Source organism: Antechinus flavipes, chromosome 1 (assembly GCF_016432865.1).
Source record: "Antechinus flavipes isolate AdamAnt ecotype Samford, QLD, Australia chromosome 1, AdamAnt_v2, whole genome shotgun sequence".
Classification (NCBI taxonomy): domain Eukaryota; kingdom Metazoa; phylum Chordata; class Mammalia; order Dasyuromorphia; family Dasyuridae; genus Antechinus; species Antechinus flavipes.
In genome coordinates, this window is record NC_067398.1 from 585,454,414 (window position 1) to 585,598,592 (window position 144,179).

General features: G+C 35.2%; 2 protein-coding genes across 6 annotated transcripts in view; one reads left to right on the forward strand and one right to left on the reverse strand.

Annotated features, from left to right (window-relative positions):
- Nucleotides 1-203: 203 nt before the first annotated feature.
- On the forward strand, nt 204-71,910 carry SPAG1 (sperm associated antigen 1). Its single transcript, XM_051974455.1, has 18 exons — nt 204-340; nt 3,261-3,420; nt 9,477-9,602; nt 14,188-14,255; nt 16,379-16,488; nt 17,248-17,353; nt 24,877-25,007; nt 26,122-26,228; nt 36,386-36,539; nt 41,885-42,304; nt 42,741-42,840; nt 52,891-53,043; nt 58,066-58,241; nt 60,781-60,922; nt 61,748-61,874; nt 66,848-67,012; nt 68,793-69,170; nt 69,317-71,910. The coding sequence occupies exons 1-18, from the start codon at nt 204-206 to the stop codon at nt 69,446-69,448; spliced, it is 2,892 nt and encodes a 963-aa protein (XP_051830415.1). The 3' UTR covers nt 69,449-71,910.
- A 24,012-nt stretch (nt 71,911-95,922) lies between these two features.
- RNF19A (ring finger protein 19A, RBR E3 ubiquitin protein ligase) overlaps nt 95,923-144,179 on the reverse strand; it is a 59,912-nt gene continuing 11,655 nt past the window's right edge. For 3 of the 5 annotated variants that reach the window (XM_051970923.1, XM_051970926.1, XM_051970925.1), the window contains 9 exons: nt 120,113-120,880; nt 116,791-116,999; nt 109,924-110,068; nt 109,006-109,168; nt 103,773-103,887; nt 103,221-103,382; nt 100,565-100,778; nt 99,398-99,541; nt 95,923-98,148 (listed from right to left, as the gene is read on the reverse strand). In XM_051970923.1, coding sequence (XP_051826883.1) covers nt 97,467-98,148; nt 99,398-99,541; nt 100,565-100,778; nt 103,221-103,382; nt 103,773-103,887; nt 109,006-109,168; nt 109,924-110,068; nt 116,791-116,999; nt 120,113-120,732 — 2,454 coding nt within the window. In that variant the 5' untranslated portion in view covers nt 120,733-120,880 and the 3' untranslated portion in view covers nt 95,923-97,466. Of the gene's footprint in view, nt 98,149-99,397; nt 99,542-100,564; nt 100,779-103,220; nt 103,383-103,772; nt 103,888-109,005; nt 109,169-109,923; nt 110,069-116,790; nt 117,000-120,112; nt 120,881-129,903; nt 130,052-144,179 lie in introns of all 5 variants that reach the window. The other 2 variants (XM_051970924.1, XM_051970927.1) reach the window with 2 other exon arrangements.

Here is a 144,179-nt window from a genome sequence, read left to right on the forward strand (position 1 = left end):
CACAACTGTGAAATGTCTGAGCTGGGTTTCAAACCCAACTCCTTTGGCTTCCAGCCAAGGTCGTGTAGCTAGTCAATGGCAAAGCTATGGCAGAATGAATGATTTTCAGTATAACTTAGAATGTAAAATGTTAAGTCCAATATGAATACTAACCTATGTTTTGGGAGAATGACAATTTTTCTCTATTATTAAATATTATAGCAATGACTGATCAAACACCTTCACTTTGGAGCTTTGGAACAACAAAAACATTTCAAATTCCCATTGAACATCTGGATTTCAAATTTGTTGAAAAATGTTCTGATGTTAAGCATTTGGAAAAGATTCTTGTTGTACTCAGGTAAACATTTTTTAAATTTTCAGTTCTTTAGAAACAGCATGTTCATTAAATTAATTAGCTGATTCTTTTTAATTTACTTTATATAACATTTAGATGACATTGGTTTAACATATAAAAATCTTAACATATTGGAAAACTTTCAGTTGTATGGTTGTTTATATTTTATTAATACATATCTGAACTCTCACCAGTAATTTTATTATGGGTATCTATATAGTTCTGTTGAAAGTTCTCATGACCTATTAACAACTTTAGAGTTAGATCAGCTTGAACTTGTCACAATTTTCTGAGAGAGTGAGAAAATAGTAGTGTATATTATATATTTAAGAAATTGTAGCTGGGCATTATGAAAATGTAGCCAGTCTAATCTACAGAGATCCTCTGATACACAAATGTCCTTTATGTCAATCATATGAAATAAAAAACATAAGAGTGGATGACTAGCCAACTGATTCAGTCCCAACTGGAGGCCAGTGGGATTGAATGAAATGAGCTAGAAAATGATTCCTATGTTCTTTTGGAAGTAAAGGAACCAAGGCTAGAGGGAAAAGACAAGAGTCATATGGATCCAAGGTAGTCATTATTAGACTAGTAATAGATACCTATTTGGGGTTTCCTAGGGAGCTTGAAGGCTATCTAAAAACTTCTAGATAAAGGCCTCTTTTCTTTCTTCTGCTAAGTCAACATTATTGGCACTATTATATTCCATCCACCATTGTCACTTTGTTGTTTTCCCATTCTTATCTTTTAGTCCTTTCTTGCCATCTTTTTCTCTCTATGATGACATCTTCTTCCTCAAGATTATAATCTTCATTTTAGAAACCTGATCGTTTATGAAATGAATAGTATGAGACTTTGATTTCCAAACTTTTTTATTCCATGGCACACTCATTATTATATCACCTCTTCAACAAAAATAAATTAAAAGAATCAAAATAGTTTCATGCTATCAATAAAGTTATTTAAAGATGTTTAGTGGTTAGGGTCAAGTGTTTGGTTGAGAATTAGAACTATCACTGTCTTTATTTGGTCTTCACTCTCATGTGGGCATTGCCACTTTATTCCCAATTCTTCTTTTCAGGGATTATCTAGTCAATACCTAGTTCCACTTCTGTGTGGGTAAATAAAGGGTTCTTTAAACCTGCAGTGAAATAAACAATGGGGAGGAAATTAGCCTCAGATAACGCTGTTTCTGATGAATTTACTAAATCTCCTCCCACCAGAAAACTGTCTCATCCTATGCACCACAAGAAAACTCCTCTCATCCTGTGTCCATGATAGTCTTAATTAATGTATGCTTCTCTGCCTTTGTTGTTATTGTCGTTTGTTGTTCAGTCATGTCTAACTCTTTGTAAATTGGGTTTTTCTTGGCAAAGTTACTGGAGTGGTTTGCCATTTCCTTTTCCAGTTCATTTTACAGATGAGGAAACTGAGGCAAATGGGGTTAAGTAACTTGTCCAGGTCTCATAGCTGGTAAGTGTCTGAGGCCAAATCTGAACTGATGAGAATGAATCTTACTGATTCCAAGCTCTACACCACCTAATTCTTTTTAGAGAGCTACATTATATAGCAATAAAATCTTTTTTGTTCAGCTTCCAGCTGGTATTCCCAGCAATTAGACAATTAAGAATCTATGTCATATATATATATATAATAGTATTCTCTTCTGCATTTAATCCTTCCAAGGAAAAACATCAAAACAAAGAACAATATTTTAGAGAAACCTGTTTTCAAAAAACTAAACTGAATATATTCTTAAAATGAACCAGAATTTAAGAATACATCAAAGAATTAACCTCCTCTATCAATTGACACAGTGCATTTTTTTTAAAGTCTAGAAGTCAAAGAAAATACAGATGATGGAAATCATATAACATCTATTGGTCATGACTTTTATTTAAGTTTTATTTTCACATATGGGAGAAATTATAGTAAATTTAGTGAAATGTTGTTTTAAAATTCTTCTATCAATTGTTATATCTGGTCCTTGTGGTGTTAAATAAATGAAGGTTGGGAATATAGGCTTAGTATAAGAACTAAGATAAGAGTAATGAAGAGCATTGCCAGTTTCATTCTCAGCAAAGAGAAACATTTACAACAATCTTTTATATACTTAGTGTGGCTTTCACTAAGTACACCTCCAGTCTTTCCCTTCTTCTTCCTGCCATAGATGTGGCAGCATAGCTTAGCAACTTCCCAATGTAGATATTCTCCCATCTTTTCTCCCTTGCTTGGTTGTGTCTCTTTCTCAGCTTAGCTGTCTCACTTCCCTTATATTTTTCAGCTCTTCTTTTTAGGGTAAGGGGAAGAATGTTATCCTTTTTCAGAATAGGCATATCCCCTATCTCCTTGGATCAGAATATACTTAATATTTTTTTCTTATATGTCCTCTAATTCCTTGAATAAGGTGGGTTCTACTTAAAAAATGTTAATGAATGTTCTAGGATTATTGTATTAAGTTTTGTATTTTTGGTATCCTACCCAGAAAGATGAATTTTTAAAAAAATGATCAGATGTCTTAGTTTGACAGAGGAAAGAGTATGACACTATTTCCCTATGTATGAACTTCTTTTATTCCCCCAATTTTTTCTTAGATTATACTAGATTATGAAATCTACATTCTACATAGGTGTCCCAATTTCTCCTTCTCTGCCTATGCCTAGTATTTGCAACCCTATCTTTGAGCTGCAGATTTCTCTATTCATTAAATGAAGATTATCTGTGTTGTCATGATCACATTTTTCTGAACTGAAAAGGAGAATATATATTCTGATGAAGCCTTATTAAAGTGTCCTCCCTTTCTTAATCCCGTGAAATCAGTACCTTTTCAGAAAATACAGATCGTATGCTCACTTTAGACATGGCATACATAGACTTGTCTTTTCCCTTTTTAATGCATGTAACTATTGTATGTTTTAAGGTCTGGTGAGGAAGGATTTTACCCTGAACTTATAGAATGTTGTGAAAAACGCCTCCAAACCCTGTGCCCTGAAAGTAGAATCTTGCGAAAAGAGAAACCTGTGGCAACAGCATCAAGTTTTACACGAGAAGAATGGGAAAAAATCGATGGTGATATAAAGGTATATATGTAACAGTTTTTGATAAATTGTACATAAAATGTTTGGCTTGATTTTTAATCCACAAAATTATCAACATTTCTTCTTATATTTACCAATGTCATGAAGGTGATATTTGATGCAACCTGAATATTGGTGGCCTAAAATACTAGGAAAGGGAAATAATTCCATCAGATGAATAACAGGATAACTGATGTTCCATCACTCTATTATACACATAATAAGATCACACTGGTAGGCGGATATAATGGAAGAATATGATCAAGTAGTTGTTTGTATAGAAGAGGAAAAATAATCTTTGGAAAATTAGCTCTAGCCAAGTTTATGTAGTCATAGCTTCTTGAACTTTCTCTGGGCCCTACTGTAGAGGGATTTGTAGTATACAATGTGGGTTCATTTCTGTCATTTTTCAATTGTATCCTACTCTTCATAACCCAATTTGAGGTTTTCTTGGCAAAGACACTGGAGTAATTTGCCATTTTCTTCTCTAACTCCTTTTACAGATGAGGAAACTGAGGCAAATAGGATTTTTTTTTAATTTTTATTTAATAATTACTTTATATTGACACTCGTTTCTGTTCCGATTTTTTTTCCCCTCCCTCCCTCCACCTCCTCCCCTAGATGGCAAGCAGTCCTTTATATGTTGGATATGTTGCAGTATATCCTAGATACAATATATGTTTGCAGAACTGAACAGTTCTCTTGTTGCATAGGGAGAATTGGATTCAGAAGGTATAAATAACCTGGGAAGAAAAACAAAAATGCAGATAGTTCACATTCGTTTCCCAGTGTTCTTTCTTTGGGTGTAGCTGCTTTTGTCCATCATTTATCAATTGAAACTCAGGTCTCTTTGTCAAAGAAATCCACTTCCATCAAAATATGTCCTCATACAATATCGTTGTCGAAGTGTATAATGATCTCCTGGTTCTGCTCATTTCACTTAGCATCAGTTCATGTAAGTCTCGCCAGTCCTCTCTGTATTCATCCTGCTGGTCATTTCTTACAGAACAATAATATTCCATAACATTCATATACCACAATTTACCCAGCCATTCTCCAATTGATGGGCATCCATTCATTTTCCAGTTTCTAGCCACTACAAACAGGGCTGCTACAAACATTTTGGCACATACAGGTCCCTTTCCCTTCTTTAGTATTTCTTTGGGATATAAGCCCAATAGAAACACTGCTGGATCAAAGGGTATGCACAATTTGATAATTTTTTGGGCATAATTCCAGATTGCTCTCCAGAATGGTTGGATTCGTTCACAACTCCACCAATAATGCATCAATGTCCCAGTTTTCCCACATCCCCTCCAACATTCATCATTATTTTTTCCTGTCATCTTAGCCAATCTGACAGGTATGTAGTGGTATCTCAGAGTTGTCTTAATTTGCATTTCTCTGATCAATAATGATTTGGAACACTCTTTCATATGAGTGGTAATAGTTTCAATTTCATCATCTGAAAATTGTCTGTTCATATCCTTTGACCATTTATCAATTGGAGAATGGCTTGATTTTTTATAAATTTGAGTCAGTTCTCTATATATTTTGGAAATGAGGAGGCAAACAGGATTAAGGGATTTGCCTGGGGTCACATAGCTAGTAAGTGTTTGAGGTCTGATCTGAATTCAGGAAGATCAGTCTTTGTAGTGTTCTGGTTGGTTTTCTGGAGGTCTCTGGACCAGCCTTCAGTTTCAGCAGATTAATCACCACAAGAATAGCCACATGTTAAAGTCCAAATCCTTCAAAGTCTTGTCTTCTTGCCGGGGCTTCAACTAGCTTTCTTGGAGGCCTTCTGGAGTCTTGGTTTCCGGTAGAGAAGCTAAGGAGGAGAGCCTGCCACCATAGGGTGTGAGATGGAATGAATCTGTCTGCCTGAGTTTGTCCCAGTTTATATGCTGCATACTGAGTAAAAACCAATCATTTTTATCACTAGGGAACCATTATTTGTTGTAAGATTAATTCAATCATACTGAACTAGAGAACTATAGAGAACTATTAATCACCATGCTAAACTAGATAACCTTGTCTTATCAAAATCAAAACAAGTTAGCACCTTGTAAGAATCCTTGTTTCGATTATACAGTTCTGGCCCATAACAAGTCTTCCTGACTCAGATCAGGTACTTTATTCACTAGGCCAAGTAGCTGTCTATACAATGTGAGACAACCTTCAATTGTGTTCATCTTCTTTGAAAATTCCTCACTTTGTTGTGTTTCAGTTTGTTAAATCTTATTTAGGTTTCTGCCAATTAAAAATAATGCATCACCTTGGATCCCCTAAATTTTTTGTCTTTGCCTTTCTTTGTATCTGCCTGTTTCTGTGTGTGTCTTGTCTGCACACACACACACACATAGTCTGCACACACACACACATACACACACACACATACACACACACATAAATATACATAGAGCTAGCAATACAGGGAGCATAGCTTATGTACTTGGGCAATAAGGATATTGACCATGTGTCACTTGAAAGCATTAGGGGAAAGTAAAAAGAGTTCTAGTGTTGACCAGAGGTCCCTGGAAGTTCCTTTACTGGACCTCTAGTACATTTACCTGAGGCTGCCTATTGCTAGAAGTCCAGTCAGCTTCTGATTGTTCAGGTTTCAAGGGCAAGAGCTAGACTTCTGTCAAATTCCTTTGCTGCATTTTTGTAGAGATGTTTGTATAATCATTCTGAAAAGGAATGGTGATATTAATCAGTCATTTCAGATGGTGAGCTTTACCTATTCATTGATAGCTCCGGCCATGCCTGTGTAAATAAGTACCCTTTTATGGGACCATTGGTCAATCAGCTGAGAAAACTTCATGGTAAAGTAAACCCTGGCTATTCAAGAAGGGGAGGGAGGAGATGTCTCCAAAGCAGTGTGTCATTAACTAAATTGAGTACTGCAATGTTACAAGAACAGAAGTAGCAGAATTGGTGTAATAGCTATAAAGTATATGGATAACCTATTTACTTTCATTCATCCAATATTCTGATATACTTTGATCTTGATTGAAATTCAGTAGCTTCTCTAGTGAAAACTCTTTGGTCAGGGAATGAAAGAAAGAACATCGACTAGGAACTTTTTAATCTATTAAATTTTCTTTTTTCAATCATCAAGTGTTCATTTTTTTTTCTGCCTCCCACTACCTTCTTTTGAAGAAAAAAAAAGAAGCCAAAAATTTTGTAATATATGTTCATAGTCAAGCAAAAGAAATTTTCATATTGGCCATTTGGATCAAGGTTTGAATTCTGGCTATAGGACCTTTGACAATACACTTCATCTCATTTGATCTGTTTCCTCTTCACTAAAATGCCACAGGGCTGTACTAGTTAATTATGTCCATTTGAATCCCATATCCACAATGATCCTACAGCATCCCCAGTCTTGATTGGGAGGAAGTACCAAATGGACCTTATCATATCAGGTTGTCTTTTAAGCAAGACATAATCTTGATATAAATGCTTTCCACACCCATCTCATTTGGTACAGATGTTCAATAGACACGGTGTATCACCTGCTAGACAGAATAAAGTCTTTGTTACTTTGCCACCAGTTCATTTTCTTCTGTCTTTTTTAATTATCAGTTCTCATTTGAAACTAAGGTTTATAGGAAAGGATACTAAATTGCTTTTCAGCAATTTTGGTAGTATTAAAAAATAGAGCCATTGAATTCTGCCTTATCTGAATCTGACCTTTTGAAAACTCTTCATAAAATGATGTAATTAGGAAGATAAGAATGATGAACAGTAGTAAGAAGCAATAATGTAGCTGGTTTAAAGAGCTTCTTATGGATAATGAAAGAATGCTCTCTATAACTTGTTACATTCTACTTAGACAGTGTCCTGTTCTTGATCTTCCTTGTTTTTATTCTGAAAAAGTCTTTTATTTGTGGCAAACATGAAAAAGTAAAGACTCATAGAACTTTCAGGTTATATTGGACGTTTTGCTGTCTTAGGGAGGGAGGAGAGAAGGAGAGAGGTAGAAAAATTTGGACTCAAGATTTTGCAAAGGTGGATGTTAAAATTTATCTTTGCATATATTTGGAAAAATAAAATACTATTAAAAAGGAACTTTCTAGTTTAATTTGATTTTGTCAACAAATTGCAAGAGTTACAATGTGGACAAAGTATTTAACCTTCTGTAGGCCAGTAAGATGTGTGATGACATCTTGTTGACTTAACTGTGAAATCAACTAGGTGGCTGAAAAGACTTAATGGCTGTCCCAAAAGAACAATGTTTCTAGTCACTAGCAGACTTGGACACTCCTTTCCAAGGCAGATGAGTTGGCTATCATTTATTCTCATATTATTATGCCCATTTTCAAGGTGGATAACTCCTTTCCAGAGACATAAATCATGTGACTTCACTCATGGTCATAAAGCTAGTAGGTAACAGAGATAAGATTTGAACACAGGTGTGCTGACTCTGAGGATAGCAATAGGCTTTCCTGTACATCAAGCCAGGAAAGTCAGTTTTTTAAAGATAAATTTGATTCAGTTCCAATGATCACATTCATGCTGTTGTGTCTTTCTTATTCAGTTTATTTTCCAACAGGTTATTTTCCTTTTTTATCTTGATTAGTTTTTGTTGCTATTATGATAGTGCTGAAAAGTTTTATTTTTGTGAAGCCGAATCCATCTATCTAGTGTGCAATAAATCCTATTTATTTAGTAGAATACAATTGAGCTAAATGTACAGTTCCTTTTTCTTTTAACTTTTTAGTAGGTTTGTTTTGGGGTTTTTTGAGTGTATGGTCCAACTGGAATTTATTATCATATATAATATGAGGTGAGGATTGAGATTTTTAAAAATCACATTGTAATTCAGTTTTCCGAACATTTGTTAATAAATCCTTTCTTCAATTTTATTTTCCATAGTTTATCAATCACTACTATTTTGTATATTATAGTTTCTTCTTTTCAATAAATATATTCTGTTCTGAGAAGCAGTGTCCTATAATAGATAGAATTTCTGGACCCAGAGGTAGGAAGTTAGGATTGCATCCTGCCTTTGACATTTCTTAATGTAATTGTTGTGGCCAAATCATTTCTGAGGAATGACTCTGAGGAACATTCAATAACTATCTAAATTCTAGATAGATTGGACTGAATTGCTTCACCTATAGAATCATAAGTCATTCAGATTACTATTCTTCTTTTTTACTCTTTGTTGCAGCCATCTTGATTGAAACCTCTGATCTCAGAGGCGAGATGAATGAGGTGGAAGACTCATAGAGTGTGAAAAGAGCTCCAGTTTATTATGCCGTACAGCCTTGTTGCTATACATTTTTGCAAGCAGTGCGTGAACAGTAGGCAGTCCCCAATCACCATTCAGAGAGGCAACTCATGGGCTTTGCGTATGCATGGTATCTGCCAATGGGAGGAGAGCCAATCTAGCCATTCTAGCAATTTGCTCACAGGCTATAGACCCTGTCAAAGCATCCCAGTTCACTAGCAATTATGCTGTGATCCTCAGGCCAACCTGTTCCCATGACATGCATCACTGCTCTTTGCTTAAAAGGGGCATTTCTGCAACATGGCGGGAAACTTACTGTGTACCAAAGATCAAGGTGGCCTTGGTACTCCCTCTCAGCATGATCCCATACCCTTGCAACTCTCAGTAACAACTTTGATCATGACTGCTTTATAATATAATTAAGAGCCCATGAAAGTAAATCTGCCTTCTTTAATTACCCCTCCTCCCATCAACTCTTGATATTATTTTTTCAGGATTGTTTAAATGATATTTTATTTTTCCAAATATATGCAAATATAGTTGTCAACATTCACCTAATTCTTGATATTCTTGACTCTGGTTTTCCTTTTTTTGTTATACTTTTATCCAATTTTATATACCTGAAGAAACTCATTAATATCTTTGGTATTTTTTTGTTATCATTATAAATGTTATTTCTTTTAAATTGATAGTAAAGAATAATACAAATGATTGTTAATCCCTGAATAGTTGAGTTAATTATATATTATTTTAGCCTAATTGGTTAAATATGTTAAGCTCTGTTTTCCTGTAATTGTTTTTTTTTTTTTTTCTTTCTTAGAGTTGGGTATCAGAAATAAAAAAGGAAGACTCTAAAATGCATTTTCATGAAATGGACACATTTCAAGAATTGGAAGACCATCTGCCTCCAGTTCGTGGTACAAATAACCCTCTTAATACTGACAAGGTATTTGGATTTCTTTTTTAAAAAGTTTTAAAATAGCTTTGGCCAGAGGTTCTTGGGGGAAAGGGGAACATTTATGTTAACTTTTTTCATTTGTCCATTTTCTGTTATCCTCTTCTAGTTGACTTCCTGTCACAGAAGAATTAAAAAATGGAAACTTTTTGCTCAGGAAATGAAACACCTGAGAGATCACAGTTGTTCTGATAACTGCAAATGTCCCCAGAGAGTTGCGGGGGGAGGAATGTCATAGTACAAATTGCATACAGTTGAGGGAAATTGCAGGTACGGTCCGCTATTATTTGATTTGGTGCAGACTTATCTTCTCTTAAGGTATTCCTTTTGCCATTCAATTCAACACATTCTTATTAAAGTGCTTACTGTATGCAAAACTCTGTGATAGATTCTAGAAATATGAAAATAGCTTTTAAAAATTAATAAGTTTGATTAGTGCCTTTTCTTTTTACATCCCAGTCATTTCTTCCATCCCCTTACCTACTCTTCTCTAATAAGCCCTCCTCCCTTACAACAGGAAAAACAATTTAGCAATGTCACTCAACATGGTGGTAGCAATTGACAGTTGTGTCACACTAAATTCTTCATTTTGTCCTTTTTCATGGAGCAAGAACATTAAATTATATTTGTAGTATCCTCTCAGGTTGTCCCTGCCTCCCCAGCTTGTATTCAAAGGTTGAATGAGTCAAGTCAATAAACATTTATTTAGGACCTACTGTGTGCCACACACTGAGCTAGTTGCTGGAGATAAACTAAAAAGGCAAAAGAAGATGACCAATCAAGATTTGAGGTAATCATTGGGCCCATTCCCCTAAAACTAGAGCTCACAAGCTCCCAGAAGAATGTTTACCTTAACATTTAGTTATCCAGAGGACATAACTAAAAAGCAGTAGCAACGAAACATCTCCCCCATAAACGTGAGGTATAATCTCCCACAAATAGGAGAATGTCAGTGGGAAGAATGGACACAGTGCACACATGAAGGCGACATATATATAGCCAAGCAAGAGGAAATAACTCAAGTTTGATGCTATAGGACCTTTGATGTCCTTACACTAATTCTGTTACATGCTGTTGCCTGGCCATATTTACATTGTTTATTTGCTTGTTCAGAAAAGAAGGGGACAGACATTATTAAGATCTTAGTATGTGCTAGGCACTATGTTAAGTGCACAGTAACACTGTAAGATGGGTGATGTTGTCATCCCCATTTTACAGTGGAGGAAATTGGGGCAGAGAGTAGCTAAGTGACTTGCCCAGAGTCAAGTAAGTATCTGACTTCTAATACAACTTTCTATCTACTCTGCCACCTAGTTGCCTATCAAAAATAACAGGAACCTTTGGATCAGTAGAAGTATCTTATTTTTTTTTGCTCAGAATTTCAGCTCTGATGCCTTTCATTTTTTAAGCAGGAACAAAAAGCAGAATATGGGGTAGATCCACCATACTAATGCCCTTAGACTTTGATAGCTTAACCGCTCTTTATGGTACAGAGCTAGGTTCCCTAAATCGATTTCACTCTGGGTTATAGAAATAATCCATTATACTTCTAAAATTCATATTTATGGGGGGGAGGGGTGATAAGCCATGGGCATTGGTTTAGTAATCCCAAACTATTCTGGAATACAGGTTCCCACTTTAAGAAACAACAACAATCTAATTCTCTATGACTTATCCATAAAAAGGACTTTATGGAAAAAGATTCAGAAGCAATCAATGCCCAGAAGACCAGTTCCTTTTGCCAAACAGAATAGCCATTGTGAATTCTTCACATGACTGAACCCCAACTTTTGGTGCCTGCATCATCTGGTGTCTACATCAGACACATTAATTGGGAATTCTGAAGAATAGGAGTAAAAGAAGTCATCAAGGAATTATATGATAGGAAGATAAAAATGAATCAGTTATAAAGTGATGTCAGGCAATGACAAGTGAATGGTCAAAGTGTTTCACTGGGCATCCTCAATGTCTAGAGAATGAAAGGAAGGACTCCAGCATATTGAATGAGCATCCTATGGCAAATTCTTGGGAGAGCATAGGTAAGAGTTGCTTGTACATACAGCATGAATGAGTTGCTATTTGCATCTTTGGAGGGAACTTTCAAGTCAATAAAATCATAAATCCATTTAAGTATTTGATTTCTCTTATTAGAATACTCTTTCACATAGAGATTAATAATTTGAAATTTTTTTTACTATTTATTGGAAAAACTTAAGATTTTTCTAATGAACATATTCCTGAGTTTGAGGTGCTCTGCCCAAGTTGATTTGTTATGGAGATAACAAGACTCCAGAAACACATAGTAGACTGACCCATAATTTATCAGTTTAATGACATCTTTTTGAACTTGATTTTGAAGAAGTCTGGAAACAAGGATTTCAGAAGAAAAATGATTGTCCATTTTGCACCATATGAAAGGAAATTATGTTGGCAGGGTCATTCTGCATCTGATTTCTAAAAGAATGGTGACCCAACATATAACATGGTCATGTGTGGCAAAGCACAGGGCACCCCACCTAGAAAGGATGTGTTGGGCAACCCCTAGCTCATGGAATATGAATACCACACAGGAGGCTGGTCCTGCCTGAGTTCCATTTACTTCAAGGGCTTACCTCAGTGAAATCTAGAACAGGATATCTCTGTACTACACAGGCCCTCCTATTTATGAGATTTATGAGAAAGCTTGAACCTACCTTAGGCCATGACATCAACACATCTCCTTTGCTCAAAAACCTTTCATAAGGAGTCAATGTCTTGGGGTTCAGCCTGAACTGAAGCATAAATGAATCTCCTCCTTTTCAAAAAGGATCAAAATCTTTTTTCTGAAATCTTCATCCTTAATGACCACATGTATCTCACCAGACAAAGATTTGCTAACCCACAGGATTATCTTTAGAACTGACTGTTCAGGGAGGCAACCCTATTGGAGCATAACCTCACAGAAGGTCTATGGTTTCTCTCTGTGTCCAGCAGTCACCCTCTGGTCTCTCTTAATCCTTTTTTCATTTATCCAAGCAGAAACCATGGCAGCTTTGGGTCCAAGTGTTAGCTCAGTTCAGGGTACCCCTGGCCTGCTTCAGCCTTCTCATCCTGGAGAAGAGGGACAGGACAGCCAACATCTAGAAATCAGATGTAAATCCACCCTGCCTGGGGTACTTATCCCACAGGTCTATTAGGATGCTCAGCTCTGGGTTTTCTATTTTCCCTCTGTCCCTGTCTCTGTCTTTCTGCCTTGGGCTCTCTGTCTCCTTCTGTCTGTCTGCCTGTCTGTTTGCCTCTGTCTTGCAAATTTCATCTCCTATTGATGCTTCATGAGGCTCCCCTGCTGTTCTTCCAAGTACCTGTCATCTGCCCCTCATTCTTCTCCAGCTGGTGTCCCTTTCAAAGTAGGGGCTATTTTCAGGCCTCACCTCTCATGCAGTTCTACATTCAGAGTAGGGTAGCTCAGGAATCTGGGGGCTTTCTTATTGAACAATTGTGGGCTAACTGAAGTTGTTTTAGAGCATGTTTACTAAAGGACAGAAGAAAGTACACCCTTATTAGAGATAGTCAAGTAAATATTGTTAAAATCCCTAAATACCCATTCAGAGGATATTTTTACTTCTCTTGAGAGTGGTTTTTTATAAAGCTGTTTATTTTTTTCATGTAATGGATCCCACTGAACACTAGAGGGTGCTGTGGGCATCAGCCATCACCCTTCTTTTCCTCCCTGTGGCCGTAGGTAGTAGGTTGCCGGTTTACTCCTGTGTGGGTGGTACCAGGCTCTAGGATCTGCCTAAGGGTGTGGTCACATCTTCCAATCAAACCAGCCAGTTTGGACCCCTGTCTAGTTATTCGCATTTCTTTGCTTTGAGCTTTGTCTCACTTTTACTTTTAATAAACTCATTTTCTAGAAATGTTAAATTAATTAATGTCAAATGCCAATCTGCCATGCAAATCCCAGATTGCCACATACCCTGAGGGGGAAAAGATCTGGAAATTCAATGCTTGATCCAGCTTCCAGCCAAAGCTGGGAGATCACTAGAATTGTTCTGATAAATGCCAGAACAGAACAGTGTCTGATCTTTCTCCCAAAGGCTACAATAGACTGCTGTAATGTAGGGAATTGGTTGAATTAATTTTACATATATACATACATTTGGGCAGTTTTCCTCCCTTCTCCAATTACCCACCAACACAACATCAGTCTTTCAGTTGAGAATCAGTTGCAAAAATCAAACCCTGTCCTTTTTCTGATGCAATAAAGTAAAGTTTGTTGGGCTTTATCTCAGCAAAGTAGTGTGGCCCAAATATTAGATTCCTTCTATAAGTAAACAGACATGAGGGGAATAAGTTAGCAGACCTATGGCCTACCTCCATTACTTTTTGTCTAATAGTTCTATTTTCCAGAATCTGCCCTTACATATAACTTACGTATATTACATATAACTCCCCAAGTCCATGGAAGAATGTAGCTCTCTTGCCTGAAACAATAATAAGTTTTTATTCCAACTCAAGGCCTTCTATCTTAATCACAACAAGACCCTCAGGGAAAAAAATTAATATCTTGTAAAACTTGGCTTTATTCTTTGTTCAGAAGAAAGATAATAAATCTGGATCCTCTCAAAAGAAGAAAGTACCAAGAGATTATGCAGAGTGGGATAAGTAAGTACATTTATATTATATCTTTTTTTTTAGCTGTGTGTATCTATTTCTGAAAAGTACTGAATTACTGTAAAATTCAAAAATAATTTCTTAACTATCCAACCCAATCAGCATTTATATAGTCCATAAGAAGTCCTGGGCACTGTGCCAAGTCCTGGGAATGTGGTTAATAAAGAAATGCAAAATGTGTCCTCAGCTCACAATTTAAAGGAGGACACAGCACAAAAGGATACCGAAAATCGGGGGGGCAAGGGGCATGCCAGGAGGTACCTAGTCAGGACCACGAGCACCTGGAAACAGGCAGAGCAGCAACTGCAAACTGGAGAGAGCTGAGAGGCCAGGGTCTGCCTTCTTTCAAGCAAGGGATCCCCAGGGGTTTGGTTCTCACTCTCCTGTTAGAGGGGAGGGGAGATATCTTTAGTTTGTGTCCAGGGCTGTGACAGCTGCAGTTTGTCCAGCCCTGAAGTTTTATAAAGTGATTGACATCCATGATATGATTTGATCCCCACAACCATATCCTGAGCCATCCTTCATTTGTAGTACCTTTGAGGCAGGACCATATTTACATACAGATGAGGAAATGGGCTGGAAGAAATCTGATGTCTGAGGTCACCCTGCTAGTAAGTGTCAGAGCCTTAAACTTGGGTCTCCCTCTTCCTGGCCAAGCAATGTTCTTATTACTTGGGCTGCACTGCCTTTAGCACACAAAGCAAAGGACATTGGAAATTTGGCTAATTCTTGGTGCCATATGGCCTCTGGATTTTTTCGTAGATGTAAAGTTTAAGTAAATTGCATTCCTTTTCTCCAGTCCAGCCTCTCACACATATACCAGTTGTGTAGCCCTGGGCAAGTTAGTTAATCTCTTGGTGCTCTGGGCGTCATTCTGAAAGCATAAATTGTAAAGAAAGTCCCGATCCACGCTGATAGAAGCAGTTCCTTGTCTGGCAATTGCCATGCGGGCAGTTGTGAGTGCAGTGGATCAAGCGCTAGGCCTGGAGCCATGGAGACCTGAACCCAAACTGAGCCTCAGTCCCTTGCTGTGTTATCCAGGGCCAATCACTTAGCCGCTGCCTCAGTTCCCTCATCTGTAAAATGGAGATAATGCAGCTACCTTGCAGGGTGGCTGTGAGAATCAAAGAATAATGTTTTGTAAAGTATTTAATATAGTGGCTGGCCCAGAGTAGGTGCATTATGTCAACTGTTATTGTCACCATCATATATTATTACTGCATTATATCATGTAATTATATTAGTGACCTTATATGTCCACTTCTCTCCCCTATTAACTTCTGATCCTCTATTTCTATTTTATTTAGTCATTCAGTCAGTTCTGATTCTTTGTGACCCATTTAGGGTTTTCTTGTAAAGATATTGGTTTGCCATTTCCTTCTCCAGTTCATTTTATAGATGAGGAAACTGAGGAATACATAATTAAGTGACTTGGCAGGATCACACAGCTATTAAGTGTTATTACCACAAAACCAAACAATGATATCTTTCGTATCCAATAAGGCACAATGCCCAAGACTTGCAAGATATTCTTTGATTTTGATCCATAAAGTCAAATATGGTATCTGTTTTGATTGCTTTTAGAGTTCCCATTAGATTGCACATTTGATACTATAGCAAGGATAATTTGTAATATAAGCTTATATTAAGAAGTAGTGTGGTATTATGAAAAGAATGCCAGACTTAAAGGTGGAGAGATCTGCCTTCAAATCAACTCTTTTGGCCTCTCTATAATAGGAATTTTAGTAAATAACTATAAGGTCAAACAAGATCAATCAATCCACAGGTAGTCATCAAATCTACTATATCCCAGGCACTGTGAATTAGGAATTCTAAGGAGAGAATGCATTTCAAGCATGGGCACACCCTCAGCAAAGGCACAGGGAGAAAGAAGAAATGTCATTTGTGTAAAGCATCCTATAAACCCTAAACTAACATACAAAGATCACATTTATTCAGTTTAATGTCCCTTTAAATAAATACTTGTTGTTTGGGTAGGTTCTGAAAGGCACACTGAGGGAAACATAAGTTTAGCAATAATTAAATTGTCCTGTGTTATTTCAAAGTCTTCCAAATGTTTCATTTATAAAAATACTTTTTTTCTTTCATTTAAGATTTGATGTGGAAAAAGAATGTTCAAAGATCGATGAAGATTATAAAGAAAATACTACCCCAAATATCAGGTCATGTTCACTTAAGATTGAGAAGAATATTGATACAATAGGTAATTGCAATCTAGCAGAAGTTAATTTAGTAAGTTTTGAAATTTCTGTCCTATTATGTTGACTTTTGACAATAAACTGGAAGACATCTTTAAGGATGTACCTTTTTTAAGAAGTACCATTTTTAAGTTTGATGGTTTGAGAATTCCCCTCCCCGCAAGCTACTTTTCCCATGCCAGTCAAATCCTATTTTGTCACTGTTAATTCCATTAAAATAGTGGTTTGTTATATTAGGGTTGTATAACTTCAAATAAATCCAGTTTTCTTACCATCTAACCAACTGTTTAATCTTCTTTTTAAAATTCTTCTTTCTTTTCCAAAACCCTTCAATTCCTTTTTTGCCATTCACACACACATCAGGTTTGAGGCCTGCTGTGACAGTTCTTTGGTGCATTTAAGGAATCAACTAATATTAATTTTACTCATTAACAACTCAAAAAGCCCTCAGAATGAATTCTGTAATTCAGCACAAGACATTCAGAATGATAGAATTGTTTTTTAAAAATTGTGATTGCAAAAAATTTAATTCCTTTTTCCCCCCGAGGCAACTGGGGTTAAGTGACTTGCCCAGGGTCACACAGCTAGGAAGTGTTAAGTGTCTGAAGTCAAATTTGAACTCAGCTCCTCCTGACTTCAGGGCTACTCTATCTACTGCGTCACCTAGCTGCCCCTTAATTCCTATTTTTTTAAATTAAATACTCTTTATTTTTGTTATTAAGTTTTTAGCCCTTTTTATATTCAGCAAAGATGTTCTTTTCTAGGTCTGAGTGGCAAAGAAAAAGATTTCTTAGCTACTCGTGAAAAAGAAAAGGGCAATGAAGCTTTCAGTTCAGGTGACTATGAAGAGGCTGTGACATACTATACTAGGTAAGTGGGATTTTGTGTTTGATATTTGTTTTGTTTTTTAAGTAGGACATATTTTTATGTTCATAGTGCTCACTGAAGTGGATAGTGAATGCAAGATCCCATTTTGGGGAGTGCATTAATTTTAATAGAGAATTGGTTTTGTCCAAAATGTTTCTCATATATAACTCGAAATTATATGAAAGCCAGGATGGAGGTAATTAAAAAGATCACTTTGGTGATTTTCTGCATAATGAAAGGCACCTAAGTAGTATAATGGATATAGTAACATATGAAATCAAGTTGCATCACAGAAACTTAGTTGCTTAGTGTGATATTTAAACCATTCTATGCCTCAATTTCCTCATCTGCAAGATGGGGATAATAATAGTCCTGACTTCAGAGTTGTTGTGAGAATCAAGTGAGGTAATATTAGTGGGGCACTAAGCCACTGACTATTATTGTTCACACATTTTTCAGTTGTGTCCAACTCTTCTTGACGCCATATAGTGTTTTCTTGGCAAAGGTACTGGTAGAGTTTGCCATTTCCTTTTCCAGTTCATTTTTACTGATGTGGAAAATGAGACAAATAGAGTTAAGTGACTTGATCAGGGTCATACAGTGGCTGTGTGTGGCCAGATTTGAACTTAGTAAGGTGAGTCTTCCACACTCCAGACCCAGCTGGAGCCTCTACCCACTGTACTATTTAGCTGCCTGCAAACTGTCATAATGCCATATAAATATTAGTGATTGTTATTGCTACTAGTAACAGTAATTATGTTGACTAAGAGGAAGATATGAAAGCTACAGGTACTTGCCAATATCAGAGAGGTCCTTCAAAATGTCCCAGTGTTAATGATGATATTCTACGTATACGTTTTTCTATTCATGATATTAAACATAACTCAAGGATTCCTACCATATCTGCTTTGTGGAATAGAGATAATGGACTTAAGAAACCCATGGGTCTTGGTGGCAGGATCCAGTGAAAATGAAGATCCTTTAGGTTTGACATCTGTTGAATTTGAACTGGCGATCTGAAGCAATGAGCTTTGTGGTAGTTGGAGATAGAGGTGGAAATAAAGATTTGAACTTCATCAGCATAATAGTGATATTAAAAAACTAAAAGGAAAAATCTAATAAAGTTCTTTATCATTAGATCTTTTTATTTATTATTAGATCTAAGGAAAGATCTAACAACTGAGAAAAAGAATATTGCCTGTGATAGTGTGAAGAGTGGCAATGATTCATTCCTGTGGTACCTATGGTTGGGGAGAGGGGAGAGATTAGAGGAAAAACAGAAGTCAAAGTCAGAAATGGTGCTTCAGATTGAGATTTTTGGGCAGTAACTTAAAATTCAGGAATTATGATAAGAGATAGAGGACCTCTAATCTATTAATGAACAATCTTTACTTATTTGGGGGGCAAGTCAATTGGGGCTAAGTGACTTAGGCCTAGGATCACACAGTTAATAAGGTCAAGTGTATTGAGTCCTGATGTGAACTCAAGCCTTCCTAACTTCAGGATTTGTACCCTATCACGAATGGTAAAAAATTAAACAGCCCCTGCTGTCCAAGGAGCTTGTTATAGGACACAACATACATACATATATATGTGTGTGTGTGTGTGTGTGTGTGTGTATACATATATGTGTGTACATACATATATATGCATGCATACACACATACATGCCTATGTACTTGAATGCTAAATATTATAAAGTGAATACTGGTTTAAAATGTGTGTGTGAATGTCTGGGTATGTGTGTGAAATCTCCCAGAGTTATGTGTCTTTAATTAAGACAAATTAAGAATTTAATTAAGACTTTAAAGTTTAAGTTGAAAAGGAAAAGGAAAGGAGAAAAATTACCTGTAGAAATTTACCAAGCTAAAATTTCTACCATGCAGAATAGCAAGTAGGAAGAAAAATGACAATAATTTAATACCAATAATTTACATAAGAAAATATATGAGAGCCAATCATAAGACCCAAGGCCTCAGATGACTGTATCTAAAAGTATGAATAAATGGAGAAAACCAGAGATAATAAAAGTAGACAAATTTAGTGCTCTAATTATCATGGAGACTTAGGAACTTAGGACTGGGAAGGACAAACCATATTCAGGAATAATCTAGAAACAAAGAGGTAATGGAGTGGCATGTCATATTAATAAGATGTATTCATAAAGCAATCCAAGAACCAAAGGGCGATTATATTACTAGTCATGGAGAAAAAGAGAGATGATTTTGGATTCTGACTGACAGAGAGGTACATCGGAGAAGTGTTCTTATTTTAATTTCTTTGACCAATGCTGACATTGTGCTACTCCCCAATTATTTTAAAATTCCTATGTAGATGGATCTCTTTTTTGAGATAGATTCACATAGAAATGGATAGATCTTTTGATACAGCTTCATCATTTGACATGTAAAAAAATCTAAGAAGCTGAGACTTTTCTAAGGTTGTTGCATTAGTAGTTGTGGCAAAGTTGAGACTAGAATCTAACTTTATGAAGTTTTTTTTTTCCTTTTTAGGATAGAGGAGAGAAAATATTTTTATTTTTTTTCTGACATATAATAGATGAACTATGTTTCTGACAAGTCTTTTCTAAACTGTTTGAAGCTAACACTTAAATAGCCTAATTTTTCAATGAACAAACATCAATTTTCTAACTCAATCTCATGATACATGATAGAATACAATGTCATTTGTAGAATTTTCATGTTTTGTTCTATCAGCTAATGAGGTGTTAATGCAGGAAAAATTTAATATGTTAGTGCTTAGAATCATATCTGGGATTAATGTATATATTAGTGTATGTCTGAGAAAGTGTATATGACCTTCTGAATTCAATTCTCCCTGTGCAACAAGAAAACTGTTTGGTTCTGCACACATATATTGTATCTAGGATATACTGCAACCCATTCAACATGTAGAGGACTCTTGCCATCTGGGGGAAGGGGTGGAGGGAGGGAGGGGAAAAATCGAAACAGAAATGAATGCAAGGGATAATGCTGTAAAAAATTACCCTGGCATGCGTTCTATCAATAAAAAATTATTTTAAAAAAAGTGTATATGTTAGAAGAAATTATATTCATGAATGTCCATTTTTTCTTTTCTGCCTTGTAAATTGTTCTTTGGTTCTCTGCTGTATACCTTATTTACTATATTCTTTTTCCCTCTTTCATTCCCCCACCCCACCTCCAAGCAAGCTACAATTAAGAAAAGATATATTTATATATATAGATATGTAGATATATACATACTTAAAGACAATCACACACACATATCCCCCCCCACACACACACACACACACACACGTCTTTCCTATCCCTGTTGTCTCTTTAAGTTCTGCTCCATAACTTGCCTTGCTGCATTTTAACCTCCTCCCACTCAAAGATCCTCCCTTGTCTTCTTCCCACAACCTTTCATTCCCCGTCCATCTTTCCCACCTTTTTTCTTTTTTAGATTTTGGTAGGTGCTATGCCCTTCATGGTATATATGTAGTGTGTTACTTATCTATGTAGTAGTAATTACCTACTGAATCCATTCCTGATTTGAGTAGGTTTTCAGAACTAAGAGCCCTCCTCCCCCCCTCTATTGCCTCTGTGTCTGGTTCTTCCTCTGCACCTCATTTATATAACATGATTATTATATTTACATTAATTCTGCCAATTTTTCTTTTGAGCTACCTTATTTTTAATGTGAATTTTAAACATAGAGTATACATTAAAAAAAAAAATAAACACTTTGTCCATGTTGAGTTCCTTAAAATTGATCTTTCATATTGACTCTTATATGTTAAATTTTCTGTTAAGTTTGAGCTTAGTTGATAGAAAGTCCTGAAAATCTGCAAGTTTGTTGAATGTCCATTTTTCTCATTCAATAATAGAAAATTTTGCTGGATATGGTATTTTTGGCTGTAGGTGTATTCTAAAAATTGTACGGTTCAATGTATTTGAATTTTTTTGTTTGTTTCTTGCAAAATTTCCTCTTTGATTTGAGGGGTTCAAAATTAAGCAATAATATTCCTTTATGTTTTCCGCAAAGGATCTCTTTGAAGTAGCGATTGGTGGATTTTTTCTATTTCTACTTTTCCCTCCTGTTCTATCAGTCCAGGATAGTTTTCTTTGATTATTTCCTGCATTATTGTGTCAAGGTTCTCTTTTTGGCCACTTTCTTCTGGCAGTCCAATTATTCTTATATTTTCTCTTCTTGATCTGTTCTTCAGATCTCCAGATCTCTTTTCTCATGTTTCACATTCTGTTCTATTTTCTCATTCTTTGTAATCTGTTTTGTTATTTCTTGGTTTCTCATAGCTTCACTGGGCTTCCCCTTGCCCAATTCTAATTTTCAAAATGTTATTTTCATCTTTGAGATTCGTTATCTCCTTTTCTAGTTGGTTAACTTTTTTTTCATAATCGGGTTTTTCTTGGTTTTTATTTATTTTTTGTTGTTGTTTTTTCTCAATGTGTCTCTCATATGATTTTTAAATTCTTTTTTGAGATCTCCTATAAATTTTTTTCTGGGCAGGGAGCTGTTTCATTTTACTCTTTTGGGTAAAAACTTTTTTTTTTTTTTTAACTAAAGTGTCCCCTCTGAACACAAACTGTTCCCATACTATGCATCAATGGTGGTTTTTTCCTTTCCCTATTCATTTTTTTTTTAAATAAGAGGTATTAGTGTAAGCAACTCTGTCTGAGGGAATGGTGTCTCAAGCTTCCCTTCAGTTCTCCCCTCTGCCCAGGAACCGCAAACCAAGAGTTCCCCCTCCAGCAAGGGCCCACATCTAGCATTGTCCCTGCCCTCCTGCCTCTGCACTGAGTGCTGGTTTTTTCTCACCCAGAACCATGTCTCTCCAGCACAGCTGGGTCCAGCATTCCCAATCAGCCCAGTTTCCCTCGGTCCTCTTGGATTCAAACCCAGACTGACAAACAGTCCAGGGAAGTGAAAGTCTCTGTGGTTCCTGCTGGACTCCAGCCACACCCATCTAGCCTAAGGGATCCCCATTAGATGCTTCTGCTGAGCCTGGAAATGTTTGCACTTCAAACAGTTTAATTCCCAGTCTGGTGCTGGTCTTCAGATCATTTCAGGTTATATCAGGAGGACCCCAGCTCTGCCCCAGGTCATTTTGGTTTTTCACCAGTCTGTGTTCATCCTGAGGCACAATTTTTTTTTGGTGGGAGGACACTGGGAGAGCTTGAAATTTACCAACCTACTCCACCATCTTTCCAGAATCCTCCAGTTAAGTAATTTTCTGAAGGTTTCACTAATCAGCATAAGCCAGTAGTATTGGAGCTCAAGTCCTCTGCCTCATCTTTTGTCTGCTGACTTCCCCGTCTTTAAGTTCCAACTCAAATCCCTTCTTCTAACAACAGAGGCATCACTGCCAACAGCATTTCCTGAACCAAATCAAAACATAATTGAGAAATGTTTTTAAAAATAAATTAAGATACATAGAACATAGATAATGATAATGGTGGTTTTCTTGCTATTTGAGTTTAACTCCCACTGTTTTAAGGAAACCTTTCCCAGCCCTTTTAATTCTAGCCTCTTACCTTTCTTAATTATTTCATATTTATCCCATATGTAGCTTTTTGGTACGTATTTATTTTCTCGTTCGCTCCCCTGTTAGATTGTAAGCTTCTTAGGGGTGGAACTGGCTTTTGCTTCTTTTTATAGATCCAGCACTTGGCATGGTATCTGGCACATAGTAGGTGCTTAATGAATGTTTATTGACTAACATTGAACCATACTGCTTCTAATTTAATTAATTAAAACACTGGGATGGTGGTAAAGATCAAAAGTTTGATCTTAGCATTTACAACTCTCATTTGGCAGTACCTATATTTGGTAACAAGGAAGAATTGGACCATATTTTAGGAAAAAAATTTAAGATGTATCTTCCAGTTGGCCTTTTTTTCAGTTCAGATATTTCACTACCAAGAAGTTTCATCTTCTTGTCTCTATTCCTTTGTTCTCACTAATACAGGTAATCCTTCCTCCCATGCAGACTGTAATCCATCCACAGCTTTTCATCCTGTGAAATTCCTATGCATGCCCTTCTATAAACTCTATAGAAAATCTTCATAATAAGCCTCAGAATGAATGAATGGAAACACTTATTATATCATAGGCAAGCACAGTGCTAGGTACTGGGGAAACAACTAGGAAATTGAGGCAGTTCCTACTCTTAATGTGGGGTGAGGAGGTCATTCTAATAGGCAGAAACAACCCATGTAGGAGGGTTCAAATGGAAAGGCCTTGGAGTCTTTAGGGTTTAGTAGCATAAGATTTAATTGTTTTTTGATATCATGACACTTACAGTGTACATTGCATTGAATCAACCTGTGTAGACAGTTTCAGTTTTGCTGCTTTGTACTTACAGATGGTGGTCATCACAGCTTCTGGCAAGCAGGCAGGGTACAAGGATTTAGCCATCACCATGGATATAAAAAAACCACTGTGGTATCTTGGTGGCCATTATCTAGGGAGCCAGTGATGATGTAAGCTCTTCAGGGGTCCTACACATCTCTTCCAGCCAATGTAGCCTCTCTGCTCTTAGCTAGGCTGGTCCTTGATTACCAGATTGGTTCTGTTGCTGGAGTCATTGTACTTCAGACTTTCCAGCTTGATAGGACCTTGGTAGAGCAAATGGAGGATCAAGTAGGGCTTTTGTGGAGGCCTTTAACTATCATAGCAATAACATTTCTGAATTCCTTCTCCTTTAAATATGTTTGAGCAAAATGTGTTGATGGCCACTACAAGCAGCATCAGGTCTTCTCATCTTGTCCTAGCTGTGCTGTGCTTTTGTACTTATTTTAGTAATCTGAACTCATTTTCACCTTTTACTACTTTCCTATTTCTGCCTGTAATTCTCCTTCTCAGAGTTTATAGCTAACATGAATCTCTTGTTATCTTTATCATTTCTATACACATTTATAATTTGTTCCAGAACATCATACAACTTTTTTTGAATAGCAGCCAGATTTGTGGGGCCTTTTTGTTTCTTAGTTTTTAGAATGAAGCTCATAAAATTTCAATTCTTAGAATTCATTTTCTTTATCCTGTTGGCTTCTTTCCTCTGTCCCCATAAGTCTTAAATTCAGTTGATCTTGTGATCATTATTTCAAAGATTTGTAATCCACTTATAGATTGTTTTCTATTATTAAAGAAATGAAAACAAGAAGACTATTTGTTCTTATTGATCCTTCTATCTTTTACACTAGAAATTTGTCTTTATAGTAATTAAAAGATCTGTTTGGCAGTTGTGGGCTACTGAATAGATTTTTAATCAACCATCTTGGGTAAAGTAGTCCCTACTCATCTCTATATTCTGGGCTAAGCTTTAGTTGCCAAGTATATTTTAAAACTTTTCTTGAAAATTTAATTGCATATGAATTTTTTATCTTCTTAGCTTTTATCTATTTAGACTGCTTTACCATTTTATCTGAGTTATTATATGTATACAGATACACATACACATATTCTTTTGATATCTAACAACTTAAGCTATTTCGATAAATAGATTCTTTTTAATATTACAGGAGCATATCGGTATCTCCCACAGTGGCTGCATATAACAACAGAGCTCAAGCGGAAATCAAACTAAAGAACTGGGATAATGCTCTTCAAGATTGTGAAAAAGTGTTAGAGTTGGATCCTGGAAACTTAAAAGGTAAAACAGTTTATAAACATGACTCCTTAAAAATTAATTTCATTGGAATCTATGTGTTTGCAATGTCTAGATGTGAATTATCTCCTTCTTAATTACAAAAAGGTGAATTAGAAAATCTTGATTCACTGTGTGACCTGGACTGAGAGTGAAGTCATTCTCTTGGCCTGAGTTGAGGGAATTCATAGGATCACAGATTTAGAATTACAAAAGACCTTAGAAGAACTGGATCACTCTCATTTTGTAGATGAAGGAACTGAGGCTCAGAATATTTAAATGATTTCCCTAGTAGTACACAGCTAGTATATATGTAAAGCAGGATTTGAATTCAGTTGTATTAACCCAGTACTCCACACTGAATGACTTTCCACTAAGACATTATCAGTTCTGTTAAAGTTATGACACATTAAGCTAATTATTTTCATTTGGGGGTGGGAAGAATGCAGATAGATAGCACAGTAGATACAGCATCTGTCCTGGAGTCAAGAGGACCTGAGTTCAAATTCGGTCTCAGAGACTTAACACTTACTAGCTGTGTGACCCTGGGCAAGTCACTTAACCCCAGTTGCCTCGCTTAAATAAATGAATACATAAATAAATGTCTATTTCTGTCTCTGTTTATCAAAGTGCTTGGCAAGCCATTTAACTCCATTGCTTCACCTAAATAAATAGATATCTATATATTTATATCTGTGTCTATGTATCTATGTATATGCAGACCATTAAGTTCTATTCATCAAAGTGTCTGCCCCTAGATATGGCTGATTTCCATACTTGTGTAATCCAAAGACTCTTTCCTGATGTTGATTCAGAAGTACCTTATGCCAATTACTTTGGAACATACGATGAAAATTTCACTGATTATACCATGCACTGAGAGAGATACTAATATGAACTAAGCTAAAATTTGAACCAGAATATTCTGAAAATATCCTTGTTCTTGCTTTTTGTTAAAGAAATCAAGACTGGGAAAATGGGGTTCTTGTGTAGTGTTTGCACACCTTAGTGATAATGTAATTAATGGTTTTTATTACTTCCATTCTTTCCTCAATGGCAAAACAGGTCATAAGCATCAACAGTGTAAATGGTGTAAAAATTATTTTTTGCAAATTTGCAGCTTTTATGCGACGTGCCACTGCATATAAACATCAAAACAAGTACCATGAAGCAATAGAGGATTTGAAGAAAGTGCTAAATGCTGAACCAGACAATGCTATAGCGAAGGTAAGGAAAATGATTTCCTTCTTGCTTCTCTAATTTATAATCTGCATTGAATAAAAATGTCAGAAAACTAATGGATAAACAACTATAGCAAATAAACTTAGACTGAGGGCTAGATTGTCTGTTTGAAAGGTATCACAAGTAATATAGCATATAAATATATTTTTGGAAATAGGATGAAAATATACATTAAGATTTTTTTTAATCATATACATATGTACATGCATAATACACATGTGCACACACACACAAACTATTAACCTGTCAGCAACAGACACATTATTGGAGTTGCTTTTCATGTGGTGTTACTAGTTTCTTGCAGTCCATCTGTCGAGGAAAGAATAGTGTATTTGTAATCAGAAGATTTGGCTTCAGATCCTAACTCTCCCACACCTTGGATGACTTAAGACAAATCAATTCATATCTCTAGGCAAAATTTCTTCATTTGTAAAAGCAAATAATAACTAACATTTTTATAGCATTGTGTGCCAGGCATTGTGCTAAGTGCTTTATAATTGTTATCTTATTTGAGCCCATAACAAACCTGGGAGGCAAGTGATATTATTATTATCCCCATTTTACTGATGAGGAAACTGAGGCAAGCAGAAGTTAAGTGACTTGCCCAGAATTAGACTTTTGGAAAGTGTCTGAGGCTGCATTTGAACTAGGAATTTTGACCCCAGGTTCAGCACTCTCTACTCACTGATCGCCCTGTTTTCCCCAGATCTATGATCCTGTGATCTTACTGTCTCTTTTCTTTTACCTGATTTGTGACTCAACATTCTAGAGAGTTGCTTAAGTCACCAAGCAATTAAGTGGCTTGCCCAGCCAGTCTGTGTTGGAGGCTTGGAGGGGACTTAGCAGTCCTCACCCCCTGCATCTGCTACCTCCCTGCTGAGAGCTCCCCAAGCCAGGCTAAGCACAGGCCCAGTACAAAGTGAGTGTGTGGACGTCCTCTGCCTCATAGAGTAGTGAATTAGGACTTTTAGCAAGCCAGGGCATTCTGTGGCCATTCTCTTTGAGACAGCCTAGCAGCTCGGGAACTACAATTGGGTGCAGCCTTTGTCGTGCTCTATCAGTGGTTTGAACACAGAAATTCCTCGTGATTTTGATGAGTTTCACTTATTCCCAGAGGCCCCACTTAGGATATGAGGTCTTTTCTGTCCTCACTTGCCCAATTGGGCCATATAGATTAGGCCTAGAGGAGACAGATGAGAGTAAAACTCCAGAATTGCTTTAATTCCAAGTTTCTGGGCCTGGAGTCAGGAATACAGCCTTAGACTTTTATTGGTCACTTAACCTTTATCTGCCTCAGTTTCCTCAACTGAAAAATGGGGATAATAGCACCTATCTCTCAGAGTTGTTGTGAAGCCTAATGAGATAATATTTATAAAGAACTTAACACAGTACCTGGCACATAGCAGATGATTAATAAATACTTGTTCTCTTCCTCCCCTTCCAATAGAATTTTTTCAATGAAACCTAAATGGCCCAAAAACTTTCTGGCAGAAAGATCTTAGGGAAACATAGAGGATGGTCTATAAGCGTTCTGGGAAATGGTCACCTAGTCCCAATTAGCAAAAGAAAGACCACACTAAGTAATACCAGAGGATGATACATTTCTACAGGAATTAGATCAACTGATACAGACTAATTGAAATGGGTGCATTTCACCAAACAGAAATTTATCAATCAGATGTCCAGTGGCTTCTTGACAGCCGTGTGTGTGTGTGTGTGTGTGTGTATGTATGTGTGTGTGTATATATGTATATTTATACACATACATACATTATAAGTGGGAATGAAGTCAGGTATGAAGATAAAAATAATCTGTGGGTTAGCTTTGATTCTGAGCCTCTCCCCCTTCTCACTTAATGAAATAGGAAACTAAATCTTTGGTTTAAGAAAACTGGGGGCTTTGAACCCAGAGAGCTCATGGTAGCTTGTTAGAAGGACATCTTCAGAACTAATGGCAGCTGGGTGCAGTTAAGCAGGCAGCCATCCTCAGGAGGCCCCCAGGAACATCAGTCTCTCCAGTGCCAGGGCTACTAGGAGGAGATATTTTTAGGTTCATGGTTCATACCAAGCAAACTGTAGGTAAATCCCCTGGTTTTAGAGCACCCAGGAAGCAGCTCCTTGTACTAGAGGAATCCAGAAAATTTGTTGCTACAGGGCAGGGACTGTGGCTATCCTGGAAATTGGACCTTTAAGTCCATTGAATGTTTGGAAGACTGGGACATTTCCCTTTCAGTGTTGGCTGTATGAGATTGCTCCAGACTTCAAAACAGATCTGTGTTTCCAGAGTACAGCATTTGGGGTTTTGCAAGAGCCCAGGGAGGCCTACACCAGCTGATGTTCTCTCCATGCTAAATGTGTTGGTCATGCCAAAAGATATCCAGCCAGCACACCACATATGTAAAGAGTGTGTTTAAAACTCCACTGTAAGGGGAAATATTCATTCTTTAATAAGAAAAAAATTAATTTTCCTCTTAGTAGTTTTGAATGTTAGATGTTTTTTCTAATGGGGTCGAAAGGTATCTAAGTATATGGTTTTTAAGGGAAAATAGGGGATAAGATCAGGTAATGGCAATTTTTTTCTGTTTTCATTTGTAAATTGTGAATATATGAAAGACCATTAATAAAAAGTATAAAGCATTCATGATACTGAGATAGTAATATCATCCTCCTAGTCCCTCAGACTCCCAACCCAGGAGTCATCCTGAATTCCTCATCTTCTCTCTAATTAATCTAAAGATTAATTAATCAAAACTACTTTAATGATTTCTACCATCTAATTTTATTATAATCGTAAATGTTATTTTTCTGAATATTTTGTCATTTGGACTTTTAAAAATAAGTAAATTTCTTGTTGATTATGAATGTTCATAAAATTTTTTATTATGCATTCTATTCCATCCATTCACTATACTTTTCTGAGTTGTCCTGTGTGTATATATTTTTAATATCTGTCTTCTGTGTTGTTCCTATGAGTTTGCTACTAAAATACATTAAACTTAAAAAGGTGGGGGGGATTAAAGCCTTCTGGTACCAATTAGTGGGGGGTTTTCTCTATTCTAAAAAGTGGGTACCTGGAGTAAGGAATCAGTATTTGAAGAAGAAATACACATTAAAGCTAAAGCTAATAAAACTGACAGATTTTCTGTATGGGAAGAAAAGCCATTAAGATTTTCCCCAGTTTGATAGTCCAGTCAATAAACATTTAAGAAGCACCTACTATGTGCCAAATGCTGTATCCAGTTCTGGGGAATCAGAGGCAAAAGATAGTCCTAGAAAAAAAATACATGCAAAGCAAGCAGTATATAAGTATATAGGAGAAATTGGAAATAATTAAGACATTAGGATTGAGAGGTTGGGAAAGACTTTCTGTAAAAGATAAGCTTTTAGCAGGGACATAAAGGAAGCTAGTAGACAGAGATCTCCACTCTCTGCATGCCTCAGAGAGGCATGTTTTACGCATGGTGGGGACCACTGGTAAAGATGTCCTGTCCATGGAGGTCTGTCACTGATGGAAGAATATGTGTGAGAGGAAGGAAGGTGGAAGCAGAAAGGTAGGATAAGTTAAGAAGGGTTGTGAATGCCAAACAGCATTTTGTGAATGATCCTGGAGGGACAATGGAGTCCCTGGAATTTATCAGCCTGGGGGTGTTATATGGTCAGACTGATTGGTTAGGAAAATCACTTTGGTGACTGAATGGAGGATGGGTTGGAGCGAAGAAAGACTTGAGATAGGAAGACCTGCCAGCAGCTATTGCTGTCATCACGGTGGGAGGTATGGGGGTCTGCGCCAGAGCAGGGCGTATTGGAGGGATGTTGCAAAGGTGAAATTGTGACAGGCGGTAAGAGAATCTGAGGAATGCAGTGTGACTCCTAGAGCCTGGGGGAACTGGGAGGATGGCGTGGCCCTCTGAGAGAAGGGTTTAGGGGAAAGATAATGAGCTCTGCGTTGGTGGTGGTTTACTTAAAGGTCTTCTGGACAGTGTTTGGAAGCTTCTGAAAGGCATTTGAAGGTGTGACCTTCAGCGGAGATATCGGGGCAGCACAAAACTTGAGGCATGCAGGCTTTGCCTGCCCAGAAAGCTCCAAAGCTAAAGAGATGGGGCTCTCTGTCTCATAGGCAAGAGGCAGCACATCAGCTAAGGACTTAGAAGTAGTAGTGCTAGAGGCGAGGCAGGAGAGCGACCCCCTTGCAGTTGGATGATCCCAGGGCCAAATCCTGGACTGCCAAGTTAGGACGCCTTGTAGGGCAGCATCCTTGGTCCAGTCCTGGGCACTGGAGGACCTCTCTGGGTGCAGAGATGAGTTTTATAACCTGACTCTGATTGGAGTTGCGTCTGGAGTCAGCCACAAAACTGCAGACACCATACAGTCGGCAGTGACCGCTCAGAGAGTAATTCTCAGCAGAAACTTGGCCATCTCTCGCAGAAACTGTGGTCCCCATGAGATCATTGATACCAAGGAACTGGAGCAGAGACATGAGTCTCTACCCAGAATCCTCAGCCTTGTACCCTATAAGTATATGTTTATTTCCTCTAACAATATGGCAACACAGAACATCTTCCCCTCCCCACCCTTACCTTAGATATTAGCATTTCACCCTTCTCAGAGTTCTCACTACTCTTTAGGGGATTGAGGAGTGTCTAGGCTTCAACCCTCCCAACCCACCATTATTATGAAGGTGTTGTCTCTTGCACCCCAGTTCCATTAGCCACTAAAATTCAAATTAGCTTTTATACACAAATATTTACTTCAAATAGTATAATAACAAAATATGCAAGCATGTTCACTCAAATGCATGGGAGGCATAATCCTTTGCCTGCCCCGATACCATCTCAGCTGTAGGAGATGAAAAGGCCTTCATGTTAAATAATCTGGACACGTTCCAGACACTTCACAAGGGCACCTCCAAGTTCGTTGAAATTCTCAGGTAACAAAAAAGTACACATACATACATAGTGTGTGTCCAGTTGATGGAATGTTTCACTGTTACTTTTCTTATGGTACAATATCTTTGCTTTAATCTACTTGTGTCCTATGACTGACTAGTAAAAATAAAAATTTTGTCATGCAACTCATAAGCTACAGTTTTTGAACAGATAAATGCTTTGAAACTGGTGTAGTCTTTTCTAGGAGACCCAGATGTGAGCTGGGGAGTGCCCCCAGGTTCTACATAGAACAAGAAAACAATTTTGATGGTATACTATGTCCAGAGCTAGGATTGTGCAGCCAGGAGTTTGCTAGAAAAGCTTTCCTTTGGGTAATTACAGATGCCCTAAAAGGTTATAAAGAAGGGAGAGGAAAGTAGCTCATGTCAATAGTGTGAGCCATATGATCAAAAATACTTGGTGTGAGATTCCTGATGACTTAATGAATTGCACTGAAATAATAAAATTATTATTATAACAAAAACAATTAAAATTTTATAGTGCTTTAAGTTTGTAAAGCATTTTGTAATTCATTTAATCTTTCAACAGCCCTGGGAGGCAGTTCCTTTTACAGTTGAGAGCCAGAAGTTAAGGGATAGCCCAGGTTCATACCCCTAGTAAGGACCTGAAGTGGATGTGAAATCCAAGTCTCCCTGACTCCAAGTCCAGCACCCTAGCCACTGTTTTGGCAGAGTTGGTGAGAGTGTTGAGGTGAGAACAGGGGATGGCCTTGATTTGGCTCAGGACCAGGAAAATGAAGCCTGCTGAGCAGGGATTAACCAGGGAGGCATCTCAGGATGATCACCCTGGTCAGAACTTGGAATGTTCTAGTGCTGTAGTTTGTTTTTTTTATAGTTTTAAATCATCAGAAAATTTGACTGAAAAATGAACACATTCTGTAGAGAAGATGGCTCCTGTGAGCCATGTACATGGTCCTAAGTGGCTCCCTAAATCTGTCAGCCTTGACTTCTACAATGAGATTATGGAAAGAACAACAAGGCCTCTTTTGGGTTCCTGTTTTAATCCTATTACTTGTGACACCAAGAGAATATCAGGGCAGATCTCTGCATTAAAGAGGGTTTAAAAAAAAAAAAAAGAGAGGGATAGTTTCCTTGGAAAATGTCCTTTATAAAGTTGGTTTTGCCTTTAGGTAAACTTGATCTAATACAGGAGTTTCCCAGGAAAATGCATAGTTTTACTGAAGGGACTTCTTTTGTCCTAATGAAAATGATGTGGGGAATCCTGAAACTGTCTCTCCCCAATTTTGGGGGGAACGCTTGAGAAACTCCTTGAACTCTTGGAGAAACTCTCCTCTGAGAGACCCGCCCCAGGGAACCAAGATAAGTGATTTCATTCTGTTATCTGGGTGGACTAGTTGAGTCCAGGACCACTCCTACTTAGCCCAAGCTGGAGATCCAGAGTTCTATGGACCTCTATTGAGCTGAAAATTGGCTCCACCACTCCCAATAAGCTGTCCCATTCTACTAGAAATCTAGGCCTGGGGGCAGTAACCTCAGTCTCAGATCTCTTTAAAAGAGCAACTTTGGGGCTCATTCCTTGCAGAGAGGCAAACGCAGGTCATGCCAGGCCAAGGAACCTCTCTCTGTCCTAGCTACCTGTGAGGACCCTCTGCCCGCTGAGAAGACATTCTCTTTTCAGTGTTAACCCTTCTTTATCTCTCACCTATTTCCCTAACAGGACCACACCCCTCTTTACCTCTCAGTCGGGATTTCTCAGCTAGGGGAATTTCTCTTTCAGGAACTTTCTCTCTTCTTCTTCTTCCTCTTCCTCTTCCTCTTCCTCTTCCTCTTCTTCTTCTTCTTCTTCTTCTTCTTCTTCTCTCTCCCCCCTTACAAAATATACATAATACATAAGCACAATATAGCATACATTATCCCATTTGAATGTCACAATAACCCTGAGACCTGTTGAAGACCTTAGTTTAAAAAGGCCAACGTCTCCACTTGCAAGGCGCTTCTCCAGTCATCCTGGTCTATATCTGGCTACTAGACACAAATAGCCTTAAAGGGGCAAGTGAGGCAGATGACCTTGCACATCATGTGCATGTCATGGCATCACCTCCTTGAGGTCATGGTCCTTTTCGACAAATAAGGACAAACAACAAGGTAACTTCTACAAATATAATTTTCATTTTACAGATGAAGAAGCTAAGGATTAGCTTAGGTGACTTACCTAGGATCACATAACTAGTAAATGACTGGTGGAGAATTTGGATCTGGTTGTTCTTGGCTCCAAATATACCTTTTATCCACTATTCCACCTCTCCATTTTTTTCCATAAGGAAAGCATGCTATACTTTACCAAATACCTTGCTGAAAATCTAGTTTAATTATGGGTACTGCATTTTCCCCACATAGATTTTATAAAATTGTATGGTTCAGAAATGTCTGAATGACCAAATCCAATAAAAGTTTGTTGTCATCTTAGAAAAAGGGTACCAGTGACATGAGCCAGGGGTACATTATGAAGGGAGAGAGGACAGGGCAAGTAATTCCAGCTCTGATTTGCCTTGCAATAGTATCTTCAGTACTGAGTACTACATTTTAGGGAGGACTTTGAAAATCTGGCCTGCATCTACAGAAGAATAATTATAATGCTAAAGACAACCATACAAAGAATGGTTGAAGGAGCTAGAAATGTTTAGCTTAGTCAAGACTTGATAGTTTTCTTCAAGTATGAAGAATGGCTTTCTCTGAAAGAAGGAATACTTGTTTTTTTAGTCCTAGAGGACAAAAAAAAAAGCAAAAGGTGGAGGTTACAGAGACAGATTTTGGTTCAGCATAAAAAGAAAATTCCTGACAATCCAAAAGTATTCTACAAAGCTATCCTGGAGTTAGTGAATTTCTGCTCAGTGGAAGTCTTCAAAGTAAATGCTAAATGACAGCTTCTCAGGCTAAGAATATCCTAGCCTTCTGCTCCCATATTTAAAAAAGCTAGTTTTTCCATAAAAGGTATTAAAACCATTCTCAGCCTTACTTGGCTCCAGAGACTAAAAGCTTAGGCTATTGACATCACTTCCCAATCACTTAAATACAAAACAGCCACAAGGAACTCCAGTAACAAGCTGATGCTTGGCTGGCAGGCACTTAAGGGTAATTTGGAGGGAGGGGATCTTTGTTCAACTGACTCCTTGTTCTTTTGTCCTTTGTTCTCAAAGAGGACCATGACATCAGGGAGGTGATGCTGTGACATTCAAGTGAACTGAATTTAAGTGATGGAAGTCACTGTTTCACTTTCTAGAAACATCTGGGTCCACTAGCCAAACATAGATCAGGAGATGGCCCTGAATGCAGTGGGAGACCTTAGCCTTTTTAAGTTAAGATCTTTAACAGGAATGTCTTCAAAGTGTATCTTTGTTGAATTTCATTCTTCTATGAATAAGTAGATCTCTTTTTGCTTTATATTCTGAATATCTCATTTCATTCTTAAACTAAAAAGGGACTAGTCTGAATGAGGCTCAGTCTAGAACAAATGTAGAGGGATTTCTCATTCTATCAGATTATAAATTTCTTGAGGATAGGAGTTGTCTTTTTGTATTCCCAGAACATGGCATGATGCCTGGTACATAATACACACTTAAATATTCATTGGTTAATTGATAGACATGACCTCTGAGATTCCATGATTCTGTGAAATTAACTCAATGAAGTAAAAGAACCTTCGAATGTAGGAAATAAGTTATACTGAAAGGAACTTGGCAGCTAATGAAGTGGCAGAAAGAGTGAGGCTCCGTATTTTTTCTCTCTCTTCATATAAGTAATGTTTTAGAGTAAATGGACAAGTCATATATTTTGCCTTCTTTTACTCAAGTTCTTTTTTGAACAGGCTGGACTTGAATTCAGGTGGTCTTGACTCCAGGCCTGGCACTCTATCCACTGAGCCGTCTCGGTTGTTCTTAATAAAATATTAGGTTTTATTAATAGAAGTAGAGATATTACTTCACACAATCTAATTTACTTCATTCAAAAAAATCCTATTTTAAAGTGTTAAGTAAAAAACCATTAAAGGGGATAACTAATTCAGTAGGCACAATATTTTGGAACCTCCAGTAAGTTATATAGTAATGATAAGCGATGGGATCCATTGGAGTTAACCTTTTGGGGGCTTATTAGTTAACTTATTTTTACAAACCATCTGATTGGTTGAATGACTAGAGATTTTGCATTAAGATTCTATGAAGCTATATTTATAATGTAGTAATGATACAATGATAAAAGAGCATGGTATAGTATATAGCTAAACATTCTTAAAATCAATAAGACTTGAATTCAAGTCCTACTTCTTAGACATATTGACACTGTGATTATGAGTAAAACTTAATCTCTGAGTTCCCACCACTACCACCAGATTACTCTCTTAACTCTTATGATTTTCAAAAGGCAAAATTGGGGAGGAAGAGTGTTTCACCACTGAGAAATCTATATGCCAATGAAATCAGACCTCACTCTCCCACCCCCATGACATTATTGTAAAGTGTTGGTTCAGGCCACACCATACATATGTTCCTATATAATATCCTAAGCAAAGGGCATTAGAATTCCCTGTACTTTGCACAGAAAAGACAACATCTAAAACACAGGGTTCAGTTCTGGATGCCACATTTTAAAGGAAACATTCATGGACTGGGTTGAGTTGTGAGGAGGGATAACAGGAATGGTTTAGCATCTAGTAATCCTATTGGACAAAGAGTTGTTGAAGAATATTATGTATTTTTAACTTATTAAAAAAGACAAGGGAATATGATAGCTGTTTTCAGATATTTGAAGGGCTGTCGTATGAAGGAGAAATTAGCTTTGAGTCTCTTTGACTTTTTTTTTTCATATTCTTCATTGCTTCACAGGACATAATCAGGACCAAATGGGCAGAAGTTAAAAAGAGGCAAATTTTTGGCTCAATATAACTTTCTTGCAGTTTAAACTGTGCCTAAATAGGATAGCCTTCTCAGACAGTGAATTCCTGGACACTAAAAGTATTTTTTAAAAAACTAGCTGCTTGGCCACTTGGCAGAGATGTTTAAGGAAGGGATCCATGCTTCATGGAGGGGTTTGGAGTCAGTGGCCCTTAAGGTCTCTTACAACTGTGAGATTCTCTGATACTTCTGGGCTTAACAGGATTCTCTTTATTGACTTTTAAGATTGAAAATGCTTTTTTTTAAATTATACAAAACATTTTCCTAACATGAAGATCACATTACAGAAAATCTTGTCAGAAGTTGAAAAAGACCTGAACAAGACTCAGCCTGAATCTGCCCCAGCAACCAAAGGGAAGAGAATGGCTATTCAGGAAATAGAGGATTCAGAGGAGGAAAATGGAAGAAGTGGAGAACATGAAAATGGCAGTGGAGATAAAAGTAAAATATCATTTCAATTGTTCTATGAGAAAAAAAATATTTGAAAGAATTCAGGTTGACTATATTTTTCAGTTTGTATGGAAAAGGGCATGGGCCTTTTCTAAAATTTACCTTTTAAGTAACCTTCCAATTTTTTATTTTTGTTTTTACTTTTTCACTTCTTTCAAAGATCCTCAGTTTTGTTCTTTTGATTACTTGCTTTCACTCCTGAACATCACATTTTCTACATAAAACTGTGACTGCTCTATTGTAACAGCATAATTGGTAAGTAAAACAAAAATTTCAGACTTAAATGGGGGTTTTATAACAATTTGTTTAGTGACAGAGGAATTGATTTAAAAAAGGAAATAAAAGATTGTGCAGATAGCCTCATATATATCCTTAAACTGGGTAAATCAATGAAGATATAATTTTTTGCCTCTACTTTAAAAGTTCTGCTTTCAGAAATAAAAGAACCCAAAGAGAAACAATGTAGAGAAAGTTCTATTTTTAAAAATAAATTATAGATCACAAAGAAAGGCAGTAAAAGAACAGTGAAATTGAACATAAAAGATTTTCAAATCCCAGATATAGAGCTGTCAGGGAGAAGTGAAATAATTTGTCCAGGATCATACAAGTAGTAAGAGGCAGAACTGGGAATGAAACAGTCTCCTTATAGTACATCTCTCTGGATTCCAAAAGCTGGACTCTTTTCACTGTACCATGTTCAAAACTGGTTCCCTACTCATAGGTGACTGATTAAATGGGCCTCGGGAAAATGAGGGTAACAATATACCAATAATTTTGAGGGTAGTTAACATGCCACAGAATATAAACATTTTATAAATGCAACAAATAATACTAAAATCCTTCAATTTAATTTTATGATTTAGTAAGGTAGTAAGAACTAGAAAAGAGAAAGAAGCAAGACAGAAGAGGGAGAATTATAGCATGATAGGAAGGGGAGAATTATAGTAAGATAAGAAGGGGAGAATTATAGTAAGATAGGAAGGGGAGAATTATAGTAAGATAGGAAGGGGGAGAACTATAGTAAGAAAGGGAGGGGAAGGAGAGAGAAGAAGCAAGGGGAATGAGGTAAGTGGCGGGGGAGGAAGGGGCCAGTATCTGCACACAGCTGGGACCTATCTTGCTGCAGCCTCCATTCTGCCCTGCCTACATCCAGTCTGGCCTTTTTTTTCTTAATTATATCCCCTTTCAACTTGCAGCCCTTTAAGCCCCCCTGGCACATCCTGGAACGGTAGCTAGGCAGCCCAAACAGCCCAGGGTGACCATGTACTTGAGAACTCTACTCCAGCTGCCATCTTCTAAACTCTTGTGTGTTTCTTGCGCTTAGAGAATGCCCCTACTTAGTGACATGGACTCTCTTTCATTGCACATAGTTGTATTTGGTCATTTCTGCAGGAGTCCAAAGAAATGAAAAGACCCTTGATTCTAAAGAACTTGATAAAGGCTGGATGAAATTAAGCCAAGAGGCCAATACATCTAGAAGCTTCCCATTCCCGTGACAGCATTCAGGAACGCAGGGGTGTTGGGAGAACTCCTGAGTCAATCAAGAGTATTGATTAAGCTTCTATTATGTGGTGGGCTGAGGGCACAAAACCAAAAAGAAAACAGTGTTTTCCTTCACTTCAACTGCTTAGCTATTGAATACAAAGCTTGGTCCTTCTCAGATAAATAGAGCCAATAATTTCCTTGGGTCTTGTTTTTGCACACAGAGTAAAATTGGCTTGTTGTGGAGGGTTAACCCTTTCAGTTACTGCTGTTATGGGTACTGACATCTTTTGCTCACTATGCTTGTTGTTTGTTTACTCAGGAGATCGACTCTGGAGCCTCTCCACCTCTTAGTTTTCTCTTTTGTGGTGAAGTTCATTAAACTAGGTCATCTATGATCCCTCTTTAGGAAGAGAGGGTATTAAAACTTGCCTCTAGGGCTTTACAACAAATCTTAAGAAAGCATAATTCTCTTGAGAAGGTTAAAACATTTTTCCTCTAGCTTGAACAGGGCCACATGAAGAGAGCTTTACTCATAATTTCTAAATTTTTGTAGGGCAAAAATCAGAAACCAACAAGCTTGTTGGAGACAGAACAATTAAGTAACAGTGCAAAGCAGTATTTGGTTAAATACCAGAATAACTGGTAGAGACAGAAAACAAGAGTACAGAATATAAGGATGGAAGAAATCAACATGAACTTGGAATGGTTGGGGGAGGTAGAAAAGGTTTCCTTGAAAGGGCTAGAATTTGGATAGGTGAAGGGACAAGGGGAAAGATATTCTAAGGTGGGGAAACAACAGGAGCAAAGACCTACAACTAAGGGGCAAGTGAGAAGACTGACCAGATGGGTGTGGATAGGTAGATAGGTTGCCAGACAGACTAGTTTAAACAAGAGCCATTAGATATGATCTTCCTAAACAAGAGGACAACATAAAGAAATTGGTATGTAGCATGTATTGGAGAGGGAAGGGACTGGAGAATAAAAGATCATTTGGGAAACCATTGCTATACATGAAGACACTAGGGTGGTAGCAAGAAATGGAAAGATGTACTAATTGTGCCTCCAGTCATCCTGAATATGTTAATTTTAGTAGATGCATGGATAGGAGAAATCAGGTTGAGTATACCAGAGCTGCCCTATATTTAGGGCCCATAATTTTTGATGATGGAGACCAAATCACACATTTTTTATACTTAATTGGACCTCAGTGCTTGACACATGATAGATGCTTAATAAATGCTTCTTGATTGATGATCATAAAGGAAACATTATTTGGTGGAATGACTAAGTGACCTTTCACTGATTTTTCAAGAGAATAGTCCTAATTACAAAAGGAAACCTATCTCAGGAAGCTAAATGTTTCCTATTACCTTTATTCCTTCAATCTCTACTTTCCATATATTGATTTCACTACCTATAAAACACAATAATATTTCAAGTCAAAATTACAAATTAGGTCTTTGCTTTTAAGCAAATCAATCATCACATAAGCCAACTGTGACATATGTAATACTGTACTTGAAGTTTTGAAGTTAGGTTGTTGTAGAATCATTTTTTTTTTACATATGTCCAACTTGTGATCCCATTTGGGGTGTGTGTGTGTGTGTGTGTGTGTGTGTGTGTGTGTGTAAAATTCTAGGTGGTTTACCATTTCCTCCTCTAGCTCATTTGACAGATGAGGAAAATGAGGCAAACAGGATTAAGTGACTTGCCCAGGATCACACAGCTAGTCAATGTCTGAGGCCAGATTTGAATTCAAGTAGATGAGTCTTTCTGACTCTTAGACTCAGCCTTTTATTTACTGTATCACCCAGCTGAAGTTAGGGAAGGCCTGATAATTCAGTTTTAAATGATTCTAGTTAAGACATTTTTTTTCATATAGTTGTAGTCTGTGGTTAATAAGTATTAATTTATTTGATATTCACCAAATATTTCCTTCAAACATTTCTACAGGCAGGTTGATGACAAGTTGAGAAATTATTTCTAGACCTGAATATTTTTAGTAGTATTTTATTTTTTCCAAATACATTCAAAAATAGTTTTCAGTGTCCACTTTTGCAAAATCTTGTGTTCCAAATTATTCTCCCTCTTTCCCCCTCCCTCACCTCCTTAAGACAGCAAGCATTCGGATAGGTTAAACGTATGCAACTGAATATTTTTCTATGAGAAAAGTTGTAGATTTAGAGATGAAGTGGCTGCTAGAAACTAACCCCTTCATTCTATAGATGGAGAGACAGAAGGGGAAATGAGGTGCCTAAGTTCACATAGGTAGAACTAGAATTTTAAAAACAATTTTTCTGGCTCCAAATATAGCTTTCTATTATACTACCATGCCTCTAGGTAGGTCTCATGAACGGGGATAGGATTTGAATAGTCAAGTGTGTAAGAGAAAGGCATCCTATGTAGAGGCAAAATTTTCTAACCTAATGGGGAACAATAATATAATAACTATTAACAATGGATTGATCACATGTTTTAAAAAATTGAAAACATATTTAAAAGACTCTCTCCTGTATTCTATATTTAATGCTAATAGGGGAAAAACATTTAAAGACTAATATAGAAATACATTTGACACGATTGCACATGTATAACCTATATCAGATTGCTTACCATCTCAGAAAGGTGAGGAGAAGAAGGGAAGGATAGAATTTGAAATTTAAAACTTAAAAAAAAATACCAAAAAATCTAATGTTAAAAATTGTTTTTACATATAATGGAAATAAAATATTTTTTAAAAAGAAATAAAATAACTTTTATAATGTAAGATTTTACTGATACACAATATATAGTGATTTAAAATGTGTAGTATACTCATTTAAAAATAAGATAATGCTAAAATCATAAAAGACTAGTGTTCTTAAGAAGTGATTAGTATATGTTAATCACAATACCAGGAAAATGCATAATGAAGAAGACATTGAAAAGAACACAATCACCACACCTAACCTTGAGTCATTTAAAGTGAGATCCAGCTTGGTTCAGTGGTTAGAATGCCAGACTTGGAGTCAGGATGATCTATACTCACTCTGCCTCGGTTATTCACTGGATCATCCTAAGCCACTCCTTGAACCTCTAGTGACTCTGGGATTTATCAATTAAGGCTAATTTTAATCTGTATCAGTAGAGGGCATTCCCACTACTGAGATATAGAAATATTGAGACAAATTTTATATATTTTATGCTTGGAAATTTCAGTGAGCTATCGTATATTTTTAAGAAAATCATTTAAAAATAATTTCATTAATTAAAACTCACCCTGATTTTATTTTCATCTTTTACAAATGATCATGATCTGTAATGGAAAGAGGAAGCAAGTAGAGAACAAGTGCATAATTTTGATATTATCTAAAAGTTCTCCTTTCCATTAATAGTATTTTTACTCTTAAAATTGAGTCATATTAATTCATGAAATGTTTTTGAAAGAAAAAACAGTAATATTCTTGCATTTATTTTTTACGTAGTAATTTGACAGGTAGTGAATTGGTAGTGAAAAAGTTGAATTCTAGTGACCCAATCCTAGTATCATTATTTGATTAGTTCTTCTGTATTTAAAGAGTTAATGTTGCAGGACATAAAGCTACAATTCAGTAGCACAAAAGTGGAGAAATAGGGGTGGCAAAGAGAAAGCAGCCTTGGCTTTAATACTTTCTTAGGGCAGTATCCACTTTCACTTCCTAGGCATTTGTCTGGCATCTGCAGGTACATGTTTTTGATCCCCAGTTTTCCTCAAAAAACCAATTGCTCAATGACCTGGGCTTTGGTTCCTGGCTGGCACACCCCTCTGTTGTGTTCACAGTAGTTTCTTCTGATGATGCAAAGTCTAACCTCCTTAATCAACTTCCTTATAGAAAACGAGGTGCCCGAGGTGCCCGTGGCAGGAGAGCAGACAAGTGACCTGACTGAAATGGGAAATGTGCAAAATAAGTTTACTGCCAAAGGCAATGGGAAAAAGTCCCGAGGAAAGGAGGCCCAGAAGTGCCGCGAGCAAACCTTGAGTGGGGGCCCCTCCAAGGGACCGAACATAAAGTCTTCACCTCAACTTGGAGGGGAAGTTAATGGCCATCTCGGGAGTGACAGAAGTGCAGGTGGGAGCAGTGGGGCCAAGGAAGACCCCAGACGTGGGCCCGCCCCCTCTCCTCTGCCCGTACCCGCCGACACGCTCACTGCTGCAGACCTGAAAAGCCAAGGAAATGAGTTGTTCAAGAATGGCCAGTTTGGGGAGGCAGTGCTTAAATACTCCCAAGCTATGGAAAAACTCCAGGCTTTAGGTGAGTTGTCATGTGATTTGAGGTGTTGCATGGACTATCTTACTTTACAAACAAAACCTTTAATTGTTGCTAATTTTATTTGCAGGAATCACTGTATAAAAATCTAAGCCCAACCCTTTTAAGTGACAGGAATTTGCTGTCTATAAATTCTTTTGTAATGAATAATGATGGCATGATCTGATTTATGAGTGTTAACTGACCCAAAATGGAAGCTATTTGAAATGTTGCTTTGAAGGAGTCCTATTTATACTTATTTAAATATTGTGATTGCTGATTTTTTGAGGGCTATATAGGGAATAAAGAATAACCCCTGGAAGCTTTGCATCATCAGCAGAAAATGATACTGCAGTACAACCCAGAAGCTCTAGGAATCTTTTAATTATAAGGAAAAAGAGTTTTGATAATTAATTTAAACTCACTCTATGTATAATTTTAGGAAATGAAAGTGCCGAGGAATTAAGTATCTTATACTCAAATAGAGCAGCATGTTACCTAAAGGAAGGCAACTGCAGTGGCTGCATTCAAGACTGTAACAGGTAAATGACACATTTTGGGGCTTGGAGGAGATTGTTTTCATTTCATCATTTTGAATATTTTGTTTTGTTTTTTACATTTCTTGATAAGGATCTAATTTACCTAGGAATATAGCCTACTTGGTAGATAATAAGGAAGTACACAAAGTTTTTGAGGAGTTAAGTGTTGGAACAAAAGGATGATTTAGTAGAAGTCAGTAGACTATAAATAAGATGAATTGAATACAGAAGAATCTAGTGATCTGAAAACCACTGAAGAGCTGTTATAGTCAAGATTTGAAATAAGGATGGGTGTATATATTGTGTGTATATAGTGAATCTTCTACTGTTTTTCACCTGGATTCTTTACTATTACAGACTACTTCCTATCTTAAGGTACTTCCCCTTACAATCTGTCCTGAACACTTCATCCAGGTTAATATTCCCAAAGCATCATTTTGATTAAATGCTATAATGAAAAGAGCTTCACATTTAAAGTCCATAGGCCTGGATTTAGCTTGGTTTAGTGCTGCTGCTGCTGCTATTTACTACTTGTATCACCATTTAATTTGTCTAGCCCAAGTTTTCCTATCTGCAAAATTAGGTAGTTGTATTAGATTATTTTTAAGTTTCCCCTTTCCCTTTTAAACCTGGTGATTCTAGAATTATGTCATTCACTTTCAACAGTAATGTCTTATGTGATAGCTTTTTATTACAGCTTTTTGTATACATGTTATCACATCTTTAGATTGTAAGGTTCTGGAGGTCTGTCACCATTTAAACTTTATGTTAATTATAATTGCTGGGACTATGGCTTGAATGTAGTTGAAACAGAAATAAGTGCAAAAGACACAAAAGAAAATAAAAAAAATTTATTGAATGCATGATGATAATGTCACCTTAATATAGTCAAGTACCAAGTTATATTCTGGAAAGAAAACTATTTCCTCAAATAACAAATAATTGAGATTTTTAAAAAATCATTGAATATTTTATTCCTAGGATCAAAAGGGGGCTTTTTAAAGTGCTTTAGGATAGTAAATATCTGTCAGATCTGAAAGAGTTAACTTTACTTCCCCAAGATGAATGGTTTACTCTTTCTCATTGGCAGGATTAGCTCTATTAAGTGAGTCAAAGAACTTGTTAATCAAAAAATACTTCATAATATTCATCTAAATTATACAAACTTTTAACTCTTTAATTTTACCATCATCACATTTTTAAATTTATAATTTTGAAAAATGTATTGCCAAATAAATAACTGACTGTTAGTTGACCCATAAACTTCATTTTTGTTTCCATCAAGTTCTTGAGAAAATGAACAATGGGCATTTGTCTCATTGGAACAAACAAACACTACAACACCTCTTCTAGAGATCTTGTCCACTTTGCACTTTGTGAAACACAAAGCCTTATGTGATGGAAGGCCAAGAACCTTCAGTCTCTCAGGCAGTATATCTTGTTACTGTATCTCCCTCAGAGACTTTCTATAAGAGATACCTAGAATGAAGTCTTGGAGCCAGCTGAAGATGTGTAGCATATATTAAGTTCTTTGGAATGATGGGCCATGTTTTTTCTTGTCTACGTTTGGTTCAAGGAAATCTTTAAATACTTATATGTAAGTATCAGAGTTAAGTTTTTTCAATGAGCAAAAAAATGAAAAAATAAACTTTTGTACCAAGTATGCATAGTCTAGCAAAACAAATTCCTGAATTGGTCACATAAGAAAAAAAAGTCTCATTTTGTACTCTTGAGTCCTTTGTCAGGACATGGGTAGCATGTTTCATCGTGAGTCCTCTGGAATCGTGGTTGGACAATTGAGTTGATCAGAGTTCTTAAGTCTTTCAGAGTTGTTTTTATGTTATTGTTATTGTGTACTTCACTTGGTTCTGCTTCATCCTACATCAATTCACACAACTGTATCTTCTCAAGTTTCTTTGAAATTGTCCTCATTACCTCTTGCTTCTAAGAGCATATAGAAAATGCTCTGTTTGGCATTCAGAGCCTTGCCCCTTCTTACCTTTCTAGTCTTCTTATACTTTTCCCCCACATTTAACCTTTGATCCAAGGATCTTGGCCTCCCAGTTGTTCCATGAGCAAGATATTCCATCTCTCAGCCCTGGGCATTTTCTCAGGAATGCTGTACCTGGAATGCTTTCCCTCTTTTGCTTCAACTATTGACCTTCCCAGCTTCCTTTTAAGTCCCAAGTCAAATCCCACTTTCTGCAGGAAGTCTTCCCTAACCCTTCTTAATTTCAGTTCTTTCCCTCTATTAATTAGTTCTTACTTATCTTGTATGTAACTTGCTTCATATATGTTTGTTCACATGTTGTCTCCCCCAGCAGATTGTAAGCTCTCTGAGTCTTTTACTTCTTTTTCTATCCCTAGCCCTATCCCTGCCTGGTATATACCGTGTTTCCCCAATAATAAGACACTGTCTTATAATTTTTTTTTTTTGGACAGAAAAACCCCAGAGGGCTTATTTTCAGGGGAGGGCTTATTTTAATGAACATTGACAGCATTTTAATAAAAAAATAAAAAAAAAGAATTTTTCTTTTATCCTCCATCATGCCCCCTGAGTTTTTCTTTTATCCTCCATCATGCCCCCTCACTCCCGCTTACATACTGGGTTTTTATGTTGTCCTGCCTCAGCTCTCCTCCGCGGCATTGCTCTCAATGGCGCCAGCAAGCAAATCACTGGGGAAGAACAGGATGACGTGCTCACTGCTGCAGCTCTGATTGGATGCAGCTCGGGGGAGCGCGGCATGCGTTTAACCAGGGGGGGCCGACGGTGCATACAGAGGGTACCGTAATGTAGCGTGTAGCTACACCTTCACTACAGTAGCAATCTCAATAGGGCTTATTTTCAGGGGAGGGCTTATTTTAGAGGAATCTTACACAGTAAGGGGAGGACTTATTTTCGGGATGGGTCTTATTATCAGGGAAACAAGGTAGTAGGCACTTAAATATTTATTGAGTTAAATTGAATTCATCATTACACATAACACAATAGTATTCCATTATATTCATATGCCATAATTTGTTCAGCTCTTCCTTAATTGAGGGATTTAGTTTCTAGTTCTTTTCTATCACAAAAAGAGCTATTATAAATATGTTTATATTTGAGGTTCTCTTTTTCTCTTTTTTGTTCTCTTTGGGTTATAGACCTAATAGTTGGATCACTGGATCAAAATGTGCACACATGAGCAACTTTTGGAGTGTAGTTCTAGATTACTTTCTGGATGGCTTAAACTAGTTGATAGCTCCAACCACAAATATATTAACATAGCCTTTTCCCCACAGCCCTTTCAGTACTTGTTATTTTCTTTCTTTTTGATTAACTTTGCCAATCTGATGGGTATGAAGTGGAACCTCAGAATTGCTTTAATTTGCATTTCCTGATCTCCCTTTATTATAATATCTGTCTAATGCTGATTATCTTCAATTTTTGTCATCCTGTTGTGTAATGTTCTTGTCTGTTTTTTGGAGGTCTTGGAGCAGCCTTCGTTCAGTAATCACAAGAATAGCCAGGTGTTAAAGTCCAAATCCTTTATTATCTCCTTTAAAGTCTTGTCTCCTTGCCTGGGGCTTCAGCTAGCTTTCTGGAGGTCCTTCAGGAGTCTTGGTTTCAGTGGAGAAGCGAAAGAGGAGGGCGTGCCATCAGTGATGTGAGATGAAGTGAATGAATCTGGCTCTGAGTCCAAGTGCTTGTGCTTCAGCCTCTAGCCACCACAAAGGTGGATGATGGAATAAATCTGTCTGTCAGTCCTACCCTGACTTTGTCTCAGTTTATATGCTCTACACTGAGTATAAACCAATCATTTTATCACTAGGGAACCATTATTTGGTGTAGGATTAAATCAGTCATACTGAACTAGAGAACTATTAATCACCACGCTAAACTAGATAACCACTGTCTCATCAATTCTACTGACTTAGCACTTGTAAGAATCCTTGTTTCAAGGGCAGAGTTCTGGCCCATAACACTGTTGCAGGTCTGTATCATTTCTTACCTCGACTCTTGAGCTAGTTTCCTCAGCTTGTTTCCCTGTCTCTAATCTCTTTGCTTCTCCAATCTGGCCTTTATGAAGCTGCCAGAATAATTTTCCTAAAGCAGAGTTCCCTTCTTATAAACCTACAGAAGCTCCTAATTGGCTAAGTTTATAATACATATAAGGCATTTAAGGCCTTTCACGGTTTTTTCCCAACCTTCCTTTCTACCTTTCTCTCATATTACCCTCCTTCAAATATCCTGTGATCCAGCCAAACCGGATTACTAGCTGTTGCACAATCTCTTCTTTATATATTAGTGCAGATACTAGCCCTAGAATTCATTCTTACTTCATTCTTGCTATTGAAATCATCTTCCTATACCCCAATTGATAATGGTCAAAAGATAGGAACAGAAAGTTTATAGATGAAGAAATAAGAGCTATAGATAAGTCATATGAAGAAGTGTTCTATGTCACTTTTGATTAGAGAAATGCCATTATTAAAGAAATGCAAATTACAGCAACTCTGAGGTGCTACCTCATATCATCAGATGGGCTAATATGACAAAAACGGAAAATAATCAATATTGGAGAATGGGATAGTTGGGACATTAATGCATGTTAATGGAATTGTGATCTAATCTAATCATTCTGGAGAGCAATTTGGAACTATACTCAAGTGTAATCAAATTGTACATTCCCTTTGATCCAGCAATACCACTACTAAGTCAGTATCTCAGAGCATCATTAAAAAGGATAAAGGACCCATATGTACAAAAGTATTTGTAGCATGCTTTTTGTGGTGGCAAAAAATTGGAAATTGAGGGAATGTCCTTCAATTGAGAAATGGCTGAACAAGTTGTAGCATATGAATGAAATGGAATATTGTTGTGAATTAAAAAATGATGAGCAGGCAGATTTCAGAAAAACCTGGACCTACATGAATTGATGCTGAGTGAACTGAGCAGAACCAAGAGAACATTGTACACAGGAACAGCAACATTGTATATGTTGTAGAATGACTTAGCTCTTTTCAGCAACAAATGATCTAAGATAATTACAGATTTATTATGATGGAAAATCCACATCCAGAGAAAGAAATGGAGTCTGACTGCAGATGAAAGCATACTATTTTTCCCTTACCTTATTTTTTTTTTTTCTTTTGGTATGTTTCTTTTACAACTGTGACTATTATGGAATATGTTTTACATTATTACACATATATAACCTATATTAAATTGTCACCAGGGTCGGGGAGGATATGTAGGGATAGAATTTGGAATTCAAAACTTTACATAAACATTTTCTTTAAATTGCTTAACATTTTAGGAAAAGGAGAAGAGGGAAAAGGAGGAAGAAAAATTTAGAACTCAAAATCTTATAAAAAATGAATGCTAAAAATTATCCTTATATATAAATAGGAAAAAAATACTATTTAAAAAAAGAGAAATTTTCTTCCTTTAAAGCCCATACAAGAAATGTAAATCTATTCCTGATCCCTTCCTCATTTTCACCTGCCACAGATGATCCTTTTGGGACTTTCCCTCTGGAAATTTTCCTAAAGAATTTTGAATCTATTTTTTTCCCCTGTCATACTCTGGCTTATATTATTTGTGTAAAAAACATATCCTCCTAGTAGACTTCAAGGTCCTTGAAGAAAAGCTTTATGTGCTTATTTTTCCCCCCTTGTATCTAGCAGAGTGTCTTTAAACTAATGTTTACTTAATATGTTTGTTGAATTGAATTCACATACATGAGCATATTTGTGCTTACAAATACTTACTGTGATAGGGAAGGAGAAATCCATTTTGCAGATGAGGACAATGAAGGTTAAAAGTTATGGCTTGCCTCAAATTTCATACCTAGTCAGTACTAACACTAACATCTCCTGTCCTACTACTATGAGCTTGAGTTTCCTTAATAAATCTCTAAGTCAGATAGAATAACAAAAATAAGGCAGCAATAGTGTTACAATTGCAAGAAAAGCTAAGGATAGAAAGTTTTGTTTTTTTTCTTTTTGTGGGAGTTTGGGGTTTTTTTTGGCTTTTTTTTTTCCCCATAATTATAACTTTTTATTGACAGAACCTATGCCTGGGTAATTTTTTACAACATTATCCCTTGCAGTCACTTCTGTTCCGACTTTCCCTCTCCCTCCCTCCACCCCCTCCCTCAGATGGCAAGCAGTCCTACACATGTTAAATATGTCACAGTATATCCTAGATACAATATATGTGTGCAGAACCTTGTTGCACAGGAAGAATTGGATTCAGAAAGTAAAAATAACCCACGAAGAAAAACAAAAATGCAAACAGTTTATATTCATTTCCTAGTGTTCTTTCTTTGGGTATAGCTGCTTCTGTCCATTATTTATCAGTTGAAACTGAGTTAGATCTTTTTGTTGAAGAAATCCATTTCTGTTGGAATCCTTACAAAGAGAATGTGGTGTTCTTCTTTTTTAAAATATAAAAATAAAATTCTGGGAGCAGGTTTCTTGGGGAGGTTTTTTGGAGGCAGCCTTAGTTTTCAGTTCAGATCAATAATCACCCCAAATGCAGCCAGGGATTAAAGTACAGTCTTTTATTGTTTCTTCCAAAATCTTATCTCCTTCACTTGGGGCTTGGCTAGTTTTCTAGAGGCTTTCTCTCTCCTTGGTTCCAAGAGCTCTTGCCGCTAGTCCTTTGCTCTGCTTCCTTCGGCCTCCAGCCAGCACAAAGGTGAAAGATGGAATGAATCTGTCTTGCCTCCGAGAGAGGGCTTCTGTTGAACTGACTGACACGACGCTCCCCTCTCAATCTTTTCAACTGAACTCTGCTGACTGAACTCAGCTGTTTTTATGCTATCTCAAAGGTTGAGTCTTCCTCTGAGAGTGGGATTATGGGTTTCCTCCCAGAGTGCTCTCTGGCCCTAAGAGCTTCTTGCTTATATGAGCTTTCTAAAGGTGTGAACACAAGCATTGTTTCTATCAGTTTCACTTAGTACCTTGTTTCTTCTGGCCCATAACATCTCCTTGTAAAATCAGATCAATCATACTGAACTATGCTAAATTAGATAATTATAATCTCTATCAACTCTAATGAGTTAACACTTTGTAAGGATTCCAACACATTTCCATCAGAATCATCCTCATATAGTATCGTTGTTGAGGTATATAATGATCACTTAGTTCTGCTCATTTCACTTAGCATCAGTTCATGTAAGTCTCTCCAAGCCTCTCTGTGTTCATCCTGCTGGTCATTCCTTACAGAACAATAATATTCCATAACATTCATATACCACAGTTTACTCAGCCATTCTCCAATTGATGGGCATCCATTCATTTTCTAGTTTCTAGCCACTACAAACAGGGCTGCCACATTTTGGCAAATACAGGTGTTTTTTTGTTTTTTTGTGTTTTTTTTTTTGCTTGTTAAAAAGCTATCTTGGAGAAAAAATATAGGTAAAAGAAAGATGTTGCTTGGGTGAATGGGAATAGAGTAGACAAGAGTAGAGACAATATGGGTTCTCCAACTGGACATCTTCAAGTAGAAGGTGACCCTTTGTTGGGAATAAAGTGAAGATGGATATTCAGAGATAAGTAGGTTGGATTAGATTAGTGGTCTCCAAGCTTTTTTTGATCATATAGTTTTTCAATGTTTTTTGAGCATGTGTCTACTTATTTACATATTATATATATATTTACTACTATAATTGTGATTGTATACATTATAAAATATCCAAAATAGAAATTTTTTTTAAAATGGGATAAAATATTTTTGAATATTTGAAAGAATATTTAATCTAGACAAAATTAGGGTCCATTGGAAATTATTGAGTAAGAAAGTGATGTACTCAGATTTTCCTTTAGGAAAATCACTTTGGCAGGTGTGTTGAGGATGGATATGAGAAGGGAGAGGCTTGAATCAGGGAGACCAATTTAGAAGGTATTTCAGTAGTCCAAGTAGGTGATAATGAGAACTAGGGTAGTTACTACAGGAGTGAAGAATAGGGAACATGTGTGTATTTTTGAAGGTAAAAATAAGACTTAATAACTGATTGGATAACTGGTTTAAGGGAGAATTAGGAATAAGAGGATATTTAGGTGACTGGGGACTAGTGCCTTTGATAGAAATACGGTAGAAAAAAGGTAGAAAAATAATACAATGAAATCTGAAATGCAGATCATAACCCAACCATGACAAATCCCATTTAAAATACCAACAAGACTGGAGAATCCTCATGGAAGGTAGGTAAACATCTTTCCAGTGGCATCTGTGTATGGTGCTCTAAGTGTTTGGGGGGCAGATTTTTTTAGGTTATAACTTCGCAGAGAAAATGATACCTGGCTAAGACAGGGAATGAATGAATGCCCAGTGGAGGGAGAATGTAGGATAGGTGGATGTGTTGGAATCAAGATTGGCTTTTAGGGGGATTAGGAATCAGGCCAGGGCCTTGGGAGCCTAGCCTCCACTTTAGAGACCACTGAATTGGATGGTCACTGAGGTACCTTCTAACTTTGAAATCCTATGATTCAGTAAATGTCAGGATATCTGTTATGTTAAAATTCTGTAAAATAAAATCATTATTTGTGGAACTTTGTTTAACACGGCCCATTTCCCCATTTAGATAGAGAACAATAACAAATTTTTATTGGTCAATAAGATGGTTTTCTACATATTTTGTATATCTACTGTTTTAAAATCACATATATCAAACCACAGGCATTGGATTAAACACCAACAGGTCATGTTAAATGCTATGAAAACAGAGAGAGAAGTTCCTTACTTTCAGGAAGTTTAATATTCTAAGAGGAGGGATAACATAGAGATGTACAAGTACATATACACTTAAAAATAGATTCAAGGTAACCTTGGAGGTAAAAGATACTTAGTGTCTACTAGAACCAAAAAAAAGCCTCATATGGAAGGGGGTGTTTAGACTGAATTTGGAAGGAAGCTTGGGACTTCAAGAAGCAAAGATGAGAGGGAGTTTGTTCTGAGCATGAGTTAGCTGCCAAGGTAAAGGTACAAAGACCAGAGTTTTGTGTATGAGGAAGAGCAAGGACATTTTGGCTCACTCATAGATTGTGTGAAGAGCAGTAACATGTAATGATGTGGGAGCATTCTCCAGAAACGCCTCCCTATGCCAGTCGGAGATGTGTCCACTGTCAGTCCTTTCACCTTCTTTCTCCAGTTACTACTTCCTACCTGTTCCACCGACCTGAAGTTTTAGTAAAGCTTTAGCTGTACTCATATATATAAATGAACAGTTCTTTCATCCATTCAACAACAGAAAGCTGTGACAGAGCACCCACCACATACCAGCCAGTCACTCTGTATTAGGATACATTAATAGAATAGTTTTTCTCCTCAAAAACCTTGTAGTGTTTTCTCCACCAGGATTTAGAAGCATATTTTTACTTGACCACTTTTGTTTTCTTCATGGCCACATGAGAAAGGCTTCCCAAAATTCCCTTCTATCTCTTTGGCACGGGACTTTCCCTCTGTTATCTGTTCAGTTTATGCTATATTTCTTTATACAAGGTTAACATGTTGCTTTGTAATTTTTATGACTGCCTGACTTACTGTGTGTTGTAGGTTATCAGTTTACCCAAGTGTGTATGTTACTCATTTAGGAGACTTGTAAATTCTATGAAAGCTAAATTCTATATCTCCCTCATATGTAATACAATGTCTTCTATATGGTAAGCTTTATAACTCTTGGTCTGAATTGCATTTCTTTACTGTCCTACATTGAATGCTGGCTGTAGACACCACTGATTTCTAAGACTGGCGCTAAGTGCCAGACTTAAGGGTTTGCATTTGATCTGAGAGATAAAACTGACAAATTTGAAAGAATAAATGAAATAGCAAAGTATGTGGTTTTCATTGTGCTTCTAAATAATATCTTTGGAAATTTTGTGTTTAGCATCAATGTTGTAAACTGACTTAGCTCTTCTGCTATGCCATCAGGCCACTAAGAGAAAATTGCAGACATCTGTCCTTTTAAGAGCATATGATTCTACATTGTATGGTAACTCTGAATTTCATTTTTGGAAATTTAAAATACTTTAACTTACATTTTGTAATTTTCCCGTTTCATTTAGGGCCCTGGAACTTCATCCATTTTCTATAAAACCTCTCTTGAGACGTGCAGTAGCATATGAAACAATGGAACAGTATCGAAAAGCATATGTAGACTTTAAAACAGTATTGCAGATAGACAACAGAATACAGGCAGCAAATGACAGCATTAACAGGTAACCTAATTTTTATTCTTTGCAGAAGGTCTAGTATATTTGTAATTAAATTGCATTGCCTTTAATTAATAAAATCAAGTTAGATATCACAGAATTTTAGATTTTAATCTTCAAGGAAAGTAAAATTACTTTATGATTGCTGAGAGATTGAAATCATGGTAATAGCACTAATATGATAACAGCTTCTTTTTTCTACATTAATAAAAATCAGAGTTTCTGCCTGGGACTTGGTTCTGACCTTCTTTAAATCTCTTTTAATTTACTTTCTACTTCTGCCATCTTCAGTAAACCTATATTTCACAAGCCTTTTGTACATCTTTATGTTTTGGTGGGGAAAGGACACCAAAGAATATTATCTTTTTTTGTGATTAAATCCTATGTGGATATAATCATGAATGCTTTAACTATTCCTGCAGTTTCTTATCTATGTCAATATTTTTCCACTTTAATTAATGTTTAAAAATCTCACAGATCTTCCCACCACTACATAATAGTTGTTATACTGTTAGTCAAGTTAATAAATATTTATTAAATGTCTACTGTATCCTACAAAAAAAAGGCAAAAATACTATCCCTGCCTCAAGAAACTCTTAAAGTAATATGGGAAAGATAATATGCCCCAAACTTTAATTAGAGATTATTTCAGAGACAAGGAACTAGGTTTAGGAAAGGCTTCTTGAAGGAGGACATGGGCTGAGCCATAGGAAGCCAAGGAAGATAAAAAGTGTAGAAGAGCAAGGGGAACATTGCAGGTACCAGGAACAGCCAGCCATAAGGAAAGTGGGAGATGGAGTCTGTGCAAGGAACAGTGAGAAGGCCAGTATGATACCAGCGAGAGAGAAGGAAAGGGTGGAAAGACGAAAGGGAAGAAGGAGTCTGGTTATGAAGGGCTTTAAAATCCAATGAGTATTAGCATCCATTGAATGAGAAACTACATGATGACAGAGAGCTGTTAGGAATTCAGTAACACTTTAAAATTAACTTTTATTTTAGTCATCACAATAGCATATTTATACATTTGGAAAGATATTGAGCCACAATGGTAAGAGAAGTATGCAGCAGGTATTTGCTCATTTTCAATCCATCAGTCAGTAAACATTTATTAAGAACATATTTTGTGCTAGGCACTATGCTAAGTACTATATCGAGTCATATTACATATTCAGTTATAACTAAATAAAGATAAAATTTACTTTTTTTTGATATGCACATGTGGACTCTTTACAATAATTGGCCCTCAGGTTGGGAATCACTGAGTTAAATTATATAACATGGTTAGGAAAGTGATAATAACCAGATAAGCCTTATCAGATCAGCATCACTAAGTAATTCCTGGAAATAGAATCATATCTTTAGTCAAAATACTGAATCTTCAGCTTTACTTGCTTGTAGCACCAGAAAAAGTATTGATGATTTGCTACTCTCTTGGTAGCAGATATGTTCTCTTAAGAGTTTGTTTCTGCCCAAATGACTCTTTGAGTTTGATGGATTTATGGCTTGTAAATGACACTTATTTGAGATTAGTAGCAGTTCCTAATGGTGAAATAAAAAAGAATGCTAATGTTTATTTAATAACATATCTGTATTCCTGAGGGAAAATGAACTGCATATATCTTGTTTTTTTTGTTTTTGTTTTTGTCTTTTAATGTGATGACCTAGCTAGGCCTTATAAAGTCATTTAAAATGAGAATGATAATACGGTTTTTGGTGAATGTTTTATATTCTATATTTGAGGGATGGTATCTGGGCCTGTTATTTTATTCACATAGGGAACTCCTAGGGTGCAAATTCGGTATTCTTGTACATCGACAACTTGTCCATAAACTAGGATCTTATAACACTGAGATGTGTTGGTGCTTTGTCTGTGGTCACAGAAATCATATGTGACAAAGGCAAACCTGAACTCCTGATTCCAGTACTAGCTTCATATTCAATCTACTACAGATTCTTGATCTCATTTAGGATTCTATTCAATTTGGTTAGTATTCATTGTGTGTCTCTTATGTGCTGCATTGTGTGCTTCCCCACTGTCGCGTGTACAAGAGAAGACTAAGACTTAATCCCTGCTCACAAGGAAATTACAAGTTAATTGAGGAGATATTTTAATTGTGTTTAATAATTTAGGGAAAATACAAGATACAGATGCCAGAATGTAGCTTGTCATTTTGGGTGGAAGATATTGGGAGAGATTTCATAGAGAACACAGTCCTCAGGATGGCCCTTAAAGGGTCGCCAGAAACATATATTGTATCTAGGATGTACTGCAACATATCTAACATATATAGGACTGCTTGCCATCTAGGGGAGGGGGTGGAGGGAAGGAAGGGAAAAATCGAAACAGAAGCGAGTGCAAGGGATAATGTTGTAAAAAATTACCCTGGCATGGATTCTGTCAATATAAAGTTATTATTAAATAAAATAAAATTTAAAAAAAAAAAAAAGGGTCGCCAGGAATTGTATAACCAGAGAAGAATATAGAAGGGCTTCTAGGCAGGGGCAACATAAGGAAAAACATAGAATGGGAAATAAACACTACATGTGTGAAGGACTGGCTGGAGACTGTTGGTAAATTATTGGAAATGAGCCACAATGGTAAGAGAAGTCCAACTCTTTGAATGCTGTGATACTAAGTTTAGATTTTATTTTGTTGTGGGCTGGTGGAAAGAGCAGTGTATTGGGAGCCCAGAGACCTAATAGTAGCCTTGCCTTCTTACTTTGCTGTGTGATGTTGGGCCCTCTAGGCCTTCATCTGCTAAGGAAGAAGGATGGGCTTGAGGGATTTTTTTTTTTTTTGAGGCAATTGGGGTTAAGTGACTTGCCCAGGGTCATACAGCTAGGAAGTGGTAAGTGTCTGAGGTCAGATTTGAACTCATGTCCTCCTGACTTCAGGGCTGGTGCTCTATCCACTGCACCACCTACTTTCCCCAGATCTTGAAGGTCTTTTAACAGAGTTGTCGATTTTCCAATAGAGGGCAGTTTTATGAGATCACTTGCCACTAGTGCACCTAATACTTCTTTAGAGTTTTTATTTAGGGAGGGACCCATTGCCAGTTATGACATTCCATGTTCCATTCTATTCTGAGTTTTAGCTGTGCCTCATTGCTAATTATTCCCAGATCTAGAGTAAATTTTTTTTAAAAAGCTTCTTATGAAAAACAGCTAAGGGACTCATTTATTTAGCTTTTTCAAATTAAAAAAGTGTTTTCCTTACAACTCTAGGAAATGGTTGGGCTAAAGATTATTATCCTTCTTTAGAGAATAGGAAATTGAATTGTGAAGATAGTCAATAGAGGTGCTGAATGACTTATCCATTGTCATATGATTAATAGGAGTCAGAGCTAGAATTAAAATTGAATTATCCAGATCCTAAACTAACATTCACTCCTTCCAACATACTACACGGCCACATTCTGAAGCAAGATATGAGAAAAATGGTGTTTGGGATTTTGTGAGGCAGTTTTGGGCAGATGGATTAGAGTGGGTGATATACAGAGTTAACTTTTAATATCTCTGCATTTTCCCCCAGAATTTTATATACACTGATAAGGGTTCCCTTTTTTTAAAAAATTTCCTTTTTGCTTACTGATTAGAAAGTCTTGAAGATTATTCCTTTTATGGCTATTTAATTTTCGCAATCCTGTTAGAGGACTAGTACAACTTAGATATAGCTGCAATGTGAGGATTGAAGTATATGTGCCCAATTAAAGATGGCATTATTTTTTAACTTCAATATTTATTCATTAATTCCATAATTGTTGCTTTTGTGCCACATTAAATTTCAATAATGGAAATCTAAACATCAATAGCTTTGTTTAAAAAAAAAATACATGTCCATTTTATTTTTGTCCTTAACCATATTCCTCTTTTCCTCTCTAGGCATCTTTTATGTTTTTAGATTTCCCTGCACATAGCTATTTACTCCCTGGCAACACATCACCTTTTTTCAGCTGCTTCTTCCTTCTTCTCTGCTGGTAATTCATTTTTTGCTTGCAAATTCTTTCTCTAAAGCTCCTTTTCCATCTGTAATTTGAGATGGTTATTCATTTATTTTCCACACTGAAGTATATGTGTAAACACAAGTAAATACAAGACCTCTGATACAGAGACTTAACTGAAGCTGACAACCTGAATTAAATCAAGCAAATCCCACTAATTCTCAATAAATCACATTGGTGTCAAGTGGGTAACAACTATTGTTACTAAATAAGAAATGCATTATTCTAAGACTGGATACCATTTTGTTTTGTAATCATAAGTAAGAGGTCTTCCAGTTTTATAAGCCCAATCTTGAGTTTATTAAAATATGTTAGTGTTTTTCTTACAGTCACTAGTAAATGCCAAGTGTAAAGTATGTTGTAGGAGAATTTGGATGTAAATATGTTATTCTCTTTTCTGTGTGTCTTGTAAGTGCATAAGCAGTATTGCTAGAATACTTTTGGAGATTAAAAATACAAGGTAAGAATATTGCTAACTATGAAAATGTTCTAAGAAGAAGTGAATATTATATAACATATATCCTTCATAAGTTTTATTATTTTAAACCACTCACTATACAGTTAGGATCTAAAACTGTTTGTGTTGGTTTGGTAATTTTTAACAATAAAACTTGGCTAAATTATATAAGAATTAAATGTTAAAGAAAACCTTTCCCTTGGTCTACTAAATGCTAGTCTTACATTTCACTTTTTAAAACGTAAGATTTTAAAGATGGTTGTGATCAAATCAATCATATGTTAGTAAGAGAATATTTTTCTTTTTATAAAAATTATATTTATTTTCTTAATAGCCTACTCATTGAACATTGTGTTTCTGAAGCCTCTTTAGTCCATTATGGACTTAAATGGGAACAGTAACTGAAAATAGCTCATGTTTTTATGTTTTGCCCAAAGGAACCCATGGACTGGCATCATAAACCTAGAAAATATTTGTTAATTTATTGTGGGGTAATATTAGAGAAGCAAATTATATAGTCAGTGGAAATGACTAGGGTTTTTTTTTGTTTGTTTTTTTTGTTTTTTTTAGAATAACAAGAACTTTAATAGATCAAGATGGTCCAACTTGGAGGGAAAAATTGTCCCCAATTCCAGCTGTTCCTTTTTCAGTTCAATTACATAGATTAGAAGGAGGAAGTCCTGAGGCACAGACGACACAAAATGGAACTACTGAGTCCAGACACCATCAAAAGCCAAGTGTCACAGGTATGTAAGTCCTGTGCCATTCTAGGATCTCACCTATCCCTCTTTGCAAGGCCTTGTGCTAGAATGAAGCCAGAGCAACACATGTTATTGAAATACTGTTTTCTGCTATATTCACATAAACATATATATATATAGATGTATATTTATTACCTAAATCCAGAATCAGCTATTGTAGGAGAGACAACTAAAGGAATGGAAGAATCTTTTTTAAAATATGCATTTCATAGTATCTACATCTATATGATCATGTAATTACATTCTTCAAATCAATTATCTTAGGAGGCTGAACAATGATGATGGACAAAACATCTTTGGAATTCATAAAAATAGTAACTAGCACATTAGGGCGTTGTTAGGTATGCAGAGCATTTTATGTTACATTATTTATTGTGGAAACTGGAGCTGAAAAAGTTTGAGTGCCTGCTCAGGGTCACTCAGCTTACAGGTATTTAAGATGAGGTTCAAACCTGAGACTTCCCTGACCTGAATCCAGTACTCTTAACACCTGTGCCACCTAGCAAGCCCATTTTTGGAACTGACTGCAGAGTCCATTTTCTGAAAGCTATGTGATGGCAGAGTTTTGAATCCCTTTACCACTCTGGTCATCTTCCTGTGTGTCCTCTCAAACGTGTAATTGTTGCTTCCTAATGTTGGCCCCCAGAGTTAGAACCCTCCAGGTGCGTCCTAAGCAGGACAGAGTACAGCAGAATTATTCTCTCCTTCTATTTGGTAGCTCAAGTTATAAAAGGTAATAGAAAGTGCTCTGCATACAAAAAAGAAGGCCTGAGACAAGAAGCCCATGCACAGGGAATGGAGCACAGATGATCCAGCAGAGAATTGGAAGAATAATCAGACAAATAAGTGGAGAATCAGGAGGAAGAAAGTGTTTCCAGACAAGGAGAGCTCAGCAGGGTCAGGTGTTATGTAGGTATCAGGAAGGATCACTACTAAGAAAAGGCCATCCAAGGGATTACTCAAAAGCTCATTAGCAACTTTGGAGAACAGAATTGGAAAGCATTCAAGTGACAGGATTGGAAACTGGATTGCTGGGGCTTTAAGAATAAGTGTATAGGTGATTTTCCCTAGGAATTTGGAGGTTTGGGGAAGAGATCTGGGCCTAATAGAAGAAAGAGCCAAGAGATAAAGTGGGATTTAAGAAGAAGAGAGAAGGGAGGGAAAAGGAAGGGAGGGAGGAAGAGAGTGACAGACAGAGATTCAGGGAGACAGAGAAAAACAGAAACAGAAAGAGAGAGATATATAGAGAAAAAGAGACAGAGAAAGACGCACAAAGAGAAACAGAGACAGAGACAAACAGAAAGAGACAAGGAGACTGAGATGGAGATGGGTGGGGAAGAGTGAGGAGGAAAGACAGAGACAGAACTCCAGTGTTCACTGAATTATCTCTGTAAAGTGTGAGAATGCGAGATGTGGTTCTTGAAGAGCATTCTGAAATGCATTGTATCAGGGTTTCTTTTTACTGGAAGAAAAAGAAACGAATCTACATCAAGAATATCTGAACTGCTATTTCTGGAAGGATAGGGATTGAATTTATGGTATCTCTGGTCCTGAGAACTACTCCCTGATAAGGAAACTCCTTCCCTGTAACTTAGTGTTGTACAGAGCAGTCTAGAGCATTGAAACCCACTCTCTTTCTACCATACTATAATGCCTTTCATTTCTAGTAGATATGCCACATAGATAGAAGAAAGTTTAAATTATTATTGTCCCTTTTTAAATTCTAGGGTTTTGTTTTTTTTTTAGCACATTATAAGTTTATGGGGTCTTCATGAATTCTAATTTTTAAACTTTTAAAATTTTAATAATTTAGATTGTAGGTATAATAGATATGATTTTTTAAAATGTTTTCTATTAATGAATAGTGAATGTTCTTCTTGCAGTAGTTGTACCCTCTAATTCCTTGGTCTAGGAAGCAAAGGTACTATTTTATTTGTAGCTACTATTTTAAAATTTTATGACAGGTTCTGAAATAAGAATTGTGCACAAAAGGTAATGTGATTGTCCTAAATTTTAACAGTTCAGGTTGTAGGTAAGATAGACAGTCTATGAATGACATTTAAAATTGAATTGATTAAAGTTTGCCAATACAAGAACTTCATTAAAAGGCCCTGTATTTGAATATCATCGTGACACTATACCAGATAGTGTGGGGAAGTGGTTGAAACAATTGCTTTGACCTTCAAGTGTTGCATTAACAACTATGTCTGATATATCATTGATCTTTTCCAGACCTCTTAATGTTCCCTCTGTCTTTGTCACCTTGTGGTGACTTATACCTCCCTAAATGCTTAGGAGACAAAATTAATTTTAAAATCCACTGTGATTCTTAAGAACTCATTGCTTATCTTAACTGCACAAGACTGTATTTTATCATACCCAGTGGGGTTTTTTCTCTGTGTAACTCTGACACTCACATGAAGAGAGCAACAACAGTTGGGTGAACTTTTGAACTAGGTTTGTAAACATTACTATCTTCAGAGCTACTGTATGAAAAAAAAATTCCTTTTTTCCTTACATGTAGGAGAAAAACGTGAAGAAATGTTTGCAACCCTTAAGGAAGAAGGAAATGAATTTGTAAAGAAAGGGAAATATAAAGAAGCTCTTGACAAATACAGTGAATGTTTGGAGATAAATCACAGTGAATGTGTTATATACACAAACAGGTATATTTGGGTCTGACCCGTAACCTCTAATTACTGGGTTAATGCTGATAGCAGATCCCTGTAGAAAAAAGAAGTTACCATTATTGTTTTTAGTGACCCTGGGCTTAATAATATGTTCATTTGTTTCATTCCTGTTCATCTCTTCATGATCTCATTTGAAATTTTCTTGACAAAGATGCTGGAGTGGTTGGCCATTTCTTTCTTCAGCTTATTTTATGGATGAGGAAATTGAGGTAAACAGGGTGAAGTGACTTACCCGGGGTCACATAGCCAGGAAATGTCTGAGTCTTTCTGATGCCAGGTCTGGTGCTTCTATCCACTGAGCCACCTAGCTCAGTGTTTCTCCTTTGGGAGTCACAAAGCTTCTGGGGATTGTTATCAGGTTCACGAAAATTATTGCTGCTCCCGTTAGGAGTTCTCTGGGGTGGTCTTTGATACCCCTCTAGTTCTTGATCATGGTGAGTATCCTAGATGAGACAGAGCACAGTCTTTGAGTTTTGTAAGAAGCAAGGTCGTCATGGCAGCCAAAATAGTCCTGGAATGATGAGAGCTTTTGTTTTGCTGCCCTAAGCCTTTTCTGAGGCATTCTTCAGACGGTAACCATTGACTGCGTTTGTGTTTTCTTTCCCATCCATTGAAGAATCACTAGTCCTCATTCTTCAATGACTGTGAAAAAATCAGGTTTCTAATAATGTACCAGCAGCTCCCACACAGAAGCCTCAGATCACTGACCTCTGACTTCTGCTTAGCATTCACGGTTATAAAGAAGGAAGGTGTTTGAGACTCATCACCGTTCATGATGTTATGTTCCCTACCTTATACCAGGGCTCTTTGTCACCTGAAGTTATGCCAATTTGAAGAGGCAAAAGAAGATTGTGATCGAGCTCTTGAGATAGAAGAGGCTAATGTTAAAGCTTTCTATAGGAGAGGTCTTGCTCACAAAGGACTAAAGGTAAGAAGGGGGGAAGAGGATGTGTATTAGGAGACAGTGTGTCATGGCAGAGAGAAGAGGCCCTGATTTAAAAGCCCCAACCCTGCCCTTTGCTGCTATCTCTGTGAACTTTGGAAAACTGTTGAATTAACTTAAACTTCAGCTTCTTCATCTATGAAATATAAAAGTCAGATGAGATGACACCTGAAGTTCCTTGTAGCTCCAAATTTATGATTCCATGAATGTTCAAACTGAGAATTGTTTCAGAAATAAATCAAGTGGCTTACATTAACAAAAACATGGGAAAGATGAAATAACATAGTTTCTAATGAAAGGAAAAAATAATTATCAATTGAACAAGAAGTATCTGCTCCATCCTAGGCACTGAGGATATAAGAAAGAAGAAAGAAAGGAAGAGAGGGAAGGAAAGAGCAAGACAAGTTTTATCTTCTATTTAGGCGATAAGCATATACATATGTAAGCACATAAAAATGTATATAAATATAATTTGACAAGAGGGAAAGTATCAGTAGTATAGAGCATCAAAAAAAGCTTAAAGCCTTGAATGAGGAGGGACTACATTCCAGAGGTGAGGGATGACTAGTGCAAATATGTGAGGAGGGAAATGAAGAGTTGTGTAGAAGGGACATAAAAAGACCAGTTTGATGGGGCCACAGTGTTCATGAAGGGCTAATCAGATTGGCTGGGTAAATTGAGACCAAATTATAAAGAGCTCCAATTACCACACATAGGAGTTTATATTTAATCTTAGAGGTGAAAAGAATGAAAAAAATAGACTTTGAATCTACTTCTACCTCCTTATTAACTAGCTTTGGGACCTTGAATGAGGCAATTTGATATCTCTGTGCTTCATCTGTAAAATGTCAGATTTGGATTTAATGATCAGTGCCTTCTAATAATAACCTGTGATTTTATGCCTGAATTTTCGTTTATTCAAAATTAATTCTTGTCATAACAAAAGTAACAAAGGTCTGCAAGCTATAACTGAGGATCACCAGCATTAATAAGTCAGATCTCTGGGCTGAAAGTCAGAAGACTTGGAATCCATCCTCAGCTTTGTCAATAAATTATTGAATGATTCTGGAAAAAACATTGTCCATTGGTGGCACTAGTATGACCTGAGGTTTAGATAGAGGAAGAGAGCGAGTGCAAAGGATAATGTTGTAAAAAATTACCCTGGCATGGATTCTGTCAATACAAAGTTATTATTAAATAAAATAAAATTAAAATTAAAAAAAAAAGATAGAGGAAGAGAGAGACAGACAGACAATCAGAAAGAAAGAGGAAAGATAAGGAGGGTGAGACAGAAAGAGTCAAAGAGGAAGAAGAAGAGACTGGAAAAGGTCTCTCTGAGATAGAGCCAAGATGGCGTAGTAAAGGCAGGAAAAAGTTTCTCTTTGGTAGAGAAAGCAACATGAACACACAGAATGACCTTCGTAGCTGGGCATACATTGCTATTTGTTGCTAGAAAGATGAGGTGTCAAGTATGTAGCCCATCTTAGAATAACACTTAACCTAAAGGAAAGATGAATTTTTGTTTTATTTTATATTTTTTTCCTTTTCTTTGTGAAAATTGTGACTTAAAATATATCTACCTAAAAACAGAGAACTTACATAAGAAACAAAAACTTAACACATATCGAAAGATTTGTGTGATAATAGTTGTTTCAAGATCATTTAAATTGATGTTGTTCTCCGAAATACATTTGCAGAAATTATATGAATTTTATAAAATTGACAACTTACATCTTCAGAGTCTTCTACAAAATGTTTGTGTTAAATGGAGTTTTTCAATAGTGTTACTCTTAGTATCCTGGCTCTTGGCGCTTTTTATTTAAAAATAAATTTCTACCTTAAGTTCTGAATGATCTTTATGTTCTTTGTTTTCTGAATGCCATTTGCTATATGTATTTGTTTATTTTAAATGATTTGGAATAGCAGAACTATTTGGAACAAATATGTGTATGTGGCCCAGGTAAAACTTTGGTTTCCTTTGTTTTCTTCTAAATATTACCCATCACTCTTCTTTCACAGTCCTTCACTCTGGCTGTGATAACCACTGATTTGTGTGGTTATCTGACTTTGGTTTAAGCTCTCAAGCCTTGTTTCTGTCCTGGGCAGAATAATAATCTGAATTTAGAGACTCCAAAATAAAAGAGAAGGTAGAACTAAGTGTTTGCTTCAGTGTGAGAAGCATATATAGTTTTGGTAAACACAATAGACAAAAAATACTTGAGTGAGTTATAATAATAGAGTTAAACCCCCTAGGATGACATATTTGTGGCTAGGATTTACCTTAGATTGGGCTTTCACCAAAGCTCTGATTTGATATACTTCTTAAAGGCAGGTGTCAAAAGGTCTAGGAGAGGGTACTATTACCAGTGAACAAAAGGAAAAGTAATAATCTCTGCTCTGGTTTCTACTCCAACCTTTAACCCTATCCTTTATCACCTTTGTACACATGGATCAATGCTGAGCTACAAGGTACCTTTTAAATAAATTAGTCACATTAGTAAAAGTCAGCATGGCTTATTGGATGGAGAGATGGTTTTGGAGCCAGGAAAACCTGGGTTTACATTTTACCTGTGACACATAGTAGCTCTGGGACTGATACCTAAGCAAGTCTTATTGCCCCAAAACAGTTCTCTCAGACTTTAAATTACTGCTGAGTTGCTGACTCTGTTTGACCTGTATCCATAGAGACAGTTTCCATAACTGCAGTTCCCAGTACTGGGATGGGAATGGGGACAACTTCTACAGTAATGATAAATGCTAAGTGAAGATTTACCTGGGTCTAGGGATGGGGTGGGGTGAATGAGAATGGGGAAGGCATAAAATGTGAGGGAAAGAGAGTCATTTTTTTAAAAAAGAAGTACTTAATCTGTTTTGTTAGCTGAGGATGATAACAAATTGTGTGTTTGCTTTCCCCAGGGAAGACCATTGCTTAAAGGTATGGAGAACATCAGAAATGTGTACTTTCTTAGGATGAATGACTATAAATTGTGTTTGTTAGTCTTAATTTTTTGAGTTATGTAACCATAATGTATTTTTCTCATTTGATTTCCTATATTCTGTTTGCTTAGTTTATGGATTAGAGTATAACAATAATACCTGTGCTCCATGAATTTAACTTCAGGTAATTTCAAAGTCAACATTTTTTAGAATTCAAATTTACTTTTTATAGTGTAGATATAGTGTAGATAAAAGTGTAAATATCTTGGTGCTCTCTAAGTTTTTTAGGATTTAGTGGTAGGTGAGTTGCCTCTTTGACACCAGTTTAATACTTGATTACCCAAATGGACTGCCCTGTCTCATCCAGTGGACTTAATAGTTTTTTTTTTTTTTTTTTCCTGGTCCAAGAGCTTAAAGGTCAGCTCCTCAGAAGAGGAAGTACATGAATTTCTTCCTTTAAAAAAAAAAAAAAAGATTAAAAAGGCACCCAGTGATTTATTACAAAATAATTATTGTTGTTTTGGCTTTTATCTGTATAATTTCTCAGAAGTCTTAAATTTAAAACTGTATTAAGACTTCTGGGACAATATGTGTATGTGTGTACAAGTGTTTTAAAAATGTAATTTCTGAAAACAGTATTAAAAGATCTTAAAATAGATCTTACATACAAATATTTATGTCCATTAAGAGAAAGTGAATTTGAAGTCTAAAAAAGATTCAACTTTAAAAGTTATTAAGTTAAATTCATGTAGTCCAGGCAGTATTATTGTATTATATTGTTACATTGTCACATTTTAGCCCATAAATTAAACAACAGATAAAATATAACAAGTCAAATTGATTAGGTTCGGTATAGGGCAGAGAGAGTTGTGGGAACCCCTTCTGGTCGGCACAGATCCTTCATAAAAGAATTTGCAAACCCCAAAAATTAGATTAACAAAAAGAAGTTTATTGGCACTGGGAAGTCATCTTTTGCTAGGAGACTGACTTCCTTAGTGGCAAGGTTCCTACAGAGAAGTAAAGGTCTAGCAGAGGAGGAATAGTCCTGGTGGGGAAGGTGGGGGGGAAGGAAGGCAGGGTGTAGTCCTGTTAGGGAAATAGATGAGAGATAAAGAGGGGTTAATACTGAAAAGAAAATGTCTTCTCAGCGGGCAGAGGGTCCTTACAGGCAGCTATGCCAAGGATAGAGAGAGAGGTTCTTTGGCATGGCAAGTCCTGTTTGCTCTTTTAAAGTTGAAGTTTTCAATTGAATGAGGTTACTGCCCCCAGACCTTGATGTCCAATAGAATGGGATGGCTTACTGGGATTAGTCCTGAACCAATCATCAGCTCAAAAGAGATGGATAGAAATCTCCAGCTCTGGGCTAAGTAAGAGTGGTCCTGGACTCAACTAGTCCCACCTAAGTAACAGAATGAAACCACTTTATCTGATTCCCTGGGGCGGTCTCTCCCAGAGGCAGGGTTCAAGGAGAATCTCTCTTTCAAAGAGCTTCTCAAGTGCTTTACCTCATGGCTCACCCCAAAGTCAGAGAGAGACAGTTTCAGGGTTCTCCACATCAAAATCAGAAAAACTTATGTAAATATATACACATATGTACACATAGATATGATATTTAAAAATACAGATGTGAAAAAGCCATGTGAAAATGCCTTGCATTTGTTGATACTTTTTTTAAAAAGCATATTTCCATGAAATTGTCAGCAAATAGCCTTGTGGCTTTTTTATGTCTTTATTTTAATGTATGTTGAACTCTGGAGATTTCATGAAACCAATCTGTTTGTGCTATAAACATACACAATTTATTACCAGGTCATACTCTGTAATACTTTGGCCTTAAAGACCTGAATTTACGAGTCCTTTGAAGTGAAAGAAGATTTATGGCCTTGGGAGCTGGGATAGGGATAAACCTCTGAGCCTCCCACTGGAGTGTATAAAATTGAATATCACACACAGTTTTCTAATCCATGCCAGAAATATAAAAAGTATTTCTTCTTTTCTCCCTTCCCCACTTTGACTTTCAGAATTACCAGGAAAGTTTGAATGATCTCAACAAAGTTCTCCTGATAGACCCAAATGTTTCTGAAGCAAAGAAAGAACTAAAAGAGATAACCATATTTCTTAATAACAAGGATAACACACCACTACACAGTCAAGAAAAGGAAAGGAGGAAAATAAAAATTGAAGAGGTATTATAATCATAAAAGTAACTCCGGTTATAAAGTGAAATTTGGGGGAGGGGTGAATGGGGGATGGAGTGAAAGATGGAGGGGAAGGTAATGGTTTCCTCCCCCACTGAGCTTGGAGGCCCAACTTGAACTGATTCACATGGCCCTCCTATGGTCCTGGAAGTAGACTTGGGATAAACTTAAGTCAGCTCAGACCTCTTGGAAGCTTAATTCTGAATTTCTCAATCCTACAGCCCAGGCCCTGAAGTTCTGGGGGCTACCACAGAACTAAACCAGCCTTCACTCTCTATTTGAGTTAATCTAAAACGATTGCTGCAGCATAATCCTTTCTAGTCTTAATTTGCCCTTAGTGAAGCATATTGCAGGAACAGTGGTCTCTATAGAAGGAGGACAACAACAGGAAATCTTCTCCACATCCCCCACCTCTATGCAGCACTCTGTGCCCATGGCCCCACATCTCTCTACCAAGAAGAAAGAAATGTATTTTATCATTTGTTCATTAGGACCAAGACTGGTCATTGCAATTAATGGGGTGGGGTGAATGAATTTACCCTTTTCTATCCCTACTGCCATCTCTCTCTCCAAGTCCTCATCCAGTCACTTGGAAGCTACTGCAGGAGCCTCTAACATATTTTCCTGCCTTTACTTCCTACCCCACCTTTATCTGATCCTGTCTCTTTGTTCAGACATCAACAGGGGCTGCTGACTGATGCTCTAGGTTCTCCACAATTTGACCTTTCCAGAGCTTTCTCATATTAGTCCTTTCCATGCTCTCTTACCCCAGCCAAACTGAGCTCTCGGCTCCTTTGCTCTCCTACCTTTGTGTTCTTTCTCTGTCTTCACATATTAACTTTCTACTTGTCCTTTAAAGTCACTTCAAACCTTGTCTCTTCCATGAGGTTTCCTTTGATCTTCCCCTCTTCCTATTCTGCCCATGGAATAGGGAAATAGCCTTTCTCTACAGACTTCATATGGTATTTTGTCTTGTTCCCTTACAGAGTTTATCACATAATGTGCATCATAGCTATCTCTGTGCTAATCCTCCTCCTAGACTGGAGGCTTATGAGGGCAGGAACAGTCGTGCTAAACTTTGTTTCTTTCCAGTGCCTCACACAATGTTCTGCATAGTTAAGTACCTAATAATTATTTCTTGAATGAATTTACCAAAGGAATGCTCCTGAAAATCATCAACTTAGTCTTGTAATTTATTTTCCAGGAAAAGGAAGGCTGAGAATTTCTTGTCTATGATTACTTTTCTCTAATGTATTTCAACAGCATCTATCTATCTGTCTATCTATCTATCTATCTATCTATCTGTATGAACACACACACATATCCATCTATCAGATCTTACTTGTCATGAGTAGAGCAATAAAGTAAATACATTGTCCTGCTTGTTATTTATTTATCTTCCTAAAATATCATAAATGCTCTAAGGAAGCTCATTATTGGAATGATCCCTGCACTGCATGTTTTTGCAAAGTAAATGTTGAGAGCAGTGGACAAAGTCCCAAGACCCTAGTTCTAGTCCATACTAGTTCTGCCACTGCCTACCGATAGGCAAAGGCCTACAAAACTGATAGCTTCAGTTAGTCTCTCCAAGGTCCTTCTGTTTCTAAATTACATTGGTTCTGATTTTTTATTTTTGTAAATTCATGTTTCTGTAAAGTATTTTTTTAAACTTAAATACTAACTTGAGAAATACCAGGTGAACTAATACATGTGACTGTTAATGTATGATGTTGCTCAATGTCAGAATTAAATTCTTTCCATCTCGAAGGTGAGGGAGAATAGCGAGGAACAGCTTGAAGATGGTTCTCCGGAAAATGTCTCGGTTACTGGCCATGATTTGGAGAAGGGGCCAGCAAGCAGCAGGCCCCCGACAATGGACTTGGAAAAACTCCACATCTCAAAACCTACCAATGCCTATGAATTTGGTCAGGTTCTTAATGCCATAAACATGAGGAAAGATGAAGAAGCCTGTGCAAAGCTCTTAGCCATCACAGACCCAAAAGATTTGCCCTCGTTGCTGAGTAACAAACTGGAAGGGGACACTTTCCTTCTCCTTATCCAGTCTCTGAAAAATCACCTTCTTGACAATGATCCTGAGTTGGTCTATCAGCATCTTTTGCATCTAAGTAAAGCAGAAAGATTTATGGTAAGCTGCTGCCAAATGTCTTACTCTTTATGCAGATTGATGAGTTTTAAAAAGAGAAAGTTCATATTCAGGAAAGATACTGCTTTGATCTTTAAAATAGCATCTGACTGTACTGTCATTATGATGTAAATTTCTTTATCTTTCAGATGATGTTGACACTGCTTAGCAAAGGACAAAAAGAACAGACCCAGCAGCTGTTGGAGGCCCTTTCCAACAAATCAAACCATGAGTTTACTTCAGAGGATGTACAGAACTTGAAAAAGCATTATGAACTTTAAGCTGAGGGTTGTTTTTTTTTTTGTTGTTTGTTTGTTTTAATTTCTCCATCCATGAGTAGGTCCCAGGAATATTTGTAGACTGGGGTTATCAGCTACCTGGATGAATGGATAAAATTGAGCTTTGAAAGGCACCTTCTTTGTTTGGACTGTTAAAGATTTGCAAAGGATTGTGTATGCACCTTCTACAATCTGCTGCTCCCCTTTAACTTGTATATATTATCTTTCCTAGGGACATAACATCTTTTTATTTAATTAGTTGATTTGATAATGATTCATTTTGAGTGTATTTAAGTACATTAACCTTTTATAATTTCCATCTTTTAGTCATTTGTTTGGCAAAATAGTTGAGCTAAATTTGCATAGTCTTGTACTCTGAAAATGAGACCCTTTAAAGTTTAATAGAATATGATTACTTAGTTGATTTTTAAAATTTAATTCTATGAAAATCTGACAACTGTATCATCTTCATTTCTTGCCATGAAATACATAAAACCTATTTTTATATTGCTAATGCAAAGATAAAATGGATTAAAGAAATACAGAATATCCCAAAAGTCTTAGTGCTTTTAATAAACTTATTTAAAAAAAAAAAAAAAGGACTAGGAGTTTGGGGACATCTTGTACTTTGGTACTATAAAAGTATGTAGTTATGAAATAAATGGCCCCTATTTGGATAAAGATGAAATGTGAATTCCTGATAATCAGGCTTTTCAGGCTTATGGAAGAATGTTCGTTTACTGTTTTTCAAAGCAATAAATTGCCTTTCCTAAAGGGGTCTGTCTACCATTGCACATGATTTTTTTCCAATAGTGTTTGTTGCACATAGTGATTTCAACTTTCATAGTAATAGTTTCTTTTTTTAATATGACAGTAATCAATCTTAAATAAGATATTAACATATGGAAAAGTTCTATAGTTTTACTTAGAAACCTTAAAAAGCAATGTGCTTATGTAACCAAAAACAAAAGTCATTTTGTAAAGCACTACCTGATTGTCCCAACCAAGTGTTTACATATTTTTCAACCAAATTTTACTACTATTCACTTAAGTCCTCTTTTTCTATTTTGTCTGGAAGATCTGACCACATTTATTTCTTCTCTATTGAAAAAAAAAAAAAGTAAAGATTAGATCTTATCAGTACAGAAAGTGTGTCTCAGTTGTACATTAGGATTAAAGGAATGGTATTTCAAATAACCTGGGAAGTCTGCTGTTTACCTAGTGTAACTGGTGCTTTGGAAACTTCTTAGACACTGAACTCAGTTTATTCAGAAAGTAAGATTCTTAGTGCTGCACTGTTTTCTCTTCTGTCCCATTTCCTCCTTTTTTATGGTGGGTTCTTTTTTCACTTGTCAAATTAGAGTACATGATAATAAGCAGTGGACTTCCAAAAAAAGCAATATTTCGGTGCTTGTGGACCATCCCAGAACCAATGCTGACAGGAACCCTTCTTCAATTTAAGACTAACTAGCTTACAAATCCATTACTTGGTGGCTAGCCTTGAATTGATGAACCAGCCTCTCTCTCCAAATTAACTTAGCTAGTTGGTCCTTGAAAAGTACATGGTGGAGATCAAATAGAGACATTGCTATTTTGTGCTGAAGCTATCCCAGCTTGATAGGATGTGTTGGAGACTTCATTCCTTTAGCATAATTCTTGTAGTCCCAGCATTTCCTTCCACAACATATCCAAATATGTTTTAGTTCCCTTTGAAAAGGTTGTTGTCATGTTCACATATATGTTTTCTGGTATTCTTTTGAAACTGGAATGATTAAAAAAAATTATAGAAAAATAATACACTGACATTTTAACTCTTAACGTAGTCATTCCCAGCTATAGTTTTATTTAAGAATTGCATAAATTGAAAAGGTATTATAAGAAGTTTTCTACCTCTAGGTTTTTTTTTTTTAAGAACACTTCTTCCTTTGAAATATAAAGTAAAACAGTAAATTAATGACTTATTCACAGAACTCATTTATTAAAATAGGACCACAGCCACTCAAATTTTGACTAATTTGCTATATTCTTTATTTAGCAACTGAGAAAAATTATTTGTGATACTGTAATCATAGAACTGTGCAATGAAAGAAAAAGTAAAATGCATATAAATCATACCAAAGAACATATCTTCTTTAGTAACTGTCAGTTATGTCTGCTACTTTTAAGGGTAGAAAATTGTATTTCATATGAAATGGCAGTGAATTAGGTTAAAGAATGCAACTTAAAATATAAGAACATTTTTAAAAATACCCCAAACTCTTTGTTCTGGTTAGCTTTTTATTTTGTAATTTATATTAACTGATGTGCTGCCTGAACAATTCACATGAATTGACTACTCTGTATCATAATTTCTTTAGTCCTAGGGCAGATTTTGCAAATTGTTTGGTCATGCCTTCAGATTTTACTGAGAGCTCAAATTGAACTGTGACATGCATAACAATAAAAGATTTTATCTGAGTAACTCATTTCTGTTTGATGTATATTAATGATGGGAAGGTTTGACTTGAGCTTTCTTGTAAGACTAGTTTCTGCCTATTTCTCAAAGAATCTGATCTTTTTGACTGTGGTTTAGAATTTGAGTTCCTTCCTTTGCCATCTTACACCAATAAGATTATTCTACATGTTTTCTACAGTAAGCTTTTCTAATTATTCAGCTCAATATCTATTAAGTTTTCTGGTTAATTAGATATTTTGGTTAATTCAGTTACCTATACTTTATTTATGGACTTAAAAACTTTACAATAATGATAGTAAATTTTACTTATGCTACTGAATATAACTTAGTCTTTGGTGATCAAGAAGTACTTTAGGTAGGATCTTTCAACCATGAAAATCATTGCAGAAAAATTCTTCCATTAAGAATGCCTATAAAAAGGTTTTTTTGTAAACAACATATTGTAGGATTCTGGCTTTTAATCCAGTCTGCTATCCACTTATGCTTTATGGGAGAGTTCATCCCATTCACACCCAGAGTTAAAATTACTATTTCTTGTTATCCTATTTTCCCCAATTTATACTTTTCTTTCTCCTTTCCCCCTTTCCCTCCTCACAATGTATAAAAGAGTTTTCTATGCAGAGAGGTTTCAATTTTATAAAAGGAAACTCAGAAACAATTTAAAAATTCTTTAGCCTAAAAAAACTAATCATGCTAATTTCCATTTTTTTTTTTTAAATTTAGCTTTAATTAAACTGTTTGAATTCAACTAAATTCCACATAATAACTCACAGGTATAGAATGTTTTGTTTTCTATAGGTCATTTGAATAAGTAATGCCAATACTATTATCTCCATTTTCTATGAGGAAACCTATTAAAAGAATAAGGAACCTGCTCAGTCATGCTGATAGTAAATGGCAAACCCCAGATTATTAATGTGACTTTCCTGTTTCTAAAATATCTTTTAAAGTTTCATAAGTGAATGAAAGAAATTTTTAAAATTAAGGCAGGAATTTGTGAAGATTTTAAATTTTTAAGCAGCTACTGTTTTTGTTTCCTATTTGAAATTCTTTTCACCTTTATATCTGTCCCATCTTTCTGCAATCATCTGCCAACTAACAAATCCCTCTCCATTGTTGGTTAGTTCAATCCTTGATTTATGGTCTTCCTCTCTACCCCAAACTCCCTCTATAACTTTAGTGACTTTAATGTTAATAGCCTTCACCAAAGACGGTAATCTCCAAAGCCATGAATTCAGATTCTCCCTCTCTAACCACAATTTTCTGCCTTTCCATCTGATATTGAAGTTGAATTGGAGTGTTACTCCCCCAGGAAACATCCTTATATTGGGATTATAGAGACATCCCATGGAGCTTCACTAAGTTGCTCAGACCATTTCCTGGGGAAAACATGTACTCAATCTGCAAAAAGACTTAGTGCTTTGTTATTATGTGGCAAAGCCTGGGTCATCCCTCCCATCACCTCTCTCCTTTCTCCAGGTGGGATGTTGTGTTAGAAAGGGGAAGTAACTTCTAATTTGCTCTCTTTTGTTTTGCCCAACAGATAGCATCTTGTAATAGACTTTTAGTGAGGGGTGGGGGAAGGATGGTGACCACTTCCACATTGGGTGTTAAGCCAAGATTCAACTGTTAAGTGAGGGTTGGAAAAGGCTTCTGGCTTTCTCTTCCACTTTTTGCTTCTTTCCTTCCAGCCTTAATGACTGAATGGATGCAGCCTCAGTCAAAGTAAGACCTATTGAAGACCTTAAAAAGACCATGGTCTCCCATTGCATCTAGGACCATCTCAGTCATCCTGATCTGTATCTGGCCACTGGATCCAGGTTTCCTGCCTCCAAATGACAAGAAGAGTTTCTTCACTGGGAAAAGTGACCACTAGCAGGAATCTAGATCCCCATCCCTAACCTGGAAAGACAGAAAAAAATGGACCTGAAGTAAATTGGATTTTACAGAGCTGAAGTGACATGTGCAATACCTATTTTTTTGGTAGTTCCACAGGTAGTTCCTGTTCCTAATTTTGTGACTTAACTTCCTGGCAGATGTGGTTTTAGATTAAAATTTGCCAATTGCTTAAGTCAATGTGTACTGTGGCTCTTTTGGGGTCCTTTTGACCAGTTCTTTTGTTGTATTTGTCCCCATATCTGGCATAGGAAAACCTTAAAAGATCCTCCATGCTCTTGTTCAAGAACTAAAACAAAGCAGTTTTCTGCTGGGGTGCCATAAGGAAACATTAGTCTGGGAAAGAGGAGCCTAATTAAAAGTCATTAAAAGTCAGATCTAAACTCTGACCACATTTGTGAGTCCAGAGATCGGCCCATTAATGCAAAGGGAATAGAGTTGGGCCTTTGGGCCCAGAAGCAGTTTTTAATGGTATATATCCTTCCCATTATCTGCTTTTTTCTCAACCAGTTCTTCCCCCTTTTGTGGGCCTTTTTGGTTCCTCTGTTCCTCTACTTTCTGAGTTCCTATTTTGGCTTAGCTTCCCTCGCTTTAAAATCTTGACTTTATCATTCACCATTTCCTCCTTGTCTTTGTTGTTGATTCCCTAATCCTCAGCCCTGTATCATCATTGCTTCTAATCCCAACCTGCTAGAGAAAATCATAAAACTGCTCTCCAGTCCACAACAATGGATGCTATCTAACTTAACAGGCCCCTTGCTTTTAATTTCTCTCTCATCAAACTTAGAAGTTTTCTTCTCAAATCTCCAATTCTTATCTCAACTTGCCTCAGCTGATCTTGCTTCTTAGAAGACTGAGGTTATCCATTATGAACACTTTCATCACCCCTTCTCCATAATTCAAGAGCTGTCTCCATCATTACCTATTATTTTTATTTCCTTCTTTCTCAAAAGATAATATGGTCCTTGTCCTTGTGTCTTGACCCCATCCATTCTGGGAGTTTTGCCTCTTGAATCATGCACTCATTTCTATTTGTCGAATTCTTTCATAAAGCTAGAAGCATGTTCAGCTCTTCTTTAACCTTAAATCATTAGAATAGGAGATTTTTGAGGACAGGGACTTTTAATTTTGTCTTTTTTCCCTCAGCACCCAGCATATTGCCTGGCATATGTCATTTGGTCATTCAATTGTGTCTTATCTCTTCATGATCCAATGGGTCATGGGGCTGGCCATGGGTTTTTCTTATCAGATATTGGAGTAGTTTGCCATTTCTTTCTTTAGTGGATTACAGAAAATAGTAGAATTTCTTTTTACAAAAAAATTACAGAATAAAGCAAGTAACTTGCTCAAGATAACACGGCTAATAAGTGTCTGAGACTAGATTTGAGAACTTGACATCTTCCTGACTTCATACTCAGCACTCTACCACTATGTGCTTTGGTTCCAATCTGTCTTTTTAATTTTCACATTTCCACTTTGTTTTCCTAGAGCATAACATGTTATCTCCAGGACTGGGGCATTTGTGTAGGATATTCCCCATTCCCAAAATTTACCTTCTTTTCTTGCCCCATTTTCCAAAATTTACTCCTTCAAGGCTTAGCCCCAATGTCACCTCTTCTGCAAAGCCTTTTCTGATTTTCTCTCAACTGAAACTGTGTTCTCCCTTTTCAAGCTTTCCTGAAGCAATTTGCCTCTTTTCCTCCCCTACTACCTGCTACATACCATGCTTTAAAAAAAAAAAAGTTGCATTTTCTCCTCCCCCCTTCCCCACATGTTTACCAATAATGATCTTGGAGGGTTGCAGTAAATTAACCATGAACTGGGCCTAGACTTGAGAAGATTGGCTTAAGTTTCTAACATTGTGTCCTGGTGATTCCCAGAATCCCATGTTTAAGCTGTGCAGGGGTATGAGAGGTTGGCAGAGAGAGGTCAGTCTGCACTACTTTGGAAGAAGAAAGTGACTGGATCCCAGGCTGGCACAGAGAAGACAGAGTTCTCCTTGAAAGAGGCCTGGGAGTATATTCTGAGAATTACATGATATAAAAGGGAAGAAGTATGGGACAGTGGGAAAAGTTCTAGCTTCTTGTCGGTATGGGCCAGCTACTTCTAGGGATCTCAGATTTCAGCTTCCTTTTCTATACAATGGGAGAAGTTGGACTAGATATTTAAAGTAAAAATTCTTCTACCTCGAATTTTTTTTTATTGGTAAGGCTTTTTTTTTTTTAACTAGATTTGTTTTAATGGTAAGGCAATTAAGGTTAAGTTACTTGCTCAGGAAGTGTCAGGTACCATTAATGTCATGGGTGACTAGAAAATAAGATGGAATCATTTACTAAAAATGATAGATCACAGATACCCAAACTGAGTGGATATATGGGTATGCTGCTGCTTGTTCAATTTTATTGAGAAGGCAATTGGGATTTAAGTTACTTGCCCAGGATCACACAACCAGGAAGTATTAAGTGTCATGGATGTCATGGGTAATTAGAAAATAAGATGGAATAATATACTAAAAATAATAGCCCATAGATACCCAAAACATTGGTATATCATTTGTTGTACAGTTGTATCCAACTCTTTGTGATACCATTTGAAGAGCTTTCTTAACAAAGATCTTGGAGTGGTTTGCCATTTCCTTCTCCAAGTCATTTTATAGATAAGGAAACTGAGGCAAACAGTGTAAAGTGATTTGTTCAGGGTCACACAACTCATAAGTATCTGAAACTAGACTTGAATTCAGGAAGATGACTTGAGATTTCTTATTTCAAGCCCAGTGTTTTACCTAGCTGCCCTCAGATACATTGTTATTACTCCAGGAATATCAAAAGAACCAGAGAAAGAACTTAATCACATTGGTTAAGTGCTCTGAAACAGTGGGCATCATACTCAAATAGAATCCTTATAAGACACACAATTAGAAAACCACAAATTAATATATTTTATTTTTACTTATTAAATATTTTCCCATTATATTTTGAAATGGTTTGGCCCAACTTAGGAGTTTTACAAATCACTCTTATGCCTAAGAGGCCTTTAAGTTGGATACCTTTGCTCTAGAGAACTGAAAGAAATGGACAAAATGAGATCGCATAGAGTTACAATCTATATCAATGAAGTAGTATTAATACTGATGAAATTGGAGTTGTTCAAGTTTCCCAAACCCTTTAATTTCCATTTTTTATGTCTTTTATAATATGAGTTGGTTGCTGAATTCTCTTTGTAGTCACAACTGTATCCTGTGCTGTATATTCTTTTTTTAAAAAAATTATTAATGCTTTTTATTTTTAAAACATATGCATAGATAATTTTTCAACACCGATCCTTGGAAAAACCTAGTATTCCAAGGGTTTTCCCTCCCTTCCCTTGACCCTCTTCCCTAGATGGCAGGTAACCCAATATATTAAACATATGCAATTCTTCTATACATATTTCTACAATTATTGTGCTGCACAAGAAAAATCAGATCAAAAAGGAAAAAGAATGAGAGAGAAAACAAAATTCAAGCAAACAAAAAGAGTAAAAATGTTCTGTTGTGAACCACACTCATTTCCCACAATCCTGTGTCTGGATATAGATGGCTCTCCTTATCACAAGATCATTGGAACAGGCCTGGAAAATCTCATTGTTGAAAAAAGCCATGTTCATCAGAATTGATCATCGTATAATCTTGTTGCTGTGTACAACGATCTCCTGGTTCTGCTCATTTCACTTAGCATCACTTCATGTAGGTCTCTCCAGGCCTCTCTAAAATTATCCTGCTGATCATTTCTTACAGAACAATAATATTCCATAACATTCATATACCACAATTTATTCAGCCATTCTCCAACTAATGTTCATCTGCTCAGTTTCCAGAAGTTTCTTGCCACTACAAAAAGGGGTGCCACAAACATACATAATCTGCAGAGATTCCACACCATGTCTGATCACAGCTTTTATCTCTGTCAGAGTATTTCCTGGGAATGTATGACATAAGATATTTTTGATGAAAAAGATTTTACACATACACACATATAGAGACATTTCTCTCCAAGGAAAATTTTCACTACTCATGTTACTATCTTTGTGTTCTCTTCACTGTGATATCCTTTTCCCAAATCCAGATATTCAGAGCTGGAAGGATCCTGGATTCAGAAAAATGTGAATTGAAACCTAGCCTCGGAAACTTTGTGTTTCAGTTTTCTCCCCTATAAAATTTGGAGCTATGTAGCACAATGGGTGGAGTCCTGGACTTGGAATCAGGAAGACTCATCTTCATGAGTTCAAATTCAGCCTCAGATACTTAACTCTGTGACTTTGGGCAAGTCACTTAACCGTATTTGCCTCAGTTCCTCTTTTGTAAAATGAGCTGGAGAAGGAAATGGCAATTATCTTCACCAAGAAAATCCCAACTTGATTTATGAATAATCAGACAAAACTGAACAGCATCTCCCTCACCCCCCAAAGAAGGATAATAACAGTCCCTACTGCTTCCTTGGTTTACATATTACACATTATCTAATTGAGTATGGAGGTAATTGTTTGAACTCCCTCATGAGCAGATATAAAACTGATGGGACATTCACATTTAGCAGATTTTAAACAAGAATGATTTCTGGAAGTGCAAAGACGGCCAGACCACAGCAATAGAGCTTTTTCTGAGCGAAACAGACATTGAAAAAAAGAACAAATCAAAAACCAATTTGAGTAAAAGGAGGGGACTGAACTCTAAGGCAGCACTTTCTCTTTCTTGTACTAGAACTATTGGGACTCCCCCATCCCATAGGGTTTAGTGTCCCTGTCAGCCATCCTGGGCCCTCTCTGAGTTCAGGTTTAGGAAAGGAAGGTCACAGTACTGATTAGGATTATGATCAGCCAGTATAATCAGTTATCTCCAACAGAGGGAGCAAACATTTCAGCAAGTCAAAGGAGAGCTGGGCTAATTCAAATAAGATACTCTAAAAGAAACTGGAAAAATGGTTACACATGGAGCCAAATTATCAAACCATGTGATTTGTGCTTTGCTATGCATGTCTTGCATATTCTTGTTTTTATTTTCTTGATCATATATAGTGATTGTGAGGTTCAAATGAGGTAAAAGATAGAAAGTGGTTTGCAAACTTTACATTGCATAAGCATCCACTCTTTTACCTAATATAGATTATAAGAAAAAACATTTTGTAAAACTGCCATCCTTATTTCTGTGAATGTTAATGATATAATTCTTAAGGAAATTTTTGCCTTCAAAATTCTTTTACAATCATTTTATTTTCAATCTAAGTGCCTAACTTCCTTAAACCTGGATTATGTTTTCTTGGAATGTGGACAGCTTCAATTATGTAAACTTAGTTAGAATAATCACTCATTTAGACCATGCCAGGATTTTTTGGTGAGCTCTAAAGAACTTTCTTTTTTCTTTTCTTTTTTTTTTTATTTAGAAACTTTTCTCCCATTACATTTTGTCTCATAATACAGTTATAGAAAAGTTTACAGCAGTAACCTTCACCAGACTTCAGTTAAGACATTGTTTGTGAAGCATTGAAAGTCACAGAGGACAATGCACCAGAGTGGTGGTAAAGTATTGGACCTGTAGTCAGAAAGAGTTTTCTTCCTGAGTTCAAACCTACTTCCTAGCTTGTTCCTTCCTGAACAAGTCACTTAAGCCTATTTCTCAGTTTCCTTTTCTGTAAAATGAACTGGAAAAGGAAATGGCAAACCACTGCAGTGTCTCTGCCAAGGACACAACTACTACCCCCTGCTACAATTAAAAGCAAAAGAGAAAAATGAGGAAGACTGACAAAGAAATGGGGGTCTGTATTATCAGAGCAAAACTGTAAGTCAAAAGCAAAGCCATAACTTTTTGGGGGGAACTGGAAACTTTCTCCCAAGGCCCTGAAATTCAGAAAGTCACTTCCAAATGAATTTAGGTGACCACATCCTAGGTGGGTCTCCCCTATCACACCTTGGCAATAGAAGACCTATCACCTGGGCATGCTCCCTCACTTGCCCTGGTCCACCCCAGATTCTGGCCAGTCTGGCAGAAGAAAATAGCAGTTTAGAAACCTTGTGGAGGCTCTCTCAGCGTAGAGCAGCTACATTGTAAGTGAAAATTCTCCCCACTACCCTCCTGGCACAATTTTGTCTCTGGCCAAAAAATACACACACACACACACACACACACACACACACACACACATATATACATATATACACACACATACATATATATACATATATACACACACATATATATATATATAAAATTAAAGCAAATACCTTGTATATACAACAACTTTGTCTATAATATCATGTGTATATATTATTTCTCTGCATAGAATGCCAAATCCTTGAGTTTATATATCCAAAATGATAAACAAATTTTTGGAGATGGCCAATAGGAGGCAGTGTGGTATAGTACATAAAGAACAGGATTTAGAATCAGCAAACCTGAAATCAACTGGCTGTATTGGACAGATCATTTAACCTGTCTGGTTTCAGACTCCTTATCTGTAAAATTAGTGCCTTGGATTAATGAGTTCTGTAATCAATTCTAGCTCTAAAATTATGATCCTATCAAGAATATACAAACAAACTATTATGTAACTAAATAGTAGCAAAAGAATATATACACACTGACCTTAATCATGTCAAGAAAGGATAACATCAAACCCCAGAAAAACTGGTGGTAATGGGTAATGGATAACATAATAGATAATACTGGCAACATAATAGACAATACTGATAGCCTAGTGAAAATATAATGTTGGTAACAATGGATAAGGATGGTAACACAATGGATAACATTGGTAACATAATGGGTAATGTTGGTAACATAAAGAGCAATGCAAATAAGGCTTCATTAATATACAGTTTCCATTTTTAAATCAATTATTAAATAACTAAAAGGCACAGATGAATGGACAGGTGCTATCTTTACAGATGTTTTCATGAAAATCATGACAAGATTTATAGACTCCCAGGAAATATTCTACTTAACAGCCAAATTGAGTTTTAAAATGACACAAAATTCTACATTTGTAGTCATACATCAAAAAAAACAATCCAGACTTTTATTTCGTGACTTTCTGACGGCTGTCAGCATGGGTCCTCCCTCCACAACTTAGTAGATGGTTTTCAAGCATTGTTTTGGCAGAAAAAATGCTTCCTGTCACCCGTTATTCAAGGAAACAAATATGAAGTGCATATTATGTGTCAGATTCCCTACTAATTACTGGGGATACAAAAAAAGGTCAAAATAGTCCCTGGATTCAGGGAGCTCCCAGTTTAATGGGACAATATGCAGACAACTCTGTTCAAACAAGATATACTGGATGAACTGGAGGTAGTTTCAGAGGGAAGGCATTAAGATTAAGGAGGATTAGGAAAGGCTTCTTGCAAAATTTGAAACTTCAGCTGAGACTTGGAGGTGGTCCGAGAAGCCAGGAGAGAGAGACTTCCAGAAAAGAGAGACAACCAGTAAAAATGCCTGGAGCTGGGAGATATCCTGTGGGAGGAACAGTCCAGAGACCAGTATCATGGCTGGATCCCAAAGATATATGGAGAAGAGGGAAAGGTAGAAAAGGCAAGGGAAGCCAGCAAAGTTGATTGAATTAGGGCCATGATGTGGTCACACTTGGATTTTAAGATCAATTTGACAGTTGAGTGGAGGAAAGATTGGAAGCAAAGGACCTCAAGCAGAAGGTTATTTCAATAGTCCAGTGTGAGATGACCACCTGTCTCAGACTAGTGGCTCATCAAAGTCAGCACCTATCCAGCTCAGGTCATGCTCAGCATATAAAAGGTTGACCCTCTTAGGTAGGTGGAGCAAAGAATGGACCAAGGAGAATAATAAGAGACCAAGCTAGAAAGCTTATGAGGGGAGAGAAGGATGACTTTATGGTTTTAAAAAAAAAAAAAGTCTTGATGCTAGAAAGAAGAATCTAATCTAGGGCAGGCTGAGTCTGGAGGGTCTGGTCTCCAGGTCTGCTTCTGACACACACTGGTTTATGTAATTTTGGGCAAATCCTTTAGGATTTGATTGTAATCACTTCTAAGGAAGGACAAATAGATCCTCTTCCTACCCAGTGGCAAGAGTCTAAAACTACTTTAGTGGAGGGAATTTCCTTACCCAGAGTTCCCCATATCAATGAAATCACAAGTTTGGGTTAAAACAAACAGTAAGCAAAGTATAAAACAAAACAAAACAAAAAGCCCCAGAGGAATCATGGAAGTAACTCTAGCCTGGCAAGGAATACCAAAAAACTGGCTCAACCTGAACTCAAGAATACTAATCTTCCCCTTAGAAACGTTTACTCAGAAAACGGGGCTCTTCTTCTCCATACACAGGATCTCCCAATATTGTAAGAAATTACCTGCTCTGCCTTTTCTGGAAATGTCTTCTGACTGAGAATTAAACAAATAATCTTGTTTCTCAAGTATGAGCAAGGAATACACTGAACTAACAAAGTACATAATTTAGCTCTGTCCGGGGAGGGAATGACTGGCCCCAAACCCAGGTAAGGGTTTACGAAATCATTTGGTCTGGCCCTGCCAAGGCAACCACAGGCAACAACAACCTTTCGCTACTTTAGTTCTTTAAGTTGTTAATTTTGGATGGCCTATGAATAATGATATAAATATCCAAATGGCCCTTGGTAGAAAAAAGTTTGCTTGTCTCTGAGGGATTTCAGGATTGTTTACTGCTGTTTATTCTAACACTTAATGGATTTGAGACTGGACAACTTCATAGAAGGGAAGTGTGTGATTTTATCATTATTTCCCTCTCTGATTTTATGACTTTATCAAAGATGACCCACTTCCCTAATAGCCATGTCTGTAGGTAACTAGGCAGTACAGTATATAGAGCCAATAATACTGGAGTTCAAATTCTCTTTTGAACTTTACTAGCTGTGGGATCCTGGGCAAATCACTTAACTGCTCTCAGCCTCAGTTTCCTCATCTGTAAAATGGGGATGATAATAGTACCTCTATGCCAGCTTGTTGTGAAGATCAAATGAGATATTAGTAGAGTTCTTGGACACAACGCTACAACATAAATGCTAGCTATTCTGAAGAGGTTAAATTATATCACATTCTACTTTTAAAGAGCTTGTTTTTAAGCCCTACAGATCTTCTTCTCAATGAATAAATAAATGTCTGTTAAACAGGTATCTGATAGTGAATAAGTAGTGTGTGTCAGTCAATATTTCAATTAAGCATTTATTAAGCAAGTACAAGGCACTATCTCCAAGGTGTTTGGGATGCAAAGAACTTAAGACATCATCCTTGGCCTCGGGGAGCTTAGAATTTAGTAGAAAATGAAATATGTCCATGAAAACAAAAGTTATATACATATTATATGGAAGAGCAAAACAGATTGGGAGAGATCTCTTCCAGCTGAGGGAATCAGAGAGAGAAAAATCGTACTGAGAAGGTGGCACCTGGTCTTAACTTTGGTAAATGTAAGGTCCTTTAATAGTGAAGTTTTAGAGATGGGTTATGTTTTAGGGATGGGATTGGTGTATGCAAATGCATGGAGGTACATGAGTGCAGGGTGAGACTGGGGAACACCAGTAATGGGGGTTTGAACTAGAGTTATAGCAATGTGTCCATTAAAAGGATGTGGAGAAATATATAGAGAATTGACTCTAATTTATAAGAACTCAAGCCATTCTCCATTTGATAAATGGTCAAAGGATATGAACAGACAATTCTCAGATGAAGAAATTGAAACTATTTTTAATCATATGAAAAGATGCTCCGTCATTATTAATCAGAGAAATTCAAATTAAGACAACTCTAAAATATCACTACACACCTGTCAGATTGGCTAGAATGACAGGGAAAGATAATGCAGAATGTTGGAGGGGATGTGGGAAAACTGGGACACTGATACATTGTTGGTGGAATTGTGAACACATCCAGTCATTCTGGAGAGCAATTTGGAACTATGCTCAAAAAGTTATCAAACTGTGCATACCCTTTGATCCAGCAGTGCTACTACTGGGCTTATATCCCAAAGGGATTTTAAAGAAGGGAAAGGGACCTGTATGTACAAGAATGTTTGTGGCAGCCCTCTTTGTAGTGGCCAGAAACTGGAAACTGAGTGGATGCCCCTTAATTGGAGAATGGCTGAATAAATTGTGGTATATGAATGTTATGGAATATTGTTGTTCTATAAGAAATGACCAGCAGGATGATTTCAGAAAGGCCTGGAGAGACTTACATGAACTGATGCTGAGTGAAACGAGCAGGGCCAGAAGATTATTATATACTTCATCAACAATACTATATGATGATCAATTCTGATGGACGTGACTCTCTTTAACAATGAGATGAACCAAATCAGTTCCAATAGAACAGTAATGAACTGAACCAGCTACATCCAGCGAAAGAACTCTGGGAGATGAATGTGAACCACTACATAGAATTCTCAATCCCTCTATTTTTGTCCGCCTGAATTTTTTATTTCCTTCACAGGTTAATTGTACGCTTTTTGCAAAGTCCAATTCTTCTTGTGTAGCAAAATAACTGTATGGACATGTATACATATATTGTATTTAACATATACTATAACATATTTAACATGGATTGGTCTACCTGTCATCTGGGGGAGGGGATGAGGGAAAAGAGGGGAAAAATTGGAACAAAAGATTTTGCAATTATCAATGCTGAAAAATTACCCATTCATATATCTTGTAAATAAAAAGCTATAATAAAAAAATAGAATTTAAAAAAAAAAGAAATTAAGGATTAAAAAAAAAAGTTCTTCACAAACAAACAAAAAAAATAAAGAAAAGGATGTGGAGGCTCTTGAAAAATTCTAAGCCCCTAAACTAAAATACCATATTTACCCAGCTGAAAGTCATCTTTTGTTATATCTCCAATAAAGACTACTGTATTCTTTAGGAGAATGGACAAAGCTCTTTGGTTCCCTCTCCTGGTAATGAGTCATGTTACAACCACAAGAAATTTCTACACATTGAACAGGATAGAGAAAATATCCTTAATGAGATGTCATTTATTTTTAAAATATTGAAGTATTATAACATTTTCCCCATTCTATCCATTTCTTTTTCCTCATCAGTGCTTCTCTCAACTGCGGTACAAGGACTGGTGATGTTGATGAGTTAAATAAATGGTCTTTCATGGTCACTTCTAGATCTATGATTCTATTATATAGGTTTTTTTTGTGTGTGAGACATTGTGTGAGATTATAAATATTTCACATATTGGTGTCACATATAATATATAGTGTAAAGGTTTATGTTCACACAAACTCCTCTATAAATGTAAGCTCCCCTACAAATTTCCATATGGTCTAGTTAAAAAGGTAAGTGACAGAAAAACAAACAAATTGATAACAAAATAAGGATAATAAAATATAATACACAACATTAATCATGTTTTATTATTTTGAATCAGTACATGGAGTTTGGGCAGGATTAATCAGGTAAGACTTCCTGGATGGATTGTCTGAGCTGGGTTTTTTTTTTCCATCTTTATTTTTTCTTTTTCAAAATAATAGTTTTTTATTTTCAAAATATATGCAGACAGTTTTCAACATTCACCCTTGCAAAACCTTGTTTTACATTTTTTTCTTCCTCTCTAGATGGCAAATAATCCAATATATGTTAAATATGTGCAATTCTTTTATACCTATTTCTACAATTATCTTCCACAAGAAAAATCAGATCAAAAAGAAAAAAGTGAGGAAAATAAAAACCAAGCAAATAAAAAAGGTGAAAATACTATATTGTGATCCACACTCAGCCTCCACAGTCTTCTCTCTGGGTGCAGATGGCTCTCTCCATCATAAATCTATTGCAATTGGTCTGAATTATCACAATGTTGAAAAGAGCCAAGTCCATCAGAATTGATCATTGCATATTCTTGTTAGGGAGGTGTACTCTTGGTTCTATTCACTTCACTTGGCATAAATTCATGAAAGTCTTTGAACTGGGTTTGAAAGGAGGTGGGGGGGCACAGATCAATGGAGAAAAAGGACAAAGTGTTTGTTTTTATTTATTGTAGAAAAATCTCCAGTGCACAGGATAATAATAATAACTCTAGTAGTTTTCCTCTGTGATTCCCCTTTGCATCACAATGGAAGCTAAGAGCAGAAGTTTCAAAATACTATTTGAGCTGATTTTCTTTTTTCCTTTTAGTATTTATTTTATTGATGACAAAAACCAGAGTAACCAATGAGTCCAAAGCTGTAAATCAGATCTGGTCCTGGTGTTAATTAGTGGCTATGTAACCTATCTTAACTTCAGTTTTCCCACCTGTACAATAGGATTAAGTGAACTTTGTAGATAGGCCACATTTCCAGAATGAGAGAAATTTGATATAATTAAAAAAGAAGTAAGAAAGAAAGGGGACAATTTCCAGATTCAGTCAATTTTAATCCATCAAAAATTGCTCCCTCAAATAATGGAGTAAGATTTCTTCCTTTTCCTTCTCCCATCCCATTTCCACCTATTCCCTGCAAATCCCTCAACAAGTAGCTCCCCGTTGGTTTGAGGGAAGTTCATGCATCATTTAAGAGTTCTGCCTGACTGATGATAAAATAGAAAGCATTTTCTTTCTCAAGTATAGATTAAACAAACAACAGCTGTTTAGCAAGTGATAGTTTTGGTCTAAAGATGTTATTTTTCCATTCCAAATCTCCAAATCTTAATCTACCACATATAGCATTGAACCAACGCAGAGAGGTCATGATTTTTTTCTTTTTAATGCTGGTAGGCTATTAAACCATTTTCAGAATTCTGAGCCAAGTCATTTTATCTCTTCTAGAGTTTATCATTCTATTTATCATTCTAGAGAATGCCTTTATTCTAGGCAACTTTCAAGAAAGAAAAAGAAGACCTGCATGAGAGTTTCCTCCTCCTAGAATTCCCTATACAAAAGAAATCACGGGTGCAGTTCCCATCCATTTCGGGATCTTATATTAGAAAGAAAAAAAAAAGGTTTCCCCTAGAAAGTATGGGGCTCTAAGTAATTTTTTTAATGGGGATGAGGACTTTTAAACAATAATCCAAAAAAGAGAATGTATTAGAAAAAAATTCATCTCCCCCCACCCACTTCCCATCACTGTTTATTTTTGATACTAGAGAACAATCTTAAGAAATACCTGTGGCTAAGACCAAAGGGGAAGAAATAAGGACCTGATGATAGTGAATCTACAATTATTGTTACTTCTGTTGATGGGACCTGCTTAGTTAGAGTGGTCAGGCTTGGAAATCTTTCAGACTTGAAAACTGAAGCTTGCTTGCGGATTGCCAGTCTTCTGTGCCCAATACTTCGGAATGTTTTGGTTCCTCTCTTCTGTTCTATGCTTTCAGTGGCACTACTGCAAGGTAGAAAGCCAGATCAAGCAAAAGATTTGGATGTATAATTACTTAACATAGTACATGTTGGGCAAGGAGATGGTTAAGTATTAGAGTGCTAGATTCAGGAAAAGGAAAACCTGAAATCAAAATCTGTCTCAAATACATACTACATACATACTTTATATCCTGGACCCTCTCTCAGTCTTAGTATACTCCTTTACAAAATTGTCACCTATGAAATATCAATAGCTAGCATCTGGATCAATTTCTTTCTCTCTTTCCCTCCTTCTTTCCTTCCTTCTCCCTTCTTTTCTTTCTCTCTTTCCTTCCTTCTCTTTCTCTCTTTCCTTCCTTCTCTTTCTTTCTGACTATAAGTGTCTTCATTCTATCTATCTATTCTACTACCTGGTTGCTTACAAAATAGGGATAATAATAGCAACTGCTTCAAAGGATTGTTGTGAAGATCAATTGAAATAACATATTTGAAACATTTTCCAAACCTAAGAGGTTTAAAATGTTAGCTACTTATGATCAGATAAATTTATTAGAATTTTCCTCGAGGCAGTTGGGGGAAAAGTTCAAAACAACAACAACAACAATAAGTTAAGATTCTCACATGTCCCCAGTAATATCCAAGAATGATTTTTTTCAGCATTTACTTCTCTTGTTTTCCTTATAATAACCATAGCTATTTAACACAAATATTAGGAAGAACATGTCTGATACATGAATCACTTTAGATGATCTTAAGAGCTACTCCTAAACAACTCCTATCTCAATCAAGTTTTTTAAGATTAGAGATTTGTAATTGTAGAAGGAATCTCCACACGGGAACTCCCTGCCATGATGAAGTAAAGCTTCAGATCTTTCCTAAAATTAATAATAGAGGCTGATATAACCATTCCTCAATGGATAAATGATCAAAATATGTGAACAGGCAGCTTTCAAAGAAATCAAAGTTATCGATAGTAATTTTAAAAGTGCTCTAAAATTACTATTAATACAAATTAAACTACTTCACCACCTCTCACCTATCAAATTGGCTTTGGCCAACATGATAGAAAAGAAAAATGACAAATGATGGTGAGGATGTGGAAAAACTGGGACATTAATGTATTGTTGTTGAAGCTGTGAACTGATCTAACAATTCAATTTGGAGTAATGCCCAAACTCTTTTCTGGTGGAAAAGAACTTTAAGTTGGGGAGATACTCATTAATTGGGGAATGATTAAACAAATTTGGCAAATGATTTTGATGGGATATTATGCTGTAAGAAGTGAGAAGCAGGATGGTTTCAGAAAAACCTGGGAAATCTTTTATAAATTGATACAAAGTGAAGTAAGCAGAACCAAGAGAACACTTTACACAGTAACAGCAACTTGTAAAGATGATCATTGTGAAAAGCAGCTACTCTGATCAAGACAGTGATCTAAGATGATTCCAAAGCACCCATGATGAAAAATGTCATCCACATTCAAAGAGACCTGATGAACTTTAAAAAAATTTTTAAATAGTAGTTTTATGTATTTTTCTCATTACATTAAAAAAAACAAAACTTAAAATTAAGAGTTCTCTCCCTTATCCCCACCCACAGTTGAGAAACTACATGTGAAGTTATGCAAAACATTTCTATAAAAGTCAAGTTATGAAAGAAAATATAGATTTCCCATCCTAATGAAAATAAAAACCCTCAAGAAAAGTTAAGTTTAATAAAAAAAGATAGAATATTTCAATCTATATTCAGGTACAATCAAGAGAACTGACAACTCTTAAGAAGTATTTTTTTTTAAACTTGTTTTTGGTTTTCTTTTGCAACATGGCAAATATGGAGAGGTTTTGCATAATTTCATATGTGTAACATATCATATTGCTTGCCTTTTTACATGGTGAGAGAGAATAATTTTTATTCAATTTTTAAAAATTCAAATAAAAAAATTAAATTGTGAAATACTTAAGTGAAACAAAAATATATTTTAAAATAATAGAGGCTGATTAGTTTTCATTCCTTGAGAGATCATAGAGCATGTAATTTTAGATTTTATATATATATATACACATATACACACACACACACACACACACACACACACACACACACACACATGTTATATCCTCACAACACTAAGGAAACAAACCATTCTTTTGTTTTGAGTTCTCCTAACACTAAAAGTTATTTCAAGATCCTTCAGACAGAGCTGGCAAAACAGCAGATAGGGAAAGATTTGGGCAGGAAGAAAAAACCATAGTAGCACCATGATTTTCTTATACAAAGCAGGGCAGGTCCTAGTTCATGAATATGAAATATAAGCATAACCATCTACCTCACAGTTGTGGGGGGGAGACATGACTGGGAGCTCTCCAAGTACTGAAGAAAATCTGCATTAAGAGCAATTAGGAAAAGGAACTCCCCAAGAAAAGCTTGAGGTTAATGTTTTACTGAGAGGAAAGGAATAGTAGAAATGGTGCAGTGTCCTAGATGCCTATTCTACTTGCAGTCTGGAAAAAGCAAATTAAACAGATTTTTTTTTAAAAAGACTGGCATTCACATTCTTTAGCAAGTACTGAGTCAAAAAGCAGAGGTCCCCATGTTGGCAGGATTATTTTCACTTGGGGTTTATTGAGAACTAAGATAAGTAGGCCAAGTAGTTTTGCATACCAATGTTTCTCATCTTGGGTAATCAGTATCTAGCACAGCCCTAGAAGCACAGGGAGCCCCAAGTATCAGTCTTCTAGATTTAACGACAAGGGTCATCTCAGTGTCTCTTTTATTGACTTTTATCTTAGTATTCTCTGCTGACAAAATGACAAATCAACTTTAACAATTAAAAATTGCATAAAAGTACCTCCTGTCTTGATAAAAAAAATGCAATGACAACAACTCTGAGGTACCATTTTCATACCTCTCAGATTGACTAAAATAGCAGGAAAAGATAAATCTTGGAGGTGGGGGAAAACTGGGACATTGATGCATTGTTGCCATAGTTAGAAACTGATCCAACCATTCTGTAGAGCAATTTGGAATTATGCCCAAAGTCCTATCAAACTCTGCTTTGATCCAGCATTGTTTCTACTGGGCTTTATATCCATCCCATAGATCATAAAAAAGGAAAAGAACTCCCATGTGCAAAACTGTTTGTGGCAGCCCCTTTTGTAGTGGCAAGGAACTGCCCATAAGCTGGAGAATAGACGAGTTAAGTTGTTGTGTATGAAAGTAATAGAATATTATCGTCCTATAAGAAATGATGAGCAGGGTGATTTCAGAAAAGGCTGGAGATTCTCACATGAACCAATGCTAAGTGAAGTGAGTACAATCGAGAATATTGTACACAGCGACAGGATTATGTAAGATGATGGATTCTGATGGACTTGGCTCTTTTCAACAATGAGGTGATTCATGCAAATTCCAATGGACTTGTGATAGAAAGAGCCATATGCATGCAGAGAGAGAACTGTAGAAACTGAGTGTGGATCAAAATATGTTATTTTCACTTTTTTTTATTTGCTTGTTTTACTTTTTTTTCCTCATGATTTCCCACCCTCCTTTGATCTGAGTTTTCTTGCACAGAATAATGAATATGTAAATATGTTTATAAGAACTGCATATGTTTTAACATAATTGGATTGCTTGCTGTCAAGGGGAAAGGAAAAAATTGCAATACAAGGGTTTGCTAAGGTTAATGTTGAAAACTATCTTTGTTATGTATTTGAAAAAATAAAAAAAAAAAAACAAAAAAGCACCTCCTATGTCACTTTATAGATAGATCTAAGAAGCAAATCATCAAATCTATACTTTTTTAAATTTCAGAAAATCAATTAATAAAAAAACAAACTGGAAAAAACACAAAACCCCCCCTAAATAGAGAGTTCTGGACTTGGAGGCAGAAAAATAGGCTTGAACCTGGCTTTGATACTTGGATGACCCAACTTTCCAACTCCAAATATTATGATCCTATGTGCCAAAGTTGCTTCCACCTCAAGTTTCTTCTGATTTATTTTCTTCTTTCATTGTAGAAATAATTTTTCTTTGAAAACTTTTAAAAATCTGAAACAAATAGCTTTTCTTTTAAAGAATTGAACAGGGTAAAAGCATATCATTAAGTTCACTGGCCCATTCTTCTCAGATGCTCCCTGGATATCCTCTTCCTCCATACCAAAAATATCTGAAGGGGCTCTGGATTCATTAAGGGATCATGGACTTTTTTCTCCAGAATGGAAACCACACTACTTTGCATTGTCAAATCAACAGATCAGCCCCAATTCTTTATTTGATAAATTAAAATCTGATGATCATGGGACTCAAACCTGAAGAGACCTTATTTAGTCCAACCCATTCATTTTACAGATAAGGGAAATTGAGACCCTAGATCACCCAAGAAATAACTCATTATGGAGAAATGGTTTGAAAGCTCCATTTTTTTCTTTTCTGGTTCAGACCTGTGATTTGACCAATGTGGAGAAATTTTTGTGTGGAAACAATCCACTAGCAGCACTACACTAATTTAAAGAATCTGACAGGTTCAGAATACTCCAAAGGACCAAGCAAATTTTTGTATGATCTATTTGGTCATTCTAGTATTGTGATTTGTTCATGGCTGTACAGCTTATGTGTTGGACTTGAGCCCAGGGCTTTTTGATTTCAAGCTTGGTTCTGTCAATCACTCACTTATGTTCATCACTGTGTTAAGAGACATTTAGAGAAAAGGAAATGACAAATTTCCACTAAGGACAGTATGTTGACTGCATTCATTTGGTACAATTAGCACCCAAAATTATCTATACACATTCCAATTCCTTTCAAGTAAACTCACACATGTGGGATGAAAAATGTTTTAAAGTCATGTGTATGGATTTAGAGCAGCCTTGGAGTTGAGGACTTGGGTTTGGAAGCCTTGTCTCTCTGTGACCCTGGGAAGTCATTTTCATTTTACCTTGTGTTGTCTTCAGTTTCCCCATCTGAAAAATGAAGTGATTATGCTAAGTGACTCTTAAGGTATTTTCTATTACCAAACACAAGACAACAAATGCAACTTGTAGTCATTTCACTAGTCAACTACAAAATAATCTTGTGTATTAAGTTGCCAAAATATAGGATCCAAAGCAAAGTTCTCTAGGTGAAAAAAGGAAAATCTTTTAAAGGGAAAAAACAAGATCTATACCAAATTTCTGGGAGGCATGTACTGTATTGCCCATTCACAAGTTATAATAGTGTTTCTTCTCCCAGTAATAGTAATACAAAACTTTTGTTCAAGTACCTTTATTGTTTTTCTACTGTACATTTTAAGGCATGATACTGCTAAGTGACTTAACAGTATATTCAAAGACCTATTATCATCACCATCATAAATGTGGTGTCCTCTTAACTGACATTTGTTCTTTATCCCTTTGCTTTTTAAGTCAGTCAATTTTAAAAGTTTATATTGTAGTTCTCCATACTGTGGAGAATAGAAAACTAAAAGGCATGATTTTGTTCTTTAGAGATATAACAGATATGCTAGTTTGTGTCTTTGGTCAATAATTGGTTATTCTGAAGTGACTCGATACTTCCTTCCTCCTGACAAGGACACAGCATCAATGGCTAAGGAAAGGAGCAATATTTATCATTAGGCAAACAGCACAGAGGATGTTTTACATAAGAGAACAAAATTCCTCCCATTTAAGATTGTGTTGATGTGAAATAAGGGAACTTTTTGACAATTTTACAAAATTCTATAACTACTTTTCATGGCAAGAGAAAAGCTAATATTGATCAGTTATCATATGTGCCAAAAAAAATTTTTTTTCAATTCTTGACCTAAGAGACAGGATAGGGATTACAGACTCTCACAAGAAGCTAGCTCTGATTTGCAGGAGTTTTATAACTGTTGATCTTCAAATTTCAAGTTCAAGATACAATCAAATAATCAAAAATTAAATACTAGGAAGATCTAAGTAAAAATCAGATCTAAAAATAAATTGATAAATTCCAGGCAAAATATTAAAAAAAAAAGATTAACAATAGATTTGACAGGTTTTTAGAGATAATGATGCTTTTCCTGCATATTCATGTGGCTTTTCAGAGAACCATCACTGTGTAAGGGAAAGAGCACAGACTCTCTTAGTGAGGAATCCTGATTCAAATTCTGCCTTGAGACTTTTTAACAATGTGACTTCACCCGGGAAAGTCCCTTGAATCCTAATAGCTTCAGTTTTCTCATTAGTAAAATGGAATTTATAATGCCAACCTCAAAAAATTGTAAGAAAATTTGTACACACACACACACACACCTTTTAAGGTATTTAAATCAATTTTCTTACAATTTTTTGAGGTGCTAATTTAAGTGATGTGCTATCCCGTAAGAGTTATTATATATAAAACGCTTTCATGTAATTTATCTAAGAGCTTGGCTATAGAATTTAAAGAAAAACGACAAATTGAGAATGTAACATGAACAATATATATAACATACTAGAGTAAAAAGTTAAAAGGCAACTAAAAGGAAAGATAAGCATTTAAAGTCACAAATATATATACAACTTAAGAAATCATTTAAAAATGTATTAAAAATGTATTTCAGAAGGATTTGCCACATGTTGGGTTGGAATTATATGGGATGGGGCAAATATATTCAGAAGGAAAAAAAATTATACAATTATTAGGGAGGCAGGAAAGTAACAAGGGCTCACCAATGTTATGAAGGTATATAACAACAAAAAAAGTTAAAACTGTTAACTTCAGATGGAGTTTGAATTAGATGTTTGACAAAAAAAGCTGGGAATCTTAATAAAACTGGACTACTGAGAATAATTTGGAGAATTACAGGAATACAAATCACATCTCACCATTATCAATGTCTTTCCAAGAAATTCCCTATATACACATGTTTTTCCCAGTCGTAGCAGACGGCACCACTGAAATAGTGAAGCCTGTGATTATGAAAGGTCAGGTGGCATTTAATGACAGAAGAAACCTCATCCAGTAGCAAAAAACAACAAAAACCTCAAGGTTAAGTACTATCTAGTATTAGTTAATTTTCAGCCAGTAACATTTACTTAGCAGCTGCCACAGGCAAAGCACATCTTAACTTATAGATACACAAGTGGAAAGGGATCCAAGAAGGTTATATTTGTTCTTTTGGGTTGCAGCTGTCAACATCTAATATAGTACTCATATTTTGTTGCACTCTTCAGTGTTTTTGAGACAAAGGGTTAACAGTTGCTTATTACTAGGAAAGAAAGAATGCTAAGGGCAGTTAGGTAGTCCAGTGGACAAAACATCAGCACTTGGAGTCAAATCCTGCCTACAAACTGTACTTGACCCTAGGCAAATCACTTAACCCAATAATAAAATAAATACTAACTAGAAAAATAAAGAATGCTAGATGGATGGGCAAATTGTTCCTGTCCCTTATATCCCCAGACACGAGTCACATTTTAAAAATTCAAAGGAAAGGAAAAAATATGCCCAACAAGAAACCAGTACTCAAAAGAAAGAAAGAGCACACAGTTAATGGCCTGTAATGAAGTCTAGTTACCTAACCTGGAAGAACTTCCCTTTAGCAGACTAACAATTGTCTGGGTTCTTTAAAGGCTGTAAATAAGAAAAGTATCATAGGAGTAGAGAAGAAAAATCTCAATAGGAGAGGAAAATAAAGTGCCATTAAAAATAGGTCACACCAGACTAACCTTACTACTTCTATTGATGGACTAAACTAGATTGAGGAAATGGTGTCCAGTGCTACATTTTTAGTAAAAATGTCTTTCATGTTATTCTTGTAAAAAATATGTAACCAAAATGATAGTACATTGTGCATCTAAACTAGTGGAATGACTGAACCCCAAAATAATTAGTTTGACGTCAACCTGGTACATCATCTCCCGACCCTCTATACCAAATGTGTACTGGGACTTGTGCTGTTTAATGCACCATACATATTGCTCATAAACTTAAAAAGAGTTTTTGTCCCTACCTTCCATTATGTGCAAGTTACCAATTATTTTGGGGGATTTTAAGTGAATTAAATCAGAAGCTGAAAAGAAGTGATTGCATTGAATGTTAGTCATCAATAAGGTATATATTTATTAATGGCATACAACATTTTAGAAGGGACCAGGCTAAATTACTATTGATTTGTTTAGTTGAATTAAATCATTATTCAGAGATTTTTTAAAAATTTATCAAATTTGTGCAAGTTATAAAGCTAGGAGGAACAGTGAATGATGACTGCCAGGATTTTGACAGGCTAGAGAACTAGAATCAAATTTTAATAGGGATAAATGTAAAGGCAAGTCATCTTTACCAATACAAGGTGGCAGATATATGCTGAACAGTAATTCATCTGAAAGCTATCTGTGGACTTTTGTGGGCAGAAATAACTCTGTATAAGTCAGCAATGTAATATGGAAGTAAAGAAAGGGAATGCAATTTTAAGCCACGTTAAAAGAAGTATTGTGTCCAGAAATAAGGGGGTGGCAGTTCCAGTGTACTCTGCCCTGATCAGACGCCACTTTAACAGTATTGTGTTCAATTTTTAGTAACTTTAGGCAGAAAACTGATGAGGGAGATAAGAGTCCACAGGAGGGCAATGAGGGGGATGAAAGGCTTAAAAACCCTAACAAAGGACATTTGGTTGAAGGGACAAGGGTATTGTTTCAAATGTGTTCAAATCACCAAGTTATTACAGTTCTCATATTTTATCTAGCTACCTCCTGAGATCTATTAGTAATTTTAGGCTCAGAATTAGAAATATTTTGACTGCTGATAATTTTAGGAAAATTACACAGTAAATGATATTCCTGTTCTTACAAAAGAAGCTTACGCACAAATCAAAAGACATTAATATTAGTACTGAGATTTATTTCAGGTATGCAGTTTACACGCATATTATTGAGCAAAATTGGATTGCAAACAAATATACAAATATCATAACAAGCATTATCAAATAACATAACTGGCACTAGTGTTATAAGCATATTAATGGAACTGGTAAGGAAGAATCATGGAAGAGGACTGCAGCCCATGGCATTTCTTTTTAATCAAGCCAAAACTCTCGGTAGCACCATAATGGCAATACTTACAAGAAACAGAGAAGATAGAACATTTTTACTACTGTTTTTTCAGAATCACTTGCTTTGCATTTAGTGAATTAGGCAGGAAAGTGAACAGTGCATGCATTTTGGCCAGCCTCAACTTCTTTTGTAAGCAAAATTAAAGGGAATAAAGCTGGCCATACTGGGTATCTGCATTTTCTACCTGTGTGAGCCTGCACTGTGCTTTGAATCAATGATTGGAGATGGGCATGTGTTTTGCAAACTGCTGTAAAACTTGTCCCCTAATGCCTGAGTGAGTCTTTGGTAGGCTAATACTTTTTCATCACCATTAGCAATAAGAATTATGTGTTTCCCTATCCACCACAGTCATTTTGGGTTCTGTGGTTTTTCTTTATAATCCAAGGTGGCCAAAGAGGATGTTCCAGAAAACAACACAGTAAAATCCTCAATCAACCAGGCACTTAAAACCCAGTCTATTCCAAAGGCACCAAGAATCAGTGGGGCACATTCTTCCCCTTGATGAAAAAAGTAACTGTTTCTTTAAAATGCTTATAAACCAATGAAGTCTATTTTACATTTTGTATATATCTTACCATATTTGTTGCTGTCTGTCTACTTAATTACCATTGTATCTTTCTAGTAAGATGATATAAACATTATACAAGATATACCACGTACCATGTTTCTCTATTTCAAACTTGTGCAAAAATGGCCATAACATTGCTCAAAGTGTACAAGTATCCAAACAGTAGTAAATGGGCTGCATTTAGCTCTATATATCCACATTGCATATGATTTATCCCAGAAGGGAAAACAATTGTGCCCAGTTATGAGTAGAAATGTTATAAAGGACATCAGCTATTGTAGAATAACCTGCAAGGATTCTGGGAGACTCATGTTTCTTTTAAATAGTATCCCTTAGTGGTTTTCAATAAATTGCCACTACCCATTTATCAGAAAGCCTCAAGTTTTCATGAGAATGTTGAACTACATTAGTATTTTATATATTATAAATTAAGCCAAATTTCTATCTGAATACACATGTATGTATTTTAAAGCAAAATTTTGTGGCAAACACACAAAACATTAGCTTTGATCTTATAGTTTATTGTCCTTTTTTATAATGCACTTTTAAAGCTTCATTTCACTTCACAAAGTTTGGTAACTAAGATCCACATGAAGCATTTTGCCTTGTTCCATATAAAATCTAATTGCATCATTATTATGAAACCTGGCTTCTGCTGGTAACTTGAAACTTAACAGTAGTCACAGGTAGTTCAACCAGCTCCAGAAAGGGCTGTTCAGTGGTAAATATCTTGCAGCACTTACAAGTCTAAATTTCAGTCTGAATTGTAGTATTTAATTCCATAACCTGTTGTGAATCATTGTTATTTGTTTCCTTTAGTCCCCCGCCAAAACAGAGATCTACACTGGCAGTTGTCACACTGCTCTCATGCTCTTCAGCAATATAACTCACTGGTGGAACTTCAGCAGGGGTGGTCAGAACAGGAATGCCATTTGGATGGGGAGAGTTTTCCAATCGGTCATTTTCTACTTCAGGAAGAATGCTAACAGTAGCAAAACGTGTATGATAATCATTGGAGCCATGACTACAAGAAGTTTTCATGCTTTCCAAATCAGAGCAACTGAATTCAGAAAAATGACTCGAGTGGGAGTCAGCTACTGACGGAATGCTGTCACTGAGAGATGGAGAGTCAAATTCACTGGAGTTCGTGCTCTGTTGCTCTAACAGCTGTGCATCCATGTCCTCTCTGGTCTCATTTATCTTCATGCTACTCTTTTTCCTCAGTTTACCTTTAGGTTTTTTGCTTGCTGTTTCTTTGGACAACTTAGTGGCATTGGATTTACCTTCTGGCACACCACCAGATGAACCACCAGCATGACCACGGCCAAGAGCACTACTACCATCTTCCACGCTACTGCTTCCACTATTGTGTCGGAATTTGGCTGGCTTTGATTCAATATCGACTTGTACCTCCATACTATTGCCTTCTCTGAAATATAAAATGCATGATGCATATAAACATCTGATTTAAGTCTTAAGAGAAATTCACTTTAATAAATTAGGTAAATTTGATTATGATACTAAAAATCACTTCAAAGCAATACAATTAAAATGCTTAAATGCCATTCAAAAACAGCTAAACCAAGATAAGTTGTATTATTTTTTTAAACTTTCATTACATTTACTTGACTGGTACACCAAAGGTCTATTTTTTTTGGCCGGGAGTAAAAAGGTATTATAAAAGCTACTAAGCCAAATTAACATAGGAAGAATTAATCTTAAAAACTCAGTATGTTAAGGGGGGAAAATATTTTCAACCCATTTTAAGTCTTCTCTTGAAGTCTATTGGCTTCAAAGTCCAGTTCAGAAAACACTTAGGTTTTCTTGGCAAAAATATTAGAATGGTTTGCCATTTCCTTCTCCAACTCATTTTACAGACGAATAAACTGAAGCAAATGGGGTTAAATGATTTGCTCAGGGTCACACCACTACTAAGTGTCTGAGGCCAAATTTAACTCAGGAAGACAAATCTTTCTGATTCCAGGTCTAGCACTCAATCCACTACACCACCGGCTAGGTTCAAACTTTACTTCCTTCCTAATCAACATACCAGGACTGGAGAACATCCACTTCTATTCTATAACCACTATTGTCTTTAAAAAAAAAAAAACAATTTTTTCCCATCCATACTTACTCTGAAGGACTTAGATAAAAATCCTATTCATATCCAGAAAAAGAATTGATTGGGTCGGTATATAGACATTCTCTTATTAACATTCTCTTATTATACTCTCTCTCTCTCTTTATTTTTAATTTATAATTTTTCTTGAGGCTTTTTATTTTCATTAGGGTGGAAGATCTGTGTTTCTTTTACGACTTGACTATTATGAAAAATGTTTTGCATTTTCACATGTGGTTTCTTAATTTTGGGTGGGGATAAGGGAGAGAATCTAGAACTCAAAAATCTTAAAAATGAATGTAAAAAAATTTGCTTTTGAATGTAACTGGGGAAACATATTAAATAGATTAAAAAAAAACTTTTGTTCCCTATAATTATACTCCTTTTATAATTATTCTTTTGTGTTGGCAATTTTATTACATAATTTTATAGTATTTCCATTCTAACATAAGAAACTTGCTGATTAAAATCATTATCCAAACTGATCATTTGACTTAATTCTCTTAAAATTAATCTAATAAATTTTTTTCCCTTAATTTTAACTAAATTTTTTTCTTACTTGTCCAATGGGATGTAGGAATTTAGGATGGATCCTGCCATTGCTTTGGTACTGGCATTATCACTAACCGTTCCCAAACTGACTGTGCCAGATTCTCCACTTAGACTGTACCGCTCTTTCTGTACATCAGCTTGTACTTCCAACCTTGGGGAGGTGGGAAAAAAAGTAAACGATTAAAGTTTAAAGTTATAAGCAATACCACGCACTATTACAATGTGTTAGGAATTAGTAAGAATTTGTGAAAGAATGATATTCAGTCACATAAATAAGAATGATTACTATAGAAACAACTACAAAATTATTTTCCAAAGTTCTCATTTAAAACAGTACTCTTATTTGGTTACTTAAGTCAACTGAAACACAAGAATATTGTACTAATAATTCAGACTTGATGCTGATAATTACAAGCTAAATGCTGAGTATATTTACTAACAGAAACATGAAACAAATCTTGAAATTTTGATTTATCTACTCCCATTTTCAGACTCTAGGACTCCATCTTTCTATTTCAAAAGTAATTATACTTAGAATCAATTTTGAATAATAACATTTTGCAGAAAAAAATGAACCAAACTATTCTATGATAAAAGTGACCAAATGAATTATATATATTTTACAAATGAGTATGTGTTTGTACTTAAGAGCAAGAACTCTTTTAAGAATTAAATAACAGGGGCAGCTAGGTGGCGCAGTGGATAGAACACCAGCCCTGAAGTCAGGAGGACCTGAGTTTAAATCTGGTCTCAAATATTTAACAATTCCTAGCTGTGTGACCCTGAGCAAGTCACTTAACCCCATTTGCCTCAGCAAAAAAAAAAAAAAAAAAAAGTTAATCAACATAAGGAAATCTGACTTATTCTATATTATTTTAAAATTCTCATAATACTTTATTTAAAAGGTAAATTTGTATGAGATTATGGCAAGCTACAAGTTATGAATATTAAATTAGCCTTGCAGAATCAAAGAGAAGAAAAGGTAAGAAAATTTTTTATACTTTAAACAAAATTAATGTATTAGAATTGTTAGTAGTAAATTATAACCTATAGGCTGAAGGGCAGTTCAATTTGATGAAGTAATTTTCATTGACAATGTCTTAGGATCTAATGATTCCATGACCAGCTTAATAATTTACACATGGTTATCAGTAGTATAGAGAACATTTCCTACCGGTTAAAACAGTTGACCATTGCACTTCCTGACAGACTCCCAGTTATACTAGCTCCGGCTAGTGCCATAGTGCTGGCTGTTTCACTCAAGTTGTCTCGAATGGCTCCTATTCGATCCATGTGGCTTCCACTAGCACTCAAACTACCAGTCAGTCCACCAACACTGCCTTCACCTATGCTAGGGTTGTGGCGTGCTTCTGCTACTGAAGTGGCATCTAAGTAAAAACATTTTTTAAAACTGAAATGAGTTTGATTATAACAGCTGAAAATTTCAAGATAAAAATGAAATTCCAACATAAGATACATAGATGGAGGCTGATAAAAACAACACAACTAATGAACAATGACTGAACATATAATCAAGAAAATGCAACAAGATGGGATTTGACTAAATCTCTCAAAAGATCTGACTAGTTTTGAACTAAATGAAAAGTTATAATTACTTCAATTTCAGAGGGTTCATGTATACATGAAGCATGTATTTATAGGTACACTATACTTGATAATTTATGGTGGAAAATTCACTAATTTGCTGTGGTAAAGAAGAAATGATCAAGTTTTCTTTAAAAGATCTAATTTCTGTCCTCTTATTTTCCTTTAATTCTTTCGCTTTTAAACTTCTCTGGATATTCCCCCCCCTCTCCCCAATCATTCCATTCTTTCTTATGGAGGGAAATATCTATAGTTGTTATTATTCATTACAAAAGGATTTCTATTTTGTTTATTTACACTGGATTTTCTATGAAGTTTCCCCTGTGAAAATTTATTACCCATTTAAAAATTCTTTTCTTTTATTTTACTTGGTCAATTCATTACTATTTTGAGGTGATGCAAATAAGTTTGTCTAGAGTATGACCACTAGTGCCAGGAGTCTACAAAGACACATTGACAGAATTTAAGAAATTACTAGATGGGAATAGAATAAAGAAGATTGTAATTCGATTGAAATTTTAAGCCTAGGTGATTGGAAGAAAGTGTGACACTGGAAGTGTCAGGTTTTACATAGTAAACGGTTAGTTTGGTTCTGAATTGAAGGTAACAGCAGAAAATTCAAGTATCACTCTCATTATATGTACTCACAATATAAAAATGTACTAGATTTCAGTGTGGGACTGAACCTCAATTGCAAAAGAACATCTTCTCAAAGAAGCCTATCTGTGATGGGGAAGACACAAATAAAGAGATTAAGAGCAAAAGACAGGACTTTATTAGAAAACTCTCACAGAACAGAGAAAAAAGAAGGTACTCCAGGAGATCCAAGAAAAGTAGAAATAGAACTTTAAGAGGAAAAAGAAGCATCACAAAAACTAAGGGATGAGAGATAATTAAAGAAGGGATGGATGTTTATAGTGTTAAATGCTACAGAAATGTAAGGGATAATGAGGTCTGAAGAGAACCTAGTGAGATAAAAAAGCAGTGAGATAAAACTGACAATAAAGAGAAAAAAGAGCTGTTAAGAGTCTTATTTTGTTTTTGCTTTTCTAATGAAGTATGAAAAGCATGTATTTGCTCCTAAGCAAATTCAGGTCGTATGCCCAATATTAACTATATTCCTGGACCTAAAAGAAGCATCAAATATGACTGTTGAGCTAATGACTATGGAGAACAGAATTACCAAAGGACTGGAGAAGAGTTGTCCTTCAAAAAAAAAATTCAAAACAAGAATAAAGTCCCCAAGCTATACACATAGGCCAATGAACAGAACTTCAATTCTTGGCAAAATGTGAGAACATATTATTAAAAAGCTGGTCAGGGAATACTTAGAAAAGAAAGTGTTGATTATGAAAATCCACATGGTTTCATTAAGTCATACCACACTAAATTTACTTCCTATTTTGATACTATTACTAAAGCAAAAGATAAGGAAAATACATTTGATAATATAATTGATGGATTTGAGGGTGACTGAATGAATAGACCTATCCAACAGAAAATTGCAAATAATACAAATCTGGGACAAACAACTCTCACACTAGACAATTGATCATTAAAATTCAGAAATATCTTGACAGGATATTAATCTATTAAGATGAAATTTAGTGGGATGGATGAAAAGTCTTACCCATGAGTTTAAAAAAATCAGCTTCAGTAGTATGGGGGAAGACATAGATCATCAGTTGATCTCAAGATCTGTAAGTTTAATGAACTGCAAATTCAATATGTCAGTGTGATATGTGATATCTGCTCACAGAGAAGCTGCCCAAGGAAAGAAGCCATTGGGTTATGTCTTTTTATCCTTGCATTTGGCACATATTGGTGCTTAATAAATGCTTGATAAATTGAATATGGAAGCCTAGAAAAATGATCTAAGTTTGGACTGCACTGCATATCCCTTTCCTATAAGATTTTATTTTGTAATTAACTATTTTTACTTAAAATGGGCCTGCATTCATTCAGATTAGAACAAATAAATACAAGTAGTAGGATTCTATCACTTAAGATTACAGAATCTCTGATTTAGAGCTGAAAGAGATCTTTTTTTTCCCCCTTTATTTTGTTCAACTCTCCATATTTTAAATATGAGAAAGCCAATGTTAAATGGGAGAGTCAATGGCAAAGGCCAGGATTCAAACCCAAATCTTATGACTAAATCATACTTGATCACGTTCAAGTATTTACTATCAGGTAATATGCTTCCTTTGGTTTAACAGGCTTACCTACTGCTATATTCGTTCCACCAATATTTATATCATTTTCATCATCAAATTCAATCCTGACTCCCTTTCCATTGCCTGCTGACACTCCACAACCTCCACTTCGACAGAGAGATATTGGAACGACTCCATAAACATAAGCCAACATAATAGGAACACCAATGCCTTAAAAAAGAGAGAGAGAATTTAAATTAAATGTCACTATGAACCAAAAAGTAAAACAATGAAAAAATGAGATTTGGAAAGCATTTTAAAGAGATGATGAATACAAAATAAAAGTGCCAGAGTCCAAACTTAGATATGTATACAAAAGTAATTTATTCCACTAAAATTTTAACAATCTACATTGGAATTAGATTCCAATCTCTACACTAAATATGAAGACACACAACACATAAGTTATTATTAATTTTTATTGCAAAAGGCATATTTTATCATGTTCAAATTGAAACTTTCATATTTAACAATAACTTCAAAATTCCTTATTTATAATTTACTCAAAACCTTAATGAAAATTAAGCTTGAAGTACCTGAAGGTGTTCAGAATTTGCTTACCTACAGTTACTGCAGCTACTACTGGAGATACTATTACAGACAATGTTACACCACCTGCTATGGCCAAATTCCGTTTGTGTTTCGAAATATCCTTGCCTTCATATCGATTATGAATCTTAGTAGAAAGAATGAGAAATCATTAGAGAAGAGATACATTTCATATTCTATTTAGAAAGAACTGGTCTATTAAAAAGTTAAAATATTTTCTCAGTTTTATCATTATTAAAAAAAGACTGTCTCTAACAGAAGGCAAATCTAAGTTCTACTGAAATTTTCACAAATTGTTTTATCCCTAATTAATACTTTGCAAAATTTAATTTATAAAAGTGACTTACAATGTGCTAGTTAGAAATACTAGTCTATTCTCCTTACTTCAAATTATTTACCACCTTTTCACTTTGAATTTCTTGCAATCTGATAGTCATATTAATTGGTCCTAAGTACTAATTTTTTTTTTTTAAATATACTAATGAAATCTCTAGTAAAAAGTGAGCCATAACTATTTGATTTGGGGGTAGTTTAATTTTTACAATCAGTAAATTAGAAAAACTAAGTTTATTTTCAACATGGTTATACATTAGATATTTAAATATAATACTGGAAAACTTCCAAGTAAACTGTATGGGTTTCATCCTATTTTAGAATCCTTAAATAGTATGTAGGCATTTATAGGATACCTAAAAAAAGCCTTCATTGTTTACCAATTTCACAAAAAATGTTCTAGCAGCCATGCCTTGATTTTTGGATAGCCACTTTCCCCTCTATTCCCTTTATGTGAATAAAGATAATGATAAATAACTCTGGATCTTGATCCAAATTTGTAGCTCAGCTACTTGGAATAGGAACAGAAAAAAAGAAAGGCTAAAGTACAGCTCCTAGAAGGCAGGGAATAGATCTGTGTTAACTCTCTTAATAGATACAGCACAGCAACACATTTCAACCTTTTAAGCTAGAATCTAATCTATGAGTAATATTCTTGTCCTAACAATCTCCTTTTAGACAAAATCTTTCAAAGACTGTCAAAATATGCATGGGGATAAGGATAGCATAATAATCCTTCAGTAACATGGGAAACATAATTTGTGTACTCTGTTGACAGGTGGCTTTAGAATCTCTATTTTATATATATATATATATATATATATATACATATATATATATATATATATATATATATATAGTCTTTATATTATTTTAGCCTGCAAATCAAAGATGGAATAACATGACTATATGTGTCCAGAAAAGTTTATCTACACCTCATAAATAAATGTAGCAGTGATATCTTGGTGAATGAAGATAAACCATTTTTTCATGTGTAATATAATCTGCATAACACCACCAGACCTGCATATGAAATGTAAAGGATCTGATCTGGAGGGAATGAGTTTAAGAAGGAATGTGCTAAGATCTTGAAAATTTATAACAGTTATCTTAAATTTAAAATATCCTCAACTGTAATGTGCTTTCTAGAGCCTCTAAGTTGGGATGACAAAACGTACCGTTGCTTTCTAGAGGTCGCACACCAGGGTGATTAAAATTTCCTGCTCTCTAGAGACCCCATGCTAGGGTGCTAAAATATATCACCTGAACTAGCTCTCTGGAGGACCTTGGGACCAGCCCGAGTCCTTGGTCTTAATGGAGGAATGAAGAAAGCAGAAGACTCACAGGGATGGTCAAAGATGGAGTCTGTTTATTTCAATCCTTTCAGCCCTTAAATACTTTAGTAGGATCACATCACTACAGCACAGTGAATATGTGCCAACTATAGAACCATTACATCACTATAGCACACTGCGCATTTGTTAACTATAAGCACTCTCCTATTGACATGTATCCTTGTTTCAAGTATACCTTTCCCAGAGTTCTCCCATTATCTGCGGTCCTCTACATTCAACTATGTGCTTCAAAACTTAGAAAGATAAGTGATTGTCAATATGAGTACTCCTTTCACCAATGCAGAAAATAAAATTCTTCACAGAATTCTTTAATTGCTATAATCAATATAGCCTAGTGGTTAACACTTGGATTGGAAAAGATAACAAAAACAGTTACTGAATATTAGAATCCCAAATAAGTCAAAAGATGATTTCCTAGTTGCTCTTCAAGTCATAAAGCCTAAATCTACATTCCAGGGCAATAAAAGAATTCTGGATGTGATTAGTAAACCACTGTCAATGATCTTTGCAAAATAATAGAGAATGGAAAACATATCCAGAACATGGACAAATGTTCCAATTTTCAAACCAAGTGTGAGGATGAATTCTTCAGACCAGAAGCCAATGAACTCCTATTTAGTCTACAAACATACTCAAATATTCTTGAGGAGACAACAACAAATAGGGTTTGGATCTGGGAAGATCTGAGGCTGAATTTTGCCTCAGATATTTTTCCTAGCTGTGTGATCGTTAGGTCACAATCTGATCCTCAGTTTTCTCACTTGTAAAAATGTGCCTGACAGGGTTGTTGTCAGAATAAAATGTAATAACGTATATAAAGTTCCATATAAGCCTTAAAGTTTATTTGTATGTATTATTATCTTTTAAAAAATTTTTCTTTGATTGACACACCTCAAGTTATTGATCTGTTCTCTTCTTCTCCCTTTGATGCTCAACTTTTCAAAATACCGGTCTATACTCCTTACCTCTACTTCTTCACCATTTTTTCTCTCAATCCTTTTCAATATAAGACTGTCATACTCATTACTGTGATACTGCCATCTCCCAAGTAATTAATGATCTCATCACCAAGCCAAATAGACCTATATTCTGTCCTCATGCTCCTTGCAACTTGTGACACTGAGAATTATTCACTCTTGAAGATGTCAAGAGTTTGAACTAAAGCAGGCAAGGATCCAAAATAAACAAACAAAAAAATTGCAACAATCTTAAAAAATGGGCTCTACCTAAAAACATTAAGTTTTAACAAAATAATTATATTCAACTATACTTGTGTTTAAAATGAAAAACCATAAAAATTTATGTGAAAAAGATTAAGGGACTATATAAATGCTCTAAGTCAACAGCATTACAAATAATCTTAACAGCCAGGCATTGTACAGAACAAGGGAAATTATATTCCCTAAAATTTTGTAAACACCTAAAATTGAGAGAACATGTTAAGATCATAGAATAAAGATTTTTAAAAAGTGGATTGAATCTAATAAAATGAAAATTAGTAGGGATAAATGTAAAACCCTATACATGGAATAAAAATATATAATTGAGAATAATTCAAATATTATGTAGGGACTACTTTACTTTACAATGCAGCTATATTATGTCTTAATAAAATAATAACTGGGATATATTGTATTTAATTCTTTGTGCAATATTTCAGGAAAGGTATTGAGAAGTTAAGAATGTCCAGAGGAAGGCAACAAAGAATATTAAGATTAAACATCATGCCATACAAAAATTCAAATGGTGCCATTTTGCCTAGAGAAAAGAAGACCTATGGGGGACATAATCACTGTTTTCAGGCATCTGAAAAGCTATTATGGCAAAGAGAAATTTGATTTATTCTGCGAGGCTCCAACAGGTAGGAACTAGGAAAAAAAAACTGGTGGCCATTAAAAGGAGACAGATTAAGGGTTGAAATAAGAAAAAAAACTTCCTAATAGAACTATCAAAAATGCAATTGTATGCTTTGGGACATAGTATAATCTCCATCATTAGAGGGCTATATGTAAAGGTTGGGTGGCAGATTCCTTGTTAGGCATGGTGTAAATAGGATTCCTGCCTGGGTATGCATCTGATTAGAAAATCTTTAAGGTCACACCCAATTTTAAGATTCTTCAATTAAGCTGGTCTTCAGTCAAACATAATTCTATTTCTTTCCCCACATGATATCCTTTCAATTACTGGAAATTTTATTATGTCCCCCATGAGTCCCTTTTTATCTAAGCTGCATTGTTTAATGTAGCCCATTTTTTTTGACAAGTCTTTAAATGGGGATGGACTCATGGCCCTTTGTCATCCTATCCTGCTTTCCAACTTACTGTTGATGAACTGAATATTCCAGATGTAGTCTGACTAGTGCTGTAGCACTCCTTATTCCTGAAAACTAAGGTTCTTAACACAAATCAAGCAGCTAATGAAATTCCCCAAGATTGTATTTAGCTTTTTTTGGATGCCATATCATACTTGTGGCTCATAATAAGCATTCATTAGGCTAGTATCCCTACTTCTTTTTCAGACATACTGCTATCTAACTATGCAACACCAATTCTGTAATTAATTCTGTAATAAGTTACACATCTAACACTTTAGACAAAACAGCCATTTAAAAAGTTAAACTCTAATAATTTCTTAAGCATGACTGAATTTTAAAAGTTTAAATCCATCTGAAAAGAGAACCAATCACTTTCATATGCTAATACTCGTGATAAAAAGATCACATGGAATAAGCAGTTTCCACATAGTTATTCTCTTGGATAGAAACTTCTCTTTCCCCAAAACCTTATTAACTCTAAAACTCTTAAAACTCATACCACCCCACCATTCCCCTTGTATCAAGGATCCCTCCTCTTTTCCTTTGGTGGACTTAACGTGGGTTCCAAGGCAGACACTTAATTTCCCACAGATTTCTCCACTAGATTTTAAGCTCCTTAAGAAAGAGACTGTCATTTGTCTTTCCTTGTATCCCTAGCACTTGAATTTCTGTGCCATTTACCACTATTTCTGGCACATAGTAGGTACTTAATAAATATTTATTGAATGACTGACTAAAAGAATAAGGAATTGAATAATACTTGTATATTTGCTCTGCTCTCCAGAAAACTACAGACTCCTAAAGGCTGAATTAGTCTATTTTTATTTTTGTTAACCCCAGAAGCCAGAATGGAGGCTTCATATAGTAAAGACTTATAAGTCTTTTGGCCTGAAAGGGACATCAGATGAAAAAACTGAGGCCCAGAAAGATTAAATGACACAGGATCACATTGACTTTTACATGTGTGATCCTGTGTCATTTAATCTTCCTGACAGCAAATCTAGTGATTTAGCTATATGCTTAATAAATACCTGTCTTACTGAATTTAAAGCAATGGATACTGGAATTTTGGAAATGAAGCAGTAACAAGTCTGAAAAAGACTTTTGAAACTGATAACCTTGTGGCTAAGTAACAGTTTATCCTTAAATAAGGGAAAAAACTATAATTTAGCAATTTACAATGATCTATTTCAAAAACAAAATAAAAACAGTCCCATATCAAATAAGGAATTGTGCACTTTACCTTACGTCCAACATAGACAGGGATTCCAATAATCATTGCAGGAATAGCAATGCCAGCTATTAAAGCAATTCCTACAGGAGCACCAACGAGTGTTCCCAGCTGCCACAGTATTTTCTTCTTACGGCTCCAAGGCTTCTTTCCCCAAAAAGTACATCCTGAGGGGCTAATGAAAAGAAAAAATAAGCCAATATAGCAGTGATTATCAGGCAGGTAATAGAATTTTCCCCTTAAAGTATTTTTTAATACAATCAAAAGATTTTTTAAAACAAAAATGTAGTTTGTATATAGCACAAGTTTCATTTTCTAGGATATAAAGAGAACAGTCAAATTTATAAGAAAAAGTCAGTTCTCAATTGATAAAGGACCAAAGGATATAAACAGGTAGTTTTCAGAGAAAAAAAATTCAAGCTATCATTAAATAAGAATTGGCCCTTCGTACTCAAACATTTCAGAAAACCTTTAGTTATTACTCAAGCAGTAAAACATTCCTGTTTTAGTCACATATTAGAAATACATTCTCTTTGTGGGTAGTAATGATTTACACACACAAAATTTTAAAAGAAGTTTTGAGACTGAATACAGTCAAAGCAAAAACATTAAGATACAATAAAACATCCTTATTTACAATTGTAAAGACTTGCCAGAAGCTCAAGTAGGTAAGTAAGTGACTGTGGTCATATACTAATTAAGTGTCTTAACAGATATGACTCCAGGTCTTTAAGGCTAGCACTCTGCAAACCTATGTCTCATTTCACTCTTTCTAGAAATTTTGCTGGTTATTAATTATACTAAAAAACTTTAGTTTATTCTACCATTTATTGAATTAGAACAAAATTAACTACCTTAAAGCATGTTTCAAAATCTAAATTTTAAACACTAGTGAGAAAAAATTGTAATGCCATTTTGATTTTAAATTACCTTAAATAATGTAAATCTGAGATCTCTTTCATACACAACCAACAAAACTCACAACCACAGACAGCACATGTCATGTGATTGCAACTTCCATCATTCATCTTTATTATGTAAGCAGCACATCGTGGACATGGTTTTATATCATCAGCTATTAAGAAAAAGAACAAAAACTTTCATTGATATGTAAAATATACCACATTAAATCAATAATCATTCCTCAAAATTTCCATTAGAATCATAGTATTTACAAAGATACCCACATACCAAAATTTTTCCATTGATGCACTATTCAATACTATTTAATTTATAAAGTATGTTTTTTTCTCTTCTTTGAAAGACAAAAGATATTTCTCAAAATACAAGTATGATAAAAAATAAGAAATAGCACAAGGACAAAAAGCATGGGAATAAATGAAAAGTCCTAGGGATGACTATAGAGAAGGTGAGGTTTCATTTTAAGAACTTTATTCAATATTATTGCTCTGTAAGGAATGACCAGCAGGATGAATACAGAGAGGCTTGGAGAGACCTACATGGACTGATGCTAAGTGAGATGAGCAGAACCAGGAGATCATTATACACTTCGACAACGATATTGTATGAGGATGTATTCTGATGGAAGTGGACTTCTCTGACAAAGAGACTTAACTGAGTTTCATTGAATAAATGATGGACAGAAACAGCTACACCCAAAGAAGGAATACTGGGAAATGAATGTGAATTATTTGCATTTTTGATTTTCTTCCCGAGTTATTTTTACCTTCTGAATCCAATTCTCCCTGTGCAGCGGGAGAACTGTTCGGTTCTGCAAATATGTATTGTATCTAGGATATACTGCAACATATTTAACATATATAGGACTGCTTGCCATCTTGGGGGGGGGAGGAGGGAGGGAGGGGAAAAAACGAAACATAAGTGATTGCGAGGGATAATGTCGTGTAAAAATTATCCTGGCATGGATTCTGTCAATACAAAGTTATTATTAAATAAAATTAAATTTAAAAAAAAAAAAAAAAGACTATGAGAATACCTTTAAAAAAAAAAATTAAAAAAAAAAAAAAGAACTTTATTCAATAATTAGGCTGATTGATGTGGATACTTCTCCTAACAACACAGATTATAAGCTATAACTACTTAGTGTATCTTCCTTAAAATGAGTAGAAAAAAAGTCATTATTCCATAACAATCTTATGGCAAACTTTTAGCCCTCAGATATCACTGTACCTATTTTTAAGTGTTTCTAGAGTTGATTCTTTGCTTGGCAAACTTTAGAGAACTCAGATTTACCTTTCACAGCACAATAGATATCAGAGCTGTTTTGAGAATAAATTAACTGGAAAAAAAAAAACAAAAACATTTTTTTCAACGAGTTTCTCTAATAAAGGTTTCATTTTGTAAGACATAGAGAGAATAGTTAAATATATATGAAAAAGAATCAAAGGATCAAAGGATTATACATAGATAGTTTTCAGAGGAAAAATCTAAGCTATCAATAAACACATTTAAAATGCTCTAAATCACTAATAGAGAAATAAATGCAAATTAAAACAACTCTTAATTACCAATCAGGATAGTTATGATGACAAAAAAAGGAAAATGACAGATACTGGAGGAGCTTTGGGAAAACAAATACACTAATTTGAGAAGCTGTGTCTTAACTATTCTGAAACTATACTCTAAAAAAATGTACATACCCTTTGACACAGCAATTCTACTATGAGGTCTATATATCCGAAAGAAAGAGAAAAAGAATCCATATGGACAAAAATATGTAATTTTTTTAAAAATAGTTTTTTATTTTCAAAATACACATATAGTTTTCAACATTCATCCTTGCAAAAACTTTTCTCCCTTTCTCCCTTCCCTAGATAGCAAGCAATCCAATATATGTTAAACATGCAATTCTTCTATACATATTTCCAGAAGAAAAATCAGATCAAAAAGGAAAAAAAAAAGAGAGAAAAAAAGTAAACCACCAACAACAAAAAAGGTGGAAATACAACATTGTAATTCGCTTTCAGTCCCCATAGTCCTCTCTCTGGATGCAGATGGCTCTTTCTATCATAATTATGTCCATTGGAATTGACTCAATTCACCTCATTGTTGAAAAGAGCCAAGTCCATCACAGTTGATCATCACATAATCTTGCTGTGTACAATGATCTCCTGGTTCTGCTTACTTCACTTAGCATCAGTTCATGTAAGTCTCTGCAGGCCTTTCTGAAATCATCCTGTTGATTGTTTCTTACATAACAATAATATTCCATTGCCATCACATATCATAACTTATTCAGCCATTATCCAACTGATGGGCATCCAGTCATGTGATAACCGTGTTCGCACCCTGGATACTTTAAAATCAGCAGGAGTCAGGATAAGCAAAAGTCCTTGATTTTTATTCTTTATCGAAGGGAGAGGAGAGCTCCCGGACACAGGAATCTCCTCTTTCTTCTCTAGCTTAGAGCCATTGGTCCTACTCCATCCTCTAAATCCTGCCTCAATCTCCCTATAAGCCAAACAGATCAAACCTGCACAAAGTAGTGGGCAGGGCCATTCTTTCTCCAAGCATATGCTAATAGAGTATTGTTCAATTGGTAATTAGCCTTAAATGTTTGGACCTCAGTGCATCAACTCAGTTTTAGCCCATTACACACTCAAGTTTCCAATTCCTTGCTACTACAAAAAGGACTGCCACAAACAGTTCTGCACCCGTGGTCCTTTTACTTTTTTTTAATAATGTCTTTGGGGTATAAACCTGTTAGAATTCTTATAAGGTGCCAAGTCAGTGGAATTGATGAGATAATGATTCTCTAATTTACATGTACTTAGTACTTACTATAATTCCACAAGATTCACACCTGTAAGAGAGCATATATAAGGAGGATCTCTCAGGGCCAAAGAAGAGAAGCCCACTAGAAGGTCTCGGAGGAGGAGACAGATTCATTCCATCTTCCACCTTTGTGCTGGCTGGAGACATTTGGAGGGAGCTAGAGGCAGAAGCTGGCAGAGGCAAAGGACTAGCGGCAGGAGCTCTTGGAACCAAGGAGAGAGATAGGTCTCTAAGAAAGCTAACCAGGCTCAAGAAAGGAGACAAGAATTGGAAAGAAACAATAAAGGATTTGGACTTTAATCCCTGGCTGCATTTGGGGTATTTACTGAACTGAAAGGAAGGCTGCTCCCAGAAGCCTCCCGAGAAACCTATTCACAGAAAATATTATATTTTAGAGAAGAACATTACATAAACCTAATAGTTACACTGCTATATCAACTGGTATCCAGAGTTTCATAGCTCTCTGGGCACAGTTACATATTGCTCTCCAGAATGGTTGGATCAGTTCACAACTCTACTATTAATGTATTAGTGTCCCAGTTTTCTCACAGACCCTCCAAGATTTATCCTTATCTTTTTCTGTCATCTTAGCCAATCCGAGAGGTGTTATGCAAAAATATTTATAGCAGCTTTTTTTGTAATGCCAAAGAATTGAAATTGAGGTGATGCAACACCAACTGGGAAATGATTGAACCAATAATAACATATGAATGTGATGGAATACATCACATTGTGTTTTAAGAAATCACAGACGATGACTCAGGTTTTGATACTCACTCTACACTTTCTCAACAAACCTTCAGTTGCCTCTCCCTCAGATTGGAGGATTAGAAGGCAGGGTACTAAATAAACTCCTTTGATCAAAGCCTTCCTTTGTAGAAGGCTCATAATATTCTTGGTAATCCATTTTCCATCAGCATTTCTGTTTGCCATCAACTCCTGGGAATAGCACACCTTCTGGCCAAGTATCCATTAGTGGCCTCCCTGTCCCTTTCATCTTCCTTTTGTGTGTTGTCTTTTTCTATTAGGTTAGAAGATCCTTGGAAGGGAGAATGTTTTTCCCCCTTAATTGTATCCCAAGTGCCTGGCACAGATTAGGAACTTTATAAATGTTTACTTAATTGAAATGGTTTCAGAAAAACCTGGAAGACTTTAACAAATGGTTGAATAAAACCAGGAGAACAATCTTTATAGAAACAACAATATTGTAAATATAACAACTTTCAAAGACAGTGCAGACTTGTTGACTTGAAAAAAGGAGGTTTTAAACACACATTGTGGGAATTATGGTAACCACAGAAAAGGAATTATTGTATAGTAGTGAAGACCCAATTAATATTAGATATTTAAAATCTGTAGTTGATCCAGTTAATAACTTCCACTGGGACACAGCAAGCAGAAAGAAGAAAAGAAGATAGATAAGATGATGGAAAGTCATTTAGAGTTGAAGTTTGAAGGTAAATGAGAAGCAGTAGAACAGGCAGGCAAAGAACATGAGGGTGGAGAATTGAATAAAGTTAAATTGGCTAATTGTAGCACAAACATTATAAAGGCAAGGAAGATCAGAGCAATAACAGTAAGGGAGGGAAGTGTAAAATGACAGAAGATTATAAATTAAGGATGAAGAGCTTTAGGAGAAAAGAAGCACACAGAGAAATTGGGAGGATAGAAAGTCATGTCATGTAGAAGAATTTCAAAGTAAAAAGTTCAGAACTAAATAAACTTACATTTGTGGGTAAAACTAGGATAATCCCCGTATGTGGCCGTTCATTAAGTTGTAGGTCATAGGAGTTGAAGAAGTTTATGAATTGTTAAGTTTGAAGGGATACTGATGTGTATATTTAAGTTCCCAAATATAAGGCATTATATTGGAGAAGAAAACAATAGAGCCATATACTAAATATATATATAGATAGATAGATAGATAGATAGGCGGGGAAATGTGGCAGCCTCTTGTCACAATCATCATATACTTTAAGACTCCTTGAATTCAATGCAAAGGTAGGCACAGAGAATGATGGTGAAAGAGGCTAATAAATATGGTTGGGAGTAAGGAGAGGGTTGGGTCTGTAATTTAACATCCATATGTCAAAACGAATCTCTTTAATGGAGATGGGATGCTGGACATATTAAAGCCCAAATAAAAATTACAAAAAAGAAAAAGTGATTACTTTTTGAGACAGGAAAACACTTGTTATTGATGTTAATTGAATAAACTATAAATTCATAACCTTATAGAGCAAAGATCAAAATCTATGTTGTGAAGGGCTTTGAATGCCAAAGTTTATATTTGATGCTGAAAGTGATTGGAGTCACTAGAGTTTCCCCCAAATGCACAAGTTCTGAAAGTAATCTCAGAAGAACAGTTTTAGAAATGCTTTGGATAGAATCACTGAAATTAAAAACCTTTACAGGATGAATGCATTTGGGGGTATAAATTATAATGTCTGCTAATAAAAACTATCACTTAATTGTACATACATACATATACACACCTATATACACAGGTGTGTATACAGATATATATATATATAGATATAGATATAGATATATATATATATATAGAGAGAGAGAGAGAGAGAGAGAGATGTACATATATATAGTTCAGGTACATGCAAATTCACTGGCAAACAAATTTTCCTTATTAAGTACTTTCTTTATCCCCTTTACTCCTAACTCTTCTTATTCTATTTCAAAAGGTGGTAGGTCTGTTTTAAGAAAATCATTTGTCAGAAATGATATGGTCTGGATTCATTTAAATATGAATTGGACTAGCAGGACACTAAAGTTCCTTCTAAATCTCAAATTCTATGATTCCATTTCTGACAGATGCCATCCAACTCAGAAAAGGGACATGTCATTTCTCAGGTGACACTAAAGTTAACTACTTAGTTTTCAGTTCATTTTCCTTCAATAACTATACTTCAGGTCTTTCACTTTTTCTATCTCATTTTATTCTCTGAGGTTTTATAAAAAAATTTCTGGGTACATACAAACTGACAGAATGTTTACATTTTACATTTCAGTTCAAGAAAAGATCAAGATTTTCATTCCCCATTTTCCCTCTTAGATCTGTCTTACTGAAATACCAATGAAAGCATTAGGAGTTTAAAAGTAACATGAGGAGGGCAGCTGCTTGGTATAGGGGATAGAGCACCAGCTCTGAAGTCAGGAGGACCTGAGTTCAAATCTGGCCTCAGATCATTCAGACACTTAATACTTCTTGGCTGTGTGAACTTGGGCAAGTCACTTAAATTCCAATTGCCTCAGCCAAAAAAAAAAAAAAAAAAGTAACACGAGCCTCTTATAAAGACCAGCAGGATAAATAATAAAATAGGCCAGAGAATCTGAATTTGAGATTCTGTGGCTTATGAAAATGTTTTTCCTACTGGCCATGGAAGACATACATTATTTCACAAATGAACCTTCAAAGAATTTCAAACTCATGATTTAAAAATATAGATTTAGATTTATAAACTTTCAACATCAAGTATGCTTAAATTTTTATGAGTGGAAATGAGTGACAAATGCAAATTAATCATATACATATACACACAAGACATTTTTAATTATGTAATAAAGTATTTTAAAAGTTAGGCAAAATAATACTCTTTCTCTGCAATTTAGGCTTTTTTAAAAATTATAATTAACATTCTCCTGTTTAAAAAAAGAATAGTAATTCATTATAGTGTTACAGTCAGAACCTACCTCTCAATTAAATGATTGTGATAAGACTGATCAAAAGACTAATACTACTATAAGTACAACTTTATGACCATTCTTAGTTATTGAGTATATAGTCATGGAACTTTTGTTTCTTAAAAAACAAATATTTTTATTTTTTCAGTCATAACTTTTAAATAAAAATATTTCCTCACATATAATTTTCTCAAGTATTTCCAGGACAGAAAACCTATGCCATATCACAACAATCTAAACACTGGAATGGTAACAGAGAATTCAAAGCTGTTGACTGTATTATGTTTGCTGACATAAATGTATCTTCCAAACATTTTAAAGATAATAACTGAATATAAATACCTGCTGCTCCAGACTCTTGGCTATAACTAATAGAAGAAGAACGTATTGTTCTCAGACGGAGACTCTGGGCTCTCTCCTGTCGGGCAGCATCACAGGTCTGGTTTGGGTGCCATATTTGCTTACAATGGTAGCAGAACTCTGTTCCACAGCCTTCACGTCCACAAGTTAATTTTGGACAGCTAGCACAGCCAAATGCTATCACAGCATATCTGGAAGAATCAAGATGAGATGAGGAGAATTAATAAGTACATAAATACAAGAAATATTCAAAATAATCTAATGATCATTTTAACAACAATTTTCATTTTCAGCAAATTGCCCACAAACAAATGTTTAAGTTAAATGATAATCTACTGAGAGGTAAAGAATGAATGCTATGTACATTTATACTTTAAAGGCTCAGGATCATAGATTTAGATCTGGAAAAAAATCTTAGTGCATTCCCTATTGTACAAAGATGAGGAAACTAAGTTTTAGAAAGATTAAGTGACTTTTTCAATGTCACCAAGCTGATAAGTAGAATATTTGACATCTTAATTTATATCATCTGATTCTAAATCCAGAGCTCTTTCCATTATGGCATGTTGTGCCACCTGCCCCTCTTCTCCCTAATTCCACTTCCCACCTTATTCCTTCAGGTCAGAGAAAGCTTGCCTCTCTCTTCTCACCACCCCACATTCATTCTAAACATGAACAGGGTAGTAATAAGCATTGATCTGTTGAACCAAATCAGTTCCAATAGAGCAGTAATGAACTGAACCAGCTACACCCAGTGAAAGAACTCTGGGAAATGAGTATGAACATAAAATTCCCAATCCCTCTATTTTTGTCCGCCTGCATTTTTTATTTCCTTTACAGGTTAATTGTGCACTATTTCAATGTCTGATTCTTTTTGTACAGCAAAATAACTATGGGCATATACACATATATTGTATTTAACATATACTTTAACATATTTAAAATGTATTGGTCAACCTGTCATCTGGGGGAAGGAGGGGAAAAATTGGAACAAAAGGTTCTGCAATTGTCAATGCTGAAAAATTATCCATGTATATCTTGTAAATAAAAAGCTATAATAATAATAATAATAAAGAATTTATCTGTCACATTAGCAAATGTAAACATTTCCTTAAGAAGCTGTATTAAAAAAAAAAAAAATCAGTCCTTTCTCAACCTTTACCCCGTCTGTTAAAAGGATGTCCTTTCCATAACCTATTTTCAAGAAAATGCCATAAAAGCAGAACCTTATAATCAATTTTTATGCTTACTTTATTTCTGCAGTTGAATCTCAATGTCAATGGGAATTCTCTTTCCCTTCTCCCCCCTCCCCAATTAAAATAAAACAAAAAAACTTGCTACATCTCATTCTTTAGCTGTTTGACATTTCTAAGTTGCATGCAAGGGCTAATTTTCTCTGAAATGAAAAAAGATCCTGCAATATGTGTAACAAGAAAAAAAAAATTAGTGTAACCATTATCTTTGTGTTGAAAACTTGAAGCTGTTCTTTCTATATTTGGTATATAACACTGTAACAATCTATTAGGATTTTTAAAAAAAATTATAGCTTTTCTCTAGTATTTAAGCCTGTAGTATCATTCTTGTAACTATTAAGTATAGGTTTCTTCTTATAGAAAACTATTAATCCATTTTTAAGGCAAGAAGTGTTACTCAAAATGAAATGGGAGAAAGAGAAAGTTTTGCTCTAGATGGTCTCTAAGAACCCTTTCATCTCTAAATATCCCATCTCAAGTCTATCAATAACGTTCAAGCCCTAGTTAAGACTAGCCTTCAACCACTCCCCCCTTCCTCAAAAGTCTTACTTCTTGTAAGAATATTAAATCATCAAAATTCAAAATCACTACAGTATTGTTCTATCAATTTAATGGTGATATAATTTTTCTACTAAAACCCAAGAGATTTTTTTCTCACAGGATGAATCCATGTATTTAATTCTGCAATGTGAATAAATTATTTACATTTTTGTCTCCCATTAGAATTTGAGTTTCTTGAGGGTAACAAAGTATTCTTGCATTTTAAAAAATATACCCAACACTTAACAGAGTTTCAGTAAGCAATTAATAAATGCTAATTTTGAGTGCTTACTAGGAATATTCTAAATATTCTCAAATAATTTCATGATTCTCTTGTTCCCTTTCCCCGTGTTGGACATGATAAATGCTATTATCTGACAAAATAAAATTATGTAAATATGTTTCAAAATGGGAGGAATATATATATATGAATAAGCAATCCCCCTCCATTTTTGTTATTACTCTCTTGCTAATTAACACAAACAAATTTTTTTTAAAAAAAAAATCACAGTAAAAAAATTAAATAATGTAATTCTATGGCATATAAATTGTTACTGAGATCTGAAAATGCGGTATCATGATTAGTGGGTTTATTTAACAAAAAAATTTAAATGACATGTCAGATTTAGATTTCATGACAGTTCACCATCAATCTATTGTATATGAAATTTCTTTGAACATAAATGTGGATCCAAAGACCCAGATTAAGAAATGCCAAGCTTGATTTTATTTTTAATTTACAATGAATTACAATAAACATTTAATATAATTTAGGGTATTTCAACACACAACAAGTGTGTTGTATTTTCAACCCAATTTTAAAATTTACAAGTTTCAAATGTTCTTTTCATTTTTACTGAAAAAAAATCTATCATTTAAAACATTAAAAAACACAAAGCACTAAATTTTACTTTGATGTATTTCTATTTGAAGTTAACTGTACTATATAGATACTTAATAGTAGCATCACTGCCAATTTAAAAAATAGGCCAAACTTCATCCTCCCATCTTTTGTGGTAATTTAAATACAAACATTTTGTTACTTTGTTCTGCTATCATCTCCTGCATTCTCTATCTTCTACTACTGAAATTCTTTTCAAATTATTTTGATTATGTAAGGAATCTTGAGCTTTTTTACCTTTTGATTAACTTGGGAGTTACTGAAATAAAGCCTTTTATTCATTTCAAACAGAATAAAATCTTAAAAAGTGATAGTCTTGGGGAAGTCAGATAGTGCAGTAGATAGAGCTCTGGCCCTGAATTCAGGAGGACCCGAGTTCAAATCTGGTCACAGACACTTAATGCTTCCTAGGTGTGTGACTCCTGGCAAGTCACTTAACCCCAACTGCCTCAAAAAAAAAAAAAAAAAAAAGCTGAATTCAAAAAGTGACAGTCTATGATGAATATTTGCATCGCATATTATTCAGCAATTTTAATTTCATCCACAGAAAAATTTAATGCAGCATGTAACAAAAAAACAAAATTCCCAATAGTACATAGTATATTCTTACCCACAGTCCGGAGCTGGGCACCACCTACAGTCAGGGTCTGCAACAAGCCACCGTCTAAGCATAAATTCTTCATATTTTTCCATCAAGATATGATCACTTAATATCAAGCGAATATCATGGGGATTAAATCGTTCTGTGCATTCTGGGCATCTGATATTAACTCTACTTTCAGAGATTTCAATTCTCAGATATTGTCGCAGGCAATCCACACAAGATCTATGATGACAAGTCATTATATCAGGAAATCTTTCTTTAGAATGCCGCAAAAGGCATAAAGGACATTCCATAAACTCTCCATTTTGTTTGCTGTTGATAATTGTTCCATTGTCATTAGAGGTATATGTAGAGAAAACTGTGTTCTTATCAGTACATATTTCAGAATGTATACTTTCAATACTTGCAATTCCATCTACCCCGCCATTGAGATCCCTTGATTTACGTTTGGTATCCTTTTTCTTCCTAAATAGAAATGACCTAAAGGACCTTTTTTTGGGTGCCTTTTTAACAGAAGGCAAACTCACAGACGAGGCAGAAGACTGAAGGTCCCGATCTGACCCCATCTGCCGATGCAAACTCATGTCTAGGATACTCATTATAACTGAATCAAAGTCAGGGTTCATACATAACCCTCATCATATTTAGTAATAAGTTTTATTTTTCTTGTCTCTGCATTAAGATTTGGCCATGATGTGAGATAATCCTTCTTAGTTCCCGCTGAAGAACCTTCACAACAGTTTTAATTTCCAAGCGATTGTTCTTATAGATGTTCTGTAGGGAGAAAAATAAGAATTAGCTTAATTCTTTTGAAAGGCAGTCACTGGTTATCAAGATTCCATTGCTGTAAATGAAGTAGACTCTGGACTAGAAAGGTTTCTTGCACTAGAAGTCATTTTGTCCGTGTGTGTATGTGTGTGTGTGTGTGTGTGTGTGTGTACACACACATATATATATAGGCTATTTTTATGTCTGTTTGCAAGATTATGAAAATTAAAATAAAATATAATCTTCCCCACAAAAGGAACCCCAAAAATGAAATAAAAAATAAAAACTATTAAGAAAGTTAATTTAAGTCCTGCTTCGTTTTAAGAAAAGCTATAAATTCATTTTATACATTATTTTTAAGCCAGTATTTTCAATAAGTAGTTAAGAAACACACACACAAAAAAGAAATCAAAAATAGCTCCTTTTAAAAGCTCCTTTAAATTAGAAGAATCTAATTTATAAGCTATTGCATTTTTTGATATTTAAAGTAGAGTATTTACAAAATAGAGTATTTATAAAGATTATATGTAATTCAATCAAAATACCAGCTAACAGATGAGGAAAAAAGTTCCAAAACTCTTTGAAAAGTTTATATTTCCTCTGGACACATAAAATTTTCTATATTGTCAATAAATTCTTACAATTTTGGTTGTGTTCCAGGTGATCTGTTAATTTCTAGAAATACCTAGTAAATGTTATCTTTTGTGAAGCTAAAATTAAATAGAACTCACTATGCAAATTTTCTTAACTTGAAATCCCATGCTACATTACTTCATATGATCCCTACAATAAGATTATGAGAAAATAAGCAAGATAGGTTATCTTTGTTTTACAAATAAAGAAACTGGAATACCACCAATAAAAATGGAAATAGGACGAAAATGGTAGATACAATAAAGAGGAGAAATTTTTTGCTAGAACTTCTGAAAATAGAGGGTATAAGAGGTAGGGCAATGTAGTAGATCTCGGGCTATATATAGGACTAGCCTTTAGAGTTAAAGACCACTTGGCATTCAAATCTTGTCTCAAAATCACAATACTTTTGTCACCAAAGGCTACATGCAATTCTTCAAACCTATATTAGATGGAATGGGAAGAATTTTGACATCTATCATTCTACGTGCTGATGACACAATCCTCTTTGCTTCAGAAGTTTAAAATACCCTCTGTTTAAAGGAATTATATTGATTTTTATTTAAAACAAATAATTTTAACATACTGATGGAGATAGGCTATGAGAAAAATCAAATTCCAACATAATCACAGGGAACTAAAATCAAATAAAACCACAAAATACTAAGGGCTTCAAGGGATCTTGGAGATCATCTAGTAAAACCATTCATCGACTTTCCACCTCATTCTATAAATTTTAAAACTAAGAATCGGAAATGAAATGACTTGCCCATGCCCATATAGCAAATCAGTGATTGAGTCCACTTCACATCTCTCATGCTTTATTATTTTCTAAGAAGTAACAATATAATACGGGGCTATCCATAATCAAATGAAAATAACTTCTAATGAAGATGCTTACTTGGAATACCATATTTAAAATAATAAGGATAGTTGAAACAAGAGGAAAGAATATACACTGGTTTCAGAAAAGTTAAGTGGCTAGCATGTAAGTATTTAAGGTAGGATTTGAACTCAGTTCTACCTTACTCTAAGTCTAGTACTCTATAGAAAAAGTTATTCCCTACATAATTGGGGGTCCAGTGGGGATGGGGAGGGAATATGTGAATTTTCTCTTGTCATATATGAAGGCTATTTCTAAAAACAGTTTATTAAAGTACCACTTTTTGAAATCAAGTTATGCCACATTTTAGAAATCAATTCAACAAACATTTATTAAATATTATATGCCAGGCTCTGACAAAGACAAAAAAGAAAGGTCCACTCTCAACAAGTTTACATAGTGGGAAAAACATGTAAATAGAAAATTATATACAAATATATGCAAAATAATTTCTAGGACTTTGAATCACAGGAGAAAAGATTGTCACATCCTTTCACAGTAGTAATATTTAGGATGACTTCATCATTAGTTTCTGAACAAGAGGTGGAGAATGATAAGCACTCAAAGAAAATAAAATTGCCCTTCTATTTTTATACTGTCAGCAAGTATTCCTACAGTTTCAAAACAAATTTTGGGTTTAAAGGTCCATTTGTACAAATACACTATAATCATCACTTCAAAAAAATCATCCCAGGAAAAAAAAAATCTATATGTATCGATATATCTATGTATCTATCTATCTAATAATTCTGAATTTCAGAATTATCCCATGATTTGATCATCACCAATTTTTCCAACTTTTGTTTTTATGGACTATACAAACCTTCCATATCCCAACTAGAAACTGCTTTCCTTACTATTCTCTAAATATATCAAATACATTCTTATATGTATGTTGATAAATCCTTCATCTTCTCTAACTAACCAAACTGAATTCCTCTTCCTTCAAGGTCTATGTAGCTCAAATCTCATTTCTCTTATGATGCCATTCTTTGTAAAAAAAAAAAAAAAAAAAACCACCAATGATCTTTCTCCCTTCTGAATTTATAACATACTATAATACAAAATTCTCTAATATATCATGTAATGGGGTATATAATGCTATGGTTACCTGTTTGTATTAAATCTCTATACTGAATAGTAAACTCTTGAAAGACAAGGATTATGCCCTACCCAAACTTGATATAATTCTCAATATCTAGCATGTTGCTGCTCTCCTCTAAGTGTGTTCATAGTTCCTGAATGAATATCATATATTTGAAATTTAATCATATATCCCCTGTGAAATCCTTCATACTCTTTTGTCATATTTAGTAACTCCACAAGTGTTGCTCGGATGCTTCCTTATGGCATAGAGATTAACCAAGGTTCTTAAAAAATGTCAGCTTAAAGTTCTGTAAGATTTTTTCAAGCTTGGAGACTGAAAATGGCATAATAGGAAGAAATAATATAGTATGTTTTTCCTCTCCCAATGACCAAACTCACCATATCTTGAACCCAAACTCCTCCAAATCACCAAATTAATTTATAAAATGCATTGGATCATCAAACATTACTGAAAAAATGCCCATAGTTAAAAGAAAATTTGGCATTCAAACACAAGATTCAAGAGAATAAAAAGATAAACAGGAAATTAAGTTGAAAGATGAACATACCAAAAAGAATCTCACAATAAAAACCCATTATAGTGATAAGGATACTCAAGAAATTACTTAAAAGAAAACTATGCCAAAACATTTATAAGCAAAACTTCAGAGGCAAACACAGGTTAGTTATTAAGCAAGTGTTAGCTTTGTTTAAAAAAAAAATTAAATTGAGAGCACTAGAAAAAAATCATATTAATAAATGAGAGTCACAAAAGAAAGAATTGTAAAAGTTTTTTCAGCTTGGCACAAAAGATACACATGCAAGAAACTCTGAAAAGTAAATGGATCAAACTCTGAAAAGTAAATTAGCTTCTAAATACTCATGAAACAATAACACTAAAAGTTGTAAGGATGTAAAACATAAAAGAAAATATAAGGCATTTTGTAATAAAAATAAATGACTAAGATGATCAAGGAAAGAAAATTTAAAAATCAAAAGATTGCTTGAAAGCCATGACTAAAAAGGTTAAGATATCTTTCAAAGTCATAAAACTGTCCAGATCTCTTGGAAAATAGCAAATGTGTAAATAAAAGAGAATCTACCAGATATCTCCTGAACGAAACTCCAAAATAAGAACTTTCAAAAACATAGTAACCAAAATCCAGAGTTTGTAAGCTGAAGAAGAAATTAAGTAGTCAAAAAAAGAATTTTAAGTATCAAAAAGCCAGGCAGAATCACAACCAATTTAAAGGAAGTTGTTGTATGATATTTCACAAAGCTATACCACTGGACTTTCAATCAAGAATAGTTTAGCTGCAAAACTAAATAAGCCTATAGAGAAAAATGGACCTTTAATTATATAATCAGTAAAAAGTGTCAAATTCAAATAGAAATGGATTCTTGTGGGCTCCATAATAATTTAGAAAAAAAACACATTATTCGTATTATATTGTCAAAATTGTGGTAAATACACCTCTAGTTTCTCCGGATTTGGTACTTCATATATTGGATTTCTCAGCATTCCTGAGAGTCCAGAGTTTCAGAGAAATTGAAGTACAAAACTAGAAATATAAAGAATCATGGATAAATTGTTTACATTCAATATGGAGAGATGATACACATATCCCCTCTGACCTGTATTATCATTAGGAGTCACAGAATCTAGTTAGACAGATGCGCTGGGAGGAGAGGTTAACTATGTCTTGATGAGCTTAAAAAGAAAGGAAATGGAGAGAACAGGAATATATTGTGAGTTAAAGTGAGAGCAAAATTAGGGTAAAATTAATTTTTCCTTTCATTCTTAATTAGGAGGTTTGAGATGGGTTGAAGGGAGAGATTTTTGCTAACTGAAAATTTATTTAAAAAAAAAAAAAAGGTTAAAAAACACCACAATTCTACCAAACTGCTAAGTTTTTAAATACAGTCTTAGAAGACTGCTGTCTGAGAACAAGCCTACCTAATTATAAAGAGGTTTATCCCTACTAACTCAAGTTATGAATTCTTTGGTCAAAGTCAAACAAAAACCACAAAAAAGCCCTCAGTCCTAGGAAGATTCTTTGTTTCAGCAGTAATAGCAAGAGAAGAATGATGGCAAAAGAATGGAGGGTACTAAGTACAATTCAGTTTTTAGACAGCTGTAAACATTAATTTTACTAATACTGGTTCTATTCAGTAATAAAATGCCTAATTATTTAATATCTAAATGCCTAAGAATCTACCTCAGTGTCCAGATACCCAAATAATTAAGTGCCCACCTCACTAAGTACCCTATTAACTTAAGACATGAGTTTAGTCTTACAGTTGTTTTGTTTCTTCATTTTGAAAGAGGACACAATGTAATGTCTTGACTAGTGTGAGGCAGTCATCAGACTCACTGGATTCACTCTCTCTTCCAAAGTCATCAGTCTAAGAGCAATACAATAGTTAAGATGACAAGTTTTGGCCGGGGATGCAATGAATGAATTGAATCAATTCAGCCATCTTCATGGATGCTGGAATAAATTTTTCTTATTCATCCATTTCACCAAGACATCCCCCTAACTCAAAACCCAGTTAGTTACCCTTAACCTAGTTTAGCCCAGGTTTACAAGGGTGTCTGATGTGATTGCTATAGCTTTCTGGAACCATAGTAAAGAGTTAAAATGTCAGAAAGACATCTCCCCCCCCCCCCCAAAAAAAAAGAGTAGCCCTGTAAAGAGGTCTAAGACCTAAGATCAGAGGTACTAGTCTCCTCTTTGAATACTCATACACTCCAAAACCTAATTAAGTGATTACCTAAGTACCAGATGCACTGTCCCTAATTTCACTATTAAGTAAGTAATTCTATCTATTTACCCACATAAATACCTAATTATTTAAAATATTTGATATTAAATTCTTAGTATCTAAGGTCGTAAGTATCCATTCCCCCAATACCTAGATCCTAATTACTGGTCTGGTATATCTAATTATTATCTAATAAATATTAAATTGGGCAGGTAAATGGTGAAGGTTCCAAATCTGCTCTCAGACACTAGCTGTGTGATCCTGGGCAAGTCACTTAACCCTGTCTGTTTATATTACTTATCTGTAAAATGAAATGGCAGATCACTACAATATTTTTGTTAAGCAAACTTCAAATGGGGTTATGAACAACAACTATTAATGGTAATAAGGCATGATTACCTCATAAATACCTAAGTCCCTAGTTTTCTATATACCTTTGTAATTAATTACCCAAGAACTGAATTACCCCACATAAGATCAGCTCTTTCTTCCATGACCAACACATACTGACATCAATCTAAGTGGAACCAAAAGACAAGGAAGTTGAGACTAAATTAAAAGATGAATCCCAGATTTACTTTGTAGATACAAATAAGAGAACTGTCCCAAAGGTAACCAACCATGAGACACTCAATCATCTTCTGTTCCTCTTGAGCACGGGCAAAAAAAATAACTGCAATGAATGTTCCAACATCTGTTTCAAAAGATAATGAAGCTATGAAGGCCACAAAAATTATTAAGTCAGAATACACAACTTAATAGTAAATGACTGATGCAAAAATGGACATGGGAGTATAGTTAGCAAAAAAAAAAAAAAAAAAGTTGTAAAATATGGTTCTAGATCAGAAAACAAGATATCAAAAGTTTTATATTATTTCAAAAGCCTCAAATTTTCATATGATGTACATATTGTATAAGAAACAGTAAGAAATCACCAAATATCACCCAAAACGGACATCCAAAATGACCAGAAATAAAATTATCCGTGTCAGAATCACTTTTAATGTCTTCATTGTCACCACCCCCACCCCCACCCCCACCACCAGAGTATATGTTTCCTAATTTCAGGTTTACAAAGTGCTCTACACAATCATTTCATTTGGTTTTCAAAATATCCCTGTAAAATAAGTATTATTACAAATTTTTTTTTTATACATTTGAGGAAACACACGTGGTCTAAGGAATGATTCAAATCCAGGTCTTCTTGACTCCTAAAAGTCCATCACTCTACTGTATCACCTATATCATTTATACTACCAAATTGTGTATACACAGACTGCCACCTTATTAGACAAAAGATTAAAATAAAACAATAAATTGAAAGGATAAAGTTGAGATAATATAGCGTGAAATTAGGTAATACTACCGAACAGAGGGAAATGGGTAAAGAAAAAGACATTGATTAGATTACCAGGTATACATAAAAAGATTTGTTGCCAAACTATCACTATTTCTCACAGCATTTTAAACTGATAAAAAGGAAGTGCCAAAAGAAGGCAGCCAAAAGAATTCAAAAAATGTGTAAGCACATGATCTCCTTACCAAGAGGGGAACTCAGCAATCAAAAAGAAATAACTAATGGAAACTCATTTGCAAAACTATACATACATTTCACAATATTTAAGTTGTCAAGAGAATATGAATAGCCAACTTTCAAAGGAAGAAATGCATACAATACACAATAACATGAAATAATACTCCAAGTCATTAAAAAAAGAAATGCAAAAGTATAAAATTGAGTTTTCATCACATAGGCAAAGATAACAAAAGACAAAAACAGTAAATATTGGAAAGGCTATGGAAGTTACCCTATTTTGTTACTGAATATCGGAATTGGGCAAACTGTTGTGGAAAACCATTTGGAATAATCAATAATAAAATTACTACACTATGCTTACCCTTTGAAACAAGTGATTCCACTATTAAGCAAAGTTAGACAAGTAGAGATGTCCCATTTATTTAAAAAACGTATAGAAGCATTTTGTGTGTATGTGTGGTAGCAAAGAAACAGAAACCAAGTGGCTATGGAATGATTAAGGAATCAGTGAAGAAATTATGATATATGAATGCAATGGGAATATTATTATTCCTTGAGAAATACCTTAAGAAATCACAAATATGAAGAATTTAAAGAAACCTGTAAAGACTTGTATGAACTGACCTAGGATAAACTGGAGAATCAAGAAAAATTTTTTTTTGGTCATTGAGGTTTTTATGCCAGTCAAAAGACTAGGATTTGACTTTATTTTTCTAAAACTTTTATAGTCATTTAATTTTTCCAATTTTTTCCAAATATTTTTCCAAAAACATTTTCCAGATGTTTTCAACATTATCTTTGCGAAACCATGTGCTACAAATTTTTTCCCTCTCCTTCCCCTTGCCCTCCCTCCCCTGACAGCAAGAAATCTGATATAGGTTGAATAAGTACAATTCTTCTAAACATTACTTTCACATTCATCATGCTATGCAAAAAAAAAAAAAAAAAAAAGGAAAAAAAGGAAAAAAAACAAGGAAATTAATAACAACACCACCACCGCTTAAAAAGAAAAAACCCTCTTTATTTCAATTACTATTCAGTCTCTATAGTTCTCGCGATCTGGATGTAGATGACACTTTATTGGAATTGTCTTGAATCACCTCATTGTTAAAAAGAACTAAGTCCACTACAGTTGATCATCACATAATCTTCCGAGAAAACAATTTATACAATGACTGACTGCCATAATGTAAAGGAAAAAACTGGAAGATGTCACAACTCTGACAAAGACCAATTCTGGATTCAGAAGACAGTGAAATACTTCTACTCTCCTATTAAAGGAGAAGAGGTGGACTCTAGATAGGTGTAAAATATAATTTGTGTTATATAAGGCGGCCAACATTTATTTCACTATAACTTTGTTATGAGAGGTGGTTCTATTGGGGGACGAAGGAAGGATAGTACCGAGAAATGACAGTAATTAACGTATCAACGAACCATTAGAAAAACCACTACAGAAGGGAAAACAAAATTCCAAAAGCCTGACATGAGTCCAAATTAAGCCAGATCATCTCAAAATTTTTAAGGATAAAATGCCAACATTTCTATACTATTTTCATCATTAATAACAGCAGAAGTTATACTTGTGTACCCTAATATCTCAGTATCCAGTATACCAGATGAGGAAGTGGAAATGGCACAAAAAAACAGGCAGGAAGAAAAACTGAACTATACAACTACACACAGAAGAAATTCATGTTGGAAGTAAAAATTCTGAAAAGTACTGTGTATATTTTCCAGATATCTGAAGAAGGGAAGATAGATATAGATGATTTGGGGGGAAATCAGATATAGCAATATAACTGAATAAGGAATATAGTTCAATAATTATGTCTACCTTCTTATCCCTCTAAAATATTAATGAGAATGATCAATACATACACACAAACAGGATTATCTGTTATGAAAATGTCAAAAGAAAATGCACACTCCATTGTGCCTAACATTCACTAGCAATTTTTTAAAAAACAGTATTTGATTCAATGGAATAAAATGCATACTTTAAAGGTTTTCCTCCAAAGTGTCTCCCGTATTACAAGATTCCCTGAAAGATGCAACAAATAAATATATTTAACAATCCTCTGATTATCAAAAGAGGCATAAAACAGGGAGACATATGCTCACCAAAGGTGTTTGCCACTGTCATGGAGGATGTCCAGCACAGAGTCCAAATGGAAAGGAATTCCCTATGGATGGTGAAGTTCTCCAGATGCTCCTGTTTGCAGGTGACATTATGCTGATTACATCAAGCCCGGGAACAGTGCTGAGCCTCCTAAATGAGATTCACAATCACTCAAGAGTTTAGCCTAACTATCCACACAGGAAAAAGCAAGTGGATGGAGGATTTTTATTGTTCAAATTATTAAATATAGAATAGAAAGACCACAAAACTGGCCCATCAGTACCTATGTCTTAGAAAGGCATCACACAAAGATAAGGAGCTAGACCCCAAACTGAAGAGGTGCAAACTAATAATTTAGACTGCCTATGGAAAACTGAATAATAGTTTTAATAAACGTAAATTTCTGCCTGAAACAAAACTCAACACCAATATTTTAGCAATTATGCTATGTAACTCTGATTCTTGGAATGCCCATAGCTTTTGAACAATCAATTTCAGCTTATGCCAAGAGCAATGGAGAAATACATTATGAGAATGGGTAGAATGCATCATGCTTCCAATAAGTAATAATACATAAGAAACCTGGCTAAAAGTACATGGAGATATGACTAAAAAAGGAGATAGATTGGTTATGTAGCAAAAAGAAGGATAACAATGCCATCTGCATTGCTGCACTAGTTTTCTATATAATGTTTAGAAATCAAGAACAAAGCACCAAGTATTTTAGATAGATGTCCTCTGGAAGATTTACAGGATATGGGTAAGAGTTATGTGCAGCATGAATGGATTGTAATCTGTACCACTGGATGAAGTATAAAACTGAAGTACATAATTTAAGAAGCCAGAGGAAAATATAAATTTAGAAGCATTTCTAGCAAAAATGGCTAAATAAAGCTTAAGTTTATCAAAGACTTTTCACATATTAAAAGCATTCCCTCCCTTGAAATATCTATTCCTATTTTGAGGCTTCTTTGAAAATCCTAAAACTACTTATTCTCTGTCTTTAGGATTAATCCTAAATCTCTTAAGAACCTGCCATTAAAGTTGTGAGCTGGACAAGTGGACAATAGACAAGATCTTAGATTCATGTGAATAGTTCAATATCTCAATATGTCTATAAACTCAACCCATAAAACTGTTCTTCCCCTTACTTTCTCTATTTCGGTACACAGTGCAATTTTCAGGTTTGAAACTGCATACTTTTTGCTTTTCCTCATTACAATTTCAATTACTTGCCAAATCTTATCAATTAATTATATCTTCGTATATTTTTTCCCTCTCAAATCATGCTGCCACAAACACCATGGCTTAGGTACTTTCAAGTCAATCTTTTCTCTATATTATTATAATGACCTTCTAATTGGTCTCAATATTTCCCATTTCTCTTCTTCCAATATTCTGTCAGAAAGTTGCCAAAATAATTTCCCCAAAATACAAGTTTGAACACATTACTTCCTACTCAAAAACCTTTAGTGATTTTCTCTCGCCTCTGGGGCGAGACATTCCCTTTGTCTCGAATGGTAAGCCTTCTATAATACAGTTTCAGTCCTACAGTAAGTCTTATCTAAGATTCAGTGTGAAGCAGAAGAGAGGATATAGCTAAGAAAACTTGGATTGAAATCACTCTTCTGGCTCAAGCTAGCTGAGTCACTTCTCAACTTAAAATCAGTGTCCCAGGCAATTCCTTTTAGACTATATAACTCATACTCAATTAGGAATTACTTATACACAGGTCCCTCCTCTGAAATCACAGTTTAGATACAAAGACAAAATCACAAGGATACAATTAAATGGGATAAATAAAAAGCAATCTGAGGAGAAAAGTCACTTCCAAAAATAAAGAAGGTAGGGTGTTGAGCAAGAAAGCCTTTGTACAGGAGATAGGTAAAGAACCTAAGAATTTTAAGAAATAAAGATGAAATGGGATATATTTTAAGTTTAAGGTCCTGGAAGGTATAGAGAAAGGAACTTTAGAAAACTTGAGTTAATCCCCAAGCTGGGAAAATGCCCTTATCTTGTCATTTCCATCCATAGGAATTCTCTTCCTTGCAGACTCAATTCAAACATCACCTCCTTAATCCCCTAAGTCTAAAAGTCATCTTCCTCCTCAAATTGTTCTATGGTACTTGTCAGGATCTCTCTTTTGCCATCACATTTTATTTACATCGTATTTATTTGTAAAATTTCCTATTTCCCCCATAAGTATATAAGATTCATGTGAACAGGGACTTTAAAAGCATGGTATAAAGGAAAGAATGTTGCTTTGGGAATCTAAATTTGAATCGAATTCCTGCTACTATATAATTGTAAGGAAATTAATTCAGTTGACTAGGACTAGTTTGCTCATCTATAAAACGAATACGTAGGAATATGGAGTATGTAGCTTCTAATACTTCAAGATCTAAATTCTATGTTATGAGGTAGAGAAAAATAAAGTACTATAAGGTTTAAGGAAGAAAGTCTTCATCATTACAAAAGGAGGATCAAGGGTGGCAGTGGGACCTGAGCACAAATCGGGTCTCAGACTCGACAGGTCTTAGCTGTGTGACCCTGGGCAAGTCACTTAACCCCCAATTGCCTCAGCAAAAACAGAACAAAACAAAAAGAGTATCAAAGAAAGTTTCATGAAGGAGATAGTGCTTGAGTTGGTCTTTAAAGCACTGGACTAAATAATCAGGAAGCAGCCAGGCTTAGTTGATTGAAAGATTGAGAAAGACGGTTTAAGGAGAAAGCTTGTTTATTACCAGAGAACACAGACAGTGGAGATAAATAGCTTGGGAGTAGGATGGAGTGGAGAAGGATTGAGGGGCATGGGAACAAAGGTTCAGTTAGTGGGGGATGGAGAACAGCTAACAGTGATTCAGAATCATAGTATGGGAGGTGACTATGAGGATACAAATAGGTTAATAATTGAAGAATTCAGATAAGTCATCACTGACTCTAGAAATCTGAAGTTTACTTGTCCTAGCTCTGTGTGGCTGGAAAAGGAGTGGTGGAATAATGGTAATGATGAAAGAAAGCCAGATCCTGAAAAGTGGCAGGTAGCCAGAGAAGATGAGTTCCTGGAGTTTGACAAAAGGGCTTGGACAAGGCAGCAGAAGTTTCAAGAGAATAAAGAGGACATTCCACATATATCTTCTGAACAAATTCAGAGGACACACAGGCAAAGAACAAAGACACAGGAGAAGTACAGGGTGTATTTAGAACAGGGGTGGGCAACATCCAGTCTGACATGTATAAGGCCCTCAAAACATTTGCTAAGGCAACTGCAGGAGATGATGAGTTGAAAGCTAGGTACAACAACCTCCCACTGCTTGAATTCTATAAATTGATAATTTTATATGGCCCGTGAATGATGTTACAAATATCCAAATTGTCCTTAGCAGAAAAAAAAGGCTACTGGATATGTGAAGTGAATTAAGAGAAAGGAATTGAGGATGACAAAAGTTATAATGGAAAGTGAGTGTATCCTTGAGGAAGTGTGAGTTAGGGTGAAGGGGAGGAAGAAATATTGGATTTTTACTTTGGCTATAGTAAGATTAAGATGCTAATGGGACTATAATTCAGAATATAGAATGCTTATGATGAAGAATTAGACTTCTGGAGAGATCAGGATTCAGGATTTAGACCTAGGAGCTATCTGCATAGAGATAATAATTGAACCTGGAGAGGGGATGAAAAAATTTAAAAAGAAAAAAAAGAAGGGAGGCTGAGGATAGTATTATCCACAATTCATGGGCATGACAATGATTATGAATGAGTATAGATCTGACAAGTAAAAGAACTAGAAGGGATGTTTGTGTGTGTGTGTGAGAGAGAGAAACAGCAGGCAGGCAGAAAGTAACCAGAAGGTAGTCAATAAGGGGAAGAAGAGAATAATAAAAATAATAATAGCAGGTAAAATTTATACAGTGCTTACTATATGTCAGACACTGCACTAAGTATTTTATAATTATTATTTCATTTGCTCTTCCTAACAATCCTAGAAGTGGGTGTTATTATTACCCCCATTATACACTTATGGAAACAGATAGGTGTTAAGAAAAAGACTAAGAAGAGGCCAATAAAATTGACAATAAAGAGATCACTGTTTTAGAGATCACATTTTGGAGAGCTGTTTCAGCTCTCTTCTACTTATGAGAAAGGAATAACCAATGGTACTGATTATAGATGGCCTTTTTTTTAGGGAATTTGACGCAGAGAAAACAAGGTATCCCCCCTACAAGGTATACTTAGAAAATATAGTGGGGTCTAGGAAGATTTTTTTTTTTTTAAGTATAAAAAAGATTTGAATATACACAAAGGCAGCGAGAAGGCAGGAGGAAGAGAAGGGAATAAGAATTTTATATGCCAGGCATTGTGCTGGGTGCCTTTTTAAAAAAACAAATATCTCATTTGCATTATACAACAATCCCGTGAAGTAGGTGCTATTCCTTTGTTAGAGTTGAGGATACTGAGGCAACCAGAGGTTAAGACACTTGTTCAAGCTCATTATAGGGTTCGCTGTATCTGATACCAATAAGAATTTAGGGATTAACTGATTCCAGGCCCAGGGCTCTAACCACTGGGTGAAAAAACCGACAGGACTTGTATAACAAAAAAGGCAGTTTCAAAGAAATCTGAAAGAACTAGCATAAATGATATAGGTTAAAGTGAGAAGAACCAGAAGAAATTGCTGTCAAATCACGCCTCCCCCAAAGACACATACTGCCCACCTCCTGACAGATGGATTCTAGATGTAGAAAAAAAATCAAACACTAAACATGGTCAATGTAGGAATGTATACTGCTTAATCTGTTATACAAAGCTTTTAATTTTTCCTTTTTTCAATGGGGAGGAGGGGGCTTGGGAGAGAGAGAAAATAAGGCAATCAAACACCATCCTCTTCCTTAGCTAATATCACATATTACAAAAACTTTTTGTTATACCAATATATGAAATTTAGTACATAAGCACATACAAAGTTTAGCATAAATTTAGCACATACAATATAAAAAAACCCCAATGTACATGAGATTCAGAAAACCAATTAGAACATAAAAGGAATTTATTCATGAATCTGGGTTTTCTTCAAAATCCTACTAGCTATCTATGGATTAGATCTAACAACTAAAGAATCATCTTTCTTCTCTCAGTATGGACATTTATTCTGAATTGCAGTGGAATTGGAACATAAATGTAGTTTCAATCAATTTGAAGCTATAATAGCTTTTAAAATATTATGTTCAACTGAGTATGACAGTCAGGTTTTGAATTTAAGTTATAAACGGCATCAGTTCAAGGTGGAATCAGTTTTTTTACCTTCAAAAATATCCCAATTTACATTTTGGCTAAAGATGATTTCATACAGATGAAAGTAAGAGAATATTTTTGTTTATATTATAATCATAGGAATTTTCAAGTCTCAATCATTCCCTTTCTGATCCTGAGGCAAGTCTATGCTAGATGCTGGTTCAATGGGGAGGGGTTGGGAGCATTCAAAATAAAAGCATCTTGAGAGGCAAATGGACACAAATATACCCATTTATGTAGTAACCTAAAATTGCTTGAAGTGCCACAGGCTTCTGTCCAGCAATTGGTGTGTGTGTGTGTGTGTGTGTGTGACAAATATGTAAATATTATATAATTATCTCATATGACATGAGAAAAAGAGAGATCTGTTTTACTTTCCAAAACAACTTCTCCAAGAAAACATAATGATTACTCAATAATCATTCTTCAATTCATATCCACTTTTTAAGAGGTAAAAGAGATATAAGAGAAAGCAATATAATGGCAGTGAAGGGGAAAATCACTCAGCATAAAAAGAAAACTCAGCTGGTTATCCTGTTTCTAATATCTATTAGCAGTTACATTATTTATTAAGATAAGATAAAAATGAACAAATAACCAAGACATAAAGGGAGGTATATCATAAACAAATCAGAAGAACATGGAACACATTACCTACTGGATTTGTGGATAAGAATTTATAAATAAATACAAAGTAAAATAAATTTGATTATGTTAAATTAGAAAGGTCAGTACAAATAAGTAGCCTAAGATTGGAAGAAAAGCAGAAAACTGGGGGGAGGGGGAAATTTTATGTACAATTTCTTGGATAAAAGCTTCATATCTCAAGATTATGTAGAACTGAGAAATTTATAGTAAGAGAAGCCATTCCTAACTGATAAATGGTAAAAAGATATGAACAAGTAGTTTTCAGACAAATGACAATATGGCTATCTATAGTCATATGAAAAAAATGCTCTAAATCATTATTGATCAGAGAAATGCAAACTAAAACAACCCATCATCATCAAACTGCCTAAAATGATAAAGAAAAATGTTGGAGGTTATGTGGAAAAACTGGGACACTAATATACTCTTGGTGGAAACTGAACTAATGCAACCATTTTGGAGAGCAATCTGGAATTATGCCCAAAGAGTTATAAAACTGTATGCCTTTGACTCAGCAATACCACTATGACGTTTGTTTCCCAAGGTGACAAGGGTAAAAAAGAAGAAAAAACCTCTATTTTCTAAAAGATTTATAGCAGTTTTCTTTATAGGGAACTGGATATTGAGGGATGCTCATCAACTGGGAAATGGCTAATCTAAGTTGTGATATATGACTGTGAAAGAATATGACTATACTTTAAGAAATGGAGAACAGGTTCATTTTTGAAAAAGCATGGAAAGAGTTACATGAAATAATAAAGAGTGAAATAAGCAGATACAGGTTTATGGATTTAACAAAACTGAAAACTTAAAACTCAAAAACCTGATGCTACAGATCTGCAGGCATTAAGAAAGGTTGTTATTAAGTGTGTTCTAAGTTGGCAAATACTGAATAATAGCCATTAATAACCAAGGAAGTTCAAAAGACAGAGTGGAAACAAAGTTAAGAACTTTGATAAAGGCTCATCATTTTAAAATTTTAATAATGTTAATCTGAGAATTAAATTTCAAGCAGACTAATTCAACATATACCTAAGTGCAGAAGGATTTGCAACAGGGATTCTCTGCTAAATACTAGGTAATTAACACGCAGAAAATGAATCACTTTTTTAAACTTTTTGCACAAACAAAACCAATGCAATCAAGATTAAAAGGAAAGCAGAAAGTTAGGAACTAAATTTTATAGCAAATATCTTGAGTTAAAGGCCTCACTTTTCAATTCGAGAACCAAGTCAAATTTATAAGTCATTTCCAAACTGATAAAAATGGTCAAAAAGGATATACACAAGCAGTTTTCAGATTTAAAAAAAAAAAAGCTCTACATCACAACTGAAAAGACTTACATAAACTAATGCTGAATGAAGTGAGCAGAACCAGGAGAATATTGTATGCCATAATACTGTGCAGTAATTAACTTATGTCTGATTTAGCTCTCCTCAGCAATATGATGACCCAAAACAATTCCAAAAGACTCATGGGGGGAAATACTATCCACATCCAGAGAAAGAAGTGATAAGAGTTTGAATACAAATCAAAGCATATTATTTTCACCTTGTTTTAAAAAAATTTTTTTTTTTGTTTTGTCCTTTCTTCATGACATGACTAATATGGAAATTTGTTTTGCATGACTGCACAATTTATCCAGTGTATCTTATTTTGTACACAGTTGTTTGCATGTTGTTTTTCTCCATTAGACTGTCAACTCTCCAGAGACCAAGTATTTTCTTTTTGCATTTCTTTGCATCTCCAGGGCTTAGTACAATGTTTGGTACATAGTAGGACATAATAAATGCTAGCTGAATGACTGACAACTTATTAGGTACGAGATAAGAAAAGAACTTGAAGGTTATAAACATATTAAACCTAGTAGATATATAGTATTATTGAATTTAACACGAAAAACTGATGATAGCTAGCACATAAAATGCTACATTTAAACTTTGAGGTTGTTTTAAAGAACTTTTCAAATATCATATCAATTTACCTTCAAAACAACTCTGGGAGTAGATGTTATTGTTTTCCCATTTTACTGAGGAAGGAACTAAGACAGAAAGAGGTTAAATGACTTGCCCAGGATAACAAGTTAAAGAGTGTAAAGTTATCTTTGAAATCAAACCATGTTCCCCATTCCGGGTCTATCTAACTGTACTATCTACTGTATCTACCATCTAAGCATCAATGGTAGGTATTATATGGGAAAAAATGTGAACAGTCAGAAGGATTACGTGTTAAGATAAAGTTAGACATGCTAATCTACTGGAAATGAAGATAGATATATAAGCAGGGATAGATTCAGACATATAGATTTGAAAATCACCCACAAAGGCATTCTGATAATTCCTAAGGGGATAAATTATACTAGAGAAGAAATCCAGATCAGGACAAAAAAACTGAAGGCTTCACAAGCATAGGTAGAATTTACAACTATGATTACTACTTGGAGGGATTCAAATTTGCAAAATAAATACCTAGATAAGGAAATGTAAATGGACTTTGCAATTATGGACCATAGGAAAAAAGAAAGGAATGATATTGTATTCAACTATCACCAAACTTAAGATGGAAATGACAGAAATCATGTTATAAAACATAATGCCATGACTCAGTTGTGTAATGTGTAATCCCACAGAAAAATTTTTGATTAATTGACCAGAGATGGAGTACACCTAACAGGAACTGATAAAAACATTATTTGCATGGAACTTTGAAAATTTGAGGAATTCTTCAGGATGAATTGAATGATTATAAAGTAAACGCAGATAGCTCTGCATCCCCTCAAAACAATGGCAAACAAAAAAGAAAATAAAAAGAGGGGGAAGACAATAAACCCTCATGAGAAAAAGTTGAGGCAAAGCTAATTTTGTGCTCAAGAAATGAGTAACCAAAAATGAATACTAGGCACTAGTAAAAAACTTCAGAAGAACAAAACTGCAACAAAAATTACACCTGTAGAAAACAGTTAACCATGATAAAAAATAAAGGAAAAGCTTTTAGTAGTGCATGATTCAAATAACTGGCTAATGAGGTCCTTTCCAATTCTCAAAATCAGATTATGTGATCTCCAAATTAGAAATAAGACTTTAAGATGAATGCAAGAAACAACAAAATCTCTGTGAAGCAAAAGATGCTATGAGGACAAAGGCTCAGGAAGAATTAAACAATAAAGAGATAAAAGAATAAACCTAGAAAAAACCTAATGGTAAAACTAGAAAATAATCTAAGTTTCTAACAAAGCAAAATCAGTATAGTTAGAAGACAACAGTTTGTCAACACAGATAAAGAATTACCTATTTCCCTCAAAATATAGTACAAAGACAGAAAAGAATCTGAAAACTATATTCCAGCAAGTCAAAGAGAAAATTATCCAAAAGATTTAGAAACAGGAAAGTAAAGGTAAATTAATAAGATTCAGAAGATACTGATTAGAACTCAAAATTTAATTCAATGAGAGATAAAGTTGAAAAAACTAGCTCTTCAACAAGAAAATCTTGTAAAAAGCCAGGAGAACACAACTGTTTCTAAGCCCATCCTTGTTCTTAATCATCCTAATTCTGTTGTTAGGAACACTAACATCCTTCCAATCACCTTGTTTAAGTAATAACATCACAGTTACCTTCAACAGTTCCCTCACCTTTACTCCCAACAATCAATCAGCTTTTGGTCTTGTCTTTCTGTTTCCACAACTTTTGCATCCGTTTTCTCTCAACTCACAAAGCCACTAATTTTACATTAGCACCTCTTGCCTAGACTATTGTAATAGCTCTTACATTAGTCCTTCTAATTACAGTTTCTTCTTTCTCCAGTGCATTCTTAATATAAATGCCAGACTAATGTTCTTAAAGCTCAGTTCTGACCATCTTTTCCCCTGTTCAAGAAGTTTCAGTGGTTAATCCTTCCAAGAATAAATACAAATTTCTCCGACATTTAACAGCTTTCATAATTTCACTCCAATCAGTTTTTGCAGACTAATTTCAAATTACACCCCTATACACTATCTATTTATTTCCTGTATAGGACACATTTTATAGTCTCTTTTTTATAAGTTGTGCCCCATGTCAAGAATGCCATTCCTCCAGACCTCTGCCTTTTACAATTGCTAGTTCTCCAAACTTCCACTCATAAGCTCATTGCTGATCTACCTAGATATTAGCACTTTCCCTCTTCCTCAAAGTAAAAGAAAACGTTTCTCCCAGAAATAACTTCGTATGTATTTTATATCTATCTTAATTGTATATATGTTGCTTCCCTTAGTATAGAATGTAATTCACTTGAATGCAGAGCTATTTTATTTTGTCTAAAAGTGGATAGTATGTATGAAGGAACTTAATAACTGCTTTAATTGTGGAGCAAAGAAAAGGTACAGGCAAATAAGGTTGACTGTGTTATGATAATGGCATAAAATTGAGCTGTTAAAAAACTGTACTGATATGAAAAAAAAAATTAACTGGCTTAAATGTAAGTAAAACCAAGCTTAACAATTACAACTATATGTTAATGGGCCAAATTCACTGATAAAAAGGAATTAAACTACAGAAAATATTAGGAAACAAACCCTAAGAATCTGATGCTTACAAAATATAAGCCTAAAGCAGAGGAACTTAAGATTCAAAGGAGTTGACATAATGGTTGAGATAAAGCAAAATCAGGAAAACTATATTACAATTAAAAGTACTATATTTATAAAAATGAAACAACATCAAAGTTAAATATCCATGGACAAAATATCAGGATAATAAAGTTCTTAAAGGAAAACAATCAGATTTAACATTTGTCAGAACAAATTTAAAAAATAAAGAAATTAAACGCTTGAATAAAATGCTGAAAAAAATTCCCTTGGATTTAATAAGAGAAGCCTTCTGAATGGAAATTTCAGAGAATAGATAAGCTATACATCTATATTCTTAGGTTCTGGTGGGACTTTAAATTTGATCATGTGCTCTAGCACACAAAGTCAAACAACCAAGCCCTCAAATACTCAAAAGAGATTTTGTGATCACATTTACATGGATTATCTCAAATGATGCAATTTATTATTATAGCCTTTTATTTTTCAAAACACATGCATGGATAATTCTTTGACATTAATCCTTGCAAAATCTTGTGTTCCAGTACCCCTCTCCAATCTCCTGGTTCTGCTCATTTCACTTAGCATTACTTCATGTAAGTCTCTCCAGGCCTCTCTGAAATTATCCTGGTTAATGTTTCTTACAGAAAATAATATTCCATAACATTCATATACCACAATTTATTCAGCCATTCTCCAATTGATGGACATCCACCCAGTTTCCAGTCTCTTACTACTACAAAAAAGCTGCCACAAACATTCTTGCACATACAGGTAGGTCCCTTTCCCTCCTTTAAGATCTCTTTGAGATATAAGCCCAGTAAAAACACTGCTGGGTCAAAGGGTATGCACAGTTTGATAACTTTTTGAGCAAGTTCCAAATTGCTCTCCAGAATGGTTGGATTTGTTCACAACTCCACCAACAACGTATCAGTGTCCCATTTTTCCCACATCCCCTCCAACATTCGTCATTATCTTTTTCTGTCATCTTAGCCAATCTGAGAAGTGTGTAGTGATAAAATGATGCAGTTTCTAAATTAAATATGTATGTGCAAATCTTGTCTAAGCCATGTCACCAGTATGCCTTAAGAGTAGCTATCCAATGTTTTTAGGGTTGTCAGCATTTTCTTGTAATGCTGAGAATACCAAAGCATTTCTTCACCAGTTATCCTTTTCTCTTGCCATATGACCAGCCTATTTTTTCCATTATATATTTCTTTTTTTTTGATCTTTTATTCCATTTCTCCTCCTTGTCTGTAATATGCTGCAACCCACTCACACTCAACCTTATATCTTTTCCTTTCCCTCTGTGGCTGATAGTCATTTTCAGTTACTTGGAAAATTACAATTCAGAATCTAGCAGCCATCCAGTGTCAAAAGAATACTGATATTAAAAAATAGAAAAGTTTATAGAGTTATTTTTTTAAAATTGTTAATTTCACAAAGAAGACACCTTATCAAAAATTCTGAGCCAAACACAATCTCAATTCTCAAACTAAGAAGAAATAAAACGAAGACTCACAAGATCAATAACTAACAAACACTGATGCAAAACTTTTCAACAAAAGGCTGGCAAAAAGACTAGAATGATATATTCTAAGTATTCATTAAGATCAAGTTAAATTTATGCTAAACGCACAGCTAGGTGTTGCAGAGTGGATAGAGCACCAGCCCTGAAGTCAGGAGGACCTGAGTTCAAATCTGCCCTCAGACACTTAACACTTCCTAGCTGTATGAGCCTGGGCAAGTCATTTAACCCTAATTGCCTCAGGGGGAGGAAATTTATGCTAGACTTTGCCTTTCTCACACCAAGATTGATATCTTTTTATATATGCAAAAATAATTACATTTAAATATACTTGAAATATAGATATGTAACATTTACATAATGCCAAGTATTTATTTTTCATTCATCCATTCATTCATTCACATCAAGAACATAATGATAGCCCAAACATTTGAAACTTTTAAATTTTAGACCTATGATTTTATTATTATAAGCAACTCCCAGTGTGAACTACCTGGGAACACTGAAAAGTTAAGCCACCCATTTATGTGGGGGAGAAAGGATTTAAATCAAGGATTATTTCCTGACTTCAAAGGTAGATATCTTAACTAAACTATTTCTCAGAAAAAAAAAAATTAGCATGGAAATAACACAAACAGATACAGAGAAGGCATTTGTAAAAACTGTACTCATTTATGTTAAAAGCCCTAAAAAGCATAAAAAAAATATTTTCCCTTAATCTGATAAAAAGCATTTTACCTAAAACCAAAAAGTAAGCATTATTTGTAATGAAAAAACACTGACAGTTTTTCCAATAAAATCAATGATCAGTTAGTGAACAAGCATTTATTATACATTTATGATGTACTAGGCACTGTGCCTGGAAAGAAAGCAAAATGATGGTGCTTTCTCTGATGAAGTGTGAATTCTAAGGAGGGGAGACAACATGCAAATAACTATGTACATAAAAGAGATTTACAGTATAAATGTAAGGCAAACCTTAAGGGGAAAGCATCAGCAATTGGGAGGACTGGGAAATGTCTTCTAGAAAAAGAGGAATTTGAGCTGAGTCCTGAAGCCAAGGCAACCAGGAGGCAAAAATAAGGAGGGAGAGATATGACAGACACTCCGAGAAATGGCATGGAGAATGGTCATGGGAATATCATATGTGAAGAATAACAAGTCAGTCAATATAAGCTAAATCATACTTTGTGGAGGAGTTTATAGTAGGAGAAGATAGTAAGGAGTCAGATTATAAAAGGCTTTAAAAGTCAACAGAAGTTTTTATTAACTTTCCCAGTCAATCAATTCCATGCCTGGAACTCAGTCCAATGTCCAAGTTCCAAGTTCCAATGCACTTGGATTTGGTAAACAGATCTATGTTAACCGAACATGACTTCATCCTTCTACATATTTAATCATATACTATTTAATCATATTTTAGGCTTTGGCATTTTAATTCATCTATTTGGTAGTTATTCCATTCACCCAAATAATCTCAGTTGTTCTGTTTTTGAACCCTTTCACCCTGAGAGGATGGAGTATAACCATAGCTTTTTAAGCCTACTGATCAATCAAGATAGTGTTGATTCAGTTTTCAGTGATCCTCCTCCTTTTAAGATTTAACCAGTTTTTTTAAAATATCGAAATGAGATTTTTGCGTCCAAGGTTCTGTGAATCTTCCTCTGGATAAGTATCATAATAGTAATGTGTTAATTATCTGACAATTTTTAGTAGAGTATAATAAACTGATTTTATTACCTTATTTAAGAGATTACAAACTGGAACATACGAAAAGGATGGGGAATGACAATGATGGAGGAACTAACCACAGGAAGAAGGTGATTCCACTATAGGTAAAGTTGTGAAATGATCCAAAAATACAAGAAAACAGTTTGAAATAATATAAGAAAAGTGACCAAAATTTTCCAAGCCCTCTAATCTGTCTACTCCACTACTGGGTATATATTTCTCAAAAAGCCAAAGACAGAAAACATAGGTCCAATTATTAAACATTAAATCTAGTATTTTTTGTGGTATACAAAAGAACTGGAAATAAAGTAGATATCTACTGATTGGGAGAATAGTTTTTTAAAATAATAGTATATCCTTTTGATATTCTCCTTCTTTCTAGGTTTCCATGACACTATTCTACTGTGGTTCTTCTATCTTTCTGGTGCTTTAACTCAACTTTCCTTTACTAGATCTTCTATCCTATGCTCTCTCTCTTCTATACTTTTTCACTTGGTTATCTCTATTCTCTCTAT

What these genes read in the sequence shown, in the direction of transcription:
- SPAG1 (XM_051974455.1), top strand. Translation starts at nt 204, where the DNA reads ATGACTGATCAAACACCTTCACTTTGGAGCTTTGGAACAACAAAAACA. An exon ending in AAGATTCTTGTTGTACTCAG is followed by an intron (nt 341 to 3,260) that starts GTAAACATTTTT and finishes GTATGTTTTAAG; the next exon opens with GTCTGGTGAGGAAGGATTTT. An exon ending in ACCCTCTTAATACTGACAAG is followed by an intron (nt 9,603 to 14,187) that starts GTATTTGGATTT and finishes TTCTTTGTTCAG; the next exon opens with AAGAAAGATAATAAATCTGG.